Source organism: Biomphalaria glabrata, chromosome 15, assembly GCF_947242115.1.
Source record: "Biomphalaria glabrata chromosome 15, xgBioGlab47.1, whole genome shotgun sequence".
Taxonomy (NCBI): Eukaryota; Metazoa; Mollusca; class Gastropoda; family Planorbidae; genus Biomphalaria; species Biomphalaria glabrata.
Genome location: NC_074725.1, coordinates 21,106,814 through 21,250,992, shown reverse-complemented (window position 1 = coordinate 21,250,992; position 144,179 = coordinate 21,106,814). Strand labels below are relative to the sequence as shown.

At 35.7% G+C, this 144,179-nt stretch overlaps 4 protein-coding genes, 2 long non-coding RNA genes and 1 other non-coding gene across 12 annotated transcripts; 5 read left to right on the top strand and 2 right to left on the bottom strand.

The window, feature by feature from the left end:
• Positions 1-17,922: 17,922 nt before the first annotated feature.
• Positions 17,923-21,985, top strand: LOC106071683 (uncharacterized). Of its 2 annotated transcripts, none has more exons than XR_001218463.2 (3): positions 17,923-18,080; positions 18,945-19,065; positions 21,768-21,985. It is a non-coding gene; the product is annotated as an uncharacterized LOC106071683 (long non-coding RNA). The 2 variants fall into 2 exon arrangements; XR_008775132.1 differs by lacking the exon at positions 17,923-18,080 and adding an exon at positions 18,319-18,340.
• An 8,456-nt stretch (positions 21,986-30,441) lies between these two features.
• On the top strand, positions 30,442-33,508 carry LOC106071684 (uncharacterized). The gene is made up of 3 exons (XM_013231841.2): positions 30,442-30,577; positions 31,782-31,922; positions 33,240-33,508. Exons 2-3 carry the CDS (start codon positions 31,784-31,786, stop codon positions 33,434-33,436), a joined length of 336 nt encoding a protein of 111 aa, XP_013087295.2. The 5' UTR covers positions 30,442-30,577; positions 31,782-31,783; the 3' UTR covers positions 33,437-33,508.
• A 4,446-nt stretch (positions 33,509-37,954) lies between these two features.
• Positions 37,955-55,850, bottom strand: LOC106071688 (uncharacterized). 2 transcript variants are annotated; one of them, XM_013231843.2, is made up of 8 exons: positions 55,694-55,850; positions 52,339-52,435; positions 49,966-50,033; positions 49,149-49,312; positions 47,928-48,028; positions 46,976-47,137; positions 45,740-45,939; positions 37,955-38,994 (listed from the first exon to the last, which is right to left on the bottom strand). In XM_013231843.2, the coding sequence occupies exons 2-8, from the start codon at positions 52,420-52,422 to the stop codon at positions 38,823-38,825; spliced, it is 951 nt and encodes a 316-aa protein (XP_013087297.2). In that variant the 5' UTR covers positions 52,423-52,435; positions 55,694-55,850; the 3' UTR covers positions 37,955-38,822. The 2 variants fall into 2 exon arrangements, with proteins under 2 accessions (XP_013087297.2, XP_055868825.1); XM_056012850.1 differs by lacking the exon at positions 55,694-55,850 and adding an exon at positions 55,315-55,449.
• Positions 55,851-57,716: 1,866 nt separating this feature from the next.
• Positions 57,717-93,116, bottom strand: LOC106071675 (angiomotin-like). Of its 3 annotated transcripts, XM_056012469.1 has the most exons (15): positions 83,679-83,787; positions 83,300-83,500; positions 75,430-75,533; positions 73,700-74,745; positions 72,718-72,862; positions 72,347-72,488; positions 65,583-65,669; positions 64,616-64,761; positions 63,939-64,082; positions 63,259-63,378; positions 62,975-63,045; positions 62,379-62,513; positions 61,301-61,542; positions 61,039-61,121; positions 57,717-60,873 (listed from the first exon to the last, which is right to left on the bottom strand). In XM_056012469.1, the coding sequence occupies exons 2-15, from the start codon at positions 83,322-83,324 to the stop codon at positions 60,829-60,831; spliced, it is 2,535 nt and encodes an 844-aa protein (XP_055868444.1). In that variant the 5' UTR covers positions 83,325-83,500; positions 83,679-83,787; the 3' UTR covers positions 57,717-60,828. The 3 variants fall into 3 exon arrangements, with proteins under 3 accessions (XP_055868444.1, XP_055868445.1, XP_055868443.1); XM_056012470.1 differs by lacking the exons at positions 83,300-83,500; positions 83,679-83,787 and adding an exon at positions 92,943-93,116; XM_056012468.1 differs by lacking the exon at positions 83,679-83,787 and having other exon boundaries at positions 83,300-83,668.
• Positions 93,117-93,341: 225 nt separating this feature from the next.
• Trnat-agu (transfer RNA threonine (anticodon AGU)) lies at positions 93,342-93,415 on the top strand. The gene has a single exon. It is a non-coding gene; the product is annotated as a tRNA-Thr (tRNA).
• A 12,421-nt stretch (positions 93,416-105,836) lies between these two features.
• Positions 105,837-107,845, top strand: LOC106071685 (uncharacterized). The gene is made up of 2 exons (XR_008775029.1): positions 105,837-106,022; positions 107,386-107,845. It is a non-coding gene; the product is annotated as an uncharacterized LOC106071685 (long non-coding RNA).
• A 13,225-nt stretch (positions 107,846-121,070) lies between these two features.
• LOC106062287 (uncharacterized) lies at positions 121,071-130,241 on the top strand. 2 transcript variants are annotated; one of them, XM_013220554.2, is made up of 2 exons: positions 121,071-121,202; positions 129,833-130,241. In XM_013220554.2, the coding sequence occupies exons 1-2, from the start codon at positions 121,151-121,153 to the stop codon at positions 130,153-130,155; spliced, it is 375 nt and encodes a 124-aa protein (XP_013076008.2). In that variant the 5' UTR covers positions 121,071-121,150; the 3' UTR covers positions 130,156-130,241. The 2 variants fall into 2 exon arrangements, 1 of the variants encoding a protein (XP_013076008.2); XR_001216790.2 differs by lacking the exon at positions 121,071-121,202 and adding an exon at positions 125,373-125,513.
• The last annotated feature ends 13,938 nt before the right edge of the window (positions 130,242-144,179 follow it).

The window sequence follows — 144,179 nt, the reverse complement described above, 5'->3', positions numbered from 1 at the left end:
ACAAAGTAACATGTAAGTCTTTTCCACGAGTGGGTTTTAATAAATTCACTCATTTTATTGGTACCATCTACTCGTGTAGAGTCAGACCACAATTACAAAGTCATGAAACAACTTCCCGTTCATGGTAATACAACATATATCACTAGATATGATTCAGTCAATGTCACATTCACACTTCACGTTCTTCTGGGAACGCCAGGTCAAGGACATTTCTGCACGAGTTTGAACATATGCTCGGCAAGAAACAATACAATATGAATCATCAGGCACACGCACACACTCGCATAGATATGCAAAAACACATGTTTGCATAATTACTTGTTTACATAAACATTTGCTTGCAAAAATACTCATTTGCATACACACGTGTAATACATTTTCCCCGCATAGTTCAAACACACCTTAAATGTTTATAGTAAACATTCTTTATAGTAAGGTAGTATGTTCTAACATTAATCACATTTGAGATATAAAATTTTTTTTTTATATAAGTGCAATATATTTTGCATTTTGAGGTATATCATGAAACTTTAAGAACTATTTTTCATTTTATAAGAGCAAAATGTAATTAATATAAATTACACTTCTTTTGAAAAAAAAATACTTTTTAAAACAAATTTTTCACTTTAAAAATTATAATTAGATAAAGATAAAACATGCCAAAGGAATAATTTAAAAATTTTAAAATGTTTTCTCATAATTTCATAAAGTTTAAGATTTTATTTGGAACAAGACAAATAACATCGCATGACTTGTGCAGCCCGAATTTCAACAGTTGTTTCCCCTGGTGTGTTGTTGCCTTCAATGAGTTCCCCTTGTTAAGCCTGTGCTAATCTAGAACCAGCGATGGCTCGGTCTCGGTGCCTCCTGCTGTGGTGTCTTCTCGTGGCTGTGTCGTTGTGTTGTGTCCGAGGGTGGTTGAAGTGATGATGGCCAACGAACATTTGGGCCAGGTGTCTACGGAGACGCTGAAGAAAAGCGACGGAGTGGGTTGTTTCATGCTTGACTAAAGAAGAAAAGATTTAAAGATACAGATATTCAGACAAGCAAAATACAATAAGTTTATGTTATGCGCATTAATTAGTTGAATCAGTTATGTTATTAAATTTGTAATAGACTAACAATAATAAATCTGTGTGATTAGAATTTATTTTTACCAATAGTTTTTGCTTGGCGCGTTTTCATACAATACGCAATGATCCCATCACTTGTCTAAGCTAGTTGGAAAGAGGGGGGGGGGGGGGGAGAGAACGAACGGGGTATGTGGGTGATTGCTTTTTTTATATTTTAAAAAAGGAACGATTTGATTTCGATATTGTGGGCTAACGCCTTCTCAGGTTTCTCAAGCCAACGCGGCAACCACTCTGCTAGCGAAGAGTCTATGAACATGGAAGATTGTATAGTTATCTGTTGTTTCTATTTCATGTTTGTGTTCACTAAGCCTCAGATGGCAATATAAAGGGGACTAATTCAGCTTATACCACCACTTCAGTCAAGTACTATTTTTCCCTTGTTTAAGATACCAACCAAAGTACTAATGGTTAATTGAATAATTGACTAATTTGTTTAATTGATTCTTGTTTTTTCAGGTAAAAGAAATAATTGTGCGAAATTTCAGCTTGATACGACACTGGTTGTGGGAGAAATAAAGTGTACAAACTTTTAACCAGATAGACAGAGCCAGTCAATATAAGTTTTGTAATAAGTTAGACGGAACACCAAAGGTGAAGTGTATTTTCTTGTTAATTGTCATTTGGTTTTAAACTTTTCAAGGGAGGAACCTAACCTCAAGAAACATGAATCAATTTAATATTTTAACCAATTAGTTGGTGATTACTTTTTTTTCTTTGTATCAAAAAATGGATATAAATGCTACTTAATGAGAGGTGGGTGTATCCCTTTATTACGTTTTGACACGCTTTTTTCTCCCACTTCTCATTCTCGGATCAAGTTGAAATTTTGCATAAATATTCATAGACAATAAGAAAAATACGAATCAATCCAAAAATAACCAATTAGTTAATCATTTAATAGCAAAAAAATAATTTTTGTTTATAGCAGAAAGGGAGATAAACCCCGTAATTTTCAGATAAATGGTAGTTGTTACCGTTTCCCTCTCTTAGACAAGCTTTGTTTTTTAAAAGTAAAAAAGTTTTTTTTTTTTTTTTTTTTTTTATTTCATGTATTGTATGTTACTCGTTTCTTTGAAGTCAAACGTAATTTTTGTTTTTCTTATTTTTGAAGTGAATTCTTAAAATTGACGTCTTGTATACTATGGACGTTATTTAAAAAAAAAAGATAATTACGTCCTATGCATTTCATGTGTCAATCTTAAACAGACATGTTAATGACTTAAACTCTGCCAAGTCGTTGACTGATACGCTCAGGACAAACTCTGAACTAACTGAATGTTATTTTTATTACAAATTTTATTTTATTACTTCTATAAGGGAGGTAAACCTAATGGGCTATATTTCTTCAGAGTATGATAAGTAATATCCCTTTCATCAAAGTCAAAACCAGGTCAAGGGATTTCTTTTCTTTTTAAACTGAGCTTTAAAATAATTTTACATTTGCTTATTTTTACTAGTATAATGAGCAGTATGTTTACATTAACTTCTGTGAATATAGTAGACATTGATGCTATTTACAACTTGCAATGTACAGTTCCTCTTCCAGACCTTGCGATCTTTAAGATGGATGATTGATGGAAATGATGCAAAGGTCATCTGTTTAAGTGACCCACGCTTAATGCGTTTACTTTTCGCCAACTCAGGTGCCCATTTAGAGCTGGGTGGGCTCACGGGCCCCCAAAGATCCCGAAATTTAAAATGTTTTGTAAAATGTTTTACATGTCTCGGATGTTCCTTGAGAGTTGAAGATAGTTTACTTCCTAGTCCAAACCTCCCGCAGGACGACGGGGGATGGGAGCGGGCAGGGTTTGAACCCGGGACCATCAATAATTCCAAACGATAGTCCAGCGCGCAAACCGCACGGTCCCCCAGGTTCGGAAGCCAAGCGCTTTTAACGCTCAGCCACAGCGCCACATTGTGATGTATATTGTTATTACAGAGTAAATTTAAATTAGCATAAACTCACTGGAATCCATATTTGCTGAGAATGTTGGTGCTGACGTGGTGTCTGCTGCCAGTAACGCCAGGGCCAGGGAGAGGACTAACAGAGCTGTCTGGAGACTACACATGGCTGAAAAAGAAAAGGAAAATGTTCGATAACCAGCAAGTTTTCAATTTATTCCCAGATACATCGTGCCACATGAGGCGCGGTGGATGAGCGGTAAAGCTCTTGGATTCTGAACCGTAGGTCCCGAGTTCGAATCCTGGTGAAAACTGGGCTTTTTCATTTCGGGATCTTTAGGCACCTTTGAGTCCACCCAGCTCTAATGGGTGCCTGACATAAGTTAGGGAAAAGTTAAGGCGCTTTTGCTAGCCTCATTCTGAAGTATAATTGTAACGAATAAAACACTTCGCACAAAAGACAACAGTAACACAATCCCGGGATCTGGAATTGTTTATCCTGATGCAAAAAAAACATTAAGACGTGTCTACTACAATTATGTACTTTTTAAATTAAAAAAAAAAAACTTTATTTTAAAAAAAAATATCATTTACCGTGATATCTAAAAAATTATGAATTAATGTTATTTATTTTATGGCTAACGCAAATGAAATCTGAGGCCACTTTTTTAGAGTCGCAATATGAACTTAAAAACAAAGGAAAAAAATATTTTAAAATAATTTTAAAATCAATCTCCTGATACGTTATCATACAACTACCATATTTTTGTATACTTTACAGTAATGAAAAAAAAGCATGGCCGACAGACCTTTGGCGTTGGTTAGAACTTTTTCTTGGAGTTGCTTCGAATCCTACAGCTCTCTAAAATGTTTCCTGTAATTTTATTACACTTTTAACGAGACTAGGATACCAGATGGTGAAGTTAAATAACATGTAATATCCAATCTCCAACTACAATTTTGTTTCATGGTTCAAAGCAAAAACAAGTTGGATCGCCTTGTACTAAATATTACCGGTAGTTTTGCGATAGTCTTTTAAACTTGATCTAGTTCTAGTCTAACCCTATGAACAAAAGAAATAAAGCGTATCGCTATACGATGCTATAATAAGGCTTTGCTTCGAGTCTGAAGATTGTCAGATTCAAATATCCTAATGAACATATGCAGGTTTGATCAGATCTCGACCAGTGTTTCTCAAACTGTGCACCGCAAAACCCCAGTGTGCCGCTAGGCCTGTATAGGTGTTCCACGAACTACTGTAGTAATTAACTTGTAGGCCACTATGTGAAGTTATCTCACTAGTTCCGCTAAAAACTCAATGTGCAAAGTGTTTCACTATATACTGAATGTGCAAAGTGTTTCACTATATACTCAATGTGCAAAGTGTTCACTATATACTCAATGTGGGAAGCGTTACGTCAGGGAAAACATTTGGTAACACTACTCTAGACGATAATTGGTTCTATTAAAAATCATTTTAAAAAATCTACATATTAGATATTTTAATACAATTAGCTCATTAATTAATCATAAACTCTTCAGAAACAACATTTGGTTAAAATACCTGAACTATTTCGATGTTAGATCTGCAGCCAGCTGTTGGAAGGACAGAGTTGTTTGGTGTACCTTAGGCTGGAGTCAGCTGTTTGCCGGTGCAAGGATCAGCTGATAGGACTTGAATTTATACCTTCATGGGGGGGGGGGGGAAATACACCAGAATGACTATTTAAAAATACGTTGGGGGGGATGTAAGGGGGAGGGGGGCAGCCGGAGAAGTAAACTCAACTGATTTGAGCGACAGGACGGGTGGAGGGTGAAACTCAGAGAGATGAGGCTGGGGAAGGAGAGGTAAACTTCCATAGCACGAGAATAGGTTTAATTTTTTGAATTGATACGAGCACTCAAAGTAGAGTACTTTCTCGGTCAAGTCATGATCAAATAAGAATAAGTGTTGTGGGGGAGGGGGTAGTGAGGGAAGTATAGACCTGGGGACAGCTGATTCATTGGAATGAGATTGGTGCACCTTGTTACACCCTCCGCCTCCTTTTTTTTTTCTCTTTCTTTACACCCGTTTCTTTTCTACGCCTTTACCTCACTCTCCTCTTTCTCTCTCTCTCTTTCTTACTTTTACTTTCTAATATCATTTACTCTATTTCTCTCCACTCCACCCCCATCTCTTAAACTCTCTTTGTGGTTTGGCGAAGGCTATTTATTTATAACACAGCTGATTCAAATATTAAAAAAAAAAAATAAGCCAATACCTCCGTACATTAATACTAGACGCGATTGGACAGAGGGAACACACCGGATTTAAAAGTGTTTAGTCAGCATTTTACAATATTAGTCTCTTTGTATCTTTGGTTATTATTGTATTGAACATAAGAAACTTGTTTGATTGGGAAGGAATCTGGAAACTAATTTCAAGTTTCATTATTTTCCGCATTTCGTTTTATTACTATTATTATTGTGATCATTAATGTTTTCGTTATTATTATTATTATTATTCTCATATCTTTGATTTTTGCTGGGAATAAGGTATCTGCTTCGTTGCACGGTGTTTATGTCATACAAATTCCTAAAACAAAAACGTTTTTCTGTGAGTGGCACTATCTTTATATTCTTTTTATTAGAAAACTAAAGAAAAAGAAAATTTTGTAGAAGAAACGGTAAACCAGTTACACAAACTAAAAAATCAAAATACCCCTCACTGGGTGTTATAGAAATGAAAACTCTTTATTATTATGGAATCTCCATATTAACGAAATTATTTATAGCATAAATAAAATGAACATGCTAACTATAATGGCAATGTCTTCGAGTTCGAAGATTAAGGATGAGTGCAGTGTTTCACATGACTACACACACCCAGCTACGACCTGCATTTTGACACCTCTTAGAGGGGGGGCACTTCTGTTTCGCCGTCCGCCTTTAAGCTTGCCAAAGAAGAAATAAGTATTCATAATAGATTATCTTATCTTATCTTATCTTAAAAAATACAGAAGTTACTTCAAAAGAGAAGATAATTACGTCCTACGCTAAAAAAAAAAATGACTAAACATAATGTGAGGAGTCAGTTATAGAGATCAGGTCTCAAACAGGGAATAGGGAATCGACACTTAATGAGGTTGTGACTGAGCGAAACATGAGGTTCGAGGTACATGTCCTCCATGACTTCATATTGTCAATCCAGTCGTGGATGTTAATCAGTAGACTAGTGAAGTACCATTTAGTCAAAGTACTGAATCTTTGAGACAGAATACCAACAAGGAAAATTAACACTAAAAGACAAAACACTAGACCTTAACTTAATAATGAAATACCACACAAAAAATGAGAAAGACTCAAAGATAAATGCGCATTTCTTATGCAATATGCTTGGACAAATTTGTGCAAGTGCTCCTTCTGCCTTGTGTTATTAGAGCATGGAAGGGGTTGCCTGAATCAGCCAAGAAAACCAATGACTTAGCAAGAGTTTAAGTCTCTAGTTAACACGCACGACTAGATTAACACACTTTTACGTGTAGGACGTTTATCTTCTGTTTTTTTTTAGTAAGGTCTGTAATTTATAAGATAAGATAAGATAATTTCAAAATTTGCACTGATCCGAGAATGGGTGTGGGGTGATAATGTGAAAAATTAAATTAGGGGACCAAACCCTACATACTTAGCCATATATATAAATACTGAAGGATTAATTTCCCTTTTTGGTATTGAACAATATAATTAATGACCAGTAATTAATTGACTAATTTGGTTCATATTTTTTTAATGATTCATGTCTAATCTATGCCAATGAATAATTGTGCACAACGACCCATCTGGTACACATCCAGGTCCATCTTTCAGAGACCTAGTGCTTCCGTTGAAACACTTTGAATCAAAAGTAGCTTCCCTTTGAGACCTTGCCATCTATGAGAGCGGATGAAGTAAAAGCCATCTGTTTATATGACTGATTGTCAACGAGGGTGTCATATGGCCAGCACAACCACCAACCGCTTTACTTTCTTCAACTAATGTCAGGTATCCAGTCGTCGCCCAGATTCAAACCGTTGCCCCTCTACCACTCAGCCGTCACATCACCTAACCACTTCGTGTGTGCTAGAACTTTAAAAATACGTAATTAACAGCTAATTTGTCTTCGAAATTTAAACCAGTTTTTTATAATATTTTTTTTTGAAACGTGCAGTTGTTTTTCTTTACATATTTATATATACACATATATACACACACATACATATATATTCACACATACACTTACAAATGTTTTTTTTTATTCAGTAGAAGATTACATTGCCAAAAAGAAAACACACAAGACAAAATCTAAGTTCCGTGTTTTCACAACAATGAAGGTTAACAATATCCAGAAATTGTTCAAACTTGACTATCCTTAGGTTGTCTAATGTTCTCTGTTGTAGACACATGTACGTACACATGTGTCATACACGTTATACGAACGACGTTCTTGAAATTGGGATTTCTTTGAGAGGAACTCTCTCTACTTTCTATAGAAGCCCACAAGTTCCGAGTTACAATACTAAACGTTTTTGTTGGTGCGTTTACCAGCTGACAAAGCATGAATTCTCATTGTAAATGTTTTTATGTCCAACCATGTATACTGGGCTAGTCAACGCAAACAATGTTTCTGGACATCACTCAGTCATCATCAGTTTGTATATAAGTCGTGTCCTGCGCCATTGTACACAGGCTGAGAGGTCAAAAAAAAACGTTATTAATGTGACCTTTTTTTTTTCAAATCAGTATTGAATCCTCCACAAGTTGACAGACCGGCACTGGTTTCCAGATGTTAACTTGTCGTCAAACCAAGATTGAGGTTAATCAGCATTGCAGTGAGCTCATGAGGAATTTGGTAGACTTGATATAAGTAGATTGATTATGATCTCTAGTATGGCTGGTCTGGCGATAATTTTTTCCCCAATGAAACCCAGGGACAACTTATCTCCATTAGTTGACAGTTGACAACGAGAGGTCCTGGAGTTCTTTGTATTTGTATAGGATACCTCAGTTTTACTTGTGACTTCAGTTGTCGAGCTGTTTAGTATCCTTGGGCTTTTGTCTCTTTTTTGGGAGGTGCTGAGCTCTGTTAGAATATTTTTTTTTTGACTAATGGAATAATGTGCAGTAGACATGTTTATCTTTTTTTTTCCATACTGAAGAGAATACATTGCCAACAACACATAAGACACTAACGTAAGTTCTATTTTACAAAATTCACGTTAACATTGCTCATAAACTGTCCAAACTTGACGATCACTGGGTTGTCCATTGTCCTGTGTTGTAGACGAACGAAGATAGTGGGATTCTTTTGGAAGGAAATGTGACAAATGTCCTTATTTCATATGGAAGCCCAGAGGTTCCAAAAAATATAAATGTTTTTTTCAGTACTGAAGAGATGACATTGCCAACAACACATAAGACACGTAAGTTCACGGTTAACACCATAGGTCACGTTAACATTGTTCATGAACTGTCCAAACTTGACGATCACTGGGTTGTCCATTGTCCTGTGTTGTAGACGAACGAAGATAGTGGGGTTCTTTCGGAAGGATCTGTCCTTATTTCCTATGGAAGCCTAGAGGTTCTAAGAAATATAAATGTTTTTGTTGGAGCGATTGAATTCATGAAACTGTTGTTATGTACCACAAAGCGGGCTAATCAACACAAAAAACTGTTCGTGTACATCACTCAGTCATAAGTCCCACGCCAATGTATTCAGGCTGAACTCTATTACTATGACCGCTTTCCCAAATCACTAGTAGAGAAGCCTCCACAAGTTGACAGACCGGTACCGGTTTCCAGATGTTAACTTGTCATCAACCCAAGATTGAGGACACACAGCATTGCAGTGAGCTCATGAGGAACTTAGAGGACTAGATATAATCTAAGATTAATTATGCATTTCAGTATGTCTGGTCTGGCGATAATTTTTTCTCCAATGAAGTCCCGGGACAACTAATCTCCACCGTTGACACCGAGAGGTCCTGGAGTTCTGTTAGAATCACAAATGATTGAAAAGAGAAAATATAGTATCTGTGAGCAATTTTTATTTATTTTTGTTAATTAGTCCCCAGTACAAATAAATAACCACGAGCCACTCCAATCTGGATTATAAATCTCACACCAGGGAATTAAAAAAATAATAATTCGTTGCCTCCTCCAAAGTTCTCTAGTCTTCAATTTGTCTGAACATAATCTCAAGGTCATTAGGAAGGAACTTTTTATTATCTATAACAATTTTCAGTCTAGTATTCCAAACAAGTTTGCTATACTCCGCCAAAAATAATGAGATTAAAATTCCCAAAAGCTTTAATTACGTAATTCGGGGACCTTGTTTATTGGGTCGCCACATTTACATCCACATCAATGTCACAATTTGCATTTGCCTTTTTTTTTTTTTTTTTTTTTAAAGGAAACCTCAGAATTTGCGCTATTCAGTTTTAGCTTTATCATCATAGGAATCCTTGGGCTTTATGCCTCTTTTCTTTGCCTCTTTTTTGGGCTTTATATGCCTCTTTTATGGGCCATCTTGTCTCTTTTGTGGGCTTTTTTTTTTTTTTTTTTTTTTTTTTTTTAAAAGGAAACCTCAGAATTTGCGCTATTCAGTTTTAGCTTTATCATCATAGGAATCCTTGGGCTTTATGCCTCTTTTCTTTGCCTCTTTTTTGGGCTTTATATGCCTCTTTTATGGGCCATCTTGCCTCTTTTGTGGGCTTTTTTTTTTTTTTTTTTTTTTTATATGTTTTTATTTGTAAGTTACCATAATTCACAAGTATTAAATCATAAACAATTGAAAAGTGATTAACCTAAACATATAATAACGGTAATAGAAATATTATTTAGTATCAAAGACATACTACCTAACCAATGAACCCCCTAAAGACAGAAAAATTTTTTCTATTTTTTTTTTTATGTGAACCTATGTGAAATGAAACAAATGTGAAGTGATAAAGCACTTTAGCTAATCAAATGTGTTCTAAAACTGGTGCAACTTATTATGTATAGTTAATATTTTGCAGAAAGGTAAACCAAAATAAGCTACTGTAACTATTTGGAAATCGACAAAACGATCGTAAAATTGAATTGTATAATTGTGTATCGTTTTTTTTTTCGAGATCTCAACGTGACAGACGAACAGCAGAAAAACAATATCGGCTTTACTTTATTCTCTGTCGGGATCATTACAATGGAGTAACGACAAAATGAAAACATTAAATGGCAAATGGAATATGTTCGATGTTTGAGAATTCTATGTTTCTTGCTTTTAATCTGGGTCATGGAGAAACCTTGACACAAAAGAAGTAGGTCAGGGAAAATGATCCTACGGAAAATATAAGACCTACATCTATGTCAGGTAACTTTGTAATACTTATACACTGTTTCTTTAAAGAAGAATGTTGGTCGGTTGGTAAAGCAACCAGCTTTCAGAGTTCGAATCCAGAAAAAACTTTTTTTTTAATTCATAAGACTGCAGAAATTGCTTGAGTGATAGCTTAATAGCTTAATTTTAAAACAAAGACTACATTTAAGGGGAAAAGCTGCACATTAACAGTCACATCTCTCAATGCTATAAAATTTAATTCCCTTTTTCTGTATCAAACAAAATTAATGAATTATGACATTAATTAAATAATTATTTGTTTCATTTGATTCATGTTTTGTTAGGAACAATGAATAATTATACAGAGTTTCAACTTGATCAGAGACTGTAAAGTGTTCAAAATGTTTACTAGACAGACGGGGTGTGTATTTATCTGCTTTGTGCGGATTATCTGGTCATACAGAAATATCGTAGGACAATCTACTTTATCGTTGGTTACAGAAAACAAGAGGTGAACTTCACATGAGCGGCTGCCCCAAGGACCATTTGTAAAATATTGTGCCCACTACTTTCATCCAGGTATAAATTCTTAGCGACAAAAAAAAAATAATAATAGTAATAATAATAAGGGGCATTAATAATACTGAATCACAGATTAGCGCTAATATTCGTGGTCTCTTCTTGAGTTGTCCCCCTCTTTTCCCTTCGATTGCAAGATGACTAAATATAACTTTTTTTTTTTTAATAGTTGACCATAGGATAAACACAGGCGCTTTGGGGAGGTAATCTTACAGCCTCTACTGATTTTGCTATCCCAGTATTACTTGCGGCCATTTATGTCGACGAATATATCATAAAAACAGGGGCGGCACTGAGTAATGGCCCTGCATGACAGGTTAAGAAATCTATCCCTTTGTTATTTGTCAATGTAATTATTTTCCTTTTTTTTTTTTTTTTTGGTCATTCCTTCACATATTATTTAAACTGGTGAACCGTTGGGGTACCACGTATGATATGTCGACCGTATTTCTTCATTGCTCTCTGTCTTATGCCTATGACAGGCCCGTCCATTCTATTATGTTGTCTTCCTATCGCTTTCTCTGTTTGCGTCTTTTTTTTCCTTTTCCTGGTACTGTTCCCTGTAGGAAGGCCTTTGCGTGGAAACCTTGTGATATGGCCATAACGTTTTAGCTTGCGTTTGTTTGTAAGTAGTTAGCAGGTCATCGTGGGGCCCTATTGCCGTTGTGATCCTGTTTCTAATCTTTCATTTGTGATGCGCTGTTTGTATGCGATACCGTGAGATTGTCAAAAGAGTTGAGTTTTTCAAACTCTACGCTTGCAAGCCTGATTGAACAAACTGCTCTGTCTGGAAGAGGTCCAAGTCAATGTCTATATAAAACCCATCTATTTTCAATGTAATCTTGGCGCATAGACTAGAATACATGTTCGAAGGCCGAGCACACCGTTAACCCCCGAAATTTCTCTATGTTTTACCAAGCTGGTATACAAAACAAAAGCTGCTTTTCCACTTTCGAGGAGTCGTTAAAATGAAGGATATAAGTGAGAAAAGGAATAGGAGCATAAGAAAATGTCTAAATCTACTAATAGAATATTTTTTAAATAATAATTTTAACCGTGCAGGACTCGCCATTGATGTAACGGTCTTTTGAGGAATGGCGCCTGGAGTATCGACAGGGTCGTGGGAGCTCTTTTACAACTCGGCACTGTGCAATGAGAATGTTCTTCCACGGCTGTCTTGTGTTGCTACTCATTTCACCTAATTATTTCCTCTGTCGATCGTTTCCACCCGAGAGCCACTTTGAGTCAAAGTAGTATAGCCGGACATGTGATACATATAAGCCTTTTTTTAGCATTTCAATCCCATGGCAAGAATCCTCCTCTCTAGTTCTGAAGTCCAAGATTCGCAGGCATCAGTATATATATATGCAGCGTTTACTGTGAATAGGTGCCCCCCCCCACCCCTTTTCATATCAAGGTGCACAGCTTTTACAAGCCTTAAAGACGCCCCTGGCAAAGGTCTAGTCAACTGTAACGGGGGGAAAAAAGCAGATTGATCGTCTAAAATATCACAAATATTAGCTCTCCTCTAATGTAGACCTAGATTGAGAAGAGGAGGAGGGGGGAGCTTATGAGAGTGAAATGGAGGTATTTGGAAAGAAAGAAGAAAAAAAAAACAGGTCCGAACTGCTTTCTTATTTTTCCAATTTCACAGATCACACCATCAAATTTCATTGGTTGTAAATGTAGGCGGGGTTAGTAGGCGTGTGCACAGTGACAGCTGATTTTTTTGTTCGAAAGAGGTCAAGGTCACAACAATTCATTTTCTAAACAGCTGATTTTTTTTCTTTCCTTTGACTGTTCACGTCAACAAAATCAAGTAGGGTACACTTGCGTCAATGTGTGTGTGTAGCCTTCCACCACCACCCCCTTTTCCCTCCCACACTTATAAAAGTCTCCATTACGAATGAATTATGAAAAAAAAAAATCACAACCAAATTAGTCTTATGGTCAAGTTCAACTTAAATAAATAAATGTAAATTTCACCTTTCAGACCTTGCGATCTATAGGGCAGATGATGTTAAGGTCATCTGTTTCTTTGGCCAACGATTAACGAGCAGGGTGTCATGTGACAAGCACAACGATCAACCGCCTTTACTTTTCCCAACTAAAAGCAGGTACCCATTAGAGTAGGGTGGACTCATGGGCGCCCTAAAATCCCGAAATTCAAAATCCCAGTCTACACCGAGATTCGAACCCAGGACCCCAGGTTCGGAAGCCAAGTGCTTAACCACTCAGCCACCACGCCCCCTTGGTCAAGTTCAAACGGTCATACTTTTTTTTAACCTTGTGATCGAAGATCAATAATCAACACAGAGAAAAAGAACACAAATATGTTGTGCATTTTCTCCACTGTATCTTCAAGTTGAGACTTTGTATAATTATGTATTGGCGATTACAACATATATCTCAATAAGTAAAAATTGACCTATTAATTAGTGATAATAATTTAGTATAGTTTTATATAGAAAAAAAAGGAGATAAATTGTGCAGTATGGATTGATATGTATGAAGTGCAATTCATGCCCTCGCATAAGCTTTTATAACCATTTATTTATTTATTGTGCTTTTATATACTTGGTTCGCAATTATATCTATTAATTAAAAATCCTTAAAGCTTCGTTTTCGATTAAACCACCAGACGACATTCTAAGTAATCTTCGCCTCTGACTCTGGTATATATGCCTGTGGGTTTGTCTACTATGTTACTGGTGAATACCGACATTTTGGCATCTCTAACTGAGCGAAAGAAATTAGGCTTTTGTCAATGCGTTCCCGAGATGGTCACCTCTGGGGTTCGCTTGCTTTCCTTTTTTTTTAAGAAAGAGTGGGTTAGGGCAAAAGGAGGCGTGTAACCAAGAGGAAATTGTTGAATACACCTTCTCCCCCCCCCCTCCTTTCTTATTTTTCAATTCTTTTTTTTTTTCTTCTTTCCCTTATAGTTTTAAGTGTGAAACAAAGGTTGGAGTGACGCCCGCGCTTTTTAGGGGTGTCGAGAATTCATGTCAGCTTCATATTCAAATTAATGTGTGAAAATGACGGTCAGAATCATGGGCGGAGATGAACAGTTTAAAAAAAAGTCAAGAGATGCAATTGGTCCCTCACCCAACTATCTCTGGGATAGTAAAAAAAAAAAAAAGTTCCCTTTTCAGTTCCTAGAACAGAGGATAGATCTAGATGATGTCTTGTAGTCAGCACAACGACCAAACGCCTTTACTTTCCACAACTATATCCGATTCCTAGCCGTACGTTTTGGCGTTGCCGTATAAATATTGAGTATTACGCCATTATCTCATGTCATGTCTAATGTCACAATGCAGGCCACCTAAAGAGATCAAGCCCCCCCCCCCCGGGTCTCCAAACGATGGCAACTCCCTAGCTACGTTACTGATTATACATGCTCATTTCAATAAACAAAAGAAAACATAAGAAAACAAGGTTACAAAAGACAGTTTGTGTGGAAACACAAACTCAAAATCGGCCCCCGAAGTAAAATGTTTTACATAATTCGGATAATCCTTCAGAGTTGAAGGTAGTTTACTTCCTAGTCCAAACCTCCCGCAGGACGACGGGGGGATGGGAGCAGGCAGGGTTTGAACCTTCGATCGTCGATAAATCCAAATGACAGTCCAGCGCGCAAACCGCACGAACAGTGGTCCACCCAGGTAGGCTTTAATATTTTCAGAAAGAAAATCCGAATGAAATTATATCAAAGACAAATGAGAGATAAGAATGGAGAAAGAAGGTTAACAGATCTTGTGTAGTGCCCCAACCGTCCCGCAGATCAAAGGATACGTGAAAGTGAATGTAAAGTTAGATGTGAACCTGGCCAAACTAGTTTGTGGTCTATAGGGCAGATGATGTAAAGTTCATCTGTTTTTGTGGCCTACGGTTAACGAGGGTGTCATGTAGCCAGCACAACGACCAACCGCCTTTGCTTTTCCCTAACTAATGTCAGGTACCCATTAGAGCTGGGTAGACTCAGAAGTTGAAAATCCCAGTCTTCACCAGGATTCGAACCCGGGACACTCGGTTCAAACTAAATAAGTTAATTGTTTTGAAAAGGCTCAATCTCATATTCGAATCCTCAAAAAAAAATAAAAAATTTCCGCTATATAGAAAAAATGTTCACGAAAATGATGTTTATAAGATTACTATTCGTCTTAAATTAGGTCTAACATATAATGCATACCAATTAGCTTTTTCTTATAAAAAACTGCTTGCATAATTAATTTTAAAAATTAGAATTTTCGCTTTCAGGAAAAAAAAAAAGTAGCCGTTGCATCAGAACTTTGAATGGTCTAAAATATTGTGAAGTCGGATTTTCAATATCTCTTCTAGTTTACGAGATCTAAACGGGACGGACGGAGAGACGGACAGACATTTCGCACAAAACTAATAGCGTCTTTTCCCCTTTCGGGGGCCGCTAAAAATGTCGCATTTGCACCTCAACTTTGCACACTGAAAAATATTTCTTTTCTATTTTTGAGACGACAGATGGAAGACGGTCAGACAGACGGACAGACAGACCAGACAAAACAAAAGCTGCTTTTCCACTTTCGGGAAGTCGTTAAAATGAAGGAATCTATGGAATATAAGGGAGAAGAGGAATAAGAGCAGAAAAAAATGTCTAAATCTACTAATAGAATATTTTTAAAAAATAATAATTCTAAAGTTCTTGGATTTCAAAAAACGCTTTTTTTTATTTGCGTCCGTCTGTCCGTCAGTATGGTTTAAATTTAAAAAAAACAATAAAGCGCTAAAATAGCTTTTAGGCATAATTGCAAAAAGTATTGAGTTTTACGAGAACTCGGTGTGCAAAAAAAAAGTGAGGGGACACCAAGGCAGTAATAATTATCATTTAGAGTCTTTCAATATAAACATTATTTAGAAGAATCAAAATTTCAAAATAACAAAAAAATTCTCTAATAGTTGGCTCTCATTTTAAATTATCATGAAGCTAAAATTGTGTATAACTCCGCATACTCTGAAATTAAATGCATTTGAACCCATCTCAAGTAGTCTTGGCTTGAAGCGCTAATTTATCTCTACAGTTTGCTGAGCTCTATGAAGTTACTTCTTTCTTACCAATGCATTGAGCTTATTGGCTGATTTAGATTGTCATCATCCATCTACTATTTTGGAACGGAACGGAACGTGTAAACCTGAGAAACAATTTGCCGTTACTGTTCTGTTGTCCGGTCATTAGTTTGTACTAGCTTCATCACACAGCCAGTACAACTAACTGATGTAGGCGCATTAACTCCTTGATGCGATCAGCTTGAAATAAACCTGAACCTACTGCTTTTTAAAACCAAACTTAAATATAACTTTTATTTATAATTAGACATAGATTCAAGTTTAAAGTAGATGCATGTAGAAACATAAATAAAATGATAATTCAAACAAGATCTATAACTCACTCAAAATTTATTTTCTTTTGAGTCTTACTTCTTTTGCAAAAAACACAACCAAAAACATCCGCTCCCCTTTTCTCATGGTTATATCATAAGCACACACAAACATTTCAAAACACACTGAAACATGAATTCACATCTTGGTGGGCTTATTGCTGTCACATCATTCATGTGACAAGATGTACCACCAGCAGCTCTTATAAATTGTCCCAGAGCTAAATGTCGAGTTTTGACTTTACAATTTTCAAAACGGCTCCATTTTGCAATTTAACCTCAGCAATAGCAACTACAACAAACAACTTTTGGTTTAAATTCTGTGTTTAAAAGGAATGTATAACAAATAACCTCCGAATTAATTGTAATTATGGACTACCAATTTATCTTTATACAAAATTTTACTTTCCCCAACCGAGAAACAGTATCAATGCATAGCACTATGGGAATGAACTTTTTTTTTCTCTACTGCTCACTGACTGGTTAAATAAGCTCTATTAAAGCTAGAACAGAAAGATTTTAGAACCCTTTTATCCCACTTTCAGTCAGGTTGTTTCAAGGTCATGTGTCGTCACTGAGAAGAAAAATAAAAATGTCAAATTCATGAAGCGCTGGTCGTATGTGGTGTGTTTGTGTGTATGAGTGTGTGTGTTTGTGTATGAGTCTGAATTTTTTTTCCGTATTCGCATCTATATTGCTGTTGTTATTGTAGTAATGCTGAAATGGACATTGTAGTCAAACTGAATGTCGATTTGTTTGGACCAATGAAATTATCTTATCTTATCTTATCTTAATATTTTTTAACATTATGTCCTTCGGAAATTCCTAACTATCTAATTTGGACGCCTTAGTACTTTCTCAGAGAGGCACAAATAAAAGGTATGAAATTAGTTCTTTAGGCGCATCAGCTGTAAAAGGGTTGTTTTACATGTTTCGGATGTCCATTCAGAGTTGAAGATAATTTACTTCCTAGTTCAAACCTCTCACAGAACAACGGTGGATGGGAGCGAGCAGGGTTTGAACCCGCGACTATCGCGACAACAGCATACCGTACGATCAGGCAGCCATCTTAAGCAAATTATGTTATTTAGATGATAATAGGTCAAACATGTCAGGTCAGCTGGCTTAGGGAAAAATGTGGTTAATATAGGTCAAGCTATTCTTGGTTAATCATTTATGGCATTTTTATGCCACTCTGGCCGCAAGGATATCCTCTTAGATTGCAACTAGCAATTTTGACCTGCGTTTTATCACAAAGGTTGGGCTCATGGGATAGAATCATTCTAACCATGTCACTCACGATGCCAGACACACACACACACACACACACAATCAAACACTCGCACAAGTCTAGTCCAGGGTGTCCTTTTAAAAAATATAATTAGACTAGTCACAAATACAATCGAATATCCCAATTAGGGAAAAGCTTGGCGTTTAACGAATTGGGAACAGGGACTGGCGTCACGTGGTGAATTCATTTACATATTTCAGAGAGGAGGAAGGAGGGAGAGAGAGAGGAGGGAGGGGGGAGAAACGGTCGGCGTAAAAAAAAAAAGTTTGACATTCAGATATTAGGATGAACATTTTTCCTTCTTCATTGAACTTAATGTTCATTATTGACTATAAAAACTGACATTAGCTCCAGCATAAGTAGACAATAAAAAAACTGGTTAGAGCGCTCTAGAAGCTGGACAAGATAGTGCCGGGAAATAATTAAAGGTAAGAACTGATTTTATTGGTATAGTGATAAATAATTAGATAAAGTAGATAGAATATATAGAATGGTCATTTTTCTGTATCTATCTATCTATCTATCTATCTATCTATCTATCTGTCTGTCTGTCCGTCTGTCTGTCTGTCTATTCATATGATAAAGAAATAGGCAGATATAGATATATTTACAGATTGGTCGTTAGCTAGAGAGAGAGAGAAAAGTTACATGCTGTGATTCTCTTCTAATTAACACCTACATACTCAAAGTAATTAATCATGCCATCACTGGACGACATCATTAGCTAACGGATGTTAATTGATCAACTCATTCAATATGTGATGTTAAAAACAGTTCTACAGTTTCGTTCGCGTACTTGTTATATCCTTAACATAATTTAAATTAATTCTTTTGATGGAAATGAAGATTGGCAAATGAAATTCATTTGTTACAAAACACAGTGGCGTAGATTTTGTTGCAAAAAAGATTTGGACGCATTGTCTATTGGTTATTTCAACGCAAATAGCGTTTTTGTTCCTGCTTTTACACTGTGTATATGTCCAGTATGCAGTATCGTAGCTATGGATTTCAGGCCCGGGGGCCCTTCAATTTGGCATTCGACATCATGACATGAGATAATGGCATAATATTTAATGTGAAAACACTTTTGGGACACTCATTTGGGCCCGGGAGGATTTTCACATTTGGACACCCTCCCACCCCCACCCTAGGTACGCTTCTGCCTGTACGTCCTAGCTCTCAATCGATGCTATTAACATTTGCAAAACCTAATTACACCGTTGCTGTTAGTTATTCTAGTGTATTGGTATCTCCTTGATTTAAAGCCAGTTTTTTTTTTAAACTTCTGACAGATGAAAAGTGTGAAGATGTGCCTTGTCCTTGTCAGTGTCACGTGTCTATGTGTGACCCTTGTTACGTCTGCACCAACATGGCCTGAAGGAGTAGACCTGGAAGATCAGAAAAGTGGACCTGGTCAGTTGTACGATGTACTTAGTGTGGATATGAAAGAGCTGTTTAAAAGTACATTTATGGAAAATATGCTTTTAAACTATTTAAACATTTATTTTTTTTTGTGTAAAGGGCAACTGTCATGTTTACAGCATACTCAGTGTGCTATGGTCCAATCTTTTTTTGCAGACCAGTGGAAAGTGTTGGTATGTGGTAGAAGGTCTGATGGTGCCTTTAGGCTCAGCTAACACTTCTCAGTATCAAACCCAATCCCCCTTGATAGGTAGCCAAATTTGTACAAGTGCTCCTTCTTCCCTAGCGCTATTAGAGCATGGAATGGTTGCCTGAGCCAGCCAGGAAAACCAGTGACTTGGCAGAATTTAAGTCATTGGTTAATATGCATGACTGAATGCATGACGCGTAGGACGTGATCATCTTCTTTTTTTGAAGATAGCGTCTGTATTATATAAGATAAGATAAGAAGATAAGTGGTCTAAGCCTCTCAGCCATACACCTCGCACTTTTCGAATTGAACCTACAGAAAATAATTTTGGTAAAATAGATCTAATATTTTTTTTTAGTGATGTGGACATTGTGTTCGTTTGTTTTGATTTTTTTGTTTAAATCTCTGTTCTTGTCGTGTGGTATATGCTCTGGACTGTCGTTCGTTGGTTTCGTTCAGGGCCGGCCTTAGGCCACTGCAACTTATGTGGCCGCAGTGGGCCCCGCACTTTCATAGGCCCGCGCTTATTCTAGATTTAAATTATTTAAGTAAACTATTATACCATATTATAAGATTTCCTGTGGTCTCCTGATTTTCCAGGAGCTCGTGAAAATCTCCTGAAATTTCAAAATATACGAAAAAGTCTTGGAAATCTCTAGATATTACTAGAGTCTTCTGAAAACCCTTAAAAATCTCCTTAAAAATAGACAAAATTGTCATTTTGGGGTGTCATTCAATATGGTAAAAGCCAATCCTAAGTGCTATTTAAAAAAAAATCAGTGTCAGCTTTCATTTAATAAATGTGTAAATCAAGGACGAATTTATTTTCTTATACCAAATCTTAATTTTTACTTATTATCCTAATCCCTACCCTGACTGGGTCCCGCGTAATCCATTTCGCACAGGGCCCCGCAATTATTAGGGCCCTCACTGGTCTCGATGGTCCCGGGTTCAAAGCAAGCCTACCGCTTCTCCCGTGTCCCGTCGTCCTCGGGGGTCTACGGCTAGGATGTAATTATCTTCAAATTGGAAAGATCATCCGAAGGATGCAAAACAAACAAACCAGTCCTCCAATGATTGTTAGAATCATGCCCCTCTGGTCCTCTTACCATAGAACATAAGGCCTACACAGACTCAGTTTTTAAAGGGGGGGGGGGAGTTGGCAGTGATGCGGCTCGTGACATGGGTGCCAGTAGTTTATAAAGCCCACTGACTTTAATTATTGCTACTTCGGCTGTGCGGTTTTGTTGTTTTGTTTTGCTATTAAAAATAGTATTTAGATGGTTTGTCAGAACAGATGATATTCTAAAGGTCCCATAGCACGCCTAGACTTGTTTGGTGCAGGAAAACAAGCAAAAAAGAAACAAAAATATTTTTTAAAGTGAAAGAACCTCACAATTACTGCAATACATCAGTACTGCAGTATTTATCTCCCTTTTTCTATATAAAAACGAAGTAGTTAGTTATCAATAGATAATTAATTGATTGTTGTTGTTTTTCTGCATAGTTCATGTGATGTCATCGACAATAAATAATTGTGCAAAGCTACAACTTGATCCGGGAATGGGAAGTGGGAGAAATAACGTGTACACAATTGTACTAGACAGACAGACGAACGCCTTCTTACAAGAGTCTTTACCTAACTAATGAATTCTAAGTTTTGTGCGGCCCGCCACTAGATATTTTTAAATAAAGAAGTCAATAAGTCAAAGTCTTATAAAGTCAATAAGGCAAAGTCAATAAATCAAAGTCAATAAATCAAAGTCAATAAGTCAAAGTCAATAAGTCAAAGTCAATAAGTCAAAGTCAATAAGTCAAAGTCAATAAAGTCAAAGTCAATAAGTCAAAGTCAATAAAGTCAAAGTCAATAAGTCAAAGTCAATAAGTCAAAGTCAATAAGTCAAAGTCAATAAGTCAAAGTCAATAAGTCAAAGTCAATAAGTCAAAGTCAATAAGTCAAAGTCAATAAGTCAAAGTCAATAAGTCAAAGTCAATAAGTCAAAGTCAATAAGTCAAAGTCAATAAGTCAAAGTCAATAAGTCAAAGTCAATAAGTCAAAGTCAATAAGTCAAAGTCAATAAGTCAAAGTCAATAAGTCAAAGTCAATAAGTCAAAGTCTTATAAAGTCAATAAGTCAAAGTCAATAAGTCAAAGTCAATAAGTCAAAGTCAATAAGTCAAAGTCAATAAGTCAAAGTCAATAAGTCAAAGTCAATAAGTCAAAGTCAATAAGTCAAAGTCAATAAGTCAAAGTCTTATAAAGTCAATAAGTCAAAGTCTTATAAAGTCAATAAATCAAAGTCAATAAGTCAAAATCAATAAGTCAAAGTCTTATAAAGTCAATAAATCAAAAGTCTAAGTCAATAAGATTGCTAGACCCCTGAAGTTGCCCAACTTCCTATCCCCAAGCCTGTGGTGGTGGTTTAGAAGACTCTGTTATAAAACTCTTACTAATTGCTTATATTACTTTTTTTTTTCTTTCCCACACGCTGTAATCAAACAAGACTTCTCTTATCCATCAATTCCGGAGATCTACAACCGAGTCCGGAAACAGCTCGCCCAGATGTATGTCGGGAGAATCCACTACATGACGACCCCAGAGCCTAGCAGAAGATATCAAGGTCCTTACCTTATTAAAGATTAACTCCAATGAGAGAGAGAGCTACTCTACAGAATCAAAAATAAAATTTACTTTTGTTGCTATTAAAGTTTATTTGTATTATTTTTTTGTTTTGGTTGGTTTGTTGTTGTTGTTTTTTTTTTGTAATTTGTTCCAATCTGTGTCTTATGTTTGCATGTTTGTATTTGAAAATGTGGTGCTATAAATATACTGAGTTCAAAGGTTATGGAAGCTCGTAGAATTTTTTTTTAATGTTTTTATGAAGATAATGGGATGTACATATCGGGCTACTTCTTCTTGAGTTCATAGCAAGTGTCAACATTGCTAGCAAAACGAGACCCAGGGTTTGATACTTATATACCTCGTGACCCATACCCATTAACAACGTGATTAATAAACGTAAAGAATGCACTAGAAATTCTTTAAATAATTAAATCACAATCTTTTTCTTCTCGTGTCGAAAAGTCACGTAATCTTTGGCTGGCTGCCTTGTCGTGCGATTTTGCGCGCTGGATTGTCGTTCGGACTTATCGATGGTCCCAGGTTCAAACCCTGCCTGCTTCCATCCCCCGTCATCCGGCGGGAGGTTTGGACTAAGAAGTAAATTAGCTTCCACTCTGAAGGAACATCCGAAACATGTAAAACATTTTACAAAAATGGATATGATGATTCGTTGCCCATGCGAGTTTACAACTTGATTAATCAACGTAAAGAAAGCATAAGAAATCATTTAAATCATAAAATCAAAATTTATTCTTCAAGTGTCGAAAAGGCATGAAATTGCTTGCGGCAAATCTGTCTCTTTTGCTAGTTTACATAAAATCCTCTGACGTAAGAGGTTCTTTACAACTGTTGCATCATCTGTCTCTGGCTTTAGATAATTGTCCTCTCAATCAGTATATCCTAATACTAGCATCGTACTTTTACTGTTAGGTCTACTATGTTGTTTTAAATGTAGGATATGCGAATAGTCTATATGATTCAATAAATAGAAATGTAAAGCTCAAGTATTGCAGTTATTTAATGTTATATCTGAATACGGTGATGCGATGCATGAAAAGGAAATGATACTTTTTGATTAACAGTTCTGTAACGTACTCTTTATAGTCTAGGTTGGTATCAAGCTTGTTATGGATACATTTTGTTTTTGTTTTTAAATTGTAAAATATATAGTGTAAGATTTTTATATAGGCCTATATTATTAATACATATTAAATAAATATTTTGGTTGATAGGCCAATGTGTATGCATTAACTGGAGTCAACTGCTAATCAATACATGAAATGTCATGACATATAGGTCAATATTTGTCCTTATAATTGTTGTAGTAGCTTTAAGATTTGGTCTAAAAAAAATAAATGAAAATGTAATTTTGGATTGTTGTTATTGTTGTTGTTGTGTTGAACCATAAACTTCAAATACAAAAACAAAATGTAATAAAATACTCAGAAAGACACAAAGATCAAGGCACATTCCTCGTCCAATATGCTAGGACAAATTTGTACAAATGCTCCGTCTTTCCTAGTACTGTTAGAGCATGGAATGGGTTGCCTGAGCCAGCCAGAAAAACCAATGACTAGATGCATGACGCGTTGGACGTAATCATCTTCTTTTATTTAAAGTAACGTCTGTATTTTATAAGATAAGAATAACATTAGAAGGACCCAAGTGAGAACTGGTGGTTACTTCAGTGTATCAGAAAAGATGTGTTGATCACGTGGTCTGTATCTGAAATTCCCGAACAAGGATTCTCAAAGTGGCGCCCTAATGGAGACTTGGAGACTTTCATGAGAAAGGAAGAACAGTCAGAATCGAGATGCAAAACAGTACCCCCGAGTTCATTGCACTTGTCACGAATGAAAGATAACCTCACCAACTATTTCACGCTACACACGCCGTTCCTCAAAGGGGCAGTTTCTCCATTCGCAGATACCCTCATAGACGTTCACTTGAACAGTGTAGAAATGTGTTTATTAACATCAATATGCTAAAGAATCGAAAAAGAATGAGCAGAAAATATCTAAGATAAAAAGTTACTATTGCTGGAAAAATAATAACAGTAAAATTTAGAAAAAATTATAAATGTTTTCTCACAAGCACTAGAGACTCACCAACGTTACGATGACAGCAGTTATGAATGAACAGACTCAACATAAGACGACAAAGATACTGACTTATATCTAAATACAAAGAGGCTTTGCTAAAGTATGAGATAATCTTGACAGCATTAGTTTTACTGAACCTAAGTATATTAAATTACCGTCAAACAAGTAGACTTGATGTTCTTTTGAGTGTGTAGCCAGCTCTTCTAGGATGCGGACAATCAAACTAGGTTTCCAAGTTATTGAGAAAGCAGTACTTGACCTTGTGAGTAAGTAAGATCCACTTTCAGACCTTGCGATCTATAGTGCAGATGATGTCATGTTTATTTGGCAATGGTTAACGAGCAGCAGAATGACCAACCGTCTTTGCTTTCCCCAACTAGTGTCAGGTACCAGTTAGAGTTGGGTGGACTCAGGGGAGCCCTAGAAATCTCGAAATTCAAAATATAGTTTTTTACTTCTATCAATTAAATTCAGCATTTCAAAATATGTCCATAGGGCCTTAGCAGTGTGCAGGGCCCTGAGCGAGTGTCATATGCGGTCGTATGCGGGGCACTAAATATATATCGTACCACATCACGCTATTGGGCTTGTGCGCCTCTAAAGCTGTTGGTGAAAATGTTGATTTGTCTCTACCATTGGTCTCTACTTTCTCAATCGAATTGTTTTTATTTCTTGCGTCGTACTCTTTGTCTGACAATTTGTCTCTTTGTTCCTTGAATTTCTATCTGAAACGTCCAGAAAATAAAATATATTAGGGACATCTGCTCTTTATGGCTTGCAGTCCAGGATGACAGAGAAATATTTAGCAAGTTTGATTTGATCAATAACTTTTTCTTTTACTTCAGATGCCATTAGGTTCTTAAGCTCGTTTTGAATCCTATGTCCGATTTAATGGTCGTGAGCCACGGCGTTCTTAATTAGTTAAAGATGGTTGAGTCGAATTTGGCCAGCATCTCAAGTTATTCTCAACCAAGTCTAAAATTGACTGTTGTTTGGCGCATAAAGTATAACTGTTCTCCCACGAAAGGCTTGTTGTTAAGACTGCGCGCCAATGCAGTTTTTCTTTTGTACTTTGTTCTAGCATCGTGGTATCCATTGTGCTACCACTGGACATTCTGAGAGCTCAATCCAACCACGCTGACACACATTTAACGTGAGTCACCAAAAAAACATCGTGCTGCCGAAGTTTATTACCAAGATGCTTCCAGTGGCAGTAGCCTTTGTTTGCTGATTGGCCTCCAGTAGCTCTCGTGCAAGGAAAGCAATAATCTGTCTTTGGTCTTGCCCCACTTGACACCCCATACGGCCGCTACTGGTCATATGATAGGCGTTTCACACAACATGAAATTCAGACATGGGTGTATTGCATAATAAGTACATGTTTTCTATGTATATAAATAAAGTATTAAAAGTAATATTGATTTACAATACTAATGTACTATATTACTGAAATCTAAATTTTATTACAATAAATAAAAAAATATTTTTTCTTGTAAAATCATTTGAAATAAAAGAATTAAAAAACATTTTAGTAATATTATGCTGTGGCGTTACTATGGGGTACGGGAGTGCGGTCCGCACCGGGTGACACCCGTTTGGGGGGGGGGGGAGGGATGACACCCAAGTGGAAAAATGCTGTTGGCAATAACAATTTTTAAAAAGTGTCAGTGGCTAAATATTGGGACTTGTTTTTCACAATAAATAAATATAAATAATAATAAATCTATGTACATTTTTTTTTTATTTCGGCTTAACATAATTTATTATTTATTAAATTCTATCAAAAACTTACTTTCATCTGTATACCAGCTGAAGGAATACTGCTTTGATTTAGAAAATATTTTTATCGAATCTATTTTGTAGAATCTATTAAAGTAGTAGCTACTAGCTAGAATCGTAATACAACGATGCAACTAATAATCACTGTTTATCAAATGTCGACATTCTTCAGGCATAATATAGTACACAATCTCAAGAGCCATTAATATAAATTCCGCAGAATTGGAAAGTAACTAAGTGGCTCTTGACCGTTGTAAACATGATGACGTAATTTCAGAAGTTGACTGTAAAAGAAGCTCTAGCCAAGATTAAAGGAAATACTACGATGCGTCAGTCGACTTTATTTTATTTATTTTAGGGGATTGTTCTTCCTGACATGTGCCAATTTCACAGGATTTACGAAGGAGATTATCTAGAGCAAAAGGAAAATTACACCAGTTCTCGATAGAATGATTCTATACGAGGCTTATTAACTGGAAGGAAATAGTCACTTAATAGCAAAAAAAAAATATATATTGTTTTTGTTTCAATACTTCCATCAAATTCTATAGAAATGAAATAGAAATGTGCTACTTTATTTAGTAGGTGGTGGAAATAAAGTATAAAAGTGAAATATTAAAAGACGTATGAAGAATATTCTTCTGGATTGGAAAATAAAGGCATCCAGCTACGAATACAAATAGAAGGGAACTCGTTGATTTAAAAAATGGAAGGATATATTGCACAAATTGTTTCTATAAAACCAGAATAATTGACATTTTGTGACCATATCAACGACTTGTCTTGATTGAATAAAGAATTTCCTTGAAATGATGGAAATGTCAACAAAGTCCATAACTGAAAGTACATCTCAAATGTTGAAAAGTTTATAGACGTTTTAACAAACAACTTTTAAGTCAGAATGACCTTTGCATTTTGTTTGACAGCACAGCTCACAGAAACTGATCAGATTTAGAAGTTATAAAACTTTAAGGTAGAAAACAAGCTGATGAGATGAGCCTAATAACTTAAAATGTCTAGGAAAGGGTCGAGCTTTAATGTAGGATGTGAAAATGCAGCTTCATTGTCTGGAACTATTGAGGAGTACAGAGAATTGTATAAAGCAACAGAAAATCTATTTAATAGATGTGTTTAACATTCGCTTAATGTATGTGGTCAACATTCTTTTTTTTTTAGAAAAATGGCTCTAGCCTAAAATGTTTTAGAACAATTAAAAATAGCTTTACCTTCTTACATTGTTGCCACTAGAGGCGCAGCTTAAGATCTATCCGTTATTTTAGTGTGTTAGCATTATTTTGCTTATTTTTGTGATTCAATTTTAAAAAATACAAACAAAATGTCAGGCGAGCAGTTACAAGATGCCGAACGTACTATTTAGTAGTCGGTTCTCCTTTCAAACCTTGCGGTCAATAAGGAAGATGATGTAAAGGTCATCTGTTTCTGTGGTCAACGATCAACCGATATTAGAGATGGGTGGACTAAAGATAAAAAAATTCAAAATCTCAGCCTTCACCAGGACCCTCGTTCAGAAGAGAAACTATATATATCGATCGTTTTTTTAATGCTGAGCTTCTACTCATGCTAGAGGCAATCATTAATGTAGCAGATAAACCCAAAAGTCTTTATTTCAAGAACCGACGAAGTATTGTAGATGTGAAATTTCAAAAGTATTAGCGTAGGCCTAAATAATGATTCTCTAAAAGACGACATTTAAACAGATATACATTGATTGAGAAGTCATTTAAAGACAGCAACATTTTAGATCGACTTTAACTTGTATTGGTAAATTTTCAAGTCTTAAATACAAAAAAGGAGAAAGCATGGTAATTTACTTAAGGCCGCATTGTTGTAAAATAGATAAACTGTAATAGACAACGAAATTCTAAATTCGAAATTATAAAGTGAACAATTAAACGAAATAATTTTTAGTACGCGATTCATGAATGAATATAGATCTAGGCCTATCTCAACTCGGCTTCGCAGCTTTCGTAAACGAATGTGGTCTCTTAAAAATGCTTTAGAAAACCAAATTTGAATGTTTATTTGATCAAAATATAAAATGAATGGACTATAATTAGTATGTTCATGTGTTAAAGTATAAAACTATCTGTGCGAAGAGAAGTTTTATCATCTTAGACTTGAATTAGAGTTTTAGATCTAGGGATGGGATTATAAAGTAAACAATTAAACGAATTAATTTCTAGTACGCGATTCATTACGGTATTGTCTAATAAAAGAATGTTTGTCAGGAAATCTGTAATCACAGATATAACGAACTAATTAACGTAAAAAATGCTTTTGAAACACAAAATTGAAGGTTAATTTTATTATATAATGAAATCAAAGGATCTTCTTTTGTATTTTCATGTGTCAAAGTAAAAAACTAACTGAGCAAAGTGTATTTCTTAAAATTAGATCTAGGTCTAAATCCTTTCTATCTCTTCTCATGTCAACATTGTAGACATGACCTAGATCCATAAAATACTATAGCTTTAATAGAGTCGGACAAATTATTTTTTTAGGGTCTTAAGTTTGTTTTAGGGCTAAAATACATACACTAAGGTCTAAGTTGGTACCCAAGAAACATTCCTGCCAAGTTTTATCAAGATTGGTCAAGCGGTTTTAATGTCTATAAGTAACATACATACACCTCACATTCTACTTTATAGTATAGAAGATATAGCGGGGGGTTCACCAAAAGTAATCGTGGCTACGCCCGTGTTTTGAAGCGTTTATAAAAATAGAAGGTTTATAATCTTGTTAGTTTCAAATTTTTAGCGAATCACATAATTCTCTACAGATGGCTAATCTCCCCTTAGCTTAGTACACTTTCCATATAAAACAAAATTCATTAATTAATAAGTAAAACTTTAATTAATCCATGTGTTGTCATAGACAATGATTAATTATAAAAATTTTATCCGAGAATAGGAGAAATGAGGCAAGGCATTCCGCACAGACCGACATTTAATATAGAGATTATATGCCTTATAAAAGCAATGTTGTAAATTAGCGTTATACATTTGGCGGCCAATGTTTACACTGCGCATTTTCGTTGCTAGTAGGCTATAATTGTCTGTCTGTCTAATCGATAGAGCGGGTATTCTGTGGCATTTTGCGTCTCGAGAGACGATCTTTTCCCTTTGCAACTTCTTGTGTGACTAAAGAAGGAGGCCAATCCTTGATGCACAGCTGCTATCGCAGGTTGGGCATTTGTGATCACCCTTCTTTCTGCTTTCGTAGTGTATGGCATCAGCAATGTGAGACCCTTCCTTATACCCATAAGTATAGTTTTGGAGTAGCGGTCTATCCCTATTTTGTAATGTTATACTATATTTTAAATTTTCATTCAACTTACTTTCACTTAGCTAACTTTGCATAAAATGACTTTTAAAAAAGAACTATTTAAACTTTCAGAGATCTGGAAGTGTGTGAGACTTTCAACTGAGTCCAAGTCTTGGTCATCTCTGTCGTCCGAACATGTCCCTAATTGAACGGGCATCACCCAATCATGTACAAAATTGGGTTAACTTGTCAAATTAATTCAATTGTTATCCAGGATGATCTCCCCATGCATCTAAGTTTAGCCGTAGATTAAATCATTTTCCGCGAATAGCAAAGGGAGATTATGTCTGAGGTGCGATTTATGCAACACAATATATCATGTTATTGGCGCGCGTTTTAACTATCTCTGCCGCAAGTAATAATTAATAAAAAAAATATATTGATTAGAAAAAAACAGGATGAAGCCGCCTTACACACAATAACACATTTAGTCTTCGTCTTTGGTAAAATAATTACTAGCTAATTGGCCACACGGGGAAAACTGTCCAATTTCTAGGAAATCATTAGAGCCATTTTCAAAAACCGTGTCCAGATTTTCCCGATGAATTTGCAAGCTGAATAGAATCTTATAAAAAGTCATAGCTCCATAAAGGATATTTATTTTTACTTATTAACATTTATAAAAGTTCCAAAAGGAAGAGGCAGCCATTGATCTAATGTTATTCTTGTCTCCCCTGTCACGTATAGCGCTCCAAAAATAAAAAGGACTGTATCTTGCACGAGCTAATTGTAACAAAACAGTTTTATGGAAATCTGAAAGTGAACAATGTTTGTTTCTTTTCAATTAAAAATTCAAATTGCTTAATTTTTTGTATATGTCTACCATTTTAAAAACAATATAAAGAAGTCTTATATAGATCTAGTTTTACAATTTTATTTTTAAAACACACAATGTTTCGCAGTTGTAGTATTTTGGCCTATCAAAGCACAGAAATCTATAATAAAATATTTTACGTAAAATAAGTTTTTATAGCTCTTCATTTTTTTTTCATTATGCATATCACACGGGTCGGCCGAGTGGGGGGAGGGTGTGTGTGATCGACCTAACGGCCCCCTCCCCCCCTCCCCGGATCCGCCAGTGGTTTGAACTCCGGTCCATCTAGACAACAGCCCAGAGCGCATCCCACATGACCAAGCAGCCATCCTAAATGAATCCTATTTCAAGAAAGAAAACTGACATGGTTATGTATAATGGGTGTGTGAGTGGGGGGGGGGCATGCATGTGCATTTAGCTCTAGGAAAGAGAAAAATAAAAAAAAAAAGGGGGGGGGGGCAACAAAACAATTATTTGTAATTGAAGAAGATTTTTTAAGAAAGGGGGAGGGCGAACACGGATTATCCAAATCTGACACTGTCAATGTCCTAGGAAGAGACGAGTATATAAGGGCCAGTGCCTGCTAGCACAAATACCTCATCTCTCAGTAAAACTTGTCACTTTTAGTTCTGAAACTTGAAACCCAAGAAAGTAAGTGATTGCTTGTTGTTGTATATTTTAACAAGTGCCATACTTTACTAGAGACTAGACCTTTTATGACTACAATAGTAAATTATTTATTCATGTATTTCTATATGTATACGTAAGACAAATGCCATACAACTCGGTAGATCTAGTTCATAATATGTATGTATAGTGGTGTGCCGGTACCCAAATAGGCCGGTAGGACCACTGTAGGCTAATCATCTTCTTTTTGAAGTCACGTCTGTATTTTATAAGATAAGAACCTCATGGATGCCACTTAGGCACGTATTAAATTGTTAAAGGTTTATTATATACTGTTCTCTTACAAAAGGGGCCCTCTGAGTGACGTATCAGTATTAAAAAAAAAATTTTTTTACAGACTTTACTAGAGCCTTTTAATTCAATCTAACACATTTTCCGAAATAATGTAAACGTCTACATCCGTAGATAGTGCTACTAGATCTAGTAGGCTTCATCTTTTTAGGGCCTACATAGCCTACTTAGTGATTAAAAAGCAAAAGACCCATATTCCTTATAAGGAAATAGTGTTCACCGTATGGATATGTATAGCTATCGAAAAATTATCAAACTTAGCCTATCATAATGATTTTTAAGACAGGAAGACCTAGAATTGGTTATATAATATTCAGTTCATGGTATAGCAATGCCCGGGGCGGTTTTTATTCCCAGTCCGCCCGTGATATATATATATATATATATATATATATATATATATATATATATATATATATATATATATGTCTCTACTTTTAATCAAGAAAGCTTTAATTTACTTTAGTACATTTGATGTTCTCATTGTAACGTTGTGTGGATATATTTACTTAATGGAGACAAATCTATAACTAGCTAGCTTCTTGGTGTATCCGGTGTAGGAAACAAGGAAGTATAGACAAGTGGAGCATAGCTAAACAGCCCACAGGTTGTGACGTTGCAGGTCAGTGATGAGGTCTTCTATAACGAATGGTCCTGCACCGAGGGTTCCCCCCCCCCCCTAAACTTTGACGTACTGTTAATGCTTACGTTTGGAACATGGACTTGCTGTCATTGGTCTGACTGTATTCCTATTCTTCTTTCAGTATCGAAGTTTACCGTAAATCTAAAAGAGGGCGAAGAACATCTAGGCTACTTCGTTCTCTTTTATCTCAGCAATGTCTGTCAACCTCATAGTAAGTTTCTTGTTTCATTGCAGACATGAATTGCGTGACAGCGTGCCTTTTTGCAGCCTTCATTATGACCTGCCTCTGCATGACCTCAGCAACCTCATCTCCTGATTGGTTCATTGACCAGGGTATTGACGATAATGGCGGGGATTTTGACATCACAGAAACAGGTATAAAAATATTCTTGTGTATTTTTAATATTCACTTCTAGGTGTCGACATACCCCCCCCCCCAATTCCTTTTTTTTTTTTAAATCCGAACAATGTTCAATCAATCTCCAACTACAGTGTTAGACACACCTTAGATTGAAATTCTCATGGCACAAGACGCAGAGGACGACCAAAAAAAAAAAAAGAACATGGCGATCAGTGCACTAGATGAAGCCGAGAAGACAAGAAAGAGCTGGGAAGCAATTAAAAGTCTAGCAAGAGACCGTGGAGAGGGGCGTGTTTTAACTGAGGTCCGATGTTCCGTGAGAAACACAAAGGACAGATGATGAGGAGGAAACTCCATTGATATTTTGCGTCTTATAATGTGTTTCTAACGTCCGTCTTGTTGAATCATACCTTGCCCGCTTCCTTATCACCTCGTCGAGCGGGACTTTTCGACTTTTCTCTTACCACAAATGTTCGTCACTTAATTACTTACTTACTTACTTACTTACTTACTTAGGTCCTCCGGCGCCGTTCGGCGCATTGGGCAGCAAGCTGTCTCCATAAAGATCTGTCGTTGGCAATGTCTGAAGCCTCCTCCCACCTGGTGTCCACTGTTCTGAGGTCCTTCATGAAGGTGTGTCGCCAACTAATACGAGCACGTGCCTGTTTGCGCTTTCCTCGTATTGGCTTCCATGTTATCGCAACTCTTGGTGTGCGTAATTCATTTTGACGTAGAACATGTCCCGCAAACATCATGCGACGCTCTGTCACAACCTCACTAAGTGTTTGACTCCCAAACATAGGATTTCCTTGTTTGAGACCCGATCTGTGTAACTGACTCGTCACTAAAGGAGTGGGCATACTATTTCCACAACTTATTGCCAGAAGCTTCAGATTTTAATTTAAAAATATAATCAAGATAATGCAAAGGCAAATTAGTTTCACATGTAGTAAAAATGAAAGGTGTACTTGTACCTGATTTTACTAATCACTCTGAATGTCCATCAGAGAAACCTGTGCTCCATGGAATCGACGCTTCTAGTTGTGCCAGGTTTCTTCTTCTAAAGTTTCGGTTGTGTCCGGGCTTTTTCGGTGCATGGACCAAAGGTTTGGAACATGCTTCACTTCATTCAGGATTTTGAAAACATTTTAGATAGTTGGTCATTTAAACTCTCGTAACTATGTCTGCTATGTTATACAACTTTGAGCATACATTCTGTTTGTTACCAGCGCTACCTAAATGAAATTAATATTATTATTATATTTAAAATACTTTGACCTCTTGTCGTCTGCTTCAGTATTTGACTTTGACCTCTTGTCGTCTGGTTTCAGTATTCCCTCAGAAAACAACCATGGGCGACGACGTGGAGACACCAACGTTTACCAGAAATCGCAAACAGATGGCCCACATGAAAATCACTTCTGACATCTACAATGACAGGCTCCGGGGTGGCTCTGAGCCATCCGTCAAAAAAATCAACCCTCGTTTCCTTAGAGGTAGAGGTGGAGTGAGAGTAGCCCAGGCCTAGGTTTTGAGAGATGAATCATTCATGGCCTTAGCGTGTTTTTATATCAATAAAACATGATCACACTAAAACAAATGTTGCATTTCTACCTAAATAACCTCTGTTGTTTGTTTATTACGCTGTTTTTTTGTCTTGCTATATTATAACTTGAAGATACATTTTACATTTTGATGATATTTTGCTTTTATTAATGATTGGAGGACATTACGAATGTGACTTATAATATCTGCTGATACTAAATATATATATACATATATTGTTGTAACTCTAAGGTAAGCACTCAACGGAAGTCAGGAGGTAACAATAAACTCGGTATTTATTTACATTTACAAACAGGCATGGACTTCAGCTATTAGTCCCAGAGTGTCTTATATCAAGTGACACCAGTCCTTTCCTACCTAACTCAATACAGACCACTGACACACTTCCCAGTGCAGCCCCAGGTCCACAGTTCATAGATAGCACAAATGACGTCCTCTCGAGTCAAGACAGCTTAGACTTCCATCACTTTAGCCGGATCTACAACAGTCCTTATTCCTGTCTAAACATGTCTTCTCCTACTTGTGTTGAATGGCGCTCTGATGCGCATAATCAGTGTGGCTCTGGAGCGCAGTTACAACAATATATATATATATATATATATATATATATATATATATATATATATATATCAGTGGCGCAGCATCCGTGGCGCCAAGGGGTTCAATGAACCCTGGCCCACGACCAATAGGGGCCCACAACTGATTAATAATATCGTTTTATCCCATGCTTTTAAGAATGTGCGCTTATAATACTGTCTCTAATTCAGTCACAAGAAGCACTGGCACTTGATTTCCAACATCAATTCGGTCCAACACCAAGCCGTGTTTATGCCATCTCCCATTTACCTCGAGCCTGTCTTTATGGTCCCTTAAGCTATGTCTAATTCAGTCTCTAATTTGTGTGCTATCACCCAGATTGCTATCACATTTGAAAAATTATTAAGTTCCAATTAAGAGTTATACCACACATGCAGTCCGCACAGCTTTTCAGATGCTCTTAAAAGAACTGGATATCGCTTTAGTAAATCGTCTACACGTTTATTTACAGGGAAAATGGTCGTCGAGTCTTCTACTCAAAGCGTCTCTATTCTGCCCTCTCTTAAATCCGGCCCTGCTGCGATAGCTTACAATCAAAGCATAAGATCCTGCCTGCTAACTCTTGTCTGAATAGATCCGACGTGAACATTACCTCCCCTATGATTTTATATTTTCAGACTTTAAACAAAGAGACAACAACATTATGTGTTTCTTTTCATGCTCATACCGAGGATGGACGAACAAAGATAGACTGGAATAATAAATAGCGCTGCCTAGAATTAATCTTGTTTTAAGAAGCACACATTACTGAAATTAGGTTACATACCAAAGTAGCGCTGACAAAACGGTGTCTGTATCTCATATCAAATATTTCTTGATCTAAAAATCATATTTATCTAGAGGCAGCAGAGGTTTGAATTCCGAGTTTTCCTTCTCCATCGGGCAGGAGGAACTCGTTAGCTTTAAGTGGCAACCAACCTTTTGTCCTACACGCTAAGCTCCTGAACCTTCTCACTGACATCACCTCGGGGGTGGGATGGGGCGGGGGCGCGAGACAGCAGATAGATTGGTCATGAGGCCATAAAGTGAAAATCTGCAAAATCACTATCAGATTTGACAATTTGTTTCAGAAGAGAAATGAAATAAAATATAGATTCCAGAAACAACATTTTAGACACATGCAGATCTCGGTATTATAAAAGACTAAAGACTGAATCTTTTATTTCAAAATAAAATACTGCACATATTTGAATGACTGGTTGTTGAGCGTCTCGCTAATAACACACAAGTCCAGGGTTCGATGCTTATACTAATCAATTTTGTCAAGGACAAATGAAATTTAGATGTTAAATGTTTTCTTGGAGGTTCAGCGAGTGCCGATTTAAATTATTCCGACAGCGGATTCCAGCGGTGGTTGATTTTGAAACCAATACGATGCCATTGCCCATACATTCTCGTCGTATGACCTCAAAACCATCCATTCGAAGTTTTTTTTTTCTTGCGGTGGTTGATTTTGAAACCAATACGATGCCAATGCCCACTCATTCTCATCGTATGACCTCAAAACCATCCATTCGAAGTTTCTTTGTTTGTTTGTTTCTTTCTTTTCTTGCATTGGTTGATTTTGAAATTAATACGATACAAATGCCCACTCATTCTCATCGTATGACCTCAAAACCATCCATTCGAAGTGTTTTTTTTTTTGTTTGTTTGTTATCAGTTTGAAAGTCTAACCTACAAGAGTGACAATGAGAATTAGTGTTTTCTATCAAGAACTGATGCCAACTTTCGATGGCTAAAAAGGTTCTCACTACTTAAAAAAAAATAAATACTAATGTCTAAAGCTAATATCAGAGATGACGATAAAGTCAAGAAACACAAGAGTCAATAGTTGTATCAATTCTTGTCTCACACTTCGGACACAAATTTGTATTTGAAATCGATAGGCTGCATTGATATATTGATCTAGAACTAGGCGTTAACCACCAACATTGTAAATATTTTAAAAAGAAGTAAGTTGATGTTTATTAATATATCAAGTGGCCTACGTTTCATACGACAGTGGGGACTATAATATGTAAAAAAAAAAAAGTAATAATAATAATATTATAAAGTGTTTTCTTTAACCTGTGTGATTCCAGAACTGCACGGATCCTAGAGACCTACGTCACCAACTAGTCAGTGGCGTAGCATCCATGGCACGAAGAGGTTCAATAAAACCGGGCCCACGACCAATCGGAGCCCATAGCTGTGGCGAAGCAACCATGGCGCGAAAGAGTTCAATACGCTTGGGCCCATTACTCATGGCCAATTGGAGCCCACAACTTAGGAAGAACATTTGTTTGTTCATTTAAGTCGTTTAACTCTATTTAGAAGATGTAAAAACATTGACTTTTAAGACATTATTACTTATATGCAGTCCAAACTGAATCAAACATTATGACATAATTACTTATTTTTTTAAAAAAGGTACGATCTCTACATTGGAATGTCTTTACATTTAGATTACTCATTTTTTGTCACACACTAAATTTGTCTTATTGGTTGGAGGGGGGCCCACCAAGATGTACTTGAACCCGGGTCCGCGGGTACCTTGCTACACCACTGAATTATATATATATATATATATATATATAGTCTTCTCTTTCTTGAATCATAAATAGGGTCTATAAACACTATATTGATTTTTAAAAAAAATTACAAAAAGAGTTTTTGTTATCACACAAACTCAGAGGTGGCTCGGCAAGGGTTCGTAATACAAGTAGGCAGACAGGTTTTGACAGAAGCTAGGAACTACAACCTACCAACAAACACAACCTATCTCCCTCCATACATAAATGTTTATTTGTAACATGATTGCCTCCCATCACTCTTGTTTTTAAGATCTAAACAGACGGACAGACAGACTACACAAAAATAATACCAGCTTTTCTCTTACGAGTAGCGACAAAAAATCAATATTGCAGCAATTCTCTCAAAACCGAAACGCACTTTTATTCAATTTATGCAAGACAAAATCAAATAAAAATTAAGAAACAAAAATGCCTTCCGACCAAATGTGGTTGTGATTGGTGTGTCACGTTGCGCTGCAAATGTGACAGATTAGCCTAATATTAACTCCAGCATTAAGCCCTGCTTTTTTTGTTAAATTAGCATTTCTTGCGATAGTCTGCCAACTAAGAACAGAAAATTGGTGTCTGATACACAAAACCCAAACTCATTCCCCTTATAAGAAATTCGGGAGATGGGTTAAGATTTATATACCGAGCCCATTCTCTGTCAGGAAGTATTAGTATTACTCGATGATCGATAGGTACCTACCTGGGTACACATATGGCTAATAAGCTCACTCTTAAGCAATAAAAAACTACAGCAGAGACTAAAAGTGTAAAAGCATAATTCTAACCACTGATTATTTTTAATATTGCTTTGCAAATCCTCCTGCTATGCTCCTATTGCATGTTCAGTGCACTCTGGTACAAGATCTATAGTGGACAGTGCACTCTGGTACAAGATCTATAGTGGACAGTGCACTCTGGTACAAGATCTATAGTGGACAGTGCACTCTGGTACAAGATCTGTTGTGGACATTGTAACCTGGGAGACGCTATTTGCCAGGCATTTAGTTTAGGTATCCAGCAAACGTTTAGTTAAAATTTAAATTCCAACTGTGTGTACATCAGGACTCAAACCCAAGCCCTCCTTAGTAAGATAGCCAAACAGTGTATGCCATTCAGGCACACATCAGTACAATCTTATAGAGAATTTTCAAAGAACTTGATCATTAAAATTGATAACTGATTAAGTTGTTAATTCAAAATCTATTCTTGCCTAGGCACCTAGGCTTCTAAACAAAAATTATTTATTTCAAAATATAATTTGAAAAATGAAAAAACAAAAATTTAACTTAAGTTGATTTTAAAAAAATAATTAACAGCATAGCTACTTTGCATGAGTAAGTTTATTATGTCACTTCAAATATATTTAAAATATCACAGGTGACAGGAAAACAAAAGAGAAATTTTAAATATTGTGAATGTAACTTTTTTTTTTAATACATTAAAACTATAGCTATATCTTACAAAAATAGAAGTACAAATATTAAATGACATATATAAAAATGATCTACATTAAAAAATATTTCTTTGGTCAAGATGTGCCCAAACAGGGCTTTTAAATTTATATTTATACTTAAACTTAGGTTCATAATGACTACTTTTAATGACAACAATCTATCTAACAAACTATTAAGTAAAAAGTAAAGTACCTACCCCCTCCCTTTTGGACCTTGTGATCTATAGGGACAGATGATGTACTTTCTATAGCTGAGGGTGAACAAAGGCATTATGTGGCCAGCACAATGACCAACAGCCCTTAACTTTCCCCAACCTATGGTTAAATACCTATACTTAGGGGCATCTAAATAACCCAGAAGTTCTAAATCCCAGCATTCAATGAGATTTGAAATCGAGACTCTTTACTTTGGAAACCAAGTGCTTTGCCACTCAGCTACTGTGCCCTACAAAATCATTACAAAGATTAAATAATGTGAAGAATAATGTATTTGGAATGAATAAATCTGAATATAAATCACATGCTAATGATGTAAGATCTGCTTGTTTCATATTCAAATGTAGGGATGAATAAATTAGAATTTTCTGTTTATATTTCTATAACATTTTTAAACAAATCAACATTGTGAAAAAAAATAGTACTACAAAATATTCAAGAAATGCACAACTTTTAAAGCTCATTCTGGGATTTGATAAATAAAAAAAAGGGCATTGATGAATATCTGAAATAGGCCGAGTTTAAATGAAGTTATCTCCCTTATCAAGAAACTTGACACTTGGTTCATGGGCCAGAGTTTCTCTTATTTCTGCTATCTCAGATGGTGATACATAACAGCATCCTCCTATCCAGCTGGCGCCAGACTTCAACCACTCAAGAACGTGGTCAGATATTCTGTATTGAATTCTAGATCTGCCCAGATTTTTAAAAAATATATTAATAACAAATAAATTAAAAACATAATGATCTAATGAGACAGATGTTGAGCAAAGGTATACATAGTCAGTAGAGACATTGGGAAACATTTAGAGGAAATGTAGAGACTGTATGAAAAACAGGATGGGTGTTTCTTTCTTTAAGACAATTTTTTCACCATTTAACTGTAAATGTATATTTGTTTTAAACAAAACTTGCCACAATTGATAATGGATATAAGCACTTCACTATCTATAAAATGCTTCCAATGGCAAGCGTTTCAAATAGCTTCCTACAACTGGTCTAACTCCTGGCTTTCACGTGTGGCCCAGATATTGGATTTAGAGAAGATGCAAAACTGAGCAACTGGCACCTGAACCTGTCAGCCTTCTAGGGAAGGAAGGAACTCATTTGCCTTGACTAGCTACCCATCTAGGAAAAGAAAAAACTCTAAATCCAAACTTCTGACAGAACCTGCAATGCTGCTGACTCCAGGCTGTATCAGGTACTTGACGTTCCTTTAGATGCAATAGAACTAATGGGTAAGTGACATCTTTTTGAGGACAGTTAGTGCCCAAGCTTTCATCTACCTATAAGATGAATCATAGTCACTTCTTGACTGAACGAGGTCAACACACCTTTTCGGAAGCCCAAGCTTATTTAAAGCTGTAATTTTGTTTATTAACATTAAAGTCTATAATAGTCTACATAATACTAAATTAATGTGATACTTAAAAGTTTCAAACAAAACTTTATCCAGACCATATTGCTGTGTTTATCATGTACTTTATTCTTTCACTCAATGGTTAGCAATCAAGTACTGTTAGTTTTTGTGTAAATATGTATGAGTGATTAAGACTTATGAAGTCTATGAATAATGTAATTAACATTTCTAAAATAGTTTTTCAGCACGTTAAGTCCTTCCTTTCACAGCTTTATTTATCTTTTGATTTTTATCAAATGAATTACTTAATCAATGTTAAAGTAGACTTTTCTTACTATTTTGAAACTTATTTTTACTTGTAGTGACTATCTTTAACACGGAGGCCAATACAAGGAAAGCGCAAACAGGGACGTCCTCGTATAACTTGGTGCCACACCTCCATGGAGGACCTCAGAACAGTGGACACCAGCTGGGAGGAGGCTTCAGACATTGCCAATGACAGATCTTTATGGAGATAGTTTGCCGCACAATTTGCCGAACGGCGCAGGAGGACTTAAGTCTAAGTAAGTAAGACTAGCTTTAACAAAACATTTACCTACACATTCTAAGTTCATTGGATGATAAATTCATATCATTCTTTTATCTTTCACATATGGGACTGTTTTGACAATATTTTTATTTATCTATACTAAACAAATAATTAAATGCACTGCATTGTAAGCAAGCTAGACCTGAAGTCTTCCAGTGATAGGCTAGACCTAACAAGTTAGTGTTTTGTTGAAACTCATATTCATTTTTACCACTTTTAAAACCCTACAGAAACAAGGTCCCTGCTGAAACCAACAATGTCTGATCTACCCAAACTTTTCTAGCTCAATCATTTCAGCCCTGCACAAGTCTCACTGGCTAGTTCGCATTTTGAATACATCTAGAATGTGACTGTCACAGATGCCATTATAAAATTGTTTGTACATTTCACATTTAAAAGAAATATAAACCCTTGACTGAGCCTCAGGAATTACCCCACAAATTTAGACCCTTGACAGCACCTCAGGTTTTTCCCAAGACGTGATTATGAAGTTTTAAATCTATTGGCTGATTTGAAATTAAACAAAGACATTTTTTTTAAAGAGTTAGCGCCAGAGAATTGGCGAGAGTAGAGAGAACGCCAGTCGATAAAATATTTTCATAGTAGTCAGTCGGTCTTCTAAGAGCTCTGTTTTAAAAGCCTTTGTGATATTTTGTGTTGATTGATCTATAATTTGTACATAAGCTGTACTTACGTTTCATATTTAAATAAAGTTCCAGAGTTGTGTTTTTACAAAGAATCTCTTATTTGCATTCCTAGATCGTCATTTATTCAACTATTTTAATTCAAGTAAAATCCCCGGCATCACAACACATCGTGACATCTTGCATCATGCATGTTGTGACATATTTGGCACTCTCCGACTAATAAAAGTTTATGGACAACTTTTAACGAAATTTATTCAAGATCTAGGACCAATTTCTAAACTCTTCAAAGGAACTTCATTCTTATTTAACGGAGGGCAGAATTTCTGTGTTTAACAGGTCAGTTGGTTATCGATAATTCTTTTATAAAGATTTTCGTTAGAGTTACGTCTAACTCACGAAATCTTATTATATGTAATTGGCAAAAGGAATAAGACCAATATACATAATAACTGGCATTATTAAAAGACCAGTAAATCAAATAACTGGCATTATAAAAAAGACCAGTAAAGCAAATAACTGGCAATATAAAAGACCAGTAAAGCAAATAACTGGCAATATAAAAGACCAGTAAAGCAAATAACTGGCATTATAGTCATTATAAAGAAGACCAGTAAATAATCATTTGTCTGGCACAAAGTAAACAGAAGACCAGATTTAACCAACTGTTAAACCAGTAAAAAGTACTCGGCTCAATAGATCTATATATTCAATCATACGACTCCAGTAGTACTTCTACTGTAAAACAAAGTTCTACTTCATAGCCAGTTACGGCATAACTAACATTGATTTGTTATATTCAAAACGTTACTATATTTCTACATTCCAAGTTGGTATATTTTTCAACATGTCTCCAAAGACAAGAACACAAAGAGGGTTAGAATTATTTGACATAGCTAAAGAAAAACAAGTACCTAAACCAGATGAATGGGTTCATCGACAGGAAGAAAAAGAATATCAAACAAAGATACGTCAAAAAGAAGCAGAAAAACAAAGAGAATATCAAGCAAAAGAACATTGTAACATGACTTCAACAACAGACATAATAGGTGAAGCCATAGCTTTAGCAGAAAAACTCAATATTCCTTCACATGAACGAGAAAGATGGTTTGATAATAAATTAGCTGAGATAGACAGAGAAGATGACAAAAGACGGCAAGAAGAATTACAACGAGAATTATTAGAATTGAAAAATGCCGAATTCAAAGCTGAACAAAAGAATGATGCAACATTAACAAGAATATACCAGAAAGCTCAATTAAGAAAGCGTACAGCATATCTCGAAGATGGATTTCTCAAGAAGATTACTTTCCACAAGTACAATGTCATTGAACAAATATATGTACCAAAGAAGTACAGAAAACAAATTATTAAAGCAAAGCATGAATTTTATGACACCATACATATGAGTGTAACAAGTACTAAGAAGAGAATAGCCAAAGAATATTATTGGCCTAGCTTGACCAAAGATGTCAAGAAATACATTAATAATTGTTCACATTGTCAACATGATTATTGTGAGAAGAAACAAACTCAAAAGAAAAGCAACATAACTAAAACAAAGAATGAACCAGACTACAAAGCCAGAATTGACAACAATGAATCTATGCATCATGACTCAAGTAAATCTACAGGGACATCACTGCCTACTACATGTCCATCCCTACCCACTACATGTCCATCCCTACCTGACAATACAAGCCCATCCCTACCAAGTACTTTCCCATCCCTAACCACTGATGATGACTTCATACATCAAGACTTGAATAAGACTGCATCTGCATCAAATACTATGATATGCATTGAACATTTTTGCTACAATCAAGACAAGTCTCATGAACCAGAACCAGAAGCAGATACTTATCTTCAATCAACTTTGGCTATACCAGACAAAAGTGAAACTGTTCAATCTGACTCTATCACTCATACAAGTATTCCTCATTTGAAAGAATGTGAGTCAACTAACGAAGCCATTACAACAAAGAATATTGAAAGTCAAAGAATAGTACATGAACACATGAAATCAAGACAGTTTGATCAAGGAGATAAAGTCAAATTACTGTTACCAGATTTCAGTAACAAACTGTTTTACAAATGGCAAGGTCCTTTCCACATCATCAGAAGGATTTCCAACCTGCTTTATGAAATCAATGTCAACAAGGTTACCAGAGTATTTCATGTTCATATGTTTGAACATTACCATGAAACAGATGATGAAGACATCAAAGCGGAAGTTGAATTTTGTCCAATTTTAGCACCTATTCCTGGAGAAGAAGAAGAAACGTCATCAACACTCATTCCTGAGATAGATGTTTCATTACCAGCATCAAATCAAATTGACAGTCCAAAGGTCATCACTCTGAATGACATAGCACTACAAACAGTGAAGAACATTAAAGTGTTTCCAGACCATGCAGATTTCTTTACCAGTGTTTCTGAAACATTTTCAGTCCTGCAATTTGAAAGCAACTCAGAGAGCAACAACATTGACAACACCAAGTTTCATCCTCCGTCCACTCAAGGGGCAACTTTTCTTCAGAAAGGAACAAATGAACTTCTTCAACATTGCTCTATTGAACATTATAACGCAAAGCATTCTGCTACCATTGTTCTACAGCGTCAAAGTTAATCAACCAGAAAATTGAGTTTTGGTTTCGGACAGTTCTTATTTTCCCCAAACTCAAACGCGGTTCAATCAGACATTATTTGTGAGATCAATATGACATGGAGACAACAGCATCATAAACTGAAAGACCTTTTCTTCAAGTTTAGAAAACGCACATGCACATCCATGACGGCAATTCAGAAGGGTTCCGAACTTAACATTTCTACTTTACATATGTACTATAGCATATGTAGTGTCACTTGATCCATTATCATTCATACTCGTCAAGGAAGAACATTATCCAGTTATAATTAATTAATTAATTAATTTGTCTACTCATTTTTCACAGGAGTTCTATATCAGATTATGTCCTATTTATTTCAGCACCAAGCAACCCACTGAGGAAGGTCACTCATTCAAGATACTTTGTTTATTATGTTTCAGCATCTTTGCATATGACATGCATCAGACATCTTAATTTTTAACATTTAGTATCATTATCCAGAAGATTGTCATGTACTATCACAATTATTTTTTCTATTTCAATTTTTTCATATGCAATATATTTTTCCATGTACACATTTTTCACATTAGTACTAACCAAATGAGTTATAATGTCATATTTTAATTTTATCATGAAGCACCATGAAGAGAAGTAACTCATTCAATTCAAGATTTAATTTATTCAAGTATTATGCTTTGTACAACTTTTGATATTGTCTCATTTTCATAACCACTTGAATAGTGAAACAGGTGTTCTAAGTCATCAATATACCTGACACTGCATTTACATTTTTTATTGTTATCTCCAAGTTGACTTTATTTTTCAGAGCATTGTCATATGTTACCTCAACCATTTTTCTATAATTTCATGTATGGTATTTTGTGTATATTTAAATATTTTTAATACATATGAGCATTTCTATTACCATACAAATGCTAAATGGAGGGGGGGGGTAATATGTCACAGATGCCATTATAAAATTGTTTGTACATTTCACATTTAAAAGAAATATAAACCCTTGACTGAGCCTCAGGAATTACCCCACAAATTTAGACCCTTGACAGCACCTCAGGTTTTTCCCAAGACGTGATTATGAAGTTTTAAATCTATTGGCTGATTTGAAATTAAACAAAGACATTTTTTTTAAAGAGTTAGCGCCAGAGAATTGGCGAGAGTAGAGAGAACGCCAGTCGATAAAATATTTTCATAGTAGTCAGTCGGTCTTCTAAGAGCTCTGTTTTAAAAGCCTTTGTGATATTTTGTGTTGATTGATCTATAATTTGTACATAAGCTGTACTTACGTTTCATATTTAAATAAAGTTCCAGAGTTGTGTTTTTACAAAGAATCTCTTATTTGCATTCCTAGATCGTCATTTATTCAACTATTTTAATTCAAGTAAAATCCCCGGCACACAACACATCGTGACATCTTGCATCATGCATGTTGTGACAGTGACATCTGGATAATTAGGACACTCCGCTGCTTAGGTACAAACCCTCCTTTAGATGATCAGGAACTTTAACTTGGACATCATTATTATGAAGAGATAAAGTAATAGTAAATTAATGTACTGGACCCAGTGTATCTTAGTCAACTATGGCTGCAGAAACATGTAACATTATTTATACCCAATGTTTCTGAACTTTTGTCTTAAACTGAAGACAAGCAAAATAATAACAAAGCCTTTTTTAAAAAATAAAGCTTATCTAGGGAAAAGAACTCTGCACATACAATTATAATTTTTCAATAATCTAGAACATATTTTCCTTATTGAATATCAAACAAAATAATTAATTACCAATAATAATTGTGTTTTTTTTTTAATTGATTGATATTTTGTTAGCTACAATAAATAATTGTATAAAGTTTCAACCAGAAACTACAACGGGTGTGGGAGAAATAAGGTGTTCAATTATTTATGGTGACAAAACTCTACATTTTTAGTCATATCTGTGAATATTGAAGGATTAACTTTCCTTGTTGGTATCAACCAAAATAATTAATTACTCATAATTAATGGACTAATTTTTAATTTTTTAATCTGATTCATGTCTTGTCTATGTCAATGAATAATTGTGCAAAGTTTTAACTGTTTCTAAGATTGGGTGTGGGAGAAATAATGTGCACAAACTTTTTACCAGACAGACAGACCAAAAGATAGACAGAGTGAGTTTCTGTAATCTTTGTAAAAAAAAAAATCAAAATTAAAAAAAAACAAAACAAAAATGTCCTAACCGACTTTTGGCATCAAGTGGCCTAGCATTGGGTTTCACAATAATTGGAATGTTTAGATTGAGATGACTGATGCCTTGTAGCAGGGTTGTCACATGGGAGGGATCCACACAGTTGACTCCAACTGCCACTACATTGTCACACTGAGCCACAGACCTTAGAGCATCCTGGATACTCTCCCCATGAGCAGTGTGCTGGTTGTCCTGTATTTAAAGATTTAAAAATCCTGGCATTAAATTCTACCAGATAAAATTAATGGTGTATGGCTGTCTGGTCATGTGATATGCGCTCTGGACTGTTGTCTTGATCGTCCTGGGTTTGAACCCTGCCCACGCACTATATCCCTACCAACATGCAGGATGTTTAGGATAGAATGTAATAATCTTCAATTATGAAAGTACATTCAAAATATGTACAACAAACAATGTAAAATTCATTTTCATTTTTTTTTTACATTTTAACAAAAATTAAATTTTTCATTTGGAATAAAAAAAAAACAAAAAAAAAAAAAAAACTTGAATGCAAAAATGTATTTCTGAAAGTCTGTTGTTTCAGTCAAATCCATTTCTATATAAAATCTCTTAGCAAAAAAAGGTTATGAATTTTGTCCAAGAAGTTACCAAAACATGTTACTCAGGATTTGAGATTGCAATTGAATTTATCCATATCTAATGAAAATAAAAAAGGCTTGTTTTCGAGTCCGAAGATTAGCGAGGATACTGTATTCCATATCTAATAGGAATATGATATCTGTGTGGTTTGTCTTTGTGTTGGCTACTTGACATTTTCACAATCCGCATGCCACAGAAGTAGGTTGACTGTATTTATCCTACTCTACAGTCCCTTATCACAGAAAAACTTACTTTTATTCTTTATATTTCCAAATGTACAAATGTTTACAGAGTGGCAAACACTTTCTCCAACATTCCAATTTATTCTCTGAGAAATTTACAACTTTAAATTGTTGACAATAGTCATTCATTGTATAAACATCTTACAAATTTATAAAATTATACTGTCGAATCTGGTTAATCAGACCAGCCACTTATTTAAACCCGATCCCAAAGTACAAAAAAATCCTATTATGCAATTTAATTTACTTATTAGAACCAAACCTAGTGTCTCCATGTGGTCTGATTAACCAGATTCCACAGTATTTATATTATAGGCTTTAAAAAAAATTGTTTGTTTGCAAGATTAACTTGACTATCTTTTTTTAACAAGGCAAACATCACTGACCTTACATTGAAAAGTGACAAATGTTTTGGTTGTTGGGAAATGCTTCAAGTTGTCCACTATGGCCTCTGCCTCATGTTTGACAGGAATGGTCTCAATGGCTAGAATATCAGGACCTGAGTCCACTAAAATCTGAAGTCTTGGAAGGTGCCAACTTTGAAGTTCCTGCCATTAAAAAAAGAATTTATATTGGAATTAATAGACAAACATTCTACACCCGCCACCCCCATAGTCATTGGACATTTTTTTGTCAAATGTTTTTTTTTCCAAGTAAAAAGTATAAACAGCATTTTAAATTATTAAAATGATCTGCTGACACTTTAAATTAAACGGTGATACTAAGTTGTAATACTAAATGCTATTTTCTTCAACTTTTACCAATCATGCCTTTTAAAACAAAAAAATCTCAAGGAAGTCTTTCAGCTTTCAGATGCTTTGAATGTGTTATAGAGATGTGAAAAGAAAACATTGCATTTTTAAAATTCACACTAGATAACATCTGATAACAATGATATGGAGGTTTAAGAAATTTGACGAAAAAAAAATGTACATATCTGTATGCCAGATTCAACAAATGTTTAAGCTCAGAAGAAAAGTTTTAAGCCTTCGCTGAAACTTGAGTTAAGTAATGAACTTGTAAGAGCTGCCAAAAGATTGTATTGATAAATCTCAATACTTAATGCCTCGACTTTTAACAATTAACAATGAACTTTAAAGTTATTTGGTTTCGTTCCTCATTGTAAGATCTTCAAACTGCAGATGACAGAATGGGTATTGGACTCAGATACTACATCAGATACTACACTTATCTGCTACAAAATTGTGGAAGATCACAGTTGGATCTTTATGGCCATCTAAAAATTATGCGTTCTTGTTTTTTTTTAGCTCTGGCACATAGATGAGTTTTATTGGTGGACTCTTGGATTCCAAAAACTACATGTTTATCTTAGATTACCTGCCTAGACATAGCATCAGCGTATCTTCCAGTATATTCAGACATGTCGCACAGTGTAGCTCCATAAGGACCAACAGATGCCGCAACATAACCAGGTCTGCCTAGAATGAAGAGAAAAGAAGCTCATTTTATTAAATGCCAATCTGCTTATAGTAAATATGTCCATTACAAAAAAAAATTGCTTCTTCTTTAGATGTCTAATTATTGTCAAGCATGAGTGGTGTCAGAGTGAAAGTGAACACATTATTGTAATGGTTGCTCATGTAATTAAATTATTTGGTTCTGCTTCTTCATCTTCTTCTGCTTTCATTTTATCAAGTTGGAGGATTCAGATTGCCAGTCCTGTATAGTGGTTTCCAGATCAAGCAGCTCTCCATAAAGTTTTTCTTCTATTAAAGATGTTTTGAGCCAGTAATTTGTCCAGTCCTCTTGGTAAAGTATGCAACTTTGGAAGGCATTGTCATCATTCTCTGGTTACACACCAAAAGGCATGTTTTGTTACTTCCAATTTTCAGCTTCTGGAACATTTTGCTTTGTTCTGTACTGTTTGATAATCATGTTGGGACAGCTTGTAATATGCATTATTTTTCCTGAAGTCTAGGTGAGAAGTGCTTTATTATTGTCTTCATCTCTTTCGGATAGAAAGTGTTGCATATTTATTTTTATCATGTCAACTGTTTTGTACTGATGTGCCAAGCTGGCATAGTGTCTGCGTGTATAATGTGTTGTCAACTGTTTTGTACTGATGTGACAAGCTGGCTTAGTGTCTGTGTGTTTAATGTCTTGTCAGCTGTTTTGTCATTCTTGTTCAATAAACCTTGGACAGAAACATGTTTTATGATCTTTTATTTAAAGGCAACAACAAAGAGGAATTTTGGACTGCTTACTCATTCTCTAGTTCTGCTAATAAGAATATTCAAAACCTCTACCAACCAAAGTGATAAGTTTAGTGTGAGAATGAAGTTTTGTTTCTTCAAAAGTGATAGAGGTAAAAAAAAAACATTGATCAATTATAAAAGGTAATTCAATTTATTTTATATTTATTATATCTAGCTTCCATTGTTAACAAACAATCACTATACATAAAAGGTTGCTTTCATACAAGACTTCCTTGCCATAAAGTTTTCTAATAAATTGGTTTAAGTTAAAGAATATTTTTGTTTTAAATTAGTTATATTATTATAAGCAATAATTTATAGATAAATTATATGTTGCATTTACCAGTTATTATCTCTGCCTCATTCTTGGCTAATTTGACCAGCTCAACAGATTTCTTAATTTGGTCAACCGCCTGTGTTTCAGTGTATCCAAACCTCTTTTTGAAACCATCTACAGAGGACTGATAGCTGGCTGAGAGGACCACATCCGCACCAGCAAGGTAAAACCTGTAACAATGGTAGAAATACTGCATATGTGAAGGAAACAATGATCTCAATTTATGAACATGCTATAAATTCCAAGAGATATTTTTATTTTTTAATAGCATGTCCTGAATGAGCAATAGAGCACTTGGTCGGCAAAACAGTTGTACCAAGAAAAAGTTTTAAGTGAGGTCTTTATTAAACATAAGATGAAAGAAACTAAGATACACTAATACAGATTTATTTAAGGCCAAGACCATAATGAAGTGAATAGCCTTGTCTGTTAGACTGCTTATCTACTAAACTAAAAGTTCTGGGTGAGAACCCTTGGTAGAAAGAAAAAGAAATTCCACAATACTTAAAGACATTCTATAATTCTATTAATTTTCTAAGGCTACTTAGCTTATTTTGAGAAAGCAAAAGACATTGCTGTTAGCATTCTTAATTTAAAAAAACAAACAAAAAAACAATAACTTCTTATTTTATCTGATTTCTAATTCTTAAATTAGCCTGGTGTTCCTAAAAAAATGTGGATGAGACTATTGGCTGCAAACTGCTTTTTTTCTAAACTAAAGATTGCAAAATGGCACCTGCGTTGATCCAAGACTGAATTCAAACTTCTGAAACCGCACAAATTATATGACCAGCCAAGACTTAAGCTTAAGGAATCGACTTACTCTTTGTGAAGTCTCACAAGGTCTTCAGGATGTGTAGCAATGACTGCCGCAGACCAAAGTGGGTCACCCTGTTGATGAAAACTGTTATGGAAGCTGATCCTTTCTGTTTAGATGATTCCCAATTTAAATATAGAAACTCTAATTTTAGATGAGGAATTAGTTGATTTGTAAACATGTGGTTTAATTAAAGGGGACAATTTTTTAAATTCAAATTTAACAATACATTTTTTCCAAGCAAATGAAATGTACAAATATTTTATAAGTTCCTATTGAAATGAAGATTTGTCGTATCCCAGACCTCCTACAAGAAGGCAGTGCATGGCAGTGGGCTGGATTCAAACTCATGACCAACAATGATGATAGTCTGATGCGCATACCACACAATCAGGCAGCCACCCAAAAGCTTCACCCAAGCCTTCAACTTTACATTAGTGAAAACAAATTAATCAAATAAAATGTGGTAGAACACTTAACATTTCTATTGGGGCTTTTTATATTTAAATTTTGTTACAGTAATCAGTTCCTGGTTTACACTTTCATTTTTTAAGAGCTCATTAGCATTCTTTAAGAATTAAATACATAAAGAAAGATAAAGGAGAGAAATTTTAAGTAATATGAAAAAAAAAGCAAAATATAAAAAATCCTTTAACTCTTTGGCTCCGCACCAACGCACAGGGCGTTGATTTTAAAAAAGGGGGAAAAAGTCGGACCAACGCTGGGGGCATCGGCTATTTCAAATTTATTTTTTTCGTTTCCATTTCTCCGATTCTTGTTTTTTATTGCTTAATTGTTTATCTAGAATAGTTTCCCTTTGCTAAACATCCGGAATTTCCTTCATTTAACGTGTTTTTATTTTGTACGAAGTTTGTAAAGAGATGACATTTATTTTTTCTGTGTGCGTGTTTTTTTTAACATGGAGCTTCAACCAAGGCCATATAAACTTTGTAGATCTAAATATTTCTTTGATAAAGAAGTATAAGAATTCAGATGACAGTGGTTTTGTTTCATCTGATGGTGATATTGATAAATCTAATTATATAGATCTAGATCTAGTAAATTAATTTATAGGTCTAGACCTAGGCCTAAGCCTAGGTCTAGTAATGATGAAGTTTATCAGCTGATGAAGCAGCTCCACCCCCAGCTAATGTTCAATGTAGATCTAGAACTAGTTTAGCTGTCTCTACATTATCTAGATCTAAATCTAATCAGATAGATGTAGATCTCTAGATCTATCATCTAGGCACTGAAACAGAACAATTTCAGATTTATTCCACCAAGAAATTGGGTTGTCAACCTAGACTTAGTCAGCACTGCATCTATTGAGATGGAATGTTTTTTTCATTGACAATCACATTGTTGATAGTCTTGTTAGCAAAATAAATAGCTCTGCTGACCATAGGATTAAATGGAACACCCCTGCTAGAATAAGATCCATTTTCATAGAATGGAGACCTATGACTATAAAGAAAGACAGAGTATGTAAACACTTTGGGTCAGGGAGAACGGTTTATGTTTGCGCAGGATGGGAGTCGAACCCACACATTCATTTTGACTGCTTCCATGAATATCACAACTAGAAGGAATATTTATATACTAAGTACATGAAGAACTTTAGAAGAAAATACTATAAATATATATATGCTGTACAGTTGGACTAGTTTTAGGGTAAAAGTGTTTTGTTCCAAGCGTGTTGCTTTTTTTATGGGCTTTTTCGTTAAAGTAGTGACATTGGATTATTAGTTCCAGTTTATTATTTTTTGCATCTATTGCTGTTTCTTCTGTGGTGTTCTGTAAACAAATGGATAAAAATGAGAAAAAAAAGCTATTTCAATTCAATTTGAACAATAAATTTATTTAAACATGCACTTGGATGGATATTTTCAATGTCAGTTGGTGAGTTTTTCATTTTTAATTTTTATATTCAAAACCCAAAATTACAAAAACAACATAATTTGCAAACTAGAAAACATAAGAAATGGAAAGAGCATCCATTTCTCTTTAATTCTATATCAAGTTTATTATTTTCCAATAATAAATAAAAAAGTTATACAAGTTATATCGAAGCAAAGTAGCGCACTCTGAAATGGCGGAAAAATTAATTCCGTCCAAAAGTGGCAAATAATTCCGAATTAATTCCGGAGCCAAAGAGTTAAAAAAAAAAATTATCAAAGGGAAGAACTCTGCACTTACAACTATATCTCTCAATAATGTATCAAAACAAAAATAGTTTGCTTTTTCTTATCAAGCTGAGCTTTTTAAACATTTTCCAATTGCGGAATTTAAACTTTTTAAATTCATGTAGGGGTTCTGTGCCAGTATACAAAACTTTTAGAAAGAATGCAGATCTAGATCTAAGTGTAAAGAAGAACTCACATTAATAGATGTGTGGCCCATTTCAGCTAGAGTTGTACCGGTACCTCCATCTAGCACAACAACTTGTTTTAACTGACTCATCATCTGTGACTGTTTTCTGAAATACATTTTTTATAACCATTACTGTTCATTAGTTTTAACTAGAGATGTGAAATGAAACAAACCCAAGCCAAACTCAAACCTCACTTATGACAGAACCAAAGCCAAACTTTGAGCCTGCTCAATACCAACTGAACGGACTATCCTTACTCTCATCTAATGGAATCCAGATTTGCAATTTATTGCAAATTTAGCAACCTTCACATTGGGACATCACTAAAATTAATTCCACATCACTTCCCATAACGTAATTACTGACTAAGTAATGTCTATAGACATTGATAACAATTTATTTCACAAGGTCTAAAGTCTATAGACATTGATAACAATTTAACTGACAAATTTATTTGAATTTTCTATAACTTTGAATGATTATGTTGTCTAATCTCATTCAAAAGACTGCCAAAGAGTTTGACGTGTTTAAGCAATGTGTATTATGGATGTTGGTACCAACTATAACTTTGCAAAGACATAATACAACAAAAATCAAAGCGATCAATGCAGAACCTGGACAATTTAAAATGACAAGCTTTTTAATTAAATTTTTGTCTTTTATCAACCTGTAAGATCAAGTTCATACACAGACAGATGTGTGACTTAAAATGCATTTTTTTCAGTCCAGCTTGGATGAAAAATTTATTTTCATCATTTGCACCAACTTAGAACCTTTATATGTGCCTTGTCTTTCATAAATACAGAAGATTGCTAATTGTTTATATTAGTACTAAAGCATTTAAAAAGTGCACATAGAGACAGACAGTTTGGGTAAATGCAGCCTCTTTCCAAAAAAAAAGAGTTTTAAAGTTTATCCTGTATCAAATGAACTGGTAGACTGATGCTGATAGTAATGACACGAGAGATGAAGTTCAAAATTACTTGGCTATATGTCAATTACTGAAGATACTACATTGCAATTTTGAAAAAATATTTTTAACATAAAAAGCTGTTGACTATTCCTGTCACAAGTACTTCCAGTGAAATAGTATTTTCTCATTTCATGTTTATCTGTCCCTTGGCTTTCATGTTATGGGGTGCCTGTACTAGACTAGTTCCTACAATCAAATGCTCCACTTTTCCTGATCAGCAGCTGTTCTCAACAGGATATCAAAAGAGACTGGTCCTTTCTTTACATTGTCCAGATAACTTTTCTTTGGAGAACCCTTTCTTCATGCTCCCTCCACTGTACCTTGACCTTATTATGACCTATGTTAAAGGTTGACTTTTGACACTTTGACCTTATTATGACCTATGTTAAAGGTTGACTTTTGACACTGAGTGTCACAGTGAGACATTTCTTACAATATGACCAAAGCAGCTCAGATTTCATCTCTTGACAGTAATGCTTTTTTAATTCTACAGCTACTAGATCTACAGATGAGCTAGCACCAGGGTTCAAAATACTCTTTCAGGTATCTCTTAACCAGGGCAGAGTACCAAGGGACTGGAAAGAAGCTAATGTCACCCCTCTATTTAAATAAGGAGAAAAATCAGACTCAGGAAACTACAGACCAGTATCACTTAACAGCATCACATGTAAAATCCTAGAACACATAATATGTAGCAACATCATAAACCACTTAGACAAACATAATGTCCTCACACCATACCAACATGGCTTTAGGAAATATAGATCATGTGAAACACAACTAATAGGACTAATTGATGATTTTTCAAAAGGTTTAGATAACAGAGCAAATAGATGCTATCTTACTAGATTTTTCCAAAGCTTTTGACAAAGTTCACCACCAAAGTTTGCTTAAAAAATTAAAATATTTTGGCATTGATGGTCCATTACATCAGTGGATTAAAGATTTTTTGATAGGGAGAGAACAAACTGTAATAATAAATGGCTCTAAATCAACACCAATAACAGTAAACAGTCTGGGGTCCACTACTATTTTTAATTTACATAAACAATTTACCAAATTGCATTACCTCGGGAACAAAAGTCAGATTATTCACAGACGTCGGTTGCATAATATATAGAACAATAAAAACAGCACAAGATACAGAAATTTTACAAAGAGAATTAGATGAATTACAGAAACGGGAATCAAATTGGAGCATGTCTTTCCATCCAGAAAAATGTCAGTTATTAAGAGTAACAAAAAAACTAAAACTAATTAATTCCACTTATGAATCTTATTCATGGTAGGCCTAAACCAGTAACACAGACTAAAAATGCAAAATACCTAGGTGTTATAATAAATGAAAAACTGTCATGGAATCCACATATTGATGAAACTATACAAAAATCAAACAAAGCATTAGGGTTTATTAAAAGAAATTTCTATAAATCAAATAAGAACATAAATTTAAAGCTAAAATGTTATTTAACCTTGGTTAGGCCAATAATAGAATATGCATCCTCTGTTTGGGACCACTCAACAAAAGAAAACATTAAGAAACTGGAACAGACACAAAATAGAGCAGTGAGATTCATAACAAACGAATAATACAATACTCAGAAAAAAAACACAAAGATAAAGGCACATTTAATTTCTCATCCCATATTATATGCTAGGACTGGGACAAATTTGTACAAATACTCTTTTCTTCCCTAGTGCTATTAGTCGTTAGAGAATGGTCGCATGGAATATGGGTTGCCTGAGCTAGACAGGAAAACCAGTGACTTGGCAGAATTTAAGTCATTGGTTAATTATAATATGCTGTAAGAAATTACCCGCCTTGGACTTAATCATCTTTTTTTGAAGTAACCCGTCTGATAAGATAAGTAGAATCTTATGTTATATAGATCTAGAATCTAGTCTAGATCTATTAATAATTACTAGATTCTACTATTAGTAGTATTACAGTATTTACAGTTATGTTACTTCAACAACAAAGATTATAAATAATAATAATAATGCCTCCTACCCAGATTTCAGTTTTACCGGTAGGTCTAGATCTAGATTCCAGATTAATCTAAAGTAAATCTAGAATCTAGATTTCTAGATCTATCTAGCTCTAGACATAGTAGACATCATAGAGTCTAGATCTAAACTATAATCTATGGAATGATGATATTCATGGCACATACTTCACATAGATAATGACGTCACATAGATCTACATAGAGTTGATAGACCACATACTGTGACACAGTGTGACATACTAGTTCTAGATCTATATCTATAATAATATAATAATATACTATTCTTATTATACTTATTGTAACTTATTCTACATTTTAAATTTTAATTTTATAAAAATTAATCAAATCTCAATACTTAAAGTTGTAAAGAAATTCCATTTACCTAAGCGGTAGGCTAGATTTATAATACAAAATTTGTAGTAGAATTGAAGCTCAGTGTAACTACCTAGATTACGCTTGCTTGTTTACATAAAGCGAATGGTAGCTATAGAAGAGCATGCCGAATCGTAATTTTAAACTGCTATACGGCCTTTGTTTAGCATGGTCATCAATCTAGGTCAGGCAGTGTTTCCCAAACTTTTTTAAACACTATATTGATTTTTCTCTATATTAGGCTATATTATTATACATAAGACCAGGTCATTAGGTCTAGATTCTTGATGAGATCTAAACATCGATGTAGATCTAGACAAACCACATTAATTTCCTATATCTTTGTGGTTGTTTTCATTTTTAAATAGATCTAGATCTGGATAGTGATAGATCTATATTTCTATTCTACTTCTAGACTTCTAGATCTGGAAATAAAAATGCAAACATCATTATTTTCGTCTACCTATCTACCTATTTTGAGAACCCTCATTATTATTACCTGTATATATGCCTAGGCCTTGATTCTAGATTACTATATATCTAAATGCAGGGTCTACAGTATTTGGCCTATAGTCTATTAATATTAGTAGGCCAATTACAGGTAGGCCTGCGCCAGGAAATGCAGTTTTAGGTCAAAAAGTAGCGTCAAAAGTTTAAAATCATGGTCAGATTTTTCTTTACTTTTCATCTGGATCGAGTGCGTTGAAATGTACACGATTTGGTTTTGGTGATCTCAGTGTTAGTGGCAGACAAAATACCTTGCTGTGAGATTTAGATCTACAAAACTAACGAATATTCACATTTGACTAGACTCAACAAGAGTTCAAGAGTAACAACATTAGTAAAATCAATAAATTTAGAGACACTGTGACTTTCTATGGAATTTAGGACTAATTAAAGTAAAATAACAATAATAGGAGTGTACATAAACACTGAACCATAGTAGGCCTACTAACAACCTAATAAAATACTCAGATAGTCACATATAGGTAAAGGCACATTAGACAGTGGCGTAGCTAGGGTGAGGTAGGGAGGTCCAAATTTGAAAATTCCCTAGGCCCCCATTTGAAGGGGTCCCCAAATGAGTGTCAGAAATTATTTTTTTTTAACATTAAATATTACACCATTATCTCATGTCATGATGTCGAATGTCTAAATGCAGGGGCCCCTAAAGAGGTCCAACCCCCCTCCTCCCTAGGCCTCCAAATACCTAATAATATAATCACCCAGCTCTAACAAGTACCTGACATTAGTTGGGGAAAAGTAAAGGCGGATGATCATTGTGCTGGCCACATGACACCCTCGTTAACCGTGAGCCACAGAAACAGATGACCCATACTTCATCTGCCCTGTAGAATGTAGGTGTGAAAGGGGAACTTCGGTTCGGAAGCCAAGCGCTTTACGTCTCAGCCACCGTGCCTCCTTTATTCAGATAAACATTACCAAAACAACCTGGTCCCAGCCTGGGAATCGACATGTTTTGGAGCCACTTCATCTCGGTGAGCTGCAGCTCCAATGCGAAAGCATACCCACGTATCAACTTATACAGAACATTGGAAATGTAATTACACATCCAGTAAGTTGAAAGAAGGGCCTTGCAGAAGCTAGGGTTACTAAGAAAACTGGCATGCTAATGTCACTCTACTTAGGGGCTATCTTATCGCAAATAGAGTATAGCCTGCCCGATTACGTCAATGCGAGCAAGACGGCCGTGTACAGGCTCAGAAGTTTATTTGCGATACCTATAGAACGGAGGTAATATAACTTAATAGAACGTATGTAATGGGAGGTCATCTTAGTGTCCGTCATTGAAATGAAACTACTGAATACACAACTTTTAATATTGTTTTATAAATGGTTAACGCACAGCAGCATACATTATCCATATTTGTTTTATTAATAATATAATAGCGTTAAAATAAAATAATTTTTTAAGTTTTTAAGATCTAAACGTGACCAACAGACAGACAGCAATGACACTAGGAGGATTGCCGCTAAAAAAACAATGTACAATAAAACAACAAGAACCATGGTTAAGTTTTTTAAAAAGTCAGTTTATTATAGACAATCATCAATAATTTAATCATACAAATATATTACATACATTGGCTTTAGGTCTCTATCAAACACAAACAAATCAGTTGTACAGAATCATCACAAGGAAAAGAGGAAGGGGAACTAGAAGTGGGAGGGGGGGGGGGTGCGCTGGGTCTGACATTCATAATCAGGTAATAAATTATGTTCATGTTGGTTTTATTATGTACATATAAAAAATGAGGGCCAGCGCAGGATGTCACATCCGAAAAACAGCGCAAGACTAAGGCATTATACTATGTACAGCAGGCCATTTTATTTAAATACTCAAAACTATTACATTAACTTATCATTGAGTTGACTAATGTTTTCATTGATAGGAAAAAACAGCTCAGCCAATTTCTTTGAACTTAAGAAAAAAAACAATCCTGTACATTTGAAGTCATTCTGCTTGGCACTAACCCAAACCTAACACAAGGTATTACATTATGTACAAAGTTATAGTTTAAATATGTATAAGTTATACTTATAACAGCAAAGACATTATTTGTAAAACTTCACAATAAATAGCACAATGAGACTTGTTTTGTTGGTATGAGACGTGGCTTTAAAACGATGAACAATTATGACATTGATACATTCAACAGTTCAACATGAAAAAAAAGTTCGTATTTTATTTATGAATATGTTCGCAATAACAAACAATGAATATAAAACAATATGGAAAAGTGCACACAACATCACTATGCACCAAATTATCATATGAAGGCAACAGCTTTAGGAACAATGTCCACAAATATGCCTATCAAAACAAACCAACTCTAATCACCATTTAAAACAAATATCAGCAGTATTTCATAAAGCAGGCCACCAATAAAGAGTAATCAGGGTTAACATCAAACCAACAAGTGCATAATGCTAGGATTACTTATGACTACCGGGTAGGGAAAACAAGTGATTGCGCATTTAGCATAAAATCAACAAGTTTGTCATCAAAAATAAATTGCATCCAGATTTATAGGTTACTTAATGCACACAAAGTTATTTCACATTTGCATTGTGCCAACTGTGAGCAATGACTACAGCAAAAAAAAAAAAATCCATTTGAAATGATCAAAAAATGAAGTATCATAAAATATTCACAAATGATTAAGAAGTTTGTAATCCTCCATACTTTCAGGCCAATATTTTATTCAAATTACCTTCACCCAAATAGTGTCAGTAAAACAAACATGTAATCAAGGCTGAATTAGGAGGCAAACAATGCAAAGATATAGGACATGTGAATGTCACAAGTTAAAATCCTGGAGAGTTTGCCTGGCCAGGTTCATGCCACTTTGAAAAAAAACAAAACATGGATAAAGGTTCTCAATACATAATTATTTGGCCAAAAAAATGATCAGAAGTATGTATCATGTAAATGCTTTATTTCATACTATTAGCACCAGATCAACAGAAGTATAACAAAAACATTGAAATGTTCAGTGAAATGGTGGTGGAGCAGACACAATTTGTTAATGAACAATGTTTTCATACCAAATAACAGAGAAACTTAACACTGATAAAAGTAGGCGAAATTATGAAGTAGATGAAGTTGCAATGCAGGAGCGTAAAGAGGCACCAAAGTAAACTTAATTGTACTGAGAAAGGAATAGAATGAGTCAATCATGTACTGGTGGAATTCCGGTTTACATCATTTAAATATTATAGGTAAGAACTTTAAAAAAACAAGAACTGATTTTGTCTATTTTATAACCATTTCTTGAGCCATCAAAAAATAGAAAGTGTAAACCAGACTCTATCCTAATTTCTGACATTAAACAAGGTTTATGCCAAGTTTTGAAAGATGAACACTTGAAAGTGTCTCCAGTAAAAGGCATCCAAGGCCTTTATTGTACATAGGTAATGAATACAGCAGTTTATATGCACTTTATATTGACTAACAGTTGGACTGTAGGCTTCTGTAAGTCATTTTGTAGAGACCATAACTCAAGTAGGCCTATTAACAATGGGATGATTCAATTTTATATAACACAAAGATTAAATAATGTATCATTCAATCCGATGGTTTTCTTAATAAAAAAAAAATTATACTAGCCTTTTTTTTTTCATTTGAAAAGCTTATCAAACAAACAACAAAATATGATACGAAAAAGATAGGCTACTGTTATGCTGTTAAAGTATTTAATTTGAACAGTTACTTCAAGTAGCCTATATATTATTAATATATTTGAAAGACTTTGACAAAATATACAAATACTTGTACCGTTGGTTTCTATTTTTTGTTTGAAACAAACGAAACATTTTTTGTCTACAGGTTAGCATAGAAGTACTGAGCTCTCTTTATAAGATGATGCACAGCTGAAAATATCACCATGAGGAACATAATTCTACAGCATAACAAAATACTGACTGGGTCATTCATGTCTCTATACAACAGTAATCTTTCAAGGAGCAAATAATTAAGCTTTATTATTATTATGTGTGGAAAAAATATTACTGCCACAAGAATGCAGGGTATGATAATACTATTGCCAGGTGTGCATCAGTAAAATAATGCAAGCTGTGGGAGACAGATCATGAGTGAAATCCATGACACTGAAACTCTAGGGAGTGGCAGTGCCATGAAAATACGTACTAATCATGCCACTGTTTAAAGTCAATTGGCCAGAGAAAAAAATATTTTCATTACTGACATTTTAATGTGTACAATCTCTGGGAAAGACTAGATTCAAAAATGATTTTTCTGTACCGTTAGAGACAAACTTCTTAAATTAAAAGCATGAACAAAAGCGATTAACCACTAAATAGCTAAATTAACTTAGTCATTTTTTTGTTCAATTTCTAATTGTTAATGAACACATTTTTATCTGTAAAAAAAAGTTGTTTTTTTTTTTAAATAAAACTCACTGTAAACAATGATGTTCTGAATATTGAATTCCTAAAAGATGACAAAATTGTATAAACACATAAATAAGCTATCGAATGAAAGGTATTTGATAATTTTTCCTCCAGGAACGAAGGCGGAGAGCTCACACTACTGGGCCGAATATATTTTAATTTAGTCGAAATTCAAGCTCCATTTAAACTGTGAAACATTTTTCTTCATTTTCACACATGCCAGAGTTTAACCTCATCTTCAGAATCATTTTTTGTCTGAATAGAAACAAAGAGAAAGGCCAAAATTAAACAATTAAAGAAATGTTTTTATTAAGCTTACAATCAATTTTAAATTATGATTTACAAAATGCAGTGAGTTAAAATGCTAACAATTACAAACGAACAGAAAAAAAGGCCTAATTTTTCTTTTCAATTACATACCTCTGCATTTAAATTCTGAACTTTAGAAAGCAAGTCTTCATCTAGGGCCATTTTATGACCAAGTTCCACAGCTCCTGCACTACCTGAAGTCATAAAAAAAAAAAAAAAAAGTTAATATACCTAACGGTGTACTTCTGAGTGTATTCACTGCACAGAGAATACTTGTTCTGTCTTATTTCAAATGTTCTATGTAATATCTAGAGATAAGACACATTACAGTAATGTGCCATTTAATGGACCTATTGCAAAGTTATTTCATTACCTGTCTTCATGTGTCTAATTGTTGAATATTCCCTGTAGGTGGAGCTAGAGGTGGTTGAGCATTCTGCTGATTGGTTGCTCCCAGGCCAGCAATGAGAAGAAAGAAGAGAGGGGCGAGGGGAGTGCAGTGGTGAATGGCACAGTGCGTGGAGACTTGAACTTCGAGCCATGGCAAGAGGGGCTCTCTGAAATATTTTTAGGAGGGCATCCTTCTCGACCAATTGTGTCTGAAGCTGTCGAACCCTGTAATAAAATATTCAAATAAAAGCATTAATTAAGCCTAAAAATACAAATTTATCAGTCTCTGTTACCTGCTTTATTGAATGGAATTGGCTATGATTTTGAGCATCTATTTCATTAACAAGTAAAAGTTTATTCAAAGTGTATAATAAAGATAAACATAAAAAACAAAAAGAAATATACACCAAAAAACTGCATAAGTTTGAAAATAAATGTTGAAAAGAAAATTTAAAACCTTATTTTATCAAATCTAAGCTACAGCTTAATGTTAGCCACACCATATTTCTCTGGTTGATGTTAAAAAAATTATTAAGATGTCAAGTGTCAGTGTTGCAGAGACTATTCTATCACATGTCCAACATTTCCATTCTTTGTTTAGTCAGTTAGTTGATCATTGATAACTATTTATCTGATCCCGGACAAAGGACCAAGTGGAAATGCTAAGATATGTTCTACATCCCAAAATTGAAGTAGCAAGGGATATAAATGGCAAAAAAAAAATGCAATAGAAAAGCAATGGGACATTAGGTGTTGAGTCCTATGCAGTCAAGGAAACCATGCTTTAATAACTATATAATTTTTACCAACTTAAACAGCTACTGTCTAATTGGAAGAATTAAATGAAACGAAAAACAAGGTTTCTTCTTTCTGCATTATAGAAACCAACTGGGCAAGAGCTGAGGCTTCACTGGATCCAGTCATGGAATTAATGTACGCCCAGGCTCCATGAGCTTTTGTACCAGCACTCATGCCATTTTTCCTCTTTCAGCTTTTAATTGGTTGCCCTGACATGATAAAGGCGCTGACAAGGCTAAAAGTGGAAAAAAAGGGACACTTACTTGGCTTCAAGTTCAGCAACATTCTTCTGTGAATGATGCATTTCTTCTATATGTTTCAGCTTTTCTGTTTTGGCTTCATCTATCAACTTGCCTACATCAGAGGAGCTCTTCTCCAGAGAGCTCAGTCTGACATCCCTGAAACAAGAAAGTCACATGATGATTGATATTTGTCTTCAGAAATAAATTGGTGCATTGGTGGTAAATGAACTAGTACTATTTGTTTTGGATTTGTTTCAAATGAGATGTTTTTATGGGTGGGAGTATGCTAAATATGTTATTTTTTTAACTTTCGCTAAGAAGATTTGAGGGGAAATTTTTTTTTTAAAGTTTTGAAAACTTTAATGAATCTATTTCAAGACATGAAAAGATATATATTTTTAGCAAGAATTTAAAGGGAATGCAGGGTACCTCACTATAGTTGGAGAAAGTAAAGGTGGTTGGCTGGCCACATGACACCCTGTTTGTTAACCTTTAGCCATAGAAACAGATGACCTAAACATCATTTGCCCCATAGATCACAAGGTCTGAAAGGGAAACTACTTTTTCTAGAGTAAATACCTAAAATATGCTACAAATTAAAAGCAAAAGATAATTACTTGGAAGATTGATTAGTTTCTCCTAGATTCAATTGTCTCAGTGTTGTCTCTTTGACATACTTCTGCTCCATCTAAGAAATAATAAAACAGACAGTTCCTAGAAAATCATTTCACCACATTCAATTGGATCATTTAATTTTGTTTTTTTTATTTTCTTGAGACTATAGTAGAATAACATAAGCATAGTCTTTTTTATGACAAACATCAAAAGCAGAAAGATACATTTGGTATTTTATTTTTCTGACTAGATTCTATCCAACACGTGAATAAAAAAAAAAACGTACTGCAGCTAATTCTGTTTCCAGCTGTAATATTTTAGCATCTTTTTCATCAAGCATTTTCCTAAGAGTACCTGAACCTTTCAAATCATCTTTACCAGCATCAGGTTTCTTTTGGTTCCCAGCCTAAAAAAAAAAACATTCCAGAAATCATAAGTTACATTAAATTTTTTTGCTTTACATGTTAATGATGTTCCTTCAGAATTAAAGGTTGTTACATTGACCATTGAGATGACCAAATGACAGTGCGCATACCACATGACCAGGCAGCCTTTTGTAAACGTGGTAGAATTACAGCTGCTTGATGAACATCCCTGTATCATTTAAAATGTTCATTTCTTCAATTTTAGTTCAATATATATATATCATATTGACAGCATTTGTATGTATAAAGATCTAAGTTCATTCAATACTAATCAGCCACAAAACCTACTCTTAGGGAACCAATATATGAAATTTGGCCCCCCTGCCCACTTCTTTCCCCTAAGACATGTGTTCTGATCTTCCTAAGCATTTTGAGATACTAGCAACTTGTGACAACTGCTAGTCCTTGCCTGATTACAAAATTTCCTAGTATGATTGTAGGCCTGGAGAACAAAAAAGTGCTGTACATTTATTTAGCCTACACTGCTGTCAGTAATGTCTGAAAGTAGAACTTTGCTCAGCTCATATCTACAAATCTGTACCTTTTCTTGAGCTCTGTACATGTCCAGCTCTTTTTCCAAGAGTGCTCTCATGTCCCTCTCTTTTTTCTCCTGTTTCTCAGAAGCAGTCTGGAGAGTGGTCAGTGCTTTCTGCAGCTGCTCAAGTTTATCCATGGAAGCATGTTTCTGTGAATTCATTGCAATCGTGGAATTTTCATAAGTGATAATTTCATAAACATATAGAATCTCAAGGTCTGGTAAATATCAATGACTGTAATGAACAGTTTAAACTAAAATAAACAAACTGAATGAGATTCTATCTAAGGCAAAAGACAAGGAGGAATGGAGAAAGACGGTCACAAATCTTGCATGATGCCCCAACGGTCCAACAGATTAAAGGATAGATAAAGGTAAAAAAACAAAAAAATAAAATCTAATTGAACATGCTGCTTCCCTTTTTTTTTTATGATAATTTTCTTTTAGCAGACCTTAAAAGCAACTTACTTGATAGTATTTTCTATTTGTTTTAATTTTTTTAACCTTCTAATTTGGCAGTGTTGCAATAAGGTTTTAAAAACTGACCAATAAATACTCTAATTAGATGACACTAAAAAAAAAAAAAAGAAGGGAACTGAATTCAAACTATAATTTCAGCATTGCAGTATTGTTTTTTTCTTGCAAAGGAAAAACAAAAAGTAGAAGAAAAAAGAAAACTGTACCTCTTCTTCCAGTGTGAGAACCTTAGTCTGTGCAGCCAGTAATGCATTCTCAAATATTTCAACATGGGCCCTGAGCTCCGTAATTGTTAAGGTGAGCTGGGTGTTCTCCCCTTCTAGCTCATCTCGACTCAAAGACAGTTCTTGACCTAGTTAACATTTACAAAAATAAACAGTTTAAAATTGTCCAGCACAGGTTGGGACATTACAACAGAGACAGAATGTAACATCACCATCTGTCACCAAGTGACCTAATAAGCTTACTAAAGTGCACTATTCACTTACAAAAAAATGTGGGAAGGGATTGGATTAAACAAACAAACAGACAATGCAATGATTTGAAACAAATTAATATCTTGTACATAAAATTTTAAATTATGAGCAAAAAGCATGGAAGCCTAGCCTCACTTTTAATTTTCATGATCAATCTAGTCATGCATGTTAGAAAGTAACTTAAACTCTGCTAAATTCATTGGCTGATTCAGATACAGTTCACAAGTTCCAATCTCTTTTTTTAAATTACTTTTGCATAACATATCTTTTAGGCTATGGCATGTTTGGTGCACTAATGTTAATGTCTTTGGTGGACCAGTGCGCAGAGAAGAGTTCCATGCTGCCATAGGTGTTCAGCAAACACAATTCAGCTCAAGTAGGGATTTAAACTCTCAAGCCCCCTGGATAGGTAGCCTAGCAGTTTAAGCCATTCAGCTCCACATCCCATATTTTGTTGAGAGTCTCCAGAAATATGATCCTTCTGACTAAGTCATTATCTCATCCATGTTTTGTATTGCTCATGTATTATGCCATAATATGCTTTTGCTACTCGGCCAATTATAGAACTATTTAGTAGACTCACTCATCTAAACAAAACTAAAATACGGACACTTTAGAGAGGGAGCAACAAACTGAGGTGCATCCAAATCAATGAGATGTTAACACAGTCACTACATGTCTGGTGAAATGCACTCACTTTGAGCTAAAAGTTTGGAAATCATTGCATCCTTCTCCAGCATCTTGGTTTTGAGCTCAGCCTCTGTGGTGCTGATTGGTGCCTTACCTAAAACAGACACACATCAGACACATGTTATTAACAAAAATGAAACAACTCTTTCAATTAATTTTTTTTTAAAGTATTAAAACTTTATTGGTTTGAGAAAAGTAGAGAGTTCAGATGCAGACCGCTTGACCTTACTAAATCCACTTTATATCATACTTAATGCTGGAATTTTTCATTTTGGATTTTCGGGTGTTAATGCTAGGTGCATAAAAAGTAAAGGCTGGTCTCTTAACACCATCATTAGCTCTTGTCCAAGGGAACTAGTTAGCTTCACACCATCTTATAGATTGCTAGGTCTGAAAGAGATTCAAATTAATGTATCCTGATATCTGCTATGCAAGAGATTACAAGTTTAGGTCGGAAAAGGGTGGGTAAAAATGTGTTGTTTTAAATGTATTCAGTCAAGTAGCATTGAGAGACGCATTCTTCCAACTAGGTGCTTGCTATGGCAAACATTGAACTAGGAGAAATACATTAGCTACAGGAGTCCAGTAAGGTGAAGGTTTCTCATATCTTGGAAATGAGTAACAGAAGAGTCACCAGCCACTAATGCATTCACTTGGTGGTGACGGGAAAGCGCAGCCAAACAAGGAGATCTGAGGGTTGCACCCGAAACATGTAGGGCTAGGTCTATTTGCTGATAATGTCACCATGTGAATATCGTGACTGTCCCCGTGTCTCAGGTCAAACCCAACAGCATACACCACTCTTATTACTGCGCCCCCCTCCCTTAAAAGGGCAACTTTTTTTTTGTTTAATATCTGATAAAGGCATATTGGGATGAGTCACCGACCATGCCGAAGTTATTTATAGACTCCAGCGCTTTCCCTTGAGCAGGTCGACTTGAAAAGAAATCCCCAGGACAAGAAAATATCTGGACCTTAGTTTCAAAAGTCCTGTCCTACTTCAAAAGTCACAACATACCTCAAACACCGTGTAAGTGGGAGGGTGCGTGTATCTAGTATTCTTTTTTTTTTCCTTCACTCGATGTCAACAATCAGGCTTTGTTGTAGTATTATTACTAATGCTCTAAGCGATGCCAAACGAATAAAGCTACTTAGATTGCGCGGGAAAGGAAAAAAAAATGTCATTAGAAAGAGGGGAAAAAAAAAACGTTGAAAGTTCTGTGTGTAAATTGGTATCCCATGAGTGTGTTGCGTTATGTTAATCACTCCTTAACCTTTCTGGTCGCTTCTTATCTTACAATCTCAACGAATTTCGTTGTTTTTTTTCTTTTCGTCACATTTGTAAGCTGCGATTTTCCAGCACCAAAGTCAAAAATGTTCATGGTGCCTTCTGACTGGCTATAAAGAGATTTCCATATACGGGGCAAAAAGTACAAAAATAGCTCGCGTTTGTAGTGTATCTTGTGTAGAGAATAAAAGCCGTAGTTTTTGGTTAACATTAAATTATAACTTTTGTACATTTTTTAACACCGAAGAATTAAATTCTCCAATCTCTTCGCGTTTTAGCTTTTTTTTTTTTTTTTTTTTAAATATTAATTTGGCAACACTGATGTTCAATTGAGCGTCCATGACTTTTAGTTGATCGTGAACTGTTCCAATAAGATCAATGTATGTTCTTGTTCAAGACGTAACTACATGCTTGTTCTCACGTTACTTTAGAGTGCACACTGTTTCTCTGGCAAAGGTCTGGACACTTATTGCATACAAACACTAACTGAGCAGATGAAGAACTCGAGCTTCAAACCATTTAAAAGGAGTGCCCCATGGGAAGTGGGCTGAATGACCAATAAATGTCCACCTAAAGCCATTCCCAACAAAAAAGTAAAATACCTAGATTTAGACATTTCCCACTGAGAAGTACAGCAGTCCAAGATTTAGTCTTCTCACCAAAAAGTACAACAGTCCAAGATTTAGGCATTCTCACCAAAAAGTACAACAGTCCAAGATTTAGGCATTCTCACCAAAAAGTACAACAGTCCAAGATTTAGGCATTCTCACCAAAAAGTACAACAGTCCAAGATTTAGGCATTCTCACCAAAAAGTACAACAGTCCAAGATTTAGACATTCCCACCAAAAGTAAAACAAATCTAGACATTCACACACACACAAACAAAAGTAAAAACAGATCTAGATCTAGACATTCCTTCAATCAGCCAAAAACAAACTAAAAAAAAAATAAATTAACTATTAGAGTTTGCCAAAGTAGAAATGTTAGATGAAACAATTGATTTTTTAGTTGTTTTTTTTTTTTTTGGGGGGGGGGGGGGAGAGTCAGGAAATGAAGACAATAAACAACAACAACGTTGAAGGGGGACAGGGTCACGCTAAGGTTAACTATGCCGGGGGGGGGGGGGGAATCTAAACAAAAAAAAATTTTGAAAATGTTTCCTCCACGAGACATGAAGTGTGGGAGAATACTACAAGCGCAGCAAAAACTAGTCAAGCGAAACAGGCCAACATGGCGTGTAGCACGTAGAGCAGGCTAGACTTTTACTGAGGACAATATGGGGGGGGGGGGATTTTTTTTTGCTGTTCGGGTGAGAATGTTCACGTCAGCCAATTCACATTCCTTCACTGGGCCTAACCACTGGACCTAACCTCGCGTTTACCGCACTCTCACCCATATGGTGCGGGGGGGTTCAAATCCCGCAGTCCCAATCACCTGTACTATGCTGAAGTGAGTTTAGGCAACAGTGCGTTCAGGGGTAAGCCCAGTTAATATGTTAAATTAAAAAAAAAAAAACAACATAAAAAAAAACAACAAACTATCACTACAGTGAAAAGTGCTCTACGAGATCAAGGACAGTGTAATCGTACTTCAACCGAAGGCAGCCAACAAACCATTCCCTGCCAAATGCCATGAATAGTGTCAAGTGTGTTGTGGGTGTGACAAACTATGCAGGACACGCATTGATCTGGTAGTCACGTAAAATACTACGTTATTAATCTAGAAGCGAAGACAATGCCATCTCGTTATTGTTACTTTGCTATTACATAGCACATCTGTCATGCTTAGAGCATGGAAACTGCTCTCTGGTCCAATCTCTTTTGTAGACCAGTATTTTATATCTGGAAGAAAGCTTCCATGCTACCAGGCGCACAGCAAACTACTCGCCTGTAGTCGGGATTAAATTCCAGCCCCTATGTTAAGCGGCCAACTGTAGCCAAGCGGTTTTGGTCTCTCAGTTACACGTAACATATTTATGTTCACCGTCAAATGCGAAATCTTGAAAGGTTTGAACATTCTGGACTAAAAAAAAATATAATTTAAACCTATCTTTTAACGTTGGGCACGGCATGGTCTAAATTGTGCCCATGTGCCTAAATTTAAAAAAAAAAAAAAGCGCGACTCAAAGATAAAAGCCAAGTGAGCAATTATAACAGCAGGAATGTTAATTTATAAAATAGAAGATGATTACATCCTAGCCCAAACCTCCCGCAAACACTGTATACCGAGCCTACTGACTTGTTATCACTACCAGTTGATGAGGAGAGAAAGGTGACATTTAGATCTAATCGAAACATTCAAAAGAGCAATATGAAGGCTCAATCATAAACAAAAATAAGATACTGAATTGCAAAAGTACAAACTAAGTCACGCCTGAAATCACTCAGACTATATACAATTCGAGAACTCAGAAAATGCATTAAATGCTTGAACTGGCAGTTTTATTCCCCCCCCCCCCATTTTTTCCTAACCCCAAGACCATTAAAATATGCACCTCAATCGTGCTAAAGTGCGTGTTATTAAATGACAGTTTTGAATTACACTGACATGTGTTTTAACGCGCTCAACCCTGGTCCAATGCGAATTCAATACTACAACACCGTCTGGAATTTCAGCTCAATAAAACGGAGCTATAGACATTCCTAATGGACCTCTTCTAAAGGCGGTTGCAACATTCCGCACAATTTTCGACTAGACTTGACATAGAAGTGTAAAAGAAATAAAACTGTTTCCGCGCGTACCGTGTGCTGGTAATGTTGGAAGTGTTGGCTTTGACTGACAGCTACCACGTACTTGTGGTCTGGCTATTCAAAAATTGTCAGGTGACCGTCAAGTGGATTTGGATCCACTCGATTAAGCCAGGAATGTGACGAATAGAAAAACATTCAATAAGAACGAGCGAAAAGAGGAGGGGGGGGGGGGGCATGGGGTAGGGGTGGAGAGCCCAGCTGGCGTAGCCCGAACGAACTAAACAAAAATACGTCTAGACAAAGTTCAAAATTTCCTGAGTTGGTCGACATTACAATTTGGGGAATGTCGTTCTCGCGAACCGTACGTGCAGAACTAAATGAAACGGAAGAACTGAAAAGATCTGATTTGATTTAGAAGCACGTAAAAAAAAAAAGGGGGGGCTAAATATGTGTGCATTTGATTTACGTTTCGGATATGTTACTTTAAAATTGAAGAGTATTACATCTTAGTCCAAACCTCCCTCAGGACGACCTCAAGGGTGGAGGGGGGATGGCGGCGGGCAGGGTTCAAACCCGGAACCACCGAGAAATCCAGAGCGCTTACTACACTAACAGGAAGCCATGTAACAGACTACTTTAATTTTGTAAGAATTATTTTCGGTATAAAAATACGCTGAGACAAAAAACAAACAAATAACAAACTTATTTTTCTTTATTTGTTTAGAACAAAACTAAAATGACAGAAAGCAATTACTTTTAGGGATTTAAAAAAAAACACACGTTTTCAAAGCAGGTGGAATCTAGGAGAACGTAACAAGAAGCGAGGTGGACAAAGTACTGAGCTCAGAGAAACAACACGCACTACTACTACTTCAATGATGCCCAAAACATGAGCATGGCCCCCAAACGGGAAAAGTTTCGACATCACTGAATTACACCACTTACAAGTGGGCGCCCCCCCCCCCCCCAAATGTGACCTTTAGCATGGATATACATTTATTATTAGGCTTAAAGGGTAGGAAGGGGGCGTCAAGAGAATGTCAACTCCCGCTGTTATGAAAGCTAACAAAGGCTCAGAAGAATTTAGTCATTTTTTGTTTGTTTGTTTTCATTTATTAACTTGCACTTGACATTTGGCCGCCCCACTCTTTCCCTAGACAATGGACAAGATGAAAAATGACCAGACGGTGTAAATATTTAAGTCATGTCAAGAATTTGTGTCAAGAAATTATGTACACCTTGTCAGGGGGATGAAGTGCTGGGCACAATGTCTGGAGTGACAACTGAACAGGACCATACAACTGCCCAACAAATGGCAGGAATGAGGTCTTTTGTGTACGTGTGGGTTTGAAATATAACCAACAACAAAAAGTTTCTAAAATAGCTGATTTTTTTAAATGTCATTTTTTCAACACTTCTCATTTTATTTTTAATAACCTTTTGAATAATATTTTATTACTTTGTAATACAGGCAAAATGCTTTTCCTTTAAATATTGCCAACTATAGGCACTTAAAAACAAATGGAAAAGAGATGAATTTTTTTTTTTGTCCTTAAGCTTAGAAAAACAGCATGCCGACATTTCCATGGAACAGACTGCAATTGACCATGGGCAAAAAAAGTGGCTGAATGCAGCAAAAGTGACGGAGTTTTCACTATCCTAGGAGTGGCGATGCACATGTGCATATTAAAATACATGTCATGCCAAATTTCTAATCCAAAGTAGTTTGTCTTTTACTTGTCAAAATAGTCAGTTTAAATCTCCCAGAAATACCTGAGTGCACAAGACAAAAAAAAAAAAAGACCACTTGTCATATTCATAAAGGGTTTCCTTCCATCTCAAATGACCACAAGAAAAACGGAGGAAACAAAATTCTCTTTAAAAAAAATGATTAACATTTCTGCAACAGGACTTGTTTCACATTTAGCTAGACATTTTCTTTTCTAGCATTCCTGTTGCCTTTACTACCAACAAGATAATAAAAAGTCTGGTCTCTTAAAACCCAACGAGTCTAGATACATCACAGAAAGAAACCTTTAAGGCAAGAATCACAACTTAGCCAAGATTTAATTTAATTAACTATGACAATACAAGATAACTCAAGGTTGAAAAAAAAATGAGCTGGGGTAAGCGTAAAGGGATGTAGATGGAGGATTGTTTATAGTTTCCCAGAGATATTTTAGTCCAGACAATGAAATGTTACAGTCAAGTACATCTGACATGTACATTTCTATTTTGGGATGCTCTATTAGAACACAGCCATGAAAGTGAGAAATTCACTTGTCACTTGATACAAGGAAGAGTGTTAGAAATATTTCTATTGGCCATTTTGCAACAAGACATTTCTGGCTGCCAAAAAAAATGTAGGAATGCCGCCAAGTCTAGACCAATTCTATTATTCTGCATTTGATGACTATCTTGTTAGACCTAACTTCAGTATTCACCCTTGTATTAACTTTCAGTTTAGATCCCTACAAGAACTATAGGTCCTTGCAATCTATGGGACAGGTGATATTAAGCTGATTTATTCGATCTGTTTCTATGGCCAATGGTTAATAAAGGGTGTCATGTGGCCAGCACAACAAACCCTCCTTTACTTTCCCAACGAATGAAAGGTACCGGTAGCCATTGGCATTGGGGATTTCATAATTCCAATCTTTGCTTAGATTCGAATTGGGACCTCCCAGTTCAGAAGCCAAGTGTTTTACCACTCAAACGCCATGCCCCCCCCCCTCGATCACACACACACACACACACAAAATAACACTAAATTTTTAGAAATTAAAGCTTACCAGTATCAGTGGACTGAGACTCAAGAGTTTGAATCTTCTCCTCCAGCTTCCTCTTCATGGCCAGCCAGAGTGCTTCCCTCTTTTCTCCAGACTTCAGCAGAGCTTTATGGGACTCATGAACTTTTTGTATTTCCATTTCAAACTGAAAGATTCAGGAAATATTGTGTTGAAAAAAAAGTTGTCAGGAAATACTGTTGTATCACAATTCAATATCTCAGATAAAAAATTGTGATAATTTTATATTTTCCATAAAACAGGGCAGCCATTTTTCACCCAAGTCTGATAAAACTAGATTTTATTCTACAAATTTATGTTTTGAGTTTTGAAAACCTGTTCATAATAAATTTAACCCACATACTTTGACAATTTACCTTTTGTAATCTGGCAACTCTGATGGCATAACTGGTAAGCTCCTCTCTCAATAGCCGATTCTCATCTGTCAGCATTTCAACCATGTGGCTGGCTTTAGCAGCGATGGTCACCTGGTCAGTTTCATCAGCACTATTGCTCCCACTTCTGTGTAGATATACATATTCCACAAAATAAAAGTAGATTAGATTTTAAAATGAGAGGACACTGAATATCATCTTCGAGGGAGTAAAAAAAAAAATGCTGCATACTTATCTTTATTCTTCCATTGGTGCTACTATTGGTATTAAAACAAAAGTTAGCGAAAGGTAAAATTCAAGAAGGACGTTATTGCAAAGAAAAATGTTGTACAGGTGGCTTTACCATTAATAAAAGGGACTGCTGGGTGTAGATTTTTTTATTCCTATTTATGATCTGACAACTTTAAAACACAAGATATTTGCCATCAAACCTACCCTTCCTGTTACACAACAAGATTTGAGCGATAAAATATTTAATCCAATAATAATGAATACAATTTTTTTTTAATGACAATAGTTATTTTCTGGAAGTTGAAATATTAAGTATAAAAACTACATTACAGAATATATTTTTTTTAGTTCCCCTTTCAGACCTTGTGATTTATAGGGCAGATGATGTAAAGGTCATTGCTTCTGTGGCCCACAGTTAATGAGGGTGTCATGGCCAGCACAATGACCAAACCGCCTTTACTTTCCCACACCCATTAGAGCTGGGTGGACTCAGAGACGCCCTAAGATACTAAATTAAAAATCCAAGTCTTAACCAGGATTTGAACCCAAGACGGCAAGACCTCGGTTAAAAAGCCAAGCGCTTTATCGCTCAGCCACCTTGCTTCCAAATACATATTTATATTTTGAATTAGCTTTTTAGGAAAGATGGCGAATACATTTCTTTAAAAAAAAACTCTAACCCCCAAATGATAGCAAAATTTGACCCTGACAATATACTTTAAGATGTCCTTACCCACGTGGGCTTTGATATTTGACTTCTTGAGGATTATAGAGACCAGGACTTGATGAGCACAACCGAAGGTCTGGGTGGGATCTTTGAACATTCACCTTATCCATTGTCTCATATGATCTGCAAGACCTAATGTCTGTATTTTTGTCCAATGGTGAACTATTGCTTTGATTTCCAGGGTACTCTGGTGGAGGGGGCAGGCTGTTCATGAAAGAGACGGGAGTGGCGTGACCAGAGTGTGTTGTTGGGATTGTACCAGATGACGATCTGGGCAGTGGCGCAGAGTGACTGAAGGTGGTCAGTGAGGAATGAGAGCTGGAGCTCGAATCCCCACTGCCCACAGTCCAGTGTGCATTGACATACGGGTGCGGGTGGTGGTAGGTCGACACCGGGGGAACACGAGGAGATAAGTACTGATGGCACGACGAGGAGGACAGATGTGGTAATGAAATGGCAGGGTCTGTCGCTGTTTTGTTGACACTTGTGGAGTTGTATGAACTGTACTCTCCTGACCTCGTGGTCATTAAATGAGAAGATTGCGATGAGGAAATGACATCTGTGGTGTGAGCAGACGACACATAGTCCGAGGTAGGCGTTGCCCCTCGAATCTGTGAAGAGCTAAAGTTCCTGTCTCTCTGAGATTGGGCACTGTTCAATTGCCACTGAGGCACTGTTAAGTGTCCTTTTGAATACACAGGTAGGGTGGATGAAGAGAGCCCTAGACTAGTTGAAGCAGTGCTTAGGTCACTCTGGTACCAAAGATTAGATCTTTCCTGATAGTAAGAAGACATGGCACTAAGACTGTTGGCACTGCCAGATGTAGGGAACTTCCCAGCAGAATCCAAAGCACCTGGTGGCATTCCTAGCCGCTCTAAAATGCTGTAGCTGCTTCCATCGTCTAGGTTGTAGTTGAAGGTCGTCTGAGTTTCTTCACCTTGAGGCTCTTGGCGCTGTGATGTTGCCAGGTTCTCAGTGGATGACAAGGACACATCTGTGCTTGTCTCACTGCCAGAAAAGCTTTGACGAAATCCTGGCTGGTTCGGATATACCTAGAATGTATGAAGTTGATAACTGTCAAAATTTTACCTTTAAATTTGTACATTAGGTTGTAAACAACACACACACCAACTTTAAAAAAAAAAAAAACTCATCAGGATGTTTTGTATGATTTGTTATGAAACATTATACCAGGAAATTAGGACACTTTGAAGAGGGTGCATTAGACCAGAAATTTTGTTAAGCCATCCTCAGAAAAAAAAAGGTTTCCTTGAGAAACTATATATTTGTAAAAATTTTGCTAAGGAAATTCTTTGAACTAAAAAGATGTTTTACCAACCAAATTAAATTTACCATTTCATATTTGCAGCTAAAATGGATAGTATTGATTATTTTTACTTTTTTTTTCACATTTCCTGATGAAAAGTGTGAGTGTGTGGCAGGGGATGAAAGTCCAATAGTATGGGTTAGTGAACGATAAGGTAAAAAAGACACTCTCCCGATCCTTACTTATGTTAAATAAAAGGCTACATAGATTAAGAATTCAGAACTGCCCATCTGGTACACTCCTACTTAGGTACAAGTCTACCTGAGGTCACAGAGTGTATGACGGGTTCTCTACATCAAAGAACTGAAACTAGACCAACTGTGCATTGCTGATCAAAGTTTGGCTTGCTCACTTGCTCAATGTTAGCTTTCAAAAAAAAAAAACTGAAAATCCCAAGGTGCAGACTCACCTGTTTAGAATGCCCTGGGTATGGAGGTGGGTCTCTGTAGTTCTGCATGTCTACCCAAGTATATCTGGATAGAGCCTCGGACCTACTGTTCTCATAGACACTTTCTGTAGATAAAGAACAAAATAAACGTTTGTGGACGTGCAAGACTGATAAAGTTTCAATAGAAATAAATAGACAATGATAGCATAATTTTCAAACCAAAGCGCTCAATTGTTTAATTAAAATTACTGAGCTTAACTAAGAGGTTCTGGGTTCAAATCTTGGGGAAGGCTGGGATTTGGAGCTGCAGTACTTTTAGGGACGCCTCTGAGGCTACCCAGCTTTATAACAAGTACCTGACAGTTGGGGAAAGTAAAGGCAGTTGGTCATTGTGCTGGCCACATGACAACCTAGTTATCCATTGGTCATAGAAGCAAATCATCAGCCCTGTAGATTGCAATGTCTGAAATGGGTACTTTAATTGTTGTTGTTTTTTTCCACTTACTTTACTTTAAATCCTGAAGAAATCTAATGACATTTGTACTTAAAAAGTTAGGCCCAAACAAGCCTCAGGCTGTATCTAGAAAAGTTAGGCCCAAACAAGCCTCAGGGCGTATCTAGAAAAGTTAGGTCCAAACAAGCCTCAGGCTGTATCTAGAAAAGTTGGGCCCAAACAAGCCTCCGGCCGTATCTTTCCCATAACGTGGTGCTATATGGCCTCTCAAAACTTTTGTCTATAGAGCATAATGAAGCCTAAGGGGCTTGGTTCCAATGGACGAGACTTTTTTTTCTGCAATGTTGTGGCCTGTGACGCATGCTTAGGAAATGTGAATGGCTCCCTAACCGTAAAAAAATGAGGCGCTCAATTTCTAAAAGCCGAGAAATGTCTGGCTAGGTAAACAGCACCACGTCAAAGTGCATTATCCTAACACGGGGTATGCTAAACCATGCGAGCAGAGTACAAGACGGATCTGAACGATAAAGGAATGTGTACACATGCGTGAATGTCCCTATAACATGAAATAAAAGACAAAGTCACAAAGTTTTTACAGAGTAGCGTGGATGATATAGATATCATGATGGTGACACGAGAAACGATTGCTGTAACTCGTGGGTACTTTAAGTGGCTGAGAAATATTAAACAAAAAAAAAAAAAAACTTTCACCCTAACCCAAAGCTGTAAGTAAGCAAGAACAACACATACTAATTGATTAATACCTTTTATAACAAGTGTCACGCAATTATAAGTGAGAAGGTCAATAAGCAATTATAAGTGTGAAGGTCAATAAACAGCATGTTTACATTTCCAGAAACAACAGCATTTTCCAATAAAGTTTTAAAAAGAGCTTTAAAAAGCAGGGTTCTCTCCAATTGAAGGTTCTATTTTATTATATTTTTTCTGCTCCGATGGGAGAACTAATATTAGAAAGGAAATACATACAATGGAAGACAAAAAGCGGGTTCAGTCAGTAAGTTTTCAGTTTCATGTTAGGTGTTTTTTTTTTTTTTTATAATCTATTCTTGAAAATTAAGTTCAATTTTGTGTAATTAGTAAGTTCAATCGTTTCCTGATTTCAACTTAGAGAATTTAATAAACGTTTTAATCTGTTAGGAGCAATCATGTCATTCCTTGACACCCACACGAGATTCTCGGGCACACACTGGAGTTTGGTCATCAAATTGAACTTCTAAAAATTCAAACACGTATTCACAGCCATAGTAAAAAAAAAATACCAGAAATAAAACCCTTTCTTAAAACAAAACAAAAGAGTTTATTTGCATTTCATGTTTTTTTTTTGTTTAGTTAAAAAGTATATAATATTAAGTCGGTTAAAATGCGACCCATAAAAACAAGTTACAATTTGCCTTTACGGAAACTATGCAACAACAATAGCGGGTGCAATCTAGCATTAGAATCTTGCGCGCTGTTGACAACATATTGCCAAAAGAAGTTGTTGACGATTCCACACCAGACACAAATCAGGTTTTTCCTTTACTGCCTTCAGAGATTAAATTCTAAGATAATCATTAGAGTCGATTAGCCTCACACACCAGAGCTTGTACAACAAAGAAGATTGCAACAGTTATTTTAGTACCAGGGGTCCTCAGAAACTGAGATGTGCGGGAACCGTACAAGTCGAAAATAAGAGCCAGATTGCCTTGTATTTTGTATCCTGCTCAAGTAACGTTCACTTTCAAGGGATCCTATTCGGATACAAGTTGGATTGAAAAATACTGGAAAGTTACTGTTGTTTCTGGAAATGTAAACAATATGTTTATTGTTTTAACAAACAAAACGCGAGTAAAAAATATGAGAACCGCTGAGATATGGCCACGGCAGATAAAAACTCGCGGCGTACAAAAGAATGTCCGCGTATCGATACCAGGCTCAAATGTTTGACATTCCAAAGTCTTGGGTCTCGACAGATTGAGCGGTGCAGGGGGCGGGCGGGTGTTCACGTGTAAAGCGCTAGGCACTTTAGAACAGTACAAGAACAAGAACTACTGTTTTACCGAAAGACTAGCCAGGGACAGACTGAGAAGAGAAGTTTGGACAATACAGGAGAAAGCGACGATGTCAAAACGTTTTGAAATTCAGCCCGTTACAAGAACTTCCTGGGGTCTACAACCTTAACATCACTAAACATGCCTCAACATAGGAATAAAAAAAGTTTTCACGCCGCTGATATAATAACATGAATAAGAATGATAACACCACTTGCTATTTTCATAAACTGAGGCAAAATCTATACATAGCAATCGTATCCAATGTACAGAATACAAAAGTATTGACAAGCAATGCATTCTAATAAGCCTTGTGATATTTTGTTTGCACGCGTTAGCATCGTAGAATCAACTTTCTAAACTATTTCGCTTATAGCATCAAGTAATTATATTTATTTATCAACAGAAACCTTTCTATATGGGGTCCTTGGCATCCATTAGATTGTCTATTTATATCTGAATTAATATTCCTCTTTTCATACTTTTTTTTTCTTTAGCTTTAGTTATATCGCCACCACACTTCTTCATATCTCTTTCTCTTCTTGTTCTCTCGTACTGTAGTTTAAAAAAAAAACAACGTATACCAGGTCTTCAAAATAAGTAAACAGAGATCAGATAACTAATTAATATTTAGTGTGAAAATCCCCAAATAGAGACATATTATTGATGTTATCCATGAGGTGACCAGAATTTTTTTTTTTTTTTTTTAAGCTTTCATGTTCAAGCCATGGAGATAAGATCAAAGTGAGAACCCTTCCCACGCGAGCACACACGCATTCTTGCACACATCACAGCATCCAGTAATCAGTTTTCAAGATAAACCCCCTCCTCCCCTACATCTGAGGGCTAGCCGAATTTATCGGTGGCCTAGGACTCACTGGAGCCGTCCATCAAGAGAGGCCTAAACATCGGATCTCACGTTAACGGCATGTCTGTTAAATACGTGAATATCCAAGGACTCAAGTATTCAGCGCTGAAGGGTCGGGATGATGAGACTAAGCCAAAGTGGGCATCTGCCACATTTCCAAACCTGTTCGCGGTATTCCTTGGTCGTTTATTTGTTCCCCTTATAGTAGACTGTGAAATTATCATTTGCACCTCGTTCTTAAAAAAGGCGAGCCATAGATGCCTGGCTCTAATCTAGCATCGTCTCGAAAGGGTGGGAAAGGGGGCGGGGAAAAGGTGACTATTCTGTCACTGACACATCGCCAGGCACCAATAAAGACAAAAATGTTATGCCCCTCAAGGCATTTTCGCAAGAAATTCTGTTCAGTTTAAATCAATTCGATTTTAGGCGCATACCATACTGCTTCTTTTTTATTAACTCTGATAACGGAAAATACCGAAATATGTAGAGGTTATCAAATGTTCAAACTAAAACTAAACTTGTTTTCCTTTTTGAATACCGTTACAGCACTAAAAGTGGGGTATCAACACGACAATGTCTTTACAACAGACTACCAGAATTCCCTGGTCAACAAGAATGTCTAACGATTAGACTTGCCCAACGAACACAAAATTTTATTTCAATTAAGGACCTTAGTTTATTGAAGAAAATTCCTTTCAGTTCGACTGATTTTTTTCTTCTTCCTGAAATGAATCTGTCCTACCGATTCACGTTCTGTGACAGACAAAAGCAGAGTAGAGTATGGCAACATTGGAATGTGACCCAATAAAATTGACGAACAGTGAAATAAGAAAGAGGGACGACATTCTGTCAAAATAAACACCATTGATTTGTACAAGTCGATTGAAGGCGAGGAGCCCTATTGACAAGACATTCCAGGCATGTTTGGGTTCAGTCGGAAGGAAACACAAGAACCTAATGGAGCAAGGTTTTACATAAAGCTATCGGGCGTAAGACGATATCTGTACGAGAGGATTCTCAAATCTAGTGCACTGGATCAGCACCCAACGGTGTAATAATAACAATATTAGTAGCAGAATTGTATTATGACACTTTGGACAAAAGTTACCATACTGCTTCCAGACATTTTATATATTTTTTTATAATAGACATTTCGGTGATTTCAATTGTATTCAAACTGTTTGTCTCGAAAAACATAAAAATAGTTGTTTTTTTAATGTGACAATTTTTTTTGTACGTCACACAAAAAGTCAGAAATTTTTAGTGACAACGAGGTGGCTAGTCAAGAGACCATTCTTATCAATAACAGACTTTTGTAGCAGAAAATGAAACATTTTTTTGTAAACTTCCACTGCAAGTCCCCGCTGTAAACGGATAGACTTCTATTAGCAGGATAAAGACAAGACTGAAATCAGCAAATAACGAAATACAAATGGGTGTCGCTGTTATGACAGTCTGAAATCAACTCGACCTTTTTAAGGGTCCGAAAAGTCCAAAATATTGCGTTAAAAAAAAAAAACAGGATGGCAGCTATCTAAATATCACCCCAAATATTTATGTACCCTCCTGCCACCCCCCCCCCCCCCCTGATGTGTTTGGCATGCTATATCTCATTACAGCTGACTGACAGAAGTCGTGTGACTGCATGCTATATCTCATTACAGCTGACTGACAGAAGTCATGTGACTGCATGCTATATCTCATTACAGCTGACTGACAGAAGTCATGTGACTGCATGCTATATCTCATTACAGCTGACTGACAGAAGTCGTGTGACTGCATGCTATATCTCATTACAGCTGACTGACAGAAGTCATGTGACTGCATGCTATATCTCATTACAGCTGACTGACAGAAGTCATGTGACTGCATGCTATATCTCATTACAGCTGACTGACAGAAGTCGTGTGACTGCATGCTAAGATTCGGGTTAATGTTACTGACATTGACGTAAATAGGCCTGCTAATGTCCACACACGAAGTTGCAAAGGGAAAAGATCGTCTCTGGAGAAGTCAAATTCCGTAGAAAAAGATAAGTACTGCCCAGATGGCTAACATTTTTTTTGTATGCAGCTCTGGTTGTTTCATTTGTTGACAATGTACACCCCCCCCCCCTAAACTAACTTGTCCATTCAAAGCAGACACACAGAATTATCCCTACAATTTTATTTAAACTACAAATGCGTAAAAAGTTGAAGAGACATTATAAAGTGTGTGCCAGCATCAATTAAAATTCGACTGTGTGTAGCAATCCCATTCATAATACTCCTTATTACTTAAAGTCATTTCTAGAGTACCATTTGAATTATCTAACAAACACTTCAACGGTGTTCAAAATATTAAACTCATTTCAACTGCTACATTCGAAGACACAGTAATATATATAAAATAAAAGCACAAATCGTTAAATTATTTCTGAATCTCTTGGACACTATACAAAAACAAAATCATAAAGAATGTAGGCCTACCAGACAATTAGATTATGCCAAAATGTTTTAGTCCCCCCTGTAAAGATCAGTCCAACAAAATGGAATGATTACAGATAGATTATGTTGATATTTGATATTTTTGGAGCTTTGGGACAATTAAGGTCATGTCGTGCCCACAGCTAATGTTAAGGCGTTAGGTCGTTGTGCTGGCTACCAGGACACCTTCGTTAACACGCGGCCAGTGTAACAAGGTGAGATGTGGTAGACCCTACTGTAAAGAATTGTAGACCCTCACATAACAGCATCGATTGTTTGTTTTTCTGGTGGTAACCCATATACACTAAAAATAGATATCCTTTTTTAAAAAAATAATACTCCAAAAAAATCCATCAAAGTGACGACCTCTATTTCTGTCTTTACGTCAGGTGCTGATGGAGATAGCAGGCGTGAACGCAAGTCAAAGGTTATTGTTTGAAATCCGACATTTAGCTTCAAATAGTTGCCTGTTGTTTACACCGAAACGCGTTCTCCTGGTATTTAGGTAAGCAGGCTAACAAATAACACTGAATTCTCTTCCCCCCCCCCCTTTTTTTTCCTCAACCAAATACCGGTATGTCATCCTGACTCCCAGAGAGGGGCAAAGATTTTAATGTTCTTTATGATTCAGATGAGGAGAGGTTCTAAAAGTGTTAAGGTTGGTTTTTTTTTTTTCTTTTGTAGTAAATAAGAAAGGTCAAGTTTAATAAATCACTTTATTAATAAAAAAAAATGTTTGCTATGATACATAGATGTTTAGGGGCCTAGATGGTTTTTTTTAGTAATCAAGTTAGTTGGCATTTCACTATTCCAGACTGTAAAAATTCCTTATTTTTTACCCCCCTCCCCCCAACTAAAAAAAAGGGTGATGTTTTGAACAAAGAAAAATGAAGAGAAAAAAACAACACATCACATGATTCCACCCAACATATAAATCCTCCAGCTCATGATTCCACCCAACATATAAATCCTCCAGCTCATGATTCCACCCAACATTTAAATTCAGCTCATGATTCCACCCAACATATAAATTCAGCACATGATTCCACCCAACATATAAATTCAGCTCATGATTCCACCCAACATATAAATCCTCCAGCTCATGATTCCACCCAACATATAAATTCAGCACATGATTCCACCCAACATATAAATTCAGCACATGATTCCACCCAACATATAAATCCAGCACATGATTCCACCCAACATATAAATTCAGCACATGATTCCACCCAACATATAAATTCAGCTCATGATTCCACCCAACATATAAATCCTCCAGCTCATGATTCCACCCAACATATAAATCCAGCACATGATTCCACCCAACATATAAATTCAGCACATGATTCCATCCAACATATAAATCCAGCACATGATTCCACCCAACATATAAATTCAGCACATGATTCCACCCAACATATAAATTCAGCACATGATTCCACCCAACATATAAATCCAGCACAAGATTCCACCCAACATATAATATGTACAAGCAATTCAACACTACTAAGAAAAGTTACGCACAATTTCAACACAGTTTTAGATCAAATTGACCCAAAAAATGTTTGTTAAAAATGTCATTACATGCATTTTTTGTTTTATTGAGTGCATGTTCAGAATATCAGATTTGTACTTAACTGCTTTCAAATCTGATCACTGATGAGACAATACTAACTGACTATGGTGAATTTCAAAAATACGACTGATATATATTTATCATATACCTATACTTGAGCAATGTAATTTTACAATCAAGCAAGCTAAAAATATGTATATTTTTACATACCTAAATCTACATTTTAAAATAATATGTGCTATAACTTTATCATTCTAAAATGATAGGTCTTATATTCAAATTACATCTACTTTTTCAAATGAAAGATATTATATTTAAACTAGATTTAGACCTATGCCTACGTTTACAAATGATAGGTTTCACACTTATAATACTTTATAGAAATACCTAGAATCTATAACTGAGGCAAAAAAAAAAAAAAAAAAGGGGAAATGGTGTTGGTCTGCAAGATAAATGTTAAAAAGAAATTCTCACCATCTGACAACTGTATCAGCAACATGTTTTAATGTATCATAATAAATTCCGAAATGATAGAAATCCTTTGTAAAAAAATCTGTCGGTACAAAAGTGTCCCCCTGTATCACACACAACTACCAGCACATCGGAGATATCAAAACGATTTTGTTTTGATACAGATCCTTCCACCTGCTTGTAAGTCGAAGTACTTTTATACTCCTAGAGATTTAAAATAACACGATTCATTATTTAATTCAAATATACAAAATATAAGAAATTCAAGTTCACCGTGAAGACATCAGGTTAGAAATGTATCCACAAAGCACAACAAAATAAATACAAAAAACAACAACGGTCTAGCCGCGGTTAAGGATGTAGATCTAAGTAACCTGAATACCTCGTCATTCAGGAATGCCACTATCTTAAACGCGGGTCTCGCTTGATTAAAATAAGTTGTTCCACAGAGGCACACACACGCGCAAGCACACACACACACACACGCGCGTTATTCAGGCCAGATAGTTTTCAAGGTATGAAATTCAGGCTAAAAAAAAAAAAAAAAAAAAGTCTGCATTGTCCTTCAGGCCGGTCGGGACTCTTTAGTGTGACATTCTTCGCATACAGGCCAACCTCGCTCCAACAAACCAACGTCACGTGGCCTCCACACTGAACGTCCATTCGCACAAATGGCGGTACTGCATACATTTTTCTTTTAAGTATCTCAACACAACCTTTTTTCTTTTTCATTATAGATTTATTTCAGCAGAATGATATATTTCCTTCCGTAAAACAAAACCCATATGTTGTTGTTGTTTTTTTAGCCGACCTCTTATATACCGACGTTCCTTTAAAGTATCAAAACAAAGAGATTAATCAGCTAAACACGTATCCTTACATTACTCTTAGTGTGAATTATCTCAATGATACGTTCCAACTAATCATTGAACAGACGGAGAGGGAGACGGTAGCAGTATATATGTATTTATCTGTTTGTTTCGCTGTGTTATCGAGTGTGAGGTCGTATTGGCTAATAAATGGCTGCCTGGTCGTGCGGTTTGCGCGCTGGACTGTCGTTCGGATTTATCGACGGTCGAGGATTCAAACCCTGCCCGCTCCCATCCGCGGTCGTCCTGCGGGAGGTTTAGATTAGGAATATAAACTATCTTCAATTCTGAAGGAACATCCCTTTTTATGTAAAACAAACATTCTGACGTAACCTTCGGAGTAGAATTGATGCAGATGAGTGGATGAAAAAAAAAAAGGGGGGGGGGAGGTTGATCGGCTGATGGAAGACTGTTGCTATAAGAGACGAGAAACAGAACATGATGTGTTTATTGGAAAGTGGAAAGCAGCCAGTTTGAAGTGATTGGAATTGAGTTACGTTTACTTCATTTGAGTTAGAGTATTTGGCACATCGGCACAATTTAGGCCATGTCGTGCCCGTAATTCTTCAAGGATTACTCTCCTTTACAAGAGCTAAATTCCATACAGTTAAATCATTAAATAAACAAGGTCTATTCACAGTTAAAATAGTAAAGGTAGTAAAAATTTAATAATTAGTAAAAAAAATCTTATGTAAATGTTATAGGGTCACAATTTCACAAATCAGATCTTCGTAGTCAACCGCACCTCCCGGACAAAGTTTTAAATAGTTGTAAATAAAAGTCAAAGTCTAATTTGTTTTAAAAAAAAAAAGTTTTCAGGCTTTATCGAGATTTATGTAAAGGTTATAAATAAAAAATTAGATAAATTATGGCTTTTATATAGCTCTACTTTCATACTTATAGCATGCTCAGAGCGCTTTAGTCCAATCTCAGTTGTGGACCAGTGGGGGGAGGGGGTATCTAGGAGAAGGTTCTTCCGTGCTGCCTTCAGGCGCTCAGTAAACACATCTCTGCCCGAGTCGGGTGTCGAACCTCGAGCCCCCAAGACAAGCCAAGTTCAAGCGCACTTAGCCTCTCGACCACTAAAAGGGTTAGTTGGATTAGCTGGCTGGAGTTACAGCGCAACTCCCCCCCCCCCTTTTTTTTACTCAACTCTATGATGTCAGAGGTGGGATTTTTTTTTTTTTTATTAAAATATGAATTAGACGAAAAACAAAAGGGAAGAGGGTACTGTCTTATCACGTCTGACGCTCACCTCTACTGATCGACAAGATTTCTCTAATCTTAAGACAGATGTATGTAAAATTTAATATGGATAGACCGAATAAATATTAGACCTAATAAAAAAAAAAAAACGTGTATTTTAAATTAATGGTTTGGCGGGTAAAAGTGACGATGCAAAAGTAATAGACTCACAAGTGTATGACTTCTTTTTAGGAAAAGCAACACAAAAGACTGCTCTTCAAAGCTTAAGTCTGGGTGACGGTGAAAAAAGAGAGAGGGGAGTGAGAGAGACGAGAGAGAGAGAGAGAGAAAGGAGCGAGAGAGATGAATGAACCCATGGCGATTTCGTAGGCAGCTATAAACCTGACATACCAGGCATAGCGACTGAAGTGTAGAGCGTACACCTGAGCAACCTATGCTGAAACTGACCCAATGATAGCTCAGAAAAAAAAAAAGAAAAAAAAGAAAACGCAAAGCAGGTTTATAAAAAAAAAGACAAGACAGACATCCCGCTTTCTCCATTAATTATACGGCTACGCACAGACCTGGGGCAATGCGACACTGGCAACATCTCCTGACATACATACGTAATGTCATAGTGACGATATTTTAACATTTAGGGAACGTATGTGGCAAGTATCCTTTTCCTCACCCACCCACGCACACAGTGGATAGCGAGATAGTCACTCACTGGCATATATTCAGTGGTTGCTTTCAAAACGAAAAACAATCAAAATATTTCAAAAAGATCTTGTTTTTTTTTTTAAAAAGCAACGCTTATGTAAGGGTATCTCTCAATAATGTAGAAGTAATAAATGACCAATAATTAATTGAATAATTGGTTAATTTTTGATGGATCCATGTTTCGTTCGTTAATTGTTTTTAATGTTCAATTTGATCCGAGAATGGGTGTAGGAGAAATAAAGTGTACAATTATCCAAGGAGACCAAACGTTACATATTTAGTCATATCTGTGAATACCCAGGGATTAATTTCCCTTGTTGGTATCAAACAAAATAATACATAATTAGTAATTAATTTACTAATTGTTTTATTGTTATTATCATTGATTCGTGTCTTGCATATGCCAATGAATAATTGTGCAAAGTTTCCACTTGATCCGAGAATGGGTGTGGGAGAAATGACGAGTACAAACTTTTGACCAGGACCGTTTTTATTTAAACGCATTAAAAATATGTTCACTCAGGACTTAAAGAGTCCTGAAAGGGACTAATTCAACTTATACCACCACATCTGTCAAGATTTCTTTCCCCTGTTCAAGATACCAAACAAAATAATTAATCGCCAATAGTTGATTAACTAATTGGTTAATATTTTTCTTATATTGATTCTTCTGTTGTCAAATAATTTTCCAAAATTTCAACTTAATCCGAGATTGGGTGTGTGAGAAATGACGTGTACCAATTTTTGACCATACAGACAGGCAGAGTTGCCATAAGCTTTGTAAAAAGCTATTAGTACACAAGTTAAATACCATGATTTCATTTTTTGAACAGCACGGCTTTACATGACATGATTAGTGTGTTCTCATTCGTGGATAATCGTCACGAAGGCGTATCTGTCACGTGTTCATTCTTAAGCGCTTAAAAAAATATATATTCATGTCACCGATTGCGCTTCATAATTGCCAGATGAGTAATTACATACGAATTTAATGTGACAAGACTGCGCGGAGAGACAGAGGCACGTACTCTAACGCGTCACTTGTTGCTAAGAAAAATGACAAGCTGTTCTACGTGTTATCACATAGCAAGCCATGCCGGCAAGCCTCTGCTAGGACGTTATTGCAACACGATATGATTTTGATTTTTTTTTTTAACCAACAAATTATTGTTAATTTTTTCGTCTTTACGTTAAACCATGAACACTCTTCTACACACACACACACACACATCAAAGTGATAATGTATTTCAGGGCTGAAGTCCACCGTTGTCTCCCCCCCCCCCCCCCCCAAAAAAAAAAAATTAAATTACACTGATTGCGCCGGTCCCTATGAGCAAGCATCATGAAACAAAAAAAAAAAAAAAAAAAAACACGTCAAGACGGCGAGTCTCACACTTTTAAATAGATGGACCTCTGTATTCTCGTCTGTCATTGTAGAGAGCCGAGTCCGTGGAAGTGGAGAGAGAACTTGCTTTTACATAGCTCTTAAGCAATAGATGGTCCAACTTGCGCACACACACGATAAATATATAGCATTGATACAGGACTAGTCCAACAGTGTAGAATTTTAAACACGTTACTCTGTGGCGTAGCATCGATGGCGTGAAGGGGTTCAATGAACCCGGGCCCACGACCAATCGTCATAGAAGGCCTGAACACTGACCTCGAATTTCACAACCTGTGGGCAGTTGAGACCAATAGCTCATAGCCACTTCACAGGTCTGTACGACGTGGCAACGAGCTATTGGTCTCCACTGGCAATATGTTGCGACGTAGTAGGTCAGTGTGGAGCCCTTCTATAACGATTGGTCTGGATTAGAGGCCCACATCCAGTGATGTAACAATACGTGGGCGTTTCATTTGTTTGGGCCCATGGCTCTTTTTTTTTCATGGCACAGTCTGCGAAAGAGCTTACAGCTCAGCAGCCAAAAGCTGGCTAGAAGAAGAATTGGGACCCACAATATCCCATTGGGGATGACATTTTGCACTTTTGTAAAAAGCCAACTTAAAAGTACTCGCATTGGAATGTCTACTTGCACAATTGACAGAGAAGTCATACCTTTTTGAGCCTACGATGTGATTTCTCCTAAGAGAAGGTAACGGCCGCCTATATTCACATCGTTCCACGGAGAGGATGGCCTACATTATTGCTCTACGTTTCTCCACACTACACTATGTGATAGCATTCTTTACGTGTTGTCTTAGAGATATCAAATGGTTGACCACGAACATCAAGTGTGATAGCAATGTCTTTGTTTGTGCGTGACGCAATAATAATAATAATAACGAAATCAAATAATTAACATACAAAAATAATGAGCATGCTTCTTTTCGGTGTAACTGGACATTTTCAAGAAAAGGGGAACAAGTCTCATAAATATACTTTTACGGACGGTGTCCTGGAGTTCTTTTTCCTTACCAACATTAACAGCAAAACATCCTTACACTAACACAGACCATACATAATGGCGTGATTACGTTTTTCTTTTACGCCAACACGTTTAAAAGTAATTAAAATTAAAAAAAAAAAACTCAATTGTGTGAAAGCATAATTACACGCACACGTAGACATGACAGTATACATATAAGAGACCTAGTAAACATATACCCCTCCCCCTTTCCCAACATACGTTACAAACATAACAAGAAATCTTGAGAAATCTATGGGGGAAAATACAACACTTTTTGATCAATTATAGATGAGCCTCTACGGACAACTCGCGACTGGCTCAAGAAAAACTGGTCGCCCCCACCTCCGTTACATATATGTAATAAAACGGGACCTCAAATCAGTGAACATCAATACTGACCGTTGGGAAGACATAGCACTAGACCGCACCAGATGGAGAGAGACAGTGACCAATAAAGCTATGGACAGAGAAAGAACATGAGACTCAGCTTTGGAAGAAAAACGGACAATGCGAAAAAAATGGCAAGCTCCTCTACCAACGAAGCGAAAGACACCTTAACCTGCGATATTTGTGGACGGCAGTGCCTCTCCAAAATAGGGCTCCACATCCACCTGAGGAAGTGTGCGAGATGAACCATAGTCGTTCTACGACTGAAGGAGGCCAACTTAACTTATTGATGAGCCAAGTTCATTGCCGTATTAAACAAAATTTAATAATGACAGACAACAGCAAACTGATTGTTAGACAAAAACAATAATAGACAACATAAGACACTATAGTATATAAATCAAGATATCAACATGACCTTGCACAACAGTATATGTGCGTGAAACAATGTCAGATAATCAGTCATACAACAAGATGTTACATCAAGCACACAGACCAATAACTGATTACAGTATACATGTGTATAATAAAAGATAAGTAAAGAAACCTCTTTAAGACATTGCAATCTATGGGGACTGATGATTTGAGATACAGAAAAGTTTTAAAGTATACAGTAAGTCAAATGTACCCTTCAGACCTTGCGATCTTTACTGCAGAGGACATAAAGGTAATCAGTTTCTATGGCAGATGGTCAACGAGGTAGTTATGTGGCCATCATTATACCAACCACCTTTACCTTCCCCAACTAAAGTCAGTTACCCATCAAAGTTGTGTGGACTAAAAAACACAAAAAATTCAAAACCAAAGTCTTCACAGAGATTTGAACCCGGGACCTCTTGGTTCAGAAGCTAAGTGCTTTATCACTCAGCCAGACCACCCCTCTTACAGCATATATATCAGAGACTATAAAAAAAAAATTTTTCTTCAAATATTTCTTTTCAAGTTGTAATTTTTTTTTTTACATTTAAATATATATATATATACAGATCAGTCCCTTGACTGTAACTACTCTATGTCACCAGAACCAACTGAAAATATGTATCATGCAACACAGAAAAGCAGCATTATTGTGGTAGCTATAGAAACAAGGGAAACATGAAACCTATTCTGCATTAACCTAAAAATGTTGCAGAACCACAGGTAAAGAAGTCATAGCAATGTTTATGAATATAAAAAAAAAGAGGGGGGGGGGGAGAGGCAAGGAATGGATGACTCATATTTTTATGGGTAAGCATACCAGCAGTGTGTTTAATATGCTATCATTCAAAAGAATACACCTCATGCATGTTGGTTTTGAGTTTTACAAAGCTTAATATCAACTGACTCTGTCTGGTACAGAACTTGATTTCTCCCACTTCCCATTCTTGAATCAAGTTGAAACTTTGTGCAGTTAGTCATTGTTAAAGACAATCATGAATCAATTAACTTAATTAATTTTTACAAATAGAATAGAGAGACAAATCTTGAAGCATTGAGCACTATGAAAGTAAATGTAAGGTTCTTTCCTTTATAAAATATTGGATTTGCTTTTAAAAAAAAAGTATTTATTTTTTTATTTAACATTAAAATCCTGTGAACAAAAAAAAAAAAAAAACTAGTATATATACATTATTACATATATATGTATAGATCTATCTATCATCCCTCATCTCTCTCTATGTATAATATATTTTTGTACATATTTATACATTTATTATATATTTATACATATTTAGCTAACTATGTAGATAGCTAGCTAGATATAATAGCCCCCATAAGATATGCCTGGTAAATTGATCCAATGAATGATCAAATAAAATTACCTTTAAGTTATAAAAAATCTTGGTCAAACAAACACTCAAATTTGATATAATAATTCTAGGCTAATAGAGGGGAGGGATTTGAAAAAAAAAATAAAAAAATAATTAATTAAGTATTTAAGCTAAGATTTGAGTTCTGTAGTGGTTTAATTTGTTTCTAGAACGGAACATATTTAAGATTTTAACTTCACAATTCTATATATTTTTTATTCATAAAGCTGTGCATCTTTTTAAGTTGTTTAACAACTTAGATAACTAGTCATCTTGTAAACACTGAAATCACAGCAGATGTAGTACTAGACTAGATATTTTAACTAACTGCAGTGTCATCAAAATACTTTCAATGAAGCCTGATAAGATGCCATGCAAACAAAAGTAATTGTTCAAACTATCAGTGGCGTAGCTAGGGTGGAGAGAGGAGAATTAGAAAATCTCCCCAGGCCCCCATTGAGTGTTTTTTTACATTAAAAATTAAATATTCCGCAAAATGCAGGGCAATTGATATATATATATATTATATATAATAATGAGATAGATTTATCGTAGATCTATAAAATAATCTATTAGATTTCATTATTTGATGATTCTGCATAGCAGCATTGCAAGTCTCTAATTTTGCATTTTTCACAGATCTTCTGTCATGAAACAAAATAGATAACTAGATCTAGAGTAGTTTATTTATTCCGGACATTACATTTATCCGTACAACTCACTGTTTTTGTGGTCATTACATATTTATTTTGATATTTAATATGAAACTAGCACACTGTATAATGTGCCTGTCTATATTTTCCAATGATTCTGACCCAATTTCCTTCCATTTAGCTGTCTTTTTATGTAAGAAAAAAAATTTCAAATTTGTAAGTCAGGTTGTTTTTCCTATGTTACCAGGATGACTTATTACCTCTTTCTAGGGTTAAGATTATATTTTTTGATTGGCTAAGTCTATGCTAATGAGCCAGCCAACATTTATTCTGTTTTTGGAGCTGATTTATTTGATTCATAAGCCAAGTTGTTTGATTCCATACAAAAAAAAAATTACGATTTTCTTATAAAAATTTATTTCAAACAGCCAGTTTTTTTTACTAAACATCAATGATATATGTTAATGATCTTATTTATATCATATTTATATTTAATTTGTTTGTTTGTTGCTGTTTTTTAGAGACAATAAATGGGCAAATGTTTGGAGTGAGCTTGATACATTGGATGAAATTAAATGCCTAGATCTAGACCTACTAGAGATAGATCTAGATTTAAATAGAGAGAATATATTAGAGGATTCATCTATTTAGGCAAGAATGGTTATCCTAGAACCTGTACTATACTACAAAAGATCATCTGTATTAATAAGAAATATACAAACATTCAACACACATCTAATCAAGCAAACATAAAATAAGTCTAAATTTCAGTGTAGAAGTCAGTATCCCAGTGACCTAGATCTAGATCTAAGTCAAGAATAATTGTGTTCATATTTCTATTTTTTGTGTTCGTATTTAATCAATGATGCATAATTTAAAAACATCTTAATGATTTCATCATTTTCATGTGAGGGGCTATGCCTGGGGAGCTTAAAATTTAGTTAATGATGTTAATATAAAATTAAAATCTGAGTTTATGGATGACTACTAGACCTATACTATAGTAAATAATAGTATAAACTAGATCTATAGATCTAGTAAATCTAGATCTAGTAGTGTCTATAGAGACTAGACTCTATCTGAAATAAATTATCATTATGGTGTCCGGAATAAAATATAATGACTTTAATGTGGGTCAAATTTGTCTGAATTAAATGACAGTGACCATATAATATTTATATAAGTAGTCATCCCCGATTCTTCTTCTAGATCTAGATCTAGTTTAGTCTTAGTCGACTTAGTAGAGTAGATCTAGTTTCTAGCCAGATTTTGATACTAATAATAAACTAATATGATACTTCATTTTGCATTATTTTCTTTTCTAGACTTAGACTATGTCGAACCATTGTCAAATAATGCTGTCAAAGTCAAAGTTTGAAATTTCGGCCTATGCCTAGTTACCTAGTATTATATAGGTCGACTACTCTACTGAACCGTCTCCTAGCTGTCCGAATAGCAATGGACCAATGCAGATATATTTAACTAATAACTAGATCTAGATCTAGACCCCCATAAACTTTAATTTTTAAACTAGATTGTACTTTTGTAACTCTATTTATTATATTATTAATATTATATTTATATTCTAGATCTGGATACTAAGGCTAGATCCTTGAATTACGCTTACCCTGTGACAATAACGATCTATCAAATTTATCAAGACCACCAGCGTAAGTCTAATTTAACTCCACAAAGTACAGAACAATAAACAATACAGCGCCAAAGAGTAGATCTAGATCTATGAGATCTGAGAGGTCAAAAATGGCCGCATTAAAATGCCAAGAATTTCCCTCTGAGCATGACGTCATCAAGGTGAATTCCAGTGACCTCAGGAATTTTAAAAAACAGTGCTCGGAAATGATAAGGAAGCGCTTTTACGAAATAGCTCTTGTACAAAATAAGTTGAAATGTTCAGATATATAAAATGTTTTGTTTAAGTTAGTTTTAATGCTAGATAAAGCAATATAATTTATGATATAGAAACAACTTTAATATTATCTAAAAACATTCAATCAGGTTAGTCACTGGCTCCATAGCTCAGTTGGTTAGAGCGCCTGTCTAGTAAACAGGAGGTCGAGGGTTCGACTCCCCCTGGAGCCTCCTAGCCAGTAACTTTTTTTGTTTTAAATTTCGGTACAATTTAATTTATATTAAAAAAAAAAAAATACATTAATTTGTAGAAAAGAATATGTATAAAAAAAAAAACTTACATAAAATGTAATTGTATTAATTAGTTTGAATCAGTCATGTTATCAAATTTGCAACAGATCTATTCTATTCTTTAGATGCCTTTAGCCTGCTAAATACTCTAAGATGATATGATCCTATCACTTATATTGACCAGTTGGGAAAAACTTGGGGGATGTGGAAAGTGAGGAGAGAGAAAGAAAGGGATATCCTCTGGGTGAATTTTTACCGTATTCAATTTTTAAAAGAATGAAAACAGGATAAAACTGCTATTTCGAAAACTTTGACAATTAATTTAAGGCGAATAGTCACATTTGACTAGAGTAACACCTTTAGTAAAATCAATAAATTTAGAAAACCTTTAGGATAGAAGACTTAGGCCTAAAAGGAAAGTAGCAATTAGGTCTATACATAAAACAGTGAATCATAATCTTCAAATACAAAAACAAAACCTAATAAAATGCTCAGAAAGACACAAAGAAAAAGACACATTCCTGGTTTCATATGCTAGGAAAAAAATGTACAAATGCTCTTTCTTCCCTAGCGTAATGGGTTGCTTGAGCCAGCCAAGTAAATCAATGACTTGGCAGAATTTAAGTCATTGGTTAACATGCATGACTAGATGCATGACCGGTAGCGTCTGTATTTTAAAAAATATTTCATGGTTTTGTTCGGACGGCAATGTGTTCAATCTTTGACGTCTACTATCCCATTAAAAAACAACGGAGATGGTCATAGTGAAGCTTCTCTATGCCGATGATTTCCCCCTTGCTAGCTCACAATGAACACGATCTCTAGAACTCGGTCAACGAATTTGCATACGCTGCCGCCTCTTTCGATTTATCTATAAACCTCGGGAAAACAAAAGTCATGTTCCAGAAGTCACCCAATAAAACATACTCAGCCACAAGGATCACCGTAAACGGACAGCCCCTTAATGTGGTAGACCACTTCACATTTCTGGGTAGTATAGTATCAAATGACGCCTCACTTTCAATGGAAGTTAATAACCGTCTGGCCAGGGCCAGTAGCTCTTTTGGACACCTTCAGGTGAGAGTTTGGCGGAATAAATCGCTCCACCTGCCTACAAAAATCAATGTCTACCAGGCGGTGGTTCTCTCAACCCTTCTATATGGATAAGAGACATGGACACTATACAGAAAGCAACTAAGACTACTTAAGCGCTTTCACCAAAGATGCTTGCGCTCCATTATGGACATACGTTGGCAAGACCGCACTGCAAACAGCAATCTCCTTGCGAACGCTGGTATGGACAGTATAGCGGGACTTCTTATGGTCCGACAGTTACGCTGGGCAGGGCATGTATCCCGTATGGAAGACGAACGTATGCCGTAGGCAGTCTTTTTTGGTGAGCTAAAAGGTGGTCGACGTAATACAGGCGCCCCACGGAAACGCTTCAAAGACCAGCTTTGGCGTCAACTTGCCTTAACTGACATAGAAGAGAGCACCTGGTTGCATGCGGCCTCAAAACGAGACAGCTGGAGGTCACTCACAAAGGCCGCGGGATACACATTTGAGACCAAAAGAAATTCCGCTGCCGAGGACAGACGCAGACGGCGAAAAGAAAATCTAAATCGACCACCTGCGGAGAATGGTTATGCTTGCCCTGAGTGTGGCAAAATATGTAGGTCACAGCTGGGGCTGCGCAGCCACGGGAAATACTGCATTTCTCACTAATCTTCGAATTCGAAGACAAGCCTTATTAATGGTTTGAAGGACTACTTTGAAGGCAAAGCAGCCTCATGTATCAAATCATTAGTATCTGATGGAGCACCTTCCATGGTTAGGCGCTACCGTGGATTTGTATGCTAGCAATACATATAGCTACTAAAATTCTGAGGTAGGCTGCATGAATCTCTTTAATTTGCTTTTAATGCAGTTAGCCGAAAGGAAAGCATTGCGTTGAATATGCTATTATTTGCTCGAGTTTGTAAAGAAAAAAAAAAACGAGAACGTTCATCTACTGCTCATTTAAACTGAAGTACGAAGGTCGTCGAAAGGCTTAAGTTGGACAAGATTTTATTTCACTTTTTGAGACCATGTCAGAATTCTTAGTTGCCTTAAGATCCAATTTTAAAACAAAATGCAATAAAACGGAAATAGGACTTTGATTAATTAACATATTTGTTTCATAAAAAAAAGTAAAGTAAAGTTTTAGACCCTGTGGTCTCTCGGGCAGATGATGCACGGTTAACGAGGGTGTCATCTGGCCAGCACAACGACCAATCGCCTTTTTTCCCCCCTAACTAATGTCAGGTACCTATTAGAGGCGCCCAAAGATCACGAAATAAAAAATCCCAGTCTTCACCCAGTCTTCGAACCCGACACCCCCGGTTCGGAAGTCAAAAGCTTTATCGCTCAGCCACTGCGCCTCCATATTTGTTTCATAATCTTTGAGTGTTCGAATATATTTCAAATTTTTATCTATTTATCAGTGTGACATCCTATCAATTGATCCTCTTGCTAAGATGGTTTTAAACTTTTAATGTCATTAATACATACAACTTTGTTGCATTAAATGCACATCGGCATGTTTAATCACTTTACCATTTGAATAACAGGATTAGAATTTAAAGGCTTACCTAAATTACAAATCATAAGCCTATATGAAAGTGTATGAGATAATACTATTAATAGGGAATCAAAATTAAAGTCGTAGACCCCCATTTACATCTTACAGACCCCTAATTAATTTTTTCACACTGTAGACCCCTTGGAATCTAGGTATACCCCTTGGGGTCTATATTGACCACTTTGAGAACTTGGGTAACAATATAATTAAGTAATATAATAGACTAGTCACTAGCTGATACCCGTGCTACTCGGTTAAAATAGTTGGTTTTATATTTTGCCTAGAAATTCTTTAACCCATCAATTAAACGGCACGAATTACAACCCTCCTTCACCCAACACAATTGTCTGTCCCATAAATTCTATGTCCTTTCTTCTATCTTTTAAATCATACAAACAAAGGACCCGCAACCCCCTATTATATAGTATTGTTTATAACTCTGCCATGCGCACCGCCATCCATGCTAGTTCAGAAGGTGCGCACTTCTAGAAACCAGACTAGGAAGGACGTTTACATGAGAAAGAGAACGATTTCGCCCAGGTCTAGAGCCGAGATGAAGATGCTGTGCTCAAGGCGGATGTCCTATGTGTTTATCATGTCCTCTTGTAAATAAACACATATGTCTCGTTGAGTAGCCTCCCTTAAGTTATTACAGTATGCACAAACACTTCTTAGGCACTTCTGTTGAAGCCTTCCATATCTCTGCACTATACTCTGCCCCCCCCCCCCTATATTTACACAATATTTTCAAATGAAATGCCCCTTCCCCAATAAGACTCTTTTTGGCCATTTTATCTTCTAATGAAACGGCTGTCCCTGTATTCTAAAAGCCCATAAGCAGAACTGATACACGTGCTACGCTGCAGTTGAAATAATTGGTATATGTGTATATCGCCTTTTAAATAAAATTTTGTTATATTTAGGTCTTCGGACCATTTTTGACGTTTTTTAATAAAATTAAATGTATTTATTTCCTTCATATAACATCATTATTTTTCAAGATATTATATGGAAACTTCATCTGTTTATTCTCTACATGCTAATAAAAAAAATTGCATTAATATTTTTGTAAACAAAATTGAGGAAAAGTTTGATTTCAAATTTTCTTCATTTTTTGTTATTTTCTCAAAATACTATTTTTATTCACATGTTTTACTACTCCTTCACTAATTCTGCATAGACATCAATCAAAATTATCCAGCTTATTATTTATACCATGTACAACAACTTCTATAATAAATTTTCTAAGTCTGAATTAATATTTTGTCTAAATTGCAATAAAATGCTTGAAAAATGAAAAAAAAAAGTTTTTAATTTTTTTTTTACTATATTTAGAAACTAAATTATAGAAAATTTTCTGCTATGATTGATTTACACATTGTATATTTTTGTTTGGCAATAGCTTAAATAGTTTTAGAGCCTTAGCGATTTAAAAACGATAAACAAAAATCAAATATGGCGGCTTTTGCCATGACAACCATTAAAAGAAAACAATTTTAACCACATTTTTTAAAATGGTTATTCATAGGGATTATGCATATAACGTTTGGAGTAATTTGATTAATCAATATAAAAAAAAAGGTGTCCAGTCCCAGTGTCCCACATAGCCTTCAATTGTAATAAAACGGCTCGCTGTGAAACGCTCCCCCCAGAGCTAACACGATTTACCAGCACTCACGTTCTATTAGTCCTCTTTATGTTTTGCCTCTAACATTCTTCAATCCAACTGCAAGAAAACAGCTATTATTACGGAGTATGCACAAGCATTTCTTAAGCCCAGCAGCTGTAGTGTTCTGTAGTGTAGTGCCTGCATTATAATGCCCCAGCATACGCTAATTTTAATGGAACGCCCCTTTCCCCCAACAACGCCATTTTTTTTTGGCCCTTGTATATTTAGTGGGATAGCTAGTATTACAATAATATCTCATAATTTTGGCATCCTCCAGTAGAAAGCCCTAATTTCCAACTTCGAATTTTAAGCCGCCCAAATTTGTTTTCATCCTTCAAATGAAAGGCCGGTAAAGCAAAGATTGAAACAAAGCATACCCTCCTAGCATATAATAATGCACTTGCATTTTGTAAATATTAGAAGTATTTTTTTTTATGTTTATATTCTTCACACTGAACAGTTTGAAAGAAGAAGCATCACTGTTCGCATCTTAGTCCTCTCTTTACATATTTTTATTATAAATTCTGCCAGTCTAGATCAAGAGAAGGTCCTTCTATAGAATAACTTATTCAGTGGCGTAGCTAGGGTATTTGCTGTCCGGTGCGGCAGCATCTCCTAATGACCTCAAAACAATGAATAATAACAGCAAAAAGACTTTTTACCCCAAAATAATTTATATTCATTGCTAGAGAATGGCTAATCGACAAGTTTGCACATTAAAATACTTTAAATGAATCTTACGTTCTTTCCTGCTGACAAAATTATCAATAAATTTATAGAAATCAATGAAATAATAAACAAGCTTGTTTTTCAAGAATAATCTTGAACACTTCTATTCCGTGACAGTGAAGAAAAAAAAAACATAAATACTAAAACTGAACAAAAGAAAGTTGCGTACCAAAAAAGTGTTAATAAGTGCTTAATGCGAAAGAACTTATGCTTTATACTTTAGTCATTAAAATTTCGGCTTTCAAAGACACATTTGGTAGAAATTGCGAATAACAAGTTGTTGTTGTTTTTTTGTGTGTAAATTTAACCACTGTGGCTTAGTTATTCTAGGCTTAAGTTAAGTAAGAACATGCTCAATTTTCACATTTTATCGTCGTTGGCAAGTTGAAAAATAAGTGGATATATAAGAAACAATCTCTCGGGCCAAAAAAAATTATATTATAGATTTTCCCAATTCTTGTAATTTGTTCTTCTACTGTTTGGCTGTTTGAGGAGATAATATTGTGACCAATAAGAGGAGATAATATTGTGACCAATAAGAGGAGATAATATTGTGACCAATAAGAGGAGATAATATTGTGACCAATAAGAGGTGATAATATTGTGACCAATAAGAGGAGATAATATTGTGACCAATAAGAGGAGATAATATTGTGACCAATAAGAGGAGATAATATTGTGACCAATAAGAGGAGATAATATTGTGACCAATAAGAGGTGATAATATTGTGACCAATAAGAGGAGATAATATTGTGACCAATAAGAGGAGATAATATTGTGACCAACGTGATCTTGTACTGAGACAACCATCCCCCCTGACACCCACCTACATCTTTTCTATTGCTTTCACAATAAACTCACTTTATCTTCTATATATTATCTTATACATCCTGTTTATGTCTCATCAATGGAGACTATTTAACCAATAACAAGGTTACAAAAGACAGTTTGTGTGGAAACACAAACTCAAAATCGGCCCCCGAAGTCGTCCACCCAGGCAGGCTTCAATATTTTCAGAAAGAACATCCGAATGAAATGATATCAAAGACAAATGAGAGATAAGAATGGAGAAAGAAGGTTAACAGATCTTGTGTAGTGCCCCAACGGTCCCGCAGATCAAAGGATAGGTGAAAGTGAATGTAAAGTTAGATGTGAACCTGGCCTAACTAGTTCCCTCTTCAGACCTTGTGGTCTATAGGGCCGATGATGTAAAGCTCATCTGTTTTTGTGGCCTACGGTTAACGAGGGTGTCATGTAGCCAGCACAACGAACAACCGCCTTTACTTTTCCCCAACTAATGTCAGGTACCCATTAGAGCTGAGTGGACTCAGAGGCGCCCAAAGATTCCAAAGTTGAAAATCCAAGTCTTCACCAGGATTCGAACCCGGGACCCCCGGTTCGGAAGCCAAGCGCTTTACCGCTCAGCCACCTCGCCTTCCCTGGCCTAACTGATGTCTTATAATTGATCTAATTGTTTTGAAAAGGTTCAATCTCTTATTCGAATCCTCAAAAAAAAAAAAAATAATAGAAATTCCCGCAATAAAATAAAAGTTCAGGAAAATGAAGTTTGCAGGTTTACAATTTGTCTTAAATTAGGTCTATCTATACTAATTAGCTTTTTCTCTTTAAAAAAACTGCTTGCATAACTGATTTAAAAAATTAGATTTTTCGATTTCAGAAAAAAAAATGTAGCCGTTGCATCAGAACTTTGAATGGTCTAAAATATTGTGATGTCGGATTTTCAATATCTTTTTTAGTTTGCGAGATCTAAACGGGACGGACGGACAGACGAACAGATGGACAGACATTTCGCACAAAACTAATAGCGTCTTTTCCCCTTTCGGAGGCCGCTAATAAATCACTAGAACCATATAAATAACCTCCCCTTATATTATTTGCAAGGAAATAGAAACCTCGTGTCTGAATAGCTGTTATTAGTTTTGTGGTGTCTGTCCGTCCGTCCCGTTGAGATCACAGAAACTAAAATAGATATTGAAAATACGACATCGTGATATTTTAGAACTTTCAATGTTCTGATGCAACGGTTCCTTTTTTTTTTCTTTTTTGAAAGCGAATCATTTAATTTTTAATAGTAAAAATGCAAGCAGTTATTTATACATTTTCTTAATAACTATTCACTATAGAGAGTAAAAAAACAAACAAACATACACTGAAGAGTGCATTACAAAGAGAGGTGAATTTTTATACATACAACATTTATTTATTTAATTTTGTTATTTTAAAATGTATATTAATAATTTATGTGTTTTTTTTTTGTGTGATAACTACAAAAAAATGTTTTGTTTGATCCTCTTTTTTGTTTACAAGGCTTAAGAATGCACTTAATATGTAAAAAACGCAAACTGATTCTTTGAAATCGTTCTTTTGACTTATATTACTTTTACTCCTCTTACCAGAAGGTCACCATATGACTTCATCAATAATATCGATTCATGGTCATTTTATTAAATAACAAATTCTTACGTTAGAAATAATTCAAATATACAAAAATATATATTTATGCAAACCTGAAATATCATAACAAGTTTATATTGTGGATTTGTAACCGTCTAAGACAAAACAAAGCATTCAAAGTGTTTATAACCAATTAGATATTTATTCTTTTAGAAAGGTCAGCAGGTGGTCTAGGTTTAAACAAAACACATCAATGTTTGATCTCATTTCAAGTCTTTCATTTTATATTTTCATTACTGAGACTTTGTGACTCATCTGCTTTTACTTTTGCAGGACACTTTAAAGACTAAAATGTTATTTAACCTTGGTTAGGCCAATAATAGAATATGCATCCTCTGTTTGGGACCCCTCAACTCAAGAAAACATTAAGAAACTAGAACAGACACAAAATAGAGCAGTGCGATTCATAACAAACGAATATTCACATTTGACTAGAGTAACACCTTTAGTAAAATCACTAAATTTAGAAAGCCTTCAGGACAGAAGGCTCAAAAGTAAAGTAGCAATAATACATAAAACACTGAACCATAATCTTCAAATACAAAAACAAAATTTAATAAAATACTCTGAAAGACACAAAGATAAAGGCACATTCCTCGTCCCATATGCTAGGACAAATTTGTACAAATACTCCTTCTTCCCTAGTGCTATTAGAGCATGGAATGGGTTGCCTGAGCTAGCCAGGAAAACCAGTGACTTGGCAGAATTTAAGTCATTGGTTAATATGCATGACTAAATGCATGACGCGTAGGACGTAATCATCTTCTTTTTTGAAGTAACGTCTGTATTATATATAAAGACGAGAGGAGATCTATTTATAATTGACCTACTTTACTAGTATTGTTTCTTTTCTTCTTTTTTTTTTTCCAGTTCTTCTTTCGAGAACAGCGTATCAGTGCAACTTATTCTTACATTATCGATGATAAACACGATTATTATTGTCGTGAAATAATTGTAAAAAAAAAAAATCACTTTGAAATCTGACTTATAAGTGTTGGTAAATAAACATGATCGTGACTTCGTTAATGCTCGGTCGTTGGCTTGCATCCCCAAACAGCTATTACAACTAAACCCCAAATGCAGGCGTATTACGTTTCTTAGTGAAATAGACTTGAAATAAGCTTGAAAAGACTTCTTTTTAAACACAAATTAAAATAGCCCTAATTTATAAATATACATGAATTTATCTTGGAAGTAGATGTCTAGAGAAACACGTGAAATGATAATTAAAACAACGTAGGCCCTTATAACACATTATACAAACACTCCTCTCTCACGTCTCTCAAAGACAAACAAAAATAAACAACTAACAAAAAAAAAAAAACAACTAAGGAACATATCATGGAAACGGGACGAATGCCTGGGCATTTAATATGCTCATAATGATTTCCCCTCTCCACGCAAGTGCCAATATAGTTTGGGATCATCTGTGTCGCAGGCTCTGCCAGAGAGTAGCACATTGTGCTGCTATTATTCCTAAGGTCTGACTCCCGAAGACTTTCTATGTTTTGGTATATTGAGGTTTGAGTTTTGCTTCTTCTAGTTGGGTTACTTTAGATCAGTGATGCTCAAACTACGGCCCGCGGGCCATATCCGGCCCGCGACGAGGTTCCATCCGGCTCTCCGCAATGTCGGCACTAAGTGTAGAAATCTACCTTCCAAACAAAAAAAAAAGTTGAAAAAATGTATCTTTACCTACGTTTGGGCCCTCACTTTTTCTCTGATGGATTGGTATCATGATCTTTAACATTTGTGTGTTTATGAACATGATAATAAGCCAACATATTTATTTTATAAAGAAAGTGTGGCTGTTTGATAAAATAACAACATAAAAAAAGTGCATTATAAAATTAATAAGGTGGCATTCTAGGTTTGAGCCGCGAATAAAAAAATTGTTAAACTATGCTTAGATATTGGAGGATCCATGGAAATTTATCCAAAAGAGACCACAAAATGAGCCGGTGTTGCTCACATTTAAGTAGAGAGATAATGATAGTGTTTATCGCGTAAAAAAAAATATAATTGTCCAATAACCTATTAAGTATCAAATCCATAGGTTTCTACCAAAATAGTATCAGAACGATTTCATTTCATTTTATAACGTTTCGTTCATGTGGCCCGCGAGACGAGTGTAGGAAATTATAAAGGCCCGCGGGCCGAATTAGGTTGGGCATCACTGCTTTAGATTAATTGTAAATGTAATAAAAATATGTATTATATATATCATGGGCGTAGCCGGGGGGGGGGGGGTTCTTGGGGTTCAACCCCCCCCCCCCCCGAAATGAAATCCCCCCCGCAGGGGGGGGGGAACGGAATTAAGTGAATGATTTTTGCTTTCATTTTGTTTATTTTAGGTGAGATTTTAATACTAAATCATCACTTACCACAGCACAGCCGAGGCAGTTTTGAGTTAAAAACCCTCTACCAGGGGGTTTTGAGTTTAAATCCCCCTACCAGGGGGTTTTGAGATTTAAAAAACCCCTATCAAGGGGTTTTGAGATACAAATCCCTCTACCAGGGGGCTTTGAGTTTAAAACCCAAGGGTTTTTGAATTTTAAACCCCCTACCAGAGGTTTTTGCAGTTAAATCCCCTCTTCTATAAAACAAAACAAAAAAAATTCAAACAACAATCCCCAAATTCCAACAGCACAGTTGAGGAAGATTTTGATTTTAAAACCCCCTCCAAAATTTACGATAAACCCCATCTTCAAAATAAAAAAAGCAAATTACACACTCAAAATTCTATAAGCGTAGCCAAAGAGGTTTTGAGTTTCACCCCCCCCCTCCAGTTGGGGTTTGAAGCTAAAATGTACCTCTTCAATATAAAAAAAAAGCAAATTACACACTATAAAATCTATGAGCGTAGCCAAAGGGGTTTTGAGTGTAAATCCCCCTCCTCCAGATGGCTTTTTCTTTAAAGTTTAAAACCCCTCCAGATGGTTTTGAGTTTAAAATTCCCCTACAGAGCCTTTAGAGTTGAAAACCTCTCTCTTCAATATTATTTTAAAGCAAACTATAGTGACCGAATTCTTTAATCGTAGCTAAATGGGGTTTTGAATTAAAAACAAAACAAAAAAACTCCAGAGATTTCTTAGTTTAAGAATAGTCTTCTGCCGAAATTGAAAATCATTAAATGTATCTCAACAAAGATGGCTAAGACAGATTTTAGGAGTCAGTCATATAGATCGGGTCTAAATCAAAGAAATCATATGCCGAACTGGGAGTCGAATCCTTAGTAAGGTTGTGACAGAGCGTCGCATGAGGTTTTGCGGGACATGTTCTCACACAAAATGAATTACGCAAAATAAGAGTTGCGGAAACAGCTTGCCGGAAAATGCGCCGAACGGCGCGAGAGGGTCTAAGTCAGTAAGAATAGCACATTAGGTTTTTGAAATAAAACTTTTTAATAGCAAGATAATGCACTGTAGATACCTCAGAATATGCATTTTGTTGGCTTTCAATACCAGAAATAGTGCCCGGCGGGGGGGGGGGGGGCGGAGGGAATCCCCCCCCCCCCAAAAAAAAAACCCTCCCCGAAAAAAAATCCTGGCTACGCCCATGATATATATTGTGTCGCCACTCGCCACCACTCTCTAATGTAGCCCTACATTCTAGAAACGTATAAATCCTTAGTAAATGTAAATTCAAGTTTGAGGGTATGGTACTAAACGTCACCAATCAACACCCCCCCCCCCCCGAAATAGCACTCGTAAGCCGCCTTGAAAAAATACGTAATTGAATGTCGTAATTGTATGTGTCTGGGTGTAATAAGATGAATAGTTGGAACGGTGTCGTCCACACACCGGTTCCCACCTCTCCTCTTAACGGAGGAAAAAACAGAAGACCTTTAGGTAGCATGTTTTCACAGCATTTTATATTGGAAATGAATGTGTTGGCTCAACGGGTAAAACCCATTTTCACACTCTACTGTTATTTTCGTTGCATGTCGATAAAAAAATATATAAAAAACATTCTCCATGTTTGACATAGCTCTAAATTCAATCTAATAGATCAACAAAAGGCAAACTAAGGGCCCGCAGGCCGCGTTTCATATCCGTCAAGTAAAAAATATTTTTTGTTTCTTTAAAAAATGGCTTTGCTCTCAGAAGACCAAACATAGCCTTTTCACAAATATTTTGCAAGCTTCAAAATATTACGAGATCGGATTTTCTATGGTATTTCTAGCTATTAACATCTAAACGTGACAGCCGGACGAAAATTAAACTAAAAGAGCCTTATCTCCTTTCGCGAGTCGCCAAAATGCCAAGATGGATCGGGGCATAAAAGGACAAAAAATAATTAGTAGATTACTGCTTTTCTCTTTCTCAACGCTCTAACTGCGGATTCGTTTGCTCAATTTGTTTTGCTATACTGGTACCGAAAAGAATATTCTTGCCTATCTCCTCTACAACAGTAGTTCATGCTGATACAGGGATTATTTGTAATTTAAAATGGTAATGGTGTTTCTCTACTCCTTACGGAACGCGTTACCTTAGAGAGTTAGTGTACTAGATCAAAATCTAGAATCATCACCATCTGGGTCATATGTGCATACAACCACACTAGCGTCACAATAAGTACTACATTGTACTGAGGCTAAAGAAAACAGGATAAGAGGTGAAAAAAACAACAACAACTGTTCGGTTATTTTTGTTTGTGTACGTCTATCAATTTAACCAGTGACGTCGCTCCCATGTCACATAGTACATTTTAGTACTTATTTAGACGCTAGTAAAAAATGTATTTAAAAAAAAAACAATGTCAAATACAATTAATTTGATTGGACAGTTCAGTTACTTCGACATCACAGTATTGTCGATAAGAATGTTTGATTTGCACTTTCAATTTCAAAAACACAAAAAGTGGTTTCAATGTATGTACTACTTCTGTTATCTGCGGCCAGTTTGACAGCGTTGAAAAGTTGTCTTTTTGATCTAGAAAACAACGTAAAGGGTTAAAGGTTCTGGAAACGCATGTCTATATATTCACGATTACATGATGTGTTCTCATTAGTTTGTGGACCAGTGGGAACGAGAACACAGCGTGGAATCCAGTAAGTTTAAGAGAACAATGTTACATGCTAGGAGTTAAGTATTTCTTTTCTCAGAACGTTTTTGTTAAAACACGAGATTGATTACTTTGTATTATCGTGTTGGCTCCATTGCCTTCATCTATATTTAGTCTTGAGAAAAGGTCAGAATTAAAAAAAAAAAAAAAAAAAAAAAGATACCTTTTTAAAGAACCGTTAATTACTATCATTTTTTCTTAAATATGCAGGGTTTATTTTCCTTTCTGCTATAAAAAAAATACTTAGTACCAATTGATCAACTAATTGGTTTATTTATGGATAGATTCGTGTATTGTCATCGACTATGAATACCTATACAAAATTTAAACTTGATCTGAGAATAGAAAGTGGAAAAAAAAATGTGTCTAAACATAATTAGGGGATTAAATCCATATAATCATTCACATTTCTCATTAAGTAGTATTTTTCCCCTTATTTCGATACGAAACAAAAAAATAATAACCATTAATTAATTAATCAATTGTAAAAAAAAAAAATTTATTGACTCATATCTTTCAATGTACAATAAATACGTGAATGGGAAACGGAATGAAAGCATGTTCAGACAGACAGAATGAGTTCTTCTTCCCTCCCCCCTTTCCCAACTGGTCAAGGCAAGTGATAGGATCATAGCGCATTGAGAAAGCTAGAGGCTAAACACAAACAATTGGTAAAATAAGAAAAATATAAAAAATAGTTTTAAAAAACAACAAGGCATATATTAAGCTTATTTGTATCAATTAGTTTGGATCAATAGTGTAATTAAATTGTAATAGATTTAGACAAGCAATAACAAAGCTTTAATAAAAATAAAAAGATTGTATTGTTATCTATTGTTTCTATTATATGTTTGTGTTCATGAAGTCTGAGACAGCTTATATCACCACTTCAGTGAAGTACTATTTCATTCCCTTGTTTGAGATACCAAACAAAGAAATTTATTACCAATAGTTGATTAACTAATTGTTTTTTTGTTGTTGTTTTTTTTTTTAAACTGATTCTTGTGTTGTCAGTTAAAAGAAATAATTATGCAAAATTTGAGCTTTTTCCAAGATTGGATGTCGGAGAAATAACGGGTACAAACTTTTGGCCAAAAAGACAGACAGAGAGACACACAGACAGACTAATTGATGAACTAGTTGGTTAACTTTGTCAGTTGTGTAAAGTTTGAATTCGATCCGAGAAAAGGAAAGGAGAGAAATAAACTGTACAAATATTTTTGCCAGACAGACTGACGGAGTGACTTGATATTAGTTCGGTAAAAAAAACAATACATAGTTACATATGCATAAGTATTTATGCTTAAATAAATGTATCAAAGGTAACATGTTTTTATTTCTAATTCTAGGAAAGACACATCAAACTAAACATAAAAATGAAGCTTCTCCTTCCATTAGTTGTGCTTGGCGTCCTCGTCATTTGCTGCCAGGCTCAGGATCCACTCAAGGAGAAAGTCTTGTGTATTATCGAGACACAGTTGTCCTCTTCGAGCTGTAAGAATTCTGCTAGACTGCAAGCCGACGCCGAAAATGACCCCGCCACCGCATGCGCCACCCTAGAGGCCCTCCGAGTCCTACTCGAAATTGTGCACTGCACCAGCGCAGACTATGATCTGCTTCACTCGGTCGTCTGTGAACAGAAGGACATCCCTTGCTCACTACCAGCCTAGTTCACAGAAGGACATCCCTTGCTCACTATCAGCCTAGAAGTACGACACGCAACAAATGACCACATTTTCCTACATTCTATGTACTGCGAATATTGGTTTCATTAATCGTATGCAATAAAATCAAATCGTCGATTTAAAACTGTTTTTGTTTAAAAAGAAAAAAAGGAATGTTTTTGCTATAACCCCGAAATATTAGGTCAAACATTTGAAGACAAGTCTCCTTGGCAGGAGCAACAGATTTAGAGGTTTAAAAAAAAAAAAAAGCTTGTCTAAGGGAAGGAACCGCTAAGTACTGCTATTTATCTGAAAATTACGGGGTTATCTTTCTTTCTGCTTTATAAAACAAAGTTAATTAATTAGTACTAAATGATTAAGTAATTGGTTAATTTTTTAAATGATTCGCGTATTGTTACTGACTTTGACTAATTATGGAGGCTCGGTGGCTGAGCCACATGACACCCTCATTAACCGTAGGCTGTAGAAACAGATGCCTTTTACATCATCTGCCCTATAGACCACAAGGTCTAATAGGGGAACTTTTTTTTTATGAATAATTATGCAAAATTTCAATTTGATCCGAGAATAGAAAGTGGGAGAAAAACGTGTCAAAACGTAATAAGGGGATTAAATCTCTCATTCATTCCCCTTATTTCAAAATCAAACAAAACTATTAATCACAAAATAATTAACTAATTGTTATTTTTTTTACTGATTCATCTCATGTCAGGCTTAATGAATAATTGTGCAACGTTTTCACTTGATACATAAATTGGAAATGGGAGTAAAATCATGTTAAACATTTTTTCCAGTCAGACAGACAGACATACGGACAGAGTGAGTTGATAGCCTAGACGTTTTGTAAAAACAGCAAGATAACAAGTAAATATTTTAATGGACCTCATTCACCAATCGTAAAGAAACAACATTGAGCCGTGTAATTCTCTTCTATACAAATAACGATCTAATTTTAATCAACAATAGTTATCACGTGACAGTTTTTCCGTTGTTTTATCAATATTATCACGTGACCGTTCGTTTTGGCGAATGAGGTCCATTGAAATATGTTCAAATTGGGTATACAAATATTCTTAAGTCTAATCATTTTCCTAAAATTTTCTAAACGTATTGTATGTTGGTTTTGAAAAAAAATTATGTTAGTTTTTTTTCGCCTGCTATCTTAGCTAATTGTATTTTATTTATCTTTAATTTTTCAGTATGATTTTTTTTTTTTTTTTTACTTTCTTTGTTGGCAACATCTCTAACTTGTTGTTTTGTTTCAGGGTAGCCAATTCAATTTCTCTCGTTGCAATTTTCGACAACTTCCCCCCCTCCTCCCCTTCTCTAATCCAAACCTATCAGCAAAAGTTAAAATAGTATTAAAATAGTGTAGCAATCAATAGCGTAGAACAATAAAGTTATTCATGTTTACGTTACTCAATTCTAAAATAGTATACATTTTCTTAAATAGTAATATCCACTTTTGTTCCTAATAGCCAGCGAGCAACTAATAGATACATTGGTAAATTTTCAATTTTTTTCATAAATTTATGTTAATTAATTATACCACCACATCATTATGATCAATTAAGTTATTCTTAATACAGCGGTTCTCAACCTTTTGAGGTCCGCGACCCCTAATACAATATTCGACTATGCGGCGACCCCAGCCATATTTTTTTTCGTTTGTAGGCCTAGCTAAATGGGATTTCGCTATGTTATAAAATCGTTATCAATATTTCTATATCTGATATCCATGATGCATTTTTATTGTTAGAAACTGAACCAAGCAAAAACGTAATTTAGTGTAAAATGTGTCAACTGAAATTTTAAATAATAAATCTTATCATAGAAAACGTACAGCCATTGATACAGTAAACGACATTGATACAAAAACATTGTTGCGACAGTCTTTGCAAACACACCCAACGTTAGTGCGAAGGATGTGCTTGTTTTTGTTTCACCAGATCAGGAGCTCTCAGGGCTGTCTTTGCAAACACACCCAACGTTAGTGCGAAGGATGAGCTTGTTTTTGTTTCTCCAGATCATGAGCTCTCAGGGCTGTCTTTGTAAGATCATGAAGACCGTGATCTCCTGCCTCAAGTCTACTTTACATGTTTATCTTAAATAATGATTTTACACTTCTAACTCAAAACAAACTCTGTATTCTCTGGTAAAATGCCGGGTTCTTCCATTTAACCCTCTCCCTTTTTTTTTTAGTTGATTTATTTGACTCTTGACGATCGTTTGATAATATGTAAAAAAAAAAGTTTTAAAAATTCTGATGAAAAATTGACGTAACACAATTTTCCAAAGGTGTCGCGACCCACAGGTTGAGAATCCATGTTCTTAATAAAAATATTCACTTATTAGTTTAATGTGCAAATTTGCAATTCAATATAATGGATTTTCTCAATTCTTTGCCATTGTTTGGCTGTAAGAGGAGATGTTATTGTGACCAAAGTGATTTTTTTTAAAACTGAGACAACCTTCCCAGGTGACATCCATCTACATCTTTTTTATTGCTTTCACAATAAACTCACATACCAAATGCATCACGTATATGTCTTTCTAAGGGAAGCTATTCAGTCAATGACAATCCACAATAACCATTCAAATAGCCCCCCTTTCGTATTATTTTTGTAAACTTCGGTAAATGTGCATTTAATTCTCTTGTTAATGTAATATAGAATATGAACATACAGTAAAGCGGTTTAGGCATACACAATGTACGTTAATTAGTAGTAGCCTTTATTTACATTTAAAATTCAATATAATGCCGTCGGTACATGATTACTCCAATTATAAAATTATGTATAGTTTCAATTAGTAAATTAAATTCTAGTGCTTCTTTGGTTTTTCAGTTGCCCCGCAAAAAGAAAGAGGTACCGTTAGTTTTTGTGTGGTCTGTCCGTCCGTCCGTCCTGTTTAGATTACAAAAAAAAATTAAAAAAATAGAATGATAATGAAAATGCGAAATAACGATTTATTAAATCTTGCCAAGTTCTGGTGCAATGACTACATTTACCTGCTGAAAGTGAACTTTTATGTTATTTAAGATTAATAGTGTGAGCAGGGTTTTTTTTTCATAAAAAATACACCTCTTATGAAACAATCTAGACATAAGAGACTATAATGAGAAAGAAAGATTATGTTTGTTAATTTTTTAAATGACATTTATTCATATAATTTTTTTAAAAATAATTTTATAACAAAAATATAATTTTATTATCTGTCTGCCTTCTGGTATAAAAGCTACAATAATTAACAATAAGCCTTTTTTTTGTTGTTATAAAGCTTTAGAATGCACACAGTACATTTTCAAGAATCGACTTCTTATATACAGTGGTGAATCCATTAAAATGTCTTTCAATGATAAATATACATATGTGTAAGTCTCCAAAGTGTCTATGATAATAATTTTACTAGAAGAAAAGTCGTTATTAGAAAAGCTATTGAAAATCTGATTTCAATTTTTGACAAGAAAATAACATATAATATAAGTCAGAAAGCTCATTACTAAAAGTAGATTGTTCAGTTTTGTTTTCAAGTAAAAAAACAATAACCACAAGACAACGCCAAATAATTCTTTAAAATCTCTCTTTTGAATTGTATTACGTTTGATGTTCTAATCAGAAGATACCGTATAGATGAAACGCATCCCTTTTGAAGTATTTTATCCCGTAGTCAGGATGAACAATTGGCTCTTCATTGGCCCCCAACAACTAGATGATCATTTAATCACATTGGTTTTTGTCATGGGTCACAGTACCTTAAGCCAATGCAGTGGGTTCCCCCGACCAATGCGACGCCGGAGGCCGAGCCCACTGGGGGCCCTCCAAATTCCTATAATGTGCCATTGCCCCCGCTGGGCAACGATGCAATGAGTTGCGGACTGGATGGTAAGCCTTTCTCACATCTTCACCACGTGCATGTACACTCGCTAGAGCATAATTATGGTAGCCCACTGAATATCTCTATGCTGATTAATTTAGTGCGTTTCCTTCCACCTGAAAGTATAGTTGTTGAATAAGTACAATCTTAATAAATTAATAGAGGAAATAAAGTGTCTCTGCACTGGTTCAGTTGTATCTTTAATTATTTCCAGCGTAGGTCAACACAGCTTATTTAATACACATAGTTCCGGGGTCTGAAGAAATGTCGACCTGTTAAAAAAACAAACAAAAAGGAAATACAGAATTCACGTATCGAATGTTGTTATATGGCCCCCTTCAGTCGTGAAGCAATTATGGATCATCTCATGGAAATGAGATGAATGTCTAAGGAGTCTAAGCATTAGCTGTGGTCTTAACGATGTTGCCCACACAGCGATTCTTCCTCTCCATGCAGATGATGTATCCACAAGAACGGCAACTGCCAATACAGTTTGGAAACAAGGTTCTGCCAAGGTATTAACTGTGTGCTTCAAGCTGCCTAAGGGTCGCCGGTTCCTGATTTTTCCTAAGGGTTGACGTCCCGAAGCCTTTCCCTTGATTGGGCATAGCTGCAAGGCAGTAGAGGTTTAAATTCAGAGATTTCATTCTACTAGGTGGGTAACGACCCCACCCTCCCCGAAGCTTACTGGCTTAGGTGCCAGCTACTCGCCTTCGCTCCTTGTTCTGTTAGTGAAAACAGTTCCGCCGGACTCAATTTCTGAGCCACACGTGAAGATTCCGCAAGCTTGTCATTGACGGAACTTGTAATGAATACAAGCACTCCACACTAACTATAAAATGCTTCCTAATGGCATGCGTCTCAACAAGCCTCTGACAACCAGTCCAACCCATGGCCGAATGCTGTTACACCACAGGAGATCTGCTGATATGTTTTATATTTTTCTTCTGCTTCCTGTCAAATGAAGTGTTCTCTCCAGCGTAAAGCCCAAAATTCTTCAATGTTGTCTTCCGTTCCTCTCCCTCCAATCTAAAGACAGTCATGTAATTTTTTGGTGTTTGGTGTTTCATGGCCAACGCCAACGCTTTAAGACCAGCTTAGACAGCAACTGACATCGTGGAGAGTACCTGGTTGCAGGCGCGACTTCGGAACGAGAAAGCTGAAGGGGCATTATGAAGCGGGTCTTTCCAAATCAAGTCAAAAGTTTATGTGGGAGATATTACGATGCGCGGATTAAAAAAAAATGGAGGATTCAGACAACGAATGAGAGAGAGAGAGAGAGAAAGAGAGAGAGAGAAAGAGAGAGAGAGAAAGAGAGAGAGAGAGAAAGAGAGAGAGATGAGAGAGAGAGAGGGATAGGAGAGAGAGAGAGAGAAAGAGAAAGAGAGAGAGAGAAAGAGAGAAAGAGAGAGAGGAGAGAAAAGAGAGAGGAGAGAGAAAGAGAGAGAGAGGAGACAAAAGAGAGAGGAGAGAGAAAGAGAGAGAGAAAGAGAGAGAGGAGAGAGAGAGAACAAGAGAGAGAAAGAGAGAGAGGAAGAGGAGAGAGAGAAAGAGGGAGAGGAGAGATAAAGAGAGAGAGAAAGAGAGAGAAAGAGAGAGAAAGAAAGAGAGAGGGAGAGGAGAGAGAGAGGGAGAATGAGAGAGAGAGGGAGAGGAGAGAGAGAAAGAGAGAGAGAAAGAGATAGAGAGAGGGAGAGGAGAGAGAGAGGGAGAGGAGAGAGAGAGGGAGAGGATAGAGTGAGAAAGAGAGAGAGAAAGAGAGAGAAAGAGATAGAGAGAGGGAGAGGAGAGAGAGAAAGAGAGAGAGAAAGAGAGAGAGAAAGAGCGAGAAAGAAAGAGAGAGAAAGAGATAGTGAGAGGGAGAGGAGAGAGAGAGAAAGAGAGCGAGAAAGAGAGCGAGAAAGAGAGAGAGAAAGAGAGAGAGAAAGAGAGAGAAAGAAAGAGAGAGAAAGAGAGAGAAAGAGAGAGGGAGGGGATAGAGAGAGAAAGAGAGAGAGAAAGAGAGCGAGAAAGAGAGCGAGAAAGAGAGAGAGAAAGAGAGAGAGAGAAAGAGAAAGAGAGAGGAGAAAGAGAGAGAGAAAGAGAGAGAAAGGAGAGAGAGAAAGAGAGAGAGAAAAAAAGAAAGAGAGAAAGAGAGAGAGGGAGAGAAGAGAGAGAGAAAGAGAAAGAGAGAGAGGAGAGAGAGATAGAGAGAGAGAAAGAAAGAGAGAGAGAGAAAGAGAGAGAGAGAGAGAGAGAGAGAAAGCGGGACGTAAAATTTCATTGTAAGAGATACACTAATTAACGGGCTAAAAAGGTTTGTTAGATTATGTGAGGCTCGTTTATTAAAATTAAAAAAAAGAGGGTGTTCCAATCATAACAAACATTATAAAGCCTGGGAACAATTCAACGGGCGTAGCCGGTGTGTACTGCTAGTAAAGAAACATACAGAAGATCTCTATCAACGTGAACTTTAAATACCAGAAAAAGTTTTTGTCTGGTATTTAAACCACGAAAACCAAAACAAAACGACTAAAGTGTTTACCACTAACTCGATGTTTATTCTGTTAGAAAGGCCAGCAGGTGGTCCAAGTAGAAACAATACACAATTAACTTTCACCCATTTCAAGTATTTTAGTTCTGTTTTTTTATATTCTCATTTCTGGGTCTTTTTTTGTGACTCATCTGCTTTCCCTTTTGCATGACACTTTAAAGACTTTACTTTTATTGTTTCTTTTTTTCCCCCTAATTCTTCTATTGAGAGCATCACCTCAGTCAGTGCTAATGTACTTGTTGATAAACGTCAGGTGAAAAACATCATTGTAAAAATTGAAACTAATTCACTTTGAAATCTAACTCCGTTGTGTGGATAAATATACTGTATTGTGGTATTATAGCCAGTCGAGCTAGTGTTTCTAGATAAATATATATTTGTGTTCTGTTAGTTGGCACACTGTTTATTCATTCATTGGCCTCCTTCAGTCGTAGAACGACTATGGTTCATTCGCACACTTCCTCATGTGGCTGTGGAGCCCTATTTTGGAGAGACACTTTCGTCCACAGATAGCGCAGTTTAAGGTGGCTTTTGCTAAGGTGGTAGAGGAGCCGGCCATTTTTCGCATTGTCCGTTTTTTTTCCTGGGCTGAGGTCCATAGTCTTTCGCTATCCATAGCTTTATTGGTCACTGTCTCTCTCCATCTGGTGCGGTCTAGAGCTATGTCTTCCCAACGGTCAGTATTGATGTTCACTGATTTGAGGTCCCGTTTTATTACATCTATGTAACGGAGGTGGGGGCGACCAGTTTTTCTTGAGCCAGTCGCGAGTTGTCCGTAGAGGATGGCTTTCGGGATGCGTTTGTCCTCCATCCGGCGAACATGTCCAAGCCAGCGCAGGCGGCGTTGTCTGAGGGCTATAAAGATGCTGGGAATACCTGTTCGTGCAAGGATCTCAGTATTGCATAACAAATGTTATGGGACCACCTGTTTATAGATGTACATAAACTTAAGCTCTGGCTAATTAAGATTTGACCAGTATACTCATACCGTCATCTACACAAGTACACTCTATTACTGTTAATCCATCTGATAATAAATTTGCTAATATAAAGCTGCGCACGCAGTTAACTTTTGATAACAAGTTTGCAGATGGCGTCCGGTCATTTAATCCATCTCATGGTCATTTATTCCCCCTTGTATTTTATCTCAGGTCATTAAACTCCCATGGTCACTTAATCTCCTGGTCGGCTAGTCTATTTATCCAAGATCTTTGAATTATACAAATTATGTACACGTATTTGTGTGTATATGATCACAATATGTATAGTGGGTTCGACACAGATGATAAACCGATGACAAGCGTAGGATGAGTTTAATCTTTTTTTTTTACTCACTGGTAGAAGTTTTGTACATGTTATTTCTCCTACTTTGGACTCTCGAATCAAGTTGAAACTTTGCACACCTATTCACTGTGCCTAACAACACAATTCAATTGAAAAATAAATCGACCATTTACAAAAATCAATTGGTCGTAATTAATTACTTTTGTTAATAAAATCTAGCTAAGGGGAGATAACCATGTGAGAAGAAATAGGTGTTTGCCTAAAAACTTGAAATAAACAATAGAAACCTAACTCTAAAACCTATTTTTATAAGCTCTTTCTATCTCAATGGCGAGAGTGTCGGCCTACCACCAAGGAGGCTTTAGCTCTTGAGTTCCAATTGAAGAGGAGCAATTTTTTTAAAATTGGTTTTGAAAAGCGTTCACAGAAACATTCTCCCATATTCTCCCTCCTTCATCCCCCCCCCCTTTCCATTGTTCATTAAAGTGTTAAATCATAGCGCATTGCTAGAAGTTGCGCTAGAAAACAATTAATTAAAAAATTAAATTTCACAAATGTATTATGTTGGTCTAGAGCAGTGATACCCAACCTAATTCGACTTGCGGGCCATTTTCATTTCCAACACACGTGTCGCGGGCCACATGACAGAAAAGGTTCAAAAACGAAATGAAATCGGCCTGAAACTATTTGATCAGGAACTTACATTAATTAATGAGACATTAGAAGTTTTTTTTTTTTTTTTTACGCTTCGGAAAGTGGTTTCATTTCTCTATTTAAAATGTGAGAAACATTGTAGCTAGCTCTACCACCGACTTATTTAATTTTTTTTGGTAAATATTCTCATCAACCCTCCAGTCGCATTTTTACAATCTTTTATTGGCGGCTCAAATCAAGAATGCTGTCATATTTGTTTTGTAAGGCCGTTGCATATGTTTTTTTTTCAACAAGCACACTTTCTTTACAAATTAAATATGTTGGCTAATTATTATGTTCAACAAAATAGTAAAGATCCGTTCCCCTTTCCTGGTAGATTCTACATTCAGAGTCCCGTTTCAGAAACGCACAAGCGTTAAAAGGTTAATAGTGAGGGCCCTAAAAAAAGGAAAATAAGCATTTTCAATTTTTTTTAATGAAAAAGAGGGGGGGGGGGGGTAATACTTTGTTCTGACGTTTTGGCGGGCCGGATAGAACCACGTCGCGGGCCGGATGGGGCACGCGAGTCGTATTTTGGGCATCACTGGTCTAGAGCTATTACAAATAAAGTACATGGATTGATTCAAAACTATTGCTACAACCACATCCAATATAAGCTTTTTTTTTTTTTTTAATATTTTCTTACATTTATTTATGCAAACTTGAGAATTGGAGACTGATTAAAAAAAACATACTGTTACAAATAAACAGTGACAAGTAGAGGTCAACGAGTGCCCCCAGCGAGATGACACAGCAGCCAGTGTTTTCTGGAATCTACATGCATAAACAAAGACAGGATGTGACGTTTCCTCACGTTTTGTTCCAGAAGATACTAGCCGTGTTTGTGCAACTTTGGAGGAGCGATTAGGGACTCTATATAAGCCAGAGAGTTAATGTGAAAGTCAGTCGTGAGTGAGTCGTATGGAGTCGTAGGTGGAATCGTCGGTACAGTCTTCGTTACTGTTGTCTACTGTGCGAGACAGTGGAAGAGAAATGTGTACAACTCGATGCAAGTTAACTAGGGTAGAGTTAACTGGAGTGGACTACTGTCGTTAAAGTATATACAGCTAACTACAGTGGACTTGAGCCGTTACAGTCGATACAGTCGATGTAAGACGTGTGCGGCTCTGATGTGGTAGACTTGAGTACGACTTGGTTCAGTTTTGGGAGACCTGGAGCGACACTGGGAAGTGTGTTGTTGGTCTGTTCTGTGGAATACGACTCGATGCAAGTTGAGAAGAGGTGAATTGCAACGAAGTATAGCTAACTGTAAACTGACAGATATTATACAGTCTTCTACTCTACATGTTACAGTGACAAATTGTTAGAGTTAATAGTCATTAAAGTTATATGAAACTGAAAGTTGAGTCGTCAAGTTCTTTGCAGTGTTTTTATTTGTGTGCCTACATTTAGCCAGAAGATCAGAAATACGTAACAATACTCTAATAAGATATATACAAAGAGAGTCAACGAATATTTTATTTAGCAACGTACAGAGTCGAGAGATGTTGGAGAGAAACCGGGGCCCTCGACATTTCCTAATGTCCCGGAGGAACTGTTTCTCCACATTCTTTGCCGTTTTATGTGCTGACACTTGCTGGCCAAATCCGAGGCGAAGGTCAAATGGCGATCCGCTCGCCAGTAGCTCCCTCAAATAGTTGACTTGCTCTCTTTACTGCATATGTAATAAGAAATATAGACGTATTGAAAGCCAAAGTGAATAGAAATAAAGAAATATAGAAATATACACAGATTCCTACGATTGTCCTATATCAAAATGTAACACTCATGGACATAATATTATATCTAGACTAGAAATCGGAAACAAATTCTTATTCGCGATTGATCGATTCAAAGACCTATATATATAAATTTTTATGTACGTAACTCTTTTTCAAGCTGTAAGGGAAGTCGCCCCAAATCTAGGAAAATCAATCAATTCTGTCTTAGAAAAGTAATGATCTTTAGTTTTCAAAGTTTAGAAATAATGCAAACTCAATTCTTAGAATGTCTTTAATTTTTTTTAGAATGGGCAATTAATCAAAGAACTATATATTCACGCAAATATATGAAACAAAGCCACTTCCTGTTAGTTTCCATTGAGATAATGTTTCAAAAATCCTAGATCGAAATAATTCTTGTCTATTGATTTTAATCATCTTATGTACATTTAAGTAGATTGATTACCCTAGATCTTTCTAGATTATGTATCTAAAAATTACAAAATAATAATTATATGACTAGAGTAACTTTCGTTTTTAATTTTACTCTTACTTTTTAGATCTAGTTCTAAAAATTAAATTATATGTAACTTAGGTTAAGGTTGAAAAAAATAATTTAGTTCTTAAACTACTTTACAAAATAACGCCTTTTTTTTTAACTTAAAAAAAAAAAATTTCAAGTAATTTTTGGTTTTGTTAAAAGATCTTCATGTCCAGTGACAGTCCAGTCTAGATATAATATATTTAGGTCTATGGTAAAAGTTATAACCTTGCCATGCACACCGCTATCTAAGCTAGTGCAGAATGTCGCACTGTGAATGTTAGAGACTAGACTAGAAAGGATGTTTACACTAGGGAGAAGATAACGCAGTTCCGCTTGAGTCTAGAGTTTATTAACAGGCTTTACTCAAGAAAGACGTTGTTCTGTATATTTGTGATGTCCCCATGAAAATAAACATATGTATCGTTGAGTTGCCTTCCTTACGTTATTACACTACATACTTTCTAAATCCAAAGCTTGATAGCATCATTGCATAAGTAAGCTGAAATGTGGACATTGGTGCAATTTAGTGATGACCAGATGATATTTGTTTCATACAACGGTTTACATTGGGTTAAAAAAAAGGCAAGCAGTAGAGCAAGCAGTAAAAATGTAATTCTATGATGGTGTGTGTAAAATGGTGTGGATATTCTACTCTGCATAACTGCAAACAAGAATGTTTGAAATGTGTACATATGTGTACCAAATAACTCTTTGAGCGTTGGCCTTTTGAGATCAAGTGACCTTTTGTTATCTTGGACCAGAACGTGCTGTCTCTATCTCACTGTATCAGATAATAGAAATAGTTCTGGTCAACATTTTTAGTGATTTCCATGAGTGTGCCAGTTTAATTAATTATTTTCTTTTCCTAGAACTGTTTCATTAGACTTAGGATCAATTAGATCGTGTTGTCGTGTTCGTTCTTTCACCCATGTCTCGTATTCAGAAGGAGGGCAGGCTTTTTTTTTTTTTTTTTTTTAAAGCTTTTAAGTCGCATAATTAATGACGCACCTTTTCACACATTTCCGTGGTAGCTGAGTGGTAAAGCATTTTGATTCCGAAGCGATATGTCTGGGGTTTAAAATCTCAGCAAAGATTGGGATTTTGAACTTCCAACTCTAGTGAGTACCTGACAATAGTTGGTAAAAGTATAAATGGTTAGTCGTTGTGATGGCCACACGATACCCTCGTTAACCGTCCATGACCTGTACACCATCTGCCTTGTTCATGACAAAAATGTATTTTATATTTCATAGTGCAAGAGGAATTAACGTCTTTCTTCGGCAGTTGGACATGACTTCACCAACACGACGACCAAGCAGAATAAAGCTTAGTGGCCCGTAATTAAAAGATGCATTTAAGATCCCCACAAAGAATTAAAAGAACACCAGCTCAGCAGTTTAAAGCAATATCGCTCACTCAGAGCCTTATGAGAGCAAGTCGAATAATGGTGTAAAATGTGTGGACTAGCTGTCTTGTATGACATTTTTTACAAACCTCTTCCTATCCACTGTAGGCGACAGAGGAGTCACATTTATTGATTGCGTCGTATTAAATTAGGAATAAAATTAAATTAGAATATGGCTTAATTGAAAAATTTTAAACGTTGTTGTTTTTTTTTCAATTTGTTTAGCCTTCTTAAATCTTTTTGTAGGCTATACTTTTGTGTACAGTTGAGCTCCAATGTGGCAAAATATGTAGGTCGCTTCTAGGACTGCGTAGCCAGTGAAATGCTGCACTCCTCATTAATCTTCGGACTGGAACAAAATTTTGTTATTATTGACAAATTATTATTATTGACAAATCTATTTAATTTGTTTACAAAGCTTATATCAACTCCCTCTGATTGTCTTTTTGTCTGGTAAAAATTTTGAACACGTTATTTCTCCCACACCCAATCTTGGATCAAGCTGAAATTTTGCACTATTATTATTTTTACTTTTAGGCACGTTGGCTGAGTGGTAAAGCGCTTGACTTCGAACCGGGGTCCGGGGTTCGAATTCTGGTGAAGACTGGTTTTTAATTTGGGGATCTTCTGGGGCCTCTGAGTTCAGCCAGCTCTGGGAAAAGTAAAGGCGGTTGGTCGTTGTGTCGGCCACATGACATCCTCGTTAACCGTAGGCCACAGAATCATCTGACCTATAGACCACAATGTCTGAAAGGGGAACTTTACTTACTTTTTTTTAAAATTTCTTTTTCCTGGCAAAACAAGAATTAATAATAATAAAAAAAAACAATTATGATTAACTAATTAATTATTCTGTTTGGTATCTCGAACACAAGAAAGAAATTATACTTCACTGATTAGGTGATATAAATTCAATTTGTCTTTTAAGAATGCTTGAACCCTGAGTTCGAATTCTTTTTATATATTTAAAAAGCGATCAAGTAACATTCATCCAGATATCCCCCCTTCCCAACTGGTCCAAAACAAGTGATAGGATCAGAGCACATGAGAAAGCTAAAAGCATGAAACAAAGAACTGTTGGTAAAAATATTTGTTATCGCACGGATTTATTATTGTTAGTCTAGATCTATTGCTAACATGACTGATCCAAACTAATTGATACAGGTACACTTAATATAAGCTTTGTTGTTTTTAATATATATTTTGTTTAGAATGATTTTCTTATCATCTTCTCTTTATTATATATAAGCGAAGCAACCCAGACTACCTTGAGAACAGACGTGACAGCATAGAGACTAAAACATTGACCTGATTCCCCTGACAAGGTCTCTGTCTTCAGTCACACCATATCCTACGATCAGATAAACAAAACAATGTGGAAGTTTCACTTTGAACTAAGCAGCTGTCTTCTTTCTCATCCAATTTGTAGGTAGACATTTCTTTATTTTTAGTAATTAAACTTTTATTCTGTTTAATTTTCCCCCATATTAAAATGATTAATTAATGTATAACCTTTCCAAAGTTCTTACACAATAAGTAGAACCACACCCACCCCCTCCATTTTGAATGATTACATCCATTCATCCTTTCAAATTTTCAATATCTAAGGCTATTTTTTCTCTTTTCTTTAAATGATGACTACATATTTCTTCCTTTTTCTTTTCTTTCTTTTTATACTTTTGTTTTTATTTGTTGTCTTTTACATTTTATTTTAATCTTCCTTTAATTTTCTTTCGTTGTTTTTTTTTCCTTTGCGTTTTTTCTCCTTTCTGTAGCTTCTTTCTTTCTTTATGTTTCAACTCTTCATCTTGTCTATTTTTATTTACAAAGCTTACATCAACTCACTCTGTGTGTCTGGAAAAATAGTTTTGCACACGTTATTTCTCCCACACCCAATCTTGGATCAAGCTAAAATTATGCATAGTTATTTCTTTTTTCCTGAAAACACAAGAATCAATTTTAAAAAAAAATAATCAATTAGTTAAATAACTATTGTTTTGTTTGGTATCTCAAACAAGGGAAAGAAATTATACTTGACTGAAGTACTGAAGCTGAATTAGTCCACTTTCTAGAATGCCGTTTCATCCGTTTGAGGCTTAGTGAACAAAAACATGAAATAGAAACAATATTCCATGTTCATAGACTCTTCGCTTGTAAAGTAGTAAACGCGTTGGCTTGACGAGCCTAAGATGACTTTAGCCCACAAGTTCGAATTCAGGTTGTTTCCCCCCCCCCCTTTTTTTTTTTAAATACATTTAAAAAGCGATCACCCAAATATCCGTTCTTTTAATCCCCTACAGCTTTCCAAATGTCCAGACAAGTGAGTAGAATCAAAGCTCATTGAGAAAGTTAAACGCATGATATTACGTTAAACAAAAACAATTAGTAAAAAAAAAATATTGTTTGTCTCGATCTATTACAAATGTAATTACATGACTGATCCGAACTTGTTGGTTCACTTAATCTAAGCTTTGTTTTATAAAAAAGTTTTTTTTTTTGTTTGCTTGTTCCTCTTGCACAAATACTATACTCACCAGAGTTTCTACATCATCTCATCTCTGCGGTATCTGGAAATTTAGTCACCGGATATTTAGGCACCGGATATTTAGGCTCCCGGAAATTTAGGCACCCGGATAATTAGGCACCCGGAAATTTAGGCACTGGATAATTAGGCACTTTTTGACAAGGCGGAAAATTAGGCACCGGATAATTAGGCACTCTTTAATTAGCGACCTTAATTTTGTATATGTCATCCTTAGGCTATGGGCTATCGGTGACGTTATAAAAAAATAGCAACTATAACGATTCTTACTGAATTTTCATGATATAAAAAAAAAGCTGACAAAACGAGGGGAAAAAATTACAATCGTGAGAATGTGTGGAAAAAATGACTCCGGATTAATAGTCATTATAAAATATAGACCTCACAGGATTCAGGGAAGGGGAGGTAGAGTTGATTCTCCTCTCATTGCTTCCTGACCTAAGCCCTTCCTCCTCTACGCAATCCCACTAAAGGAGAGGATTTGTGGCGGGTAGATGTTTAACTAGGTCGTGAAAATGACGCAATGAGACTCAAGGCTACACACTGGAGTACAGGGCAGGGTACAGCATTGAACATAACTGCTAAAATGGAAGTCTGGAGAAAATTATCTTCTTATGGTGGGAATGGAAATGAGCAGGGTGGATTTGCGCGCGTTACTTATAGGAATTAGATATGTTGATAAACTAAAGTAGTATACATATTTTATAATACCATTAATATCTATTATCAACTATTAACTCCTTCTTTTCTATTGTTAATGGGTAACCCCTTTAGGAAGATCTATTGTGGGAGTGTATAGAAGTGTTACGTCCTTCAAATGTGGTCATTCACTTTTATTGAATATATATGTACATTTATGTAATATAATATTTATATAAATTGCAATGGAAATCGCAAAACGGCTAGAAATTACGATAAAATATAATGTTTTGAAAGTTTTAAAAAAGTTTATGGAAAAGACAGATGAGTTAAAAATTTAAATATCATTTTTTTGGAATATTGGTCTCTTATTAATACTTATTCTGCTTATAGAAGATTGTTGACGTTCCAATTTAACTCCGCCTTCTCTATCATAAACCAAATATATTTACTACAATTTTCGAGAAGGTATGATTCCCCCATTCCTTTTGTGTTTAGTACCTTATACAATTATTTTTTTCTTCAGAACGAAAAAAAACAACAAGGACAAAAAAGGTTTCATACACACATTATTAAACACACACACACACACACATGATTAAAAAAAAAACAACAACAAAAAACTCGTTTCCCTAACTTTCAAAACTGCCCAATGAAATGTAACTATCTTCATTTCCCTTATATATATTATTATTTTTATTACTGTTCTTATTATTATGATGGTTTTAACAGAAATGTGTCTACCAAAGTTTTTGGAAGGCCTCTAAAATATAATCCCCAGAATTCCATTTTAACACCTTTGTATTTCCATACCCTTTAGTCCAGTGTGTAGCCTTAAGATTCACTACGTAACTTTTACGACTAAGTTTACATCTACCTGCGAGAAATCCTCTCATTTAAGTGAGAGTTTGTGCACCCCCCCCCCCCCCCGCCCATCCCATTTTAAGAGTACGACCCCTCCCTTTCCCACAAGCAGAGGGCGATTGCGATTATATTTATCACCAACACTCCCCGACATAATAAAAATATTTTATAATACTTTTTAATCCTAAGTATTTACATTAGTAACTAAATATTTACACAATTTGCATAATCATCAATTTAAAAAACTCACCAGTCAACCTTAGGGGGTTGGTGATGGACGGAAGCAATGAGAGGAGAATCATCTCTACCTCCCCTCCCCTGAATCCTGTGATGTCTATATTATATAATGACTCAGGAGTCATTTTTTCCACACATTCTCATGACTGTCATTTTTTCCCCATTTTGTCAGCTTTTCTTTAGCTAGAATCGTTATAGTTACTATTTATTATAACGTCACCGATAGTCCAAAGCCTAAGGATAAAATAGACGTTAACATTTTTTAATTATTTTCAAAACAAAGATCGCTTATTAAAGAGTGCCTAATTTTCCGGTGCCTAATTTTCCGTCTTGTCAAATAGTGCCTAATTATCCGTTGCCTAAATTTCCGGGTGCCTAATTATCCGGGTGCCTAAATTTCCGGGGGCCTAAATATCAGGTGTCTAAATATCCGTAAATACGCAGTGCCTAAATATCCGGTGCCTAAATTTCCTAAATTCCATCTCTGCCTGTGGTCCGTTCTGGGGCATGGGCCACCAACCAGCTTCCTCCAGGCGTCTCGCCTCTGGGCGAGTCTCTCCAACTGTCCCCACGTCTTGCCTATCTGCTTGGCATCTGCTTCCAAAATTCGGCGCCATGTATTCCTGGGCCGTCCCCTCTCTACATAAAACGAAAGAAATTTTCTCAACTGTTTTTTTTTTAAATATTCTCCTTAAATTTATTATCTCTGTTTGCACCTGTACCTCTTTGTTGTTAAACAATCTGTTTTCAATGTCTTTAACTGTTCGGTCCAACTGACTGTCCTCCAAGCTTCACATCACACAGATGCCTGAATTGATGTAGTACTACATGCTTTATCATCTGTGGCAATTAAGTCTATATTGCCGCGACGTTAACTGCTGTAGGTTACTCTTGATGATTTCGCTTACGTGATTTGACCTTGGTGTCTTAAAATAACTATAGAAATAAATAAAAAAAATACTTTAAAAAAACTGGGATGTTACAATTTATGAAATATTTTTTAGAATGGTAAGTTTAAAACAAATTCATGTAAATAATACAAAAGGTGAGGAAAACATTCCACTGATTACATTTTGCTTGACCGTAAAGAAGTTCTTTTGTTATCTGCGGTGCAGCATTGTTTAGGGAAACGCATAAAATTGTTCTTTTTAATTTATTTATTTATAATTAGATCTATGTCAAAGAGAATTAATTTGATTGGACAAAGCAAGTCTTCCGACAACTCAGTTTCCTGATAAGACTTTAAAACAATTGGTTCAAATTCGTGTATTAATTATGCAATCTTATGCCAATTTGGCGCAATTTGAAACAAAAAAGGTGGACTTTTTAAACTTTAGGCTAACCTAAAAGGTTAAAGGTTATACCGAGAGCGTATTTCTAATTATACATGTATATATAAAGTGTTCCAATTCGTTTGTAAGTTCATTTCAACAAGAACAAAGCAACAAAGTCTGGTAAGTTTGATGGAATGAAAAGAAAGTTGATATTACAATTCATGCTAAGGGAATACTTAGAATATATGTTCTGACTTAAACATATATTGTGAGGTATGAATGTGGCTTAATGCTTAAGTGCATAACCGGTCCTAGGTAAAGGGAGCCCAAGGTAAATTTGGTGGCCACTAAACGAAATAGGTATATATATATATAAGACTAAAAATAAAAATGAAAGAATTAAAAAAAAACAACTTCCTATATGTATATCTAAATCAACTAATAAGTTAAATGGATATAGTGCAATTTCCATTCCTTTCAATTAGCCTTCCGAAAGCTTCTTAAACATATTCATCCAGATGTCATAAGCCTTTAACAAAATTTAACTTTACCCGCATTGAGGGCAAAAAAATTCACAAATATATTGTTAATAACCAAGACACCGGAAGAAATCTCCTTCGAAAGATATCACTGACAGGCTCTTCATGCGTTCTTCCATCATAGTCGTCCCGATACAGCAGTGTTGTCAATGTTATAAGAAGGGCTATGGCGACATTCGGAACAGCAGCAGACGAACCAAGATCATAAATAAAACCAGTGGAGAATTTCTTTTTTCGTGAATAAACATTGAGTCCTAGTAGAGACTGATAGTCAGGTAGGATGACTGTCTGGTCGTGCGGTATACGCTCTGGACTGTCGTTTGGACTCACCAATGGTCTCGGGTTTAAACCCTGCCCGCTCCCATCCCCCGTCGTCCTAAAAATGTTTGGACCAGGAAGTAAATTATCTTCGACTCTGAGCCAACATCCGAAACATGTAAAACACTTTACAAACAGACATAGAGAGCTATTGTTCAGATGAGTTTGCAATTTTTTCTCACAAAATTTTATTTAAAGTATTGTGCGAGGCCTCCTGTGCCTAACGCCGGCCCTGCTTAGTGTCAAAAGCCACTTGACTATCTACATCGTTTTGTTTTAATCGTTTTGATCAGACTTACTTAATAAACACACGAAGGTGAACTTCTCATTACAGACACTTTATGCTCCTAGGATATTGCGACCCTTTTCCTTCGACTAGGCTGAGTAGTGCCTTTTAGACGCAAGGGTAATGCATTTCTGCAGCTCACCAAGCAGGAATACGCTTGGCACCGGGATCTTGACACTGTTGGTGTGTGTGTGTGGGGGGGGTGGACTTCGGAGTACCCATACCTGGTTGTTTGGGGTGGGGTGAGTCGTAAGGGGCGAACGTGATTTTTTTTATCTAAAAGAACGCCAGATGCAAAAGTTTGATAAGTTCTGACTCTACTATACACTTGTTTACCCTGGTCTAGTCCATTTTTTAAATCCAGTTTTCAAGTTACTGAAAATAGTATACATTACCACGATCTCTTTCATTACTATTTCGAAAACTCTTACGTATAATAAAGAAAGCTACACTTGAATCAAGATAATGAAAGATTCACTGTACAGTTTTGTGTCTGTACCAGTTAAATAACATCTATAACCCTACCATGTTTAAACTTTCCTGGGAACCACGAGACACAATTATTCTGCTTCCAGGGCGCAACATTAGTGAACCACTGTAGTATTTGATAAAATATTGGATTAAAAAAGGTTACTAGGTCATTGTGTCAGCTGGGATATATAACCTTGAAATCTTTTTTTAAGATAAGATAATTAAGTGCAATGCCGGAAAACTTTCTGATAACGTAAACTGAATATTAAAAAAAAAGTAAAATAATTATATAAATAAATAATATCTAGCTCCAGTTGGTTAGATGTATACTACAGCTTCTCTTATTCTGTTAGTATAACAGCCACACATTATTAACAGCACCAGTAGTGCCCTATTTACTATTCCCTACATTGGTCAGTTTCTTATCATCTTTACCTGTCACGGTCTCTCGCAGAGTCGGTGTATTCTTCCGATACTCACCATTTCATGTTTTTATTTTGTCCACCTTGTAGCCTGTTACTGTGCATTGCAGGAAGGTGATTGCAAATATATATAGTTTTTTTTTTTGACATTGAAGAAAAGTGGCCATTTTCCTGAAAGCTGTTCATTCAAATACATTGAATATGCTAAGGCGAGAATTACAACTAAATCTAATTCGGTGTGGAAAGTCACTACCAAAAGATAATGACAGGATGGATGAAAGAAGAGAAATAAAAATCATTTCCCAATTCACTAAATAGGAAACCTTGGAGAGGCACCCACTCAGAACAAAAATCCACAAAACTCACACAAAAAAAAAAGTCTCAAAAGGACCAATTTCATACAGGAATCTCTAAACCTAAAAAAAGAAACACAAACTTGAAAAATTACTTTGGAATCCTCGATACACTATAATGAATCTCCACCCTGGGACGAAAACCCTCTTCCTACTATAAGGGACCATATTGAAAACATAAAAAGAAAATCTGATTACAGACCAACAGAGCTCAAGGAAATAGTGAACTGTTTTCTACAAACCAATTATCCTAGCAATAAGTGGATCAGAGTTTACACGAATGGCTCATCCCATAAAGCCACCACAAATGGAGGAGCTGGAATACTTATCGAATGGCCAGATGGAGGAAAACTAGAAAAATCCATTGCAACTGGAGAGCTCTCTGACAGTCACAGAACAGAAAGGGAAGCACTAGCACTAGCTGCTACCATGCTAGCAAATCATCCAAGTTCCCCACACAGTCAGATTGTCTTTCTAACCGATGCGAAAACAACCCTCCAAAGCTTGCAAAACTCTGACTTCTCTTATATTAAAAACCTCAGAACATCACTTACAAAGCTCAACAACAACAGCAAAAAAACAACTGTTTTTCAATGGATACCAGCTCATATACAACTAGAAGGAAATGAGAAGGCTGACACACTCGCCAAGAGTGGAAGAACTAACTCACAAATAAACTCTGCTCTCTATCCAGAATAATTGAAGAAATTAATTGTAAATAAAATAAATGAGAAATGGACGAGCTCTCATCCAAATCACAAGAAAGATGACGCTTACTATAAGCTATCCCGACAAGACCAACGTCTAATCTTTTGACTCAGGACCGGACACAACAGAATGCGACAACACATGTACCGGAAGCTCAAAATTGGAACCAGTGAAATATGCCCATGCGAAGTATCACCAGAGAATGCCGACCACGTCCTCCAAAACTGTCCTCTTTACCAAGAGGCCCGTATAAGACACTGGCCCAAAAACACCCCAATAGAAAGAAAACTATATGGAGAGCTCCCTGATTTGGAAACCACTGCGCAGTTCATCTCGTGTATTGCACTAATCATCCTAACACCCAACATAACAATGAGAAGGAAGAAAATATGACTGAAGATTACCAAGAGAGATTTGACCAAGAGACATATGATCCATAAATTCATCTTTTAGAAAGTTAAAGGATAATTCAATATAAATAAGAACTTCAGTTTACCCGGAGTATTAAATGCGAAAGTATTATAAAACTAATGGAGATATTGAAACAAGCTTTTAGGTGTATCCGGGCTACAGAATAACAAAAATTGATAAGTGAAGCATTTTAACATACTATAAAATAAAATTAATAAATTCTTTCACTATTAGCGCAAAGTAATTATATCATTTACTTGGCAATATTGATTTTTTATGGAGTGCGGTGGCTGAGTAGTTTAGCGTTTGGCTCCAGCACCTGGGGTCCTCGGTTCGAATCTCGGTGAAGACTGGGATTTTAAGTTTTGGGATTTTTATGGCGTCCCTGAGTCCGCACAGCTCTAATGGGTACCTGACTTAAGTTGGGGAGAGTAAAGATGGTTGGTCGTTGTGCTGGCCACATGACACCCTGCTCGTTAACTTCTGGCCATAGAAACGGATGACCTCAATATCATCTGCCCCATAGATCGCAAGGTCTGGAAGGATAGAAAAAGAATCAAGAAAGCATTAATGTTTTCAATGTGGCGTCATTGACATTGTTCTTTTTGATTATTTATTTGTCCCTATCTACCGCTTTACATTTTCTTACGATTTTCTTTAGGTACCATTATATTGCCTCCACATTTCTCTCATCGCTATTTCTTCTTTTTCTCTCTTACTGTAGTTTTATTGCTTAAAGAACGTTAAAGGGATGTAAAATTATTTTAAAAATAGATTACTGCGATTTACTTTAAATGTGTAAATTTCCAATACTATAATAAATGTAATGTCTAAAAAGAACTGAAATATTGAACAAATATTTTACTGAACCTTTTCAGATAAAATGATTTAAAATAGGCATTTGTTTTTTGAACTCTTCCTAATGTCTATTAATTGTTCAATTCTAAAAGCAATGTAGAATTTTATCTTGTTTTACTCTCTCTCATTTCAGCAACGACACATCTACTAAAACACACCAAAATGAAACTTTTCATTCCATTGGCTTTCCTTTGCGTCCTCGTCATTTCCTGTCAGGCCCAGGATCCACTTAAGGAGAAGATCTTGTGCATCATTGAGACACGTCTGTCCTCAAATCTCTGTAAGAGCACCTCCAAGGCACAGGCCATGGCCGGAAGCGACCCCGCCACAGCATGTTCCACTTTGGAAACCTTCAGAATTATGTTGCCATTAGTGGGATGCACAACTGCAGACTACGATCTTCTGCATTCTATCGTCTGCGAACACAAGGACATCCCCTGTTCACACGCAGCATAGAATTACAGCTGGCAACAAAAGAACATACCTATTTTTTAAAATGCCTTTTAAATATTTTTTGACCTAATAAACCTTGTTTTATTTAATACCTTTTTTATATTATTTTTTTTTGTTTTAAAATTGATTTCAAAACAAGAAACATAAAAAACAACAATGTTTGTTTGAAAATCAATTCCTTCTTTTTGAAGCTGATGCTTGTTTATAATTTATAAATCTTTATATTCTTTTGTAATTTTGTTTATTACTAGGCAATTATTATTTCCAGTGAACTTGTACAATCAAGTTCTTCAATTAACAGTCCACCTATTGGGCAACACTAGGACGGAGCGCAAAATGTTCATGTGCCTCTTTTTATTTATTGAACTTTTTATTGAACGCAAACAAACAGCTGAGTCGAGTGCGGGGATTCCCGCTGAAGCCGTGTTCCAAATAAAAAAACGTAAACCCAATTCTATTTTAAGATGACTCGAGTTTCGTAAACTGATAACGGTCAAACCAGGGTTTTACTATGCGACCAATTAGGTAGTTATTTCCTTACCAGCCAGTGTTGCCCAACGTGCCAGTGTTGCACAACGTGCCAGTGTTGCCCAACGTGCCAGTGGTGCCCAACGTGCCAGTGGTGCCCGACGTGCCAGTGGCATATGGAACAGAGCCTTTGAGGCTTCATTTTAAACGTCAGGGGACGGATATTACCCAATGTTCTTAGTTTGTGCATCACTATACTAAACAATTGCCCACTTTCAAAGAACTACATAAATCTAAACATTTCTTTAACAGAATGTAACTTCTGTGCCTCCTGAAAGACTGAATTAAAAAATAAACAAGTAAAATATCATGAATCCTAAAAAAAAAGAGATCTATCTAATGAGAAGAACTCTACAATCAGTGCAATATGTCTAAATAGTGTAGAATTTATTTCCCTTTTTAGATATCAATCACAATAATTAATAAATTGTTAGTTTAAAAAAAATGATTCGTGATTTGTTAGGGACAATAAATAATTGTTTAAGAATTGAACTTGATCCGAGACAGTGGGAAGGGGGAGAGATAACTTGTATATAAATTGTACCAGACTCAGAGACTGATTTGATGAAACTTGTATATAAATTTTACCAGACTCAGAGAGTGATTTGATGAAACTTGTGTAAAAACGACTCTTTGCCACCTTGAATTGGCTCGAGATACTCAAGATATCACTCTTCGTATATCTGAGTCAAAGAGGAGCAGTTGAAATACACATATTCCCATTGTGTATTTAGACTATCTGAACGCTAAATGTATCCAATATTAGAATCATGCTCTGTCGTAGTAAATGTATCGGAGGATCCACAGACATTTGGGTAAGTAGTTTTCATGAATGATGGAGGAGAAGTCAAATATACGAAACGTCAAGATGTTTGTTTACAAAAATAACTGAACTTCAGTTTTTCTTTTGTTTACAAAAGTATCTGTTTTTGTTTTTAAAAAAGTTTTTTATATTAAATTTTTTAAAAATCCTGCCTTATTTTTAATGCATTTATGTTCTTATTATTTTTGTTGGCGCTAGGTTTGCAGTATTAAATGTAGATGAATTAAAAACACAAAAAACTTTCCATTCAAATACTTAATGACTTTCTAGATCTATTTGCCTCGCACGCAAAAACATTTTCAACAATCACTATTTACTTCCTTTTATAACAGTCGTGATACAAAGTAGACTGTTGGAAAATTTAATGTACATCAATATAAGTGTTAGGTATTATTATTCCTTTCGTAGAGTTTTTTTGTAATTTTATGAATGGTTTTAATGTTTGTATGCAGATTTCCCACTGACTCGCGTATCCTCTACCCCCACCCCCACTTTGTTTCTTGTTATTTGAATAAACGTCAGAGACTTTGAAAACAAAACACAATCCACAATAATGATTCAGTGCTTGAAGTCACACTGCAACCATGCAAACATAGACAAACAATATGAAAACAAAGCTTGATTTAGAACTGTTATATAATAATACTAAGGCTTGTCTTCGAGTCCGAAGATGAATGAGGAGTGCAGTATTTCCCATGGCTCCCACTCTAAACCAAGAGATTAGAGACAAGGTTACTGCAGCGATCGGACCCCATGATGACCTTCAAACTATAGTAAAAAAAAAACGCAAGCTTAATATTTTTGGCCATATTTCAAGATCTTCGGGGCTCTCAAAGACCTTCCTTCAGGGAACAGTACCAGGAAAAAAAGAAGAGGCAGACAGTGAAAGCGATGGGAGGACAACATAAAAGAATGGACGGGCCTGCCATTGAAAGACGTTCTAATTAAGGCAAAAGACACGGAGGAATAGAGAAAGACGGTCGACAAGTCTCGCATGGAGCCCCCAACGGTCCAACAGACTAAGGGATAGGTAAAGGTAAAAACGCAGCTCCAGCTGGGACCTACATATTAAAACTGTTATATAAGGTCATAGAATAAACTCACACTAGTTAGAACATAAGTACTCTTGAATGTACCCCGAATAAGGACATAAATAATGTCAGCTTATTATCTGGAAATCTCTCAGATGAATAGCCCAAATAAGATATACAGACTGATTAATTTTCTGAATGAAACAGTGTCCGAAATAGGTAGTTTGCCACAAGAGTACATGCTCTACAAGCATAGGTTAATTAATAACATCTGTCATTAATATATTGTAATATCTGTAATATCGTGATATTAAAATTAAAACTCTAAAGTTTGTTGGAAATTTTTTTTGTTGAATTCAGCAAGACAAAGACGGGAGAGAATCCACTTCAAGAGCGATAAGTGGTAAACACCGTATTTTTTGACAACATCGATGTTTTCAGTTATCACCCTTTGTACAGCCTGCAGATTAGATCTGTGGAGATGAACGGCGTAACGAAGCCTAGCGAAGGTGCACTGTTTTCTTTCTGTACCCCAAGTCTACACCAACACCGGATATTCAGAGTTATAACCCTTTAATATCGGGACAAACAAGGGGAAACAATGGTGTGAAATGGACGTAGATTATAGATACGAATCTCAACAGCACATGCTGCGCAGATAATAGAAGAAACAGACCGGAAGTGAACTAAAAATAGATTTTACTTCAGGGGTTCTCATACCTGTAGATATAAGGGGACATTATTAAAATTGTCCTTTTTTGTGAAATTATTTGGTTTGTTTTATGTGTTTTATAATGTATACATAGAGACATAGGTACCACACATTTTAGAAAGCTTTAACTAAACTCACTCCATCTGTCTGTGGGTCTAGTAGGAAGTATAAATGTTTTTTTTCTTTCCAGTTCCCATTCTCGGATTAAGCTGAAAATTTGCACAATTATTTATTGTACCCAACAAAACATGAATCAATTAAAAATAAGAAATTTATTATTGGTAAATATTTATTTTGGTTTGAAATCAGCATAAGAGGAATTAATGCTACTTAATGAGAGATGTGGATATATATATGGATTTATTGCCCCTATTATGTTCTTTTGACACGTTTTTTCCCCCCACTTACCATTCTCAGATCAAGTTGAAATTTTGCAGAATTATTCATAGTTGACAACAATACTTAAATTAAAAAAACAATTAATCAATTATTTAATAAATTAGTGTTGATTATTTTTTTTTTTTTTTTACAAAATAAAGGGAGTTAAACCATGTCATCTTGAACGGCAGAAAATTATCAGCTCTTTCCCGTTTGAGCTTTGCTTGAAAAAAGGGTATTCTTTTTTTTTCTTTTGCTATATATATGGGTTTTAAAAAACTACCTCTATATACTGCCTCCCGCGCATTTCCCTAAATTGAGCTTTATATTGTGTAGCCCTTTAAATCTTTGGGACAGTTGGAGAATCTCGCCCAGACCGGAGGAATCTGGTTGGTGGCCTATGTCCCAGAAGGGACCAAAGGCAGAGATGAGATGAAACTTTATATGGTACTATTTAAAAAATTTTCATGATATTTTACTAATAATAAATTTCCCTTTTAAAGGTTGCCTTACGTATAATGTTTCCTAGCAAAGGTTTTTTTTTTATATAATGCTCTTTACCTTATACTTTCATTTGGTAATATTGAAGTGTTAGTAAAGCAAACAAAAAATGAATTGTTGTATCTAAAAATATTTTTTTTCCCGAGCACTACACTAGTTCTCATGCTGAATAAGAATAGATCTCTGCTCTTTTTGTGTTCGAAAATTGTCTGTTGAATCATCATTAAAGCTAACAATTTGAGAACCTTTTGTGATAAATATAGACGTGAAAAGAACACTTGAGAAGTTTTTTTGGCACTAAATATGAACGTAAAAGAGAATAATTTGAGAACCTTTTGTGTTAAATATTGACGTGAAAAAGAACAATTTGAAGACCTTTTTGACGCTAATATGGGCGTTAAAGAGAACAATTAGAAAAAAAAAATGTAGTACTCTATATGGAAAAAAAATGTGTGTGCTAAATTTGGACATAGTAATGAAATGAACTGGCCAAAGAGGATATTTTTGTTTTTTAATTATTTTTTTTTTAACGCGACCTGCTGAAGACAAAATATAGACTTCTATTGTAAGCTGTTTTGTGCACTGAAGCGGGGGCGGGTCAAAACAAGAAGAGCTAATAAAGAGAGGTGGGAAGGGTAATGAGTGGAAAACAAAAACAAAAACATGCTTTTGATGGAAGCAGATAAAACAATTTCTCAAAGGCAATGAAAGTGAAGCATTGAATTTGCCTTTTGTTTGTTTTTTCCTGAAATTTCCTTGATAGTCTCTGAAAGTCCCTATAAATTCTTGGGTTCGAGGCTGTTTATAACTAGACTGGCTGGAGCTGAAAGAAGCGTCTGTAATACTTGTAGCAGGTAGGGCTTTCAGTTATTTTGAATATATTGCATTTTAAATGTTTGCGTAGAGAGATATTGAAGGAAATAGATACTTCACTAAAGTGATTATATGAGATTGAGATTATATTTGAGATTATATATATATGAGATTGTATTTACATATATGTACATTTTCAATACCAGTTTTTGAATTTCAAACTTTAACCTTTTTATGAATAAACCATCATAAATGATGCTGGCTATTCATTATATAGTATAATGTTCTGAATACATTACAACTGTGAATAAAATGCAATGTTTCTTGTAGAGCATGTTATGAAATTTAACATAGATTTTTGGTAATTACCATAAGAAAGTCCGAAAAAAAAGAAGTAAATTTTTTTTTCTTTTTGAGAATTAAAAATTAATATTTAATTAAGACAGTAAGGTTAATAATTCTTCGTGTGTGAAGACATACACTAATTATTGTAATTGTAATTCACAATACTTAATTGAATGTCTGTGAGCGTAAAATTAAATAATTTAAACAATGGTTTTAGTCAAAGTGTCTTTTTTTTATTTCAGAACTATAGGCTCCGATATTTTTGGGCTGGAAATACAACAAAGAACCAATATATTTTAATACTTAATTTAATTGTAAATATAAAATAATAAGTTACACACTTAAAAAGATCACAATAATCAAAATACAAAATATTATTTTTCTGGGAAATACAAATTTTGATGTTTTTTTTTCCTATTGAAATTGTTTCTATTTGTAAACTAAAATTTAGAAATTCAAATAATTATTTTGTTGTCAGAAAAATGACTAAATTTATTTACTTGTTACTCCTCTATTAAGAAACGAGCGATAGCTACAGAAAAAGTATTATTTCATTGTTTCTAAGGTCCGTTTTACAAAGATAAATATTGACAAAAGTCGCGCTTCGAAAAAGTTCTTCTATACATAGCTACATCAACACCCTATCGCTGTACTTAGATAATACACAAACAACAGGTTAATGAAGTTGATTAATTATTAGCATTAATACAATCAAGAAAATTTGTACAACGTAAAAGCCCGCGGCCTCACTGTGCATTTCGCTCTCACAGACAACTTCACTGATATTAATAAGCAGATGTGGATTGAAGCAAACTGCTTATTTAATTCTGATGTCTTGTTTAGACGTTTATATTGATGTGGATACAATGTGTATACTTTATTTTTGTTTCAGAAGAAAAAGACTCAGCTTTAGAGAATCATTAGTTGATAAGGCACCTTAGAATAATTATTTGTCTTTTTTTTCGTACACACACACACACACACACACACACATACATACATACATACATACATACATACATACATACATACATACATACATACATACATACATACATACATACATACATACATGCATACATACATACATACATACATACACACATACACTCACATCAACACACACACAGACACACATATATGTATATATCATATGCCTCTATGCAATATTATGTATTATATAGATCAAAGGTTTTTTTTTAGTTTTGTTATAATATCTGAATATATATGTGTACAAACCCCATTCTATGCAGCAAACAGTTTGCATTCTTTAAAACACAATTGCTATTATTCAGAAAAAAAAAATTTCAATACACCTACATCGAATCAACTTTGAGCACTCGAAGTTGTATAAGGATTTTCAAAAGTTTTTTTTTTAGATATTAACTTGACAGACAGAAAGACGGATGGATAGCACAAAAACTAAAAGCAATTTTTCCTTTTATATTACAATTCTTAGTTTTACAGACTTGAACATTGATTAGACTTCTTGGCACCAGTAACATTCTAAACTATACAACTCAACAGCCAATCTACTACCTTTTAATTTTGTTTCAGCCAAGAGAAGAAACTACAACTGCTAAGGAAACAAAATTAAGAGGACAATACTGAATAAAGAAAATGAAAACTTTAGCTCTTATATCTGGCCTGGTCACTCTACTGCTGGTCAGTGTTCACTGCGACGACAAAGTTCTAAAAGAAAAAGTCGACTGCGTCATTGAGACCATGCTCTCCTCGGAACGCTGCAAAGAGACAGCCAGGCAGCACGCCAACATCGCGCCCGACAGACAATCAGGATGTAACACAATCAGGACATTCAAAGACGTTCTCTCTCATTTCGGCTGTGAGCAGAGCGATTATGACAAACTTTACAGCGTGGTGTGCGAGAACAAAGATCTGAAATGTACCATGAATACAACAGGTAAGAAGATGAGGGGGACACAGACCTGAAATGTACCATGAATGCAACAGGGGAAATGGGTGAGGAAGCGGCTTTAAGCAGAATATAATTATAACAATAAGGCTTGTCCTCGAGTCCAAAGATTAATGAGGAATGCTGTATTTCCCGTTGATACGCAGCCCCGTCTATGTCCTACATATTTTGCCACACCAAGAGCAAGAGTAACCATTGTCCGCCGGTGGTCGATTAAGATTTTCTTTTCGCCGTCTGCGTCTGTCCTCAGCAGCAGAATATAATTCATCGCAAAATTCCCTTAATGTCTGAAAACGAGGTTATCAATTATCATAACTTTTTTTTATACTGCACATAAATAATTCTGGTTGCTTGTAAAGAAATGTGAATTTATTTGTAAATGTGTAGGTAAATCCAACTCACTAATCACCAAATATATCTACCATCGTTCTATGTATTTTTTTTCTAACACTCATACTTCAGATATTTTTAAATCCTTCTAAGTAACAGACAATAATGAATGAGTATTATCTATCTATCTGTTATTGGCCTCCTTCAGCCGTAGAACGACTATGGTTCATCTCGAACACTTTTTCGTGTGACTGTGGAGCCCTATTTTGGAGAGACATTCCCGTCTACATCTATCGCAGGATAAGGGGGCTTCCACTTTGGTGGTAGAGGAGCCGGCCATTTTTCGAATGGCACGCTTTTCTTCCAGAGCTGTCCATAACTTTCTTGGTCAGCATCTCTCTCCATCTAGTGCGGTCTAGGGTTATGTCTTCCAATGGTCAGTATCAATGTTCATTGTTTTTAGGTCCCATTTTATTAGATTCACGTAGCGGAGCCAGACGTGAGTTGTCAGTACAAGAATGACTTTTGGTATGCGATTCTCCTCCATCCAGCCAACATGTCCAAGCCAGCGCTATCTATCTATCTATCTATCTATCTATCTATCTATCTATCTATCTATCTATCTATCTATCTATCTATCTATCTATCTATCTATCTATCTATCTGTCTGTCTGTCTGTCTATCTATCTATCTATCTATCTATCTATCTATCTATCTATCTATCTATCTATCTATCTATCTATCTATCTATCTATCTATCTATCTGTCTGTCTGTCTATCTATCTATCTATCTATCTATCTATCTATCCGTTTGTCCATCTGTTTGTGTTTAGAAGTTACTTTTACACCATTACGTATTATACAGCTAGAAGTTATGTTTAAACGAGAGCAAGATGGAAAATATTTGTTGTCTTTATGCTTGCGAAAGAATTGTTAGTTTAATTGTTAGGTTCACTTTTCATCTGAAAAACAATGTTATGCTCAGCCGATTTACTATGCCTTCTAAGTGTGCTTACCGGCTTTGCTGTCAAAGGGAGGCGACTATAGAACAATATCGTTGTTTTATTTCACAGAAAAGAACATTAGAGAAGCAAGGTCGATCACTCTGGGCACCGAGGAACAGGGGGAACAGTCCGAAGGTCCAACCAAAGAACAGATGCTGTGTATCATCGAAACGCGACTGACCGAGGGCCGGTGTCGGGACACTGCCAGGGAGCGAGCAGAGAACGGACACGACCCCAAAACAGCCTGTTCCACACTGAGGACCTTCGAAAAAAGCCTGTCTGTCGTTGGATGTACAGATAGAGACTACGCGGTGCTGAAAGAAGTTGTCTGTGACCACCAGAATCTCGAATGTTCATTGTTTGAATCAGGTGAGACAGATCTGTTTCTAGAATTCAATTTATATATTTTTAAATATATGTGTATCAAAAAGATAACAGTTGGATTTGGTAAAGTAGTAACTTTTACTTTTTAAAGACTATTTCTCCTTTACGAAGGTGATGACGTTTTGAAAGGGCGAATAACTTTTCTCTTAAAAGACTGATTATAGTTGAATGATATGTCTATAAACTTCCACTTAAAAGACTGATTATAGTTGAATGATATGTCTATAAACTTCCACTTAAAAGACTGATAATAGTTGAATGATATGTCTATAAACTTCCACTTAAAAGACAGATTCTAGTTGGATGATATGTCTATAAACTTTTACTTAAAAAGACAGATTCTAGTTGGATGATATGTCTATAAACTTCCACTTAAAAAGACAGATTCTAGTTGGATGATATGTCTATAAACTTCCACTTAAAAAGACAGATTCTAGTTGGATGATATGTCTATAAACTTCCACTTAAAAAGACAGATTCTAGTTGGATGATATGTCTATAAACTTCCACTTAAAAAGACAGATTCTAGTTGGATGATATGTCTATAAACTTCCACTTAAAAGACAGATTCTAGTTGGATGATATGTCTATAAACTTCCACTTAAAAGACAGATTCTAGTTGGATGATATGTCTATAAACTTCCACTTAAAAAGACAGATTCTAGTTGGATGATATGTCTATAAACTTCCACTTAAAATACGGAGCAAAACATTTTCCTGGACGTCTATTTATGTTTCACTCTATAATGACGCCGTACAGGAATACCCGCTGACGTATGCTTTTAAAATAGAGATTGTCTTGACGTCTAAGCCAAATGTAATTATTAGATCATTATACTTTGAAATATTACAACTAGAGTGTTCCCTCTGTTGCCAATTAACTTATAATTCTTTTCCCAAAGATATATACAAACTGTCACATTTTTGGGATAATCGTTACAGTAGTTTTCGTGAACCGTTCCCCCCCCCCCCCACCCACACCATCCAAGTTTTTCTTTTTTTTTAAAAAATAGATTTTTACCCATAAATAATTTGCAAGCTTAAAAGAAGATTTGTAATAACATGTTTTATTTTGTCTAGAAGTCAATTTCTCTTATTAACAGTCTAGAAATGCTGTTTTGTTTCAATTCATTCTGTATAGCGCGTCTTACAGTGATAGTATCTGGGAGAAGATGCCTACAATGTTAAGGGGAAACTTAAACAAATATGATAAAGAACTTTTGCGAATCAATTTTTTCATAACTCTTTTTTTTATGTAATAGATATTTGTAAGAACCAAAATACAGAACTGGCAGATTATTTTCTTCTTAAAAGGTTCCAATGAAATAACAAGTCGAGGACTCAATGGAGGAAACGAGATCGAATCCGAGGGTCCAACCAAAGAACAGATGCTGTGTATCATCGAAACGCGGCTGACCGAGGGCCGGTGTCGGGACACTGCCAGGGAGCGAGCAGAGAACGGACACGACCCCAAAACAGCCTGTTCCACACTGAGGACCTTCGAAAAAAGCCTGTCTGTAGTTGGATGTACAGATAGAGACTACGAGGTGCTGAAAGAAGTTGTCTGTGACCACCAGAATCTCGAGTGTTCATTGTTTAGTACATGTAAGTCTGATCCTATATACAAATTAGAATGTAAGGCGCATGCATGCTGCTTATATAAATCAACAATCTCTACGAATCTTGAGTTGTTAGTTCCTTAGACCAATGTTTCCCAAACTTTTCCCTTAACGGAACACTTCGCACAATCTATGTATTTAACGGAACACTTTGCTTATTTTTCAGAGAGATTATCTAACGTGATGGCCAACTAGTTAATTATCCCATTAGTTTGAGGAACGCCTATTCAGGCCTCGCTGAATACACACAGTTTGGGAAACACTACCTTAGATCAGTGATGACCAACCTAATTCGACCTGCGGGCCATTTTAATTTCCGACACTCGTGTCGCGGGCCACATGAACGAAAATGTAGGCTTACAAAAACGATAGACCTGAAACCCGTAGATCCTGTGCTTCATTAATTAATGGGATATTTGAAGTTTATCTTTTTACCCCCATTTCTCTACTTAAAATATCAGCAAGATTGGGCTTCATCCCTCTACTTAGAATATGAGCAACATTGTAGCTAGCTTTACAACCAAGTCATTTTCCTGTCTCTCTTTTTGGTAAATATTCCCATCAATCCTCCAATTTCTAGGCTTAGTTTAACAATCTTTTACTCGCGGCTCAAACCAAAAATGCCGTCATATTTGTTTCATAATGTGGTTTAAATGTTTTTTAAAATAGCCACACTTTCTCAATAAAACAAATATGTTGGCCTATTATCATGTTCCACAAAAAAGTAAAGAACCATGTCACTTTACTTGGTTGAAAACGTACATTGTACACTCAGATACATATTTCATAAACTCACAAATGTTAAATGTCATGCTACCAATCAATCATGAGAAAAATTGAGGGCTCTAAGCCCCTAACGTAAGTAAAGATACATTTTTGCACCTTCTAGTTTATTTTTATTTGTTTATTTTATTTGTTTATTTTTTTTGGAAAAAGTGGGGATTTTCTACACTTTGTGCCGACATTTCGGCGGGCCGGATGGAATCACGTCGTGGGCCGATCTGGCTCGCGGGTCGTACTTTGAGCATCACTGCCTTAGATCATAGAGGGAGTCTGTGGTAGTAGCCAGAATCCCTTCGCTTCCTGCTACCGCTGGCAAACATCGTGTATTTCTGCGTGTTTTAAACAGCTGTCGTTGTGTTCCTTCCATTTAGGTTTTCTATTCTTTATGAATTTTTTCCCCTTCCTTAACTCTTTCTCTCCGTAATTATTTACCACATTCTGGTGGAATCAACGTTGGTATCGTCTGTTAGGAGAGAAAGAGTTAAATTGTTTAATTACAATTAGTTGTTAAATTAAACAGGATCGTTCTTTGACGCCTCCTACCGATCTCGTTGGTAAAATGTTTTTAAAAATGTTTGACATGTTTCGTATATTCCTTCAGAGTTGAAGATAAATTTTCTTTCTAGTCCAAGCCTCCCGCTGGACGACGGCGATAAACCCTGGACCATCGAGACGACCGAACCACAGACCAGAGCGCATACCGCACGACGAAGCAGCCATCCTTTCTTGTAGATGAAAAATAATAGTATTCAGTCTTTGTTGTAATCAAAAACATTTTTAAGAGTTAATATTCCGAAAACCCTCCAAATACAAAACTAAAACCTAAAAAATACTCAGAAAGACACAAAGATAAAGTCACAGTCCTTGTTCTATTATAAACAAAAGTTCTATATGCTAGGACAAATGTGTTCAAACGCTCCTTCTTCCCTAGTGCTATTAGAGCATGGAATGGGTTGCCTGAGCCAGCCAGGAAAACCAATGACAGGGCAGAATTTAAGTCATTGGTTAATAATAATTGGTTAGTGGGAAGCGTGGTCGAGAGGCCAAGTGCGCTTGAACTTGGCTTGGCTTGGCTACCTAGAAGGGGGCTCGAGGTTCGACACCCGAGCAGTACTGAAAACCAACTCCTAGATGCCCCTCCCCCCCTGGACCGGTCCACAAAAGAGATTGGACCAAAAGCTCTCTGAGCCAGCTATAAGCATGAAAGTAGCGCTATATAAAAGCTATAATAATAATATTCATGACTAAATTGGCATAGTAAGACGTGTAGTTTTTGAAGTAATGTCTGTATTTTAATAAGATTTACAAGATTTATAACATTTATAAGATTTGTAATATTTATAACATTTACAGGATTTATGAGATTTATCAGATATATATCTTATAAGGGATTGTTATGGTCAAAGCGCTAGGATGCTTAGCAAACAGCTCATCGTTCAATGCACCTCTCTCTTACGTAAGAACCTGCACTTTCCACTCTCTTACTTCAGCTTGTTCTAGTGCTAACTCGAGAAGAGATTGGCCAATTCGAAGATATAGTTTTATTTGCGGAACGCACAAAGGCCCTAGACATTAAGAAAGGAAGTTAAATCGTGGCTACAAAATAATCTTGTAGGCCGATGCGCAGTTTATAAGTTTGTACATTTATAAAATCCCAAATAAATTTTGTAAGTTTACTTTTTTATTCTTCTATTCAATAAATAATCAGGTAATTATATATTTCATAAGCCTAAATACATAGTTGTGTTTAAATATATAATATAAATTATAATTAGATTACACATTTCTTTGGCTTAATGATTCAAATAGTAAGATAGTCTTTGCAATAAAATTCCACTCTTAAAGAATTTAAAAAACCGAATTTCGTTGAAATAAGTAATAAATAATAAGGATCCGATGCAATAACTATTGCTTACCCTCGACTTGATTCTTCACTTTTGTTATAGAAAATATTTCGGCTTGTCGTTGTTATACACAACACTCTTATCTATAGCGTCTAGCCTAAAGAATAAAAAAACAACTTTTTTTTGTCAACTTACGATAAAAGGAAAAGTGTGTCGTCTTCCTCATGGAACAAGTAAGATTTATAGCCTTCATTAAATAAAAACAATTTTATAGGTTTATCATTTGCCGCATAAAAACAAATAAAATTTTTATTATGTGTCCGATGAAGAAATAAAACTTACACTACTTTCTCCATTGAATATCCGGTAATATCGTAGGACTTAAAAAAACATCTCTAAGATAAAACCAGCTCAATACTAACTCTACTGTTGTCTGTTTCGCAGACGAGAAAGACCAAACAGAAATGCCGACAAACAAAGTCGCCAGAGCTGCAGAAGTTCCAGCCAAACAAGTCAGCAAAGAGAAAGTCCTGTGCGTCATAGAGACCTTGACACCTGGCCTCTGCAGGAACACCGCCAGGGAAAGGGCTGAAAACAATCACGACCCCGAGAACGGCTGCCAAACTCTGCTGACTATGAAGTACGGACTGTCCGCGGTGAACTGCTCGGACGAGGATTACGAGAAGATGAAAGCAGTCGTCTGCGATGGAAAAGACGTTCCCTGCACTCGCGCCAATACAGGTGAGTTAGAACATCACAAGTAAATACTCACGTTTAACAAGAAAAACAAGCGAGTTCGCTTAACTTTGAGACACTTTTGGACAGAGGATTATACAATTATCACTTAAAACAGGTTCTCTGAATCAGCCAGGTATACTAGTAACTTTGTAAAACTTAGATAAAGACACATCTGTAATTAATAACATATAGATGTTCTTCAGGTGAGAGTTAAATTATATTTTATCCATTTAAAGTTACGTCTGCTCAATGACGTTCAAC

Excerpts from the sequence above, each read along its gene's own strand:
- LOC106071688 (XM_013231843.2), bottom strand. The coding sequence starts at position 52,422 with ATGATGAGTCAGTTAAAACAAGTTGTTGTGCTAGATGGAGGTACCGGT. Across the intron at positions 50,034-52,338 it reads TGGGCCACACATCTATTAAT|GGTGACCCACTTTGGTCTGC; the intron begins GTGAGTTCTTCT and ends TTTCATCAACAG. Across the intron at positions 47,138-47,927 it reads CTGATGCTATGTCTAGGCAG|GAACTTCAAAGTTGGCACCT; the intron begins GTAATCTAAGAT and ends TTTTAATGGCAG.
- LOC106071684 (XM_013231841.2), top strand. The coding sequence starts at position 31,784 with ATGAATTGCGTGACAGCGTGCCTTTTTGCAGCCTTCATTATGACCTGC. Across the intron at positions 31,923-33,239 it reads TTTTGACATCACAGAAACAG|TATTCCCTCAGAAAACAACC; the intron begins GTATAAAAATAT and ends GTCTGGTTTCAG.
- LOC106071675 (XM_056012469.1), bottom strand. The coding sequence starts at position 83,324 with ATGTTGCTGATACAGTTGTCAGATG. Across the intron at positions 64,083-64,615 it reads TTCTCACACTGGAAGAAGAG|AAACATGCTTCCATGGATAA; the intron begins GTACAGTTTTCT and ends ATGAATTCACAG. Across the intron at positions 63,379-63,938 it reads TGTACAGAGCTCAAGAAAAG|GCTGGGAACCAAAAGAAACC; the intron begins GTACAGATTTGT and ends TTTTTTTTTTAG.
- LOC106062287 (XM_013220554.2), top strand. The coding sequence starts at position 121,151 with ATGTGGAAGTTTCACTTTGAACTAAGCAGCTGTCTTCTTTCTCATCCA. Across the intron at positions 121,203-129,832 it reads TCTTCTTTCTCATCCAATTT|CAACGACACATCTACTAAAA; the intron begins GTAGGTAGACAT and ends CTCTCATTTCAG.